This window comes from Mirounga angustirostris, unplaced genomic scaffold (assembly GCF_029215605.1).
Source record: "Mirounga angustirostris isolate CCGP_5_RB_7025 unplaced genomic scaffold, mMirAng1.0.hap1 SCAF_34, whole genome shotgun sequence".
NCBI lineage: Eukaryota > Metazoa > Chordata > Mammalia > Carnivora > Phocidae > Mirounga > Mirounga angustirostris.
This window is the reverse complement of record NW_026991742.1, coordinates 1-131,283: the sequence shown is the minus strand read 5'-3', so window position 1 is coordinate 131,283 and position 131,283 is coordinate 1. Positions and strand designations below refer to the sequence as shown.

At 40.2% G+C, this 131,283-nt stretch overlaps 1 protein-coding gene across 4 annotated transcripts; it reads right to left on the bottom strand.

Moving 5' to 3' along the window:
* Positions 1 to 24,055: 24,055 nt before the first annotated feature.
* Positions 24,056 to 124,671, bottom strand: LOC135363150 (alpha-mannosidase 2-like). 4 transcript variants are annotated; one of them, XM_064583840.1, is made up of 16 exons: positions 124,334 to 124,671; positions 112,147 to 112,324; positions 106,121 to 106,323; positions 102,892 to 103,074; positions 98,476 to 98,590; positions 97,200 to 97,267; positions 68,990 to 69,155; positions 67,445 to 67,663; positions 66,562 to 66,684; positions 62,741 to 62,855; positions 49,448 to 49,581; positions 46,492 to 46,633; positions 43,667 to 43,797; positions 36,321 to 36,515; positions 26,067 to 26,177; positions 24,056 to 24,495 (listed from the first exon to the last, which is right to left on the bottom strand). In XM_064583840.1, exons 2-16 carry the CDS (start codon positions 112,315 to 112,317, stop codon positions 24,343 to 24,345), a joined length of 2,229 nt encoding a protein of 742 aa, XP_064439910.1. In that variant the 5' UTR covers positions 112,318 to 112,324; positions 124,334 to 124,671; the 3' UTR covers positions 24,056 to 24,342. The 4 variants fall into 4 exon arrangements, with proteins under 4 accessions (XP_064439910.1, XP_064439908.1, XP_064439909.1 ...); XM_064583838.1 differs by lacking the exon at positions 124,334 to 124,671 and having other exon boundaries at positions 112,147 to 112,398; XM_064583839.1 differs by lacking the exon at positions 124,334 to 124,671 and having other exon boundaries at positions 106,121 to 106,284; positions 112,147 to 112,395.
* Positions 124,672 to 131,283: the final 6,612 nt, after the last annotated feature.

Sequence of the window (131,283 nt, the reverse complement as noted above, 5' to 3'; positions counted from 1 at the left end):
CTTAAGGACTGAGACACCCAGGTGCCCTGAGACTGGCTTTTTTACACAGGCACTAAGACTACTTCCCTGTGCCTACCCCATACCTCGCAGGTTAGTAAATCGCTCACACAGGGAAGGTGGATACTACATTTAAATATGGGACGAGCACATACACCCAGCAGACATGAGTCAGGTCACCAGGGGGCAAGTAGAGGCCCAGCCAATGGGGAACAAGCCAGACATGATGCAAGGGGAGAGAAGAGTGCTCCTGGCAGAGGGCACAGAGAATGCAAAGGATTGGAGTCAGGCCCAAGGAACATGTGGGACAACCACACAGCTTGGTGGCCCACAGAGGGGGGCTGCAGTGGGAGAGGTGAGGCTGGAGAGTACAGACAGGTGGGGAGCGGATCGCAGAGAGCCTCAAAGGTTATGTTCTGAAATGATCAATCTGGTTACAGGAGGAGAATGGTCTCTATACAGCAGAGGACAGGGAGACCCTAACCCTAACCCTAACCCTAACACTAACCCTAAACCTAACTCTAACCCCTAACCCCTAACCCTAACCCGTACACTAACCCGTACCCTAACCCTAACCCTACCCTAAACCGTAACCTAACCTGTACCCTAACCCTAACCCTAACCCTAACCACTAACCCCTAACCCTAACCCTAACCCGTACCCTAACCCTAACCCTCGCCCTACCCTAACCCGTAACCTAACCCGTACCCTAAACCGTTCCCTAACACTAACCCTAACCCGTAACCTAACCCGTACCCGTACCCTAACCCTAACCCGTACCCTAACCCGAACCCTAACCCGTACCCTAATCCTAACCCGTACCCTAACCAAGCCGTACCCTAACCCGTACCCTAACCCGTACCCATACCCGTATCCTAACCCTAACCCGTACCCTAATCCTGACCCTAACCTGTACCCTAACCCGTACCCTAACCCTAACCCGTTCCCTGACCCGTACCCTAACCCATACCCATACCCGTAACCTAACCCTAACCCGTTCCCTAACCCGTACCCGTCCCCTAACCCTAACCCTAACCCATACTCTAACCCGTACCCTAACCCTAACCCATACCCTAATCCTAACCCGTACCCTAACCAAGCCATACCCTAACCCGTACCCTAACCCGTACCCGTACCCTAACCCTAACCCATACCCTAATCCTAACCCGTACCCTAACCAAGCCATACCCTAACCCGTACCCTAACCCGTACCCGTACCCTAACCCTAACCCTAAACTGTACCCTAACCCTGACCCTAACCAGTACCCTAACCCTAACCCGTACCCTAACCCTAACCCGTACCCTAACCCTAACCCGTTCCCTGACCCGTACCCTAACCCATACCCGTACCCGTACCCTAACCCTAACCCGTTCCCTAACCCGTACCCTAACCTGTACCCGTACCCTAACCCATACCCTAACCCTGTATATCCTCCCCAGGGACAGCGAACAAAGTCAACACATATCTGCACACTTTGAAATGTGAACAGAAACCTGCAAACTCAGGTTCTCACAGGAGCTAAATGTTAATGACCAGGTGACAAAAAGGTGACACAGATAGCAAGTAACCAAAAGAAGATGTCATGTGTCTGTGAGCTGGCCACCTTCTCTACCTGTCGGAAGGAAGCCATGCCTGACAGGAGGGAGCCACACCTGGACCTGGTCTCTCTAGGCTGCTCTTGAGCAGAGCAGAGGATGTGCTGAGCTGGGTGTGGGTGCAGCAGGGAGAGATGGGCAGCTGGCCACAGATGTTACCTGCCAAGTACCTGTAGGACCAGCTCCCGGTCCTCAGCTAAGGTTAAACAATAAATATGTTTCGTTACATATTTACTGTGACAGGAAAGGTGCTCAGTGCTTTGAGTGACTATATTCTCTCCCGTTTTATTTTTTAAAAACAGTTTATGGACGTATGACTGACCTACAAAAAGCTGTACATAATTACTGTATTCAACTTGACCCTGAACCTAACCCTAATATCAAGTTAACATATGCTCTGGTTTAGAATATAGCTCATAAATTATTTCATGATTATTAGGAGCTAGGGGATCCAAGGACCAACCTTCCTCTATCTTATTCTCCCTTGAATTTGACAGGTTGGAACACATTCGGCCACATGCTATCTGGAGAGTGGCCACACGGGGGCAACAGGGAGTAAACATTAGGGCAAACCCGGCCACAAAGCCAATTCTTCCCTCATCCTGTAAAACCTTGCTCATTCAATGTTTACAGATCATTCTATAGAGTATTAAAAGTGTGACTTTCTGGAATTTTTTAAAAACCAAACTAATTCTTTGAAACTGCTAAAAATATAATGTTTTTAAAAATCTCAGCGTTGGTGAGCAGATGAAGACCCAGGGGCCTGGGGAAAAGCTGTTATTATTGAATATGTTCAGATCTAATTAGGAAACAAGTAGGATTTATACTCCACTTATTTTCACAAAGAATTTGTGTCAACTAACAGTACTGAACCGACACAAAATAGTGCACTTCAGAGGAAAATAAAAGGAGATTCAACAGCCTCAAGAGGCAGAGAAAGAGCCACACCCGGGAGCAAAGAAGACATACCACGGATGCTAGCCTCAGGCTGATTTGCAGCCTGTAGATCCTCCAGAGCTAGAATGCCCCCAATGCCCCTGGGGGTCGTGGGTCAAGCAGAGCTCAAACCCTGCTGCTGCACTGTTGTACCTGGTGACGGGTCTCCTTGGTCACTTCCTCCATGAGCCACCCCCCACCCCGTGACTACCCCAGCCTGCTTCTCGAAACTCCCATTCCTCTTTCTGACCCCGTTGTTTACTTTTCCCTTCACTTACGTAGTATATAGTATGTTTACCTACATCCTATTCTGTCATTTAAATGTTTTTGTCATGTTCTCACTGCACTGTACTTTGCATCATCCACCCTGATGTATAATCACTTGCTGCACTGCATGACTTAATTGGGGACTGGGAACACCCTCACAGTGTCATGGGGCTAGTGTCCTGGGCAAGGTCCTCACTAAGCCGGCTCATCCTGCAGCTGTTGCACTGAAGGCCTGATCCAGGCACTGGAGCCCAGTCTGAAGCCAGCTCTGTGTCCTCACAGCGGGGACACCGGCTGCACCCAGGCCTTGGGAAGGCTGTGGGGGGGCTGTGAGGGAGTCACTGTATGGATGGGGCATGGGGGGAGGGGGAGCATTGAGCAGCCGGGGGAGGGGGCCCTCGGGGCGGGGGTCTTGTGTGAGGAGGAAGTTGGGTAAGGGGACCCCAGGCAGTGGTGACCTCACTTCCCTGACAACAGAGTCCAACAGAATTTGGAACCCAGGTAACCAGGCACCCACATTCCAGAGACAGCCCCCTGCCCAGCTCATTTCGTTGGAGACCCTCCAACAAAAAGCATGTTCGGGTGCTGCTTCCCCAAATCTGGACGCTGCAGGCTGAAGAAAGAGCGCCCTGCAAACGCTGCCCCCCGCTGGGGATGTCGAATCAGGGCTCCCCACCGCCTCTGGCCGTTTGGCCGGAAGGCCCGAAAGGTGACACCAGGAGGCCCAGAGCCTGCCACCCAGCCCCACAGGGTCTAATCCGCCTGTGCAACCCCAGGTCCCCTCCCCTCCGTGTGTGTGTGTGTGTGTGTGTGTGTGTGTGTGTGTGTGTGTGTGTGAGAAGAGGGGTCATGTGGGGTGGGCCAACGCCATTCAAGAGCAGGCTGAGGAGGGGTCAGATAACCCGCGGGCAGGTCATGTTCAAGGTCCAGGCTGGCTGGGTGGGACGGGGTGTGGGGGGCTGTGAGCTTCTGCCCAGGGTTCCTCTCGATCGCCCTGCAGGGATGGGTCACTGTCCCGCGTGCAGGACTGTGCACCCACAGGTGTGTGTCTGATCTGGGAGCAGCAGGGCGACTGGGCAGGGGACAGGGAGGTTGGCCGGGCAGGACTGGGATGCCTCCGGGCCGGCTAGCCGTCCCTGTCTTTGTAGACCTCCAATGAGATCGGCACGAGGCTGGCGGACACCCACTCCATGTCCGGGATCCGGAGCGTGACCCCACAGGACTCCCCTGGAGCAGGTGCTGGGGATTGCGGGGAGAGGCCTCCGACACCACCCAGACCACTGTCCCTGGTGGTCAGTGACTGCACTGGGCTCCAGGAGCCGTAGCCCACGGAGGCCGAGCCTGAGGCTGAGAAGCCCGGGGCTGGGTGCCCGTGGGTGTGTGCGGAAGGGTGGGGGCTGGCCCCACAGGAAAGGGCCCCCAGAGCCTGGTGTGGGGCCTGGAGCAACGACTGGGCTCAGAGCGCCCAGCGGGGGGACAGCGGTCGGGGAGACGCCCCGGGGAAGGCTCCTTCCTGGCTGCGGCTTCTCTGGGAGGCCCTGGGCTGGGTTCTGTCTCCACGGAGAGCAGGCTCGGGCTGAGCTTTTCTCCTCTCACAGCTGCTCCACCACCTGAGGAGCTAGAGCCGGTACCAACTCCTTCGGCAGCTCTGGATGGAGGGGTGGTGGCTGCGACTTCAGCAGGAGACCAGGAGCCGGCAGGTGACCCAGCACCCGCCCACGGAGAGCCTGACGGGGGCCAGGAAGGGCCTGCTGGAGAACCTGCCTGCGGAGAGCCTGCCCCTGTGCCTGCCCCTGTGCCTGCCAGAGCCGCCGCCCCTGCGCCTGCCCCGAACTGTGGCCCTGCTCCTGCCCCCGACCCAGCTCCTGCCCTGGATCCTGACCCATCCCTACACCTGCCAGTGCCCCGGTTCTTGCCGCTGACCCAGATACTGCCCCGGTTCTTGTACGTGCCAATGCGGCAGACCCTGTCCCTCACCTTGCACCTGCCCCCTCCCCTTCCCCGGCTTGTGCTCCTATTCCGGCCCCTGCCCCAACTCCTGCCCCTTACCCTGCCCCTGCCCCTGCCTCTGCGCCTACCCCTGCTAGAGCCAATGTCCCTTCTCCTGACCCACCTCCTGCCCCTGCACCTGCCCCTTCCCCAGCACCTGCCTGTGCACCTGTTCTTGCCCCTGACCCAGCTCCTGACCCTGCACCAGCCCCTTCCCTTACCTGTGCACCTCTTCTTGCCCCTGATCCGGATCCTGAACCTGACTCAGCTCCTGCCTGGATCCTGCCCCTTCCCTTGCCCCTGCCTGTGCTCCTATTCTTGCCCCTGACCCGGGTTCTGCCCCTGCCCCTGCCTGTGGTCCTGTTCCTGTCCCTGACCCACCTCCTGCCCCTGCACCTGCCCCTTCCCCTACCTGTGTTCCTGTTCTTGCCCCTGACCCAGCTCCTGCCCTGGATCCTGCCCCTTCTCCTGCCCCTGCCTGTATTCCTGTTCTTGCCCTTGACTCGGCTTCTGCCCCTGCAACTGTCCCTTCCTCAGCCCCTCCCTGTGCTCCTATCTTTGCCTCTGACCCAGCTCCTTCCCCTTTCCCTACCCATTTCCCTGCCCCTGCGTGTGCGCCCATTCCTGCCCCTGACCCACACCCTGCCCCTGCACCTGTCCCTTCCTCTGCCTGTGTCCCTGTTCCGGCCCCTGCCAGAGCCGATGCCCCTTCGCCTGCCTGCGTCCCTGTTCCTGCCCCTGCCCCTGCCAGAGCTGATGCCCCTTCCCCTGCCAGTGTCCCTGTTCCTGCCCCTGCCAGAGCCGATGCCCCTTCGCCTGCCTGCGTCCCTGTTCCTGCCCCTGCCCCTGCCAGAGCCGATGCCCCTTCCCCTGCCAGTGTCCCTGTTCCTGCCCCTGCCAGATCCGATGCCCCTTCCCCTGCCTGCGTACAAGTTCCGGCCCCTGCCCCTGCCAGAGCCGATGCCCCTTCCCCTGCCTGTGTCCCTGTTCCTGCCCCTGCCAGAGCCAATGCCCCTTCCCGTGCCGGTGTCCCTGTTCCTGCCCCTGCCCCTGCCAGAGCCGATGCCCCTTCCCCTGCTTTCCAGGACCGCTGCCCCTTCCCCTGGCCCTGCCTGTGCTCCTCTACTTGTCCCTGACCCAGCTCTTACCGTGGATCCTGCCCCTGGCCCTGCTCTTGCATCTGGCCCTGCTCTTGCATCTGGCCCTGCCCCTCCTCCTGCTCCTGCAGGGCTCCCAGAACCACATCCAGAGCCCACATCCTCACGGGGAGAGCTCCTTGTACCATTCCCCTTAGCTCCATCACCCGACCCCGATGCCCCGCCAGATTGTTTCCTCCCCTCCCCCTATGTTCTTTCTCTCTGGTTCGTATTAACTGTTCTGTTCTCTTTCCATGTCCTATATGCTGTTTATTATTTATTTTAAATAAAATGAATTGTTTTCAGTTGAACAAGTCCTGAGGATCAAGTACATTCCCAAAGCTGGGCCACCACACCACAGAACATGACTGTGGAATATCTGCTTCCCCAAAGGAGTCCCCGAACCAGAAGGCCTCCCTGGAAACCCCTAAGCTGCTTCCTCTCTCTGTTCCTTTACCTGTTCTGGAGGTTTCCTGTACGTGGAATCACACAGGATGGGCCTTTGTGTCTGCCCCCCTATTTTCAAAGGGGACTCCTTCTTTTCTGGGTTGACTTGACATAGAATTTCCCTTATTGGATGTTGAAATCCCCGATGGATTACAGATGAGATGTAACCATAGAGCCCCCTTTGGTAAATATGGACACAATCTCGGGGCGGAGACCCCTGTTCCTGCTGGGACACCTCAGCCTGACCCCAGACAGGAAAGGGCTGGTTCCTCCTGTGACCCACAGAGAAACCAGGGAAATGCAGAAAGCTGGAAGACACACCCCAAAGGGCCAAAGCATTGCTCACAAGCCAAGGCCACAGAAAGGTTTCCCATGCCTCTGGTCCAAACCATGCTCCAAGTCACTGGGTTCCACAGGGACAGAGACGAAATGCATGCAAGTCCAAGGGGAGGGGGACAGGCATGGGGGGAGTCAGAGATGCAGGAGCTCCCGGGGAAGGACTCTGGCAAAGGAAACCCTATGGAGGCAGCACTGGTCACCCTCAGACTGGCAGGTGTCTGGTCTGGGGACCAGCAGCCCTGGCGAGAACGTGAGGAAACGGAGGTCCCCGGGAGAGAAGGGTGACGGGCACCCCTGTCTGGGAGAACAGTGAGCAGCACCCATCCCAGGCCACAGGTGCACCCATCACCTAGCGTGGGCAGCTCACTCCCACCGTGTCGAAGGGAACACCGTGTCCATCAACCTCTGTTTGCAACAGAATCCATAAAGTGGAGTTTCTGGGTCAACACGTATCCAGTGTTGAAGGTACAAGCCTCAACTTCCAACATCCCAGGTCTGGTTGTCCACCTTGAGCCTTGTTTGGGAAGCAGGGGTAGGGATCCCTGGGGCTGTGACCTGTGGGAGGGGTGGGGAGGGGGAGCTCTGAGTGGAGTGACCAAGGTACCCGGGGTGACCTGCCCAGCAGGGACCCTCCCGCCCCCAGCCCCTCTCCTGACCTCGTGCACGATGGCGAGCGTGTGATGGGGAAGGTGGTGGCCCTTGGCTGGCGAGTTCCCTAGCTGGTGCTGGAGCTGCTCAAGCTCCAAACCGGGCTCTGATCCCAGAGCTGGCGTGAGAGCCGAAGCTGCAGCTGCCCGTCTCGGGAGTTGCGGTACGCATCGGTGGAGGACCTGGCTCGAGCTCTGGGGCAGGTGCTGGAGCTGAATCCCCCTCCAGAGATGATCCAGACCCGGTTCCGCACTTGGATAGGGCTCTTGAACCCACGAACGGCTTTCCTCCCCTGCCCACTTCATGGATGACAAAACTCGGGACGGTGACGGGACCGGCTACAGGGGGGTAATGGCTACGGGGGGATTCAGACCAAGGATCCTGCATCCCCTTCACCACGCGCCCCACGCGGGTCGGTCCTGAGCTGCCAGACGGGGACAAGGGCCTGACCCGCTGCTCCCGGCAGTTGCCCCCAGCTGAGCAGAGACACTTGCCGGGGACCTGAAGTCCTCATTGGACCTCTGTTCCGGCCAGCCCCACGCGAGCAGGGACCGTGCTTCCTCACCGCTGGGTCGCCAACCCCCAGAACAGTGCCTGGGAGGTGGTAGCACTTCACAGTTTAGTGAGTCAGTGGGATTCCCCCAGCAGCCCCGGCATGCGGGGTATGTTGTTACACATGAGAGGTCTGGGCCACAGACTCTTGTGTTAACGCTTTCTTCCACGCGGGCATCACCCACACCTGTGTCTATTCGCTGGAATGCAGAAGGGACCCCCAGACACCCTCCCTGCCCTCGGAGCTCCCAGCCTAACCGGTGGGTCAGCATCTCACCCACGGTCAGCAAGTGGGCGATACAGAGCTAGAGCACCTCGAGCACGAGACCTTGCACGAGCCGTGGGGCAGCTAAGATCTCGAACCATCTGACGCACCAGAACGTGCCCCGGCGCTGACTCGAGGCAGCCGTGGAAGCAGCTCGAGAGCCTGAGCCAGGGCCCCGCACACTAGAGCCCCTCCAGCTCCGACCCGCGGTCCCCCTCCGGAGGCAAAAGCGGCTTCGGGGTGAATTCCAGAGCCCAGCCACCTCCACACCAGTTCTGCCACCCGATCCGGCACCACTGGCAGAGTGCGAGGCAGCCCGAGAACGAGAGCCAGGTCTCGAGGCAGCTCAGCGCTGCTGGGGGAGGCCGGTTTCCTCTGAGAAGGCACAGGGACGGGCTGTGGGGATCAGCACAGGGTGATCCCCCTGGCAGGGTGGTGATCTTCTCTCCTCCTGCTGCTTCGGCACCATCTCGAGACGGAGAACTGGCCTCTGCCCCGGGGCCGGTCACCGCTGCAGAGTCGACGCGGCTGCCGAAGCAGCTACAGACCCAAAGCCCGCTGCAGAGCTCGAGGCATTTCCATGTCCTGCTGCGGGGCCTTCGCCAGGAGCTCGGGAGCTGGAGCCACGTGCGCCCCAGTGGGAGGAAGCCCCTGGACCTACGGCTCCATCGCCGACTGCAGAGCTAGAGCCATTTCATAATTGCCTTAATGCACCAGCGCATGGCTCCAATAAAAGTATCACAAAATCAGGGCGCCTGGGTGGCTCAGTTGGTTAAGCGACTGCCTTCAACTCAGGTCATGATCCCAGGGTCCTGGGATCGAGTCCCACATCAGGCTCCCTGCTCAGCGGGAGGCCTGCTTCTCCCTCTCCCACTCCCCCTGCTTGTGTTCTCTCTCTTGCTCTGTCTCTCTCTGTCAAATAAATAAATAAAATCTTAAAAAAAAAGTATCACAAAATCAGAGATACAGGTGTCCTTTTCTTCACAATTTTGGCAACTATGTGACATTGCATTAAAGTTTCCTGAAAATGACACACGTGTTTCTTTCCTTTCACTTTCTTCAATGTGCCAACAGATCAACCTTCATGGGCACACTACCACATATCCGTCCTCTTCGGTGGGGTCCAAAGCTTAGATACACATTACAGAGGGTCTTTAAATTCAGCAAAGACACTTCCAGTCTAACTTCCAGTGATTTCCCTTCATGAAACTTCCGCCAGATTTGAGATAACTACTTTTGGTGCCGTTCGTGCCTTGCCACCTCCTCTCCCACACCTGGTAGGTGATATGCGTCCATCCTTCCGGGCTCAGCTCAGAGCCTCCCACCTCCCTGCTGTCCCTCTGCATCACTCGGGGCAGAAGCCAACTCTCCTTCCCCTGTATCCAAATATCCATCACCCGTGCAGTCAGCGCTGAGGTGACTCCCTTGCTCTCTGATCGTATGGCTTCTTGACTCCATACAGGATTTCTTCTCTCCTTTACTAGACCACAGGGTAAGATTATTAAAATCCTTTTCCCTCGGAGCCTAGCACAGGTACCCTGCCCAAATGACAACTTCAGTTAATGTTTATTGAAAGCTCAGTGCAAAATCTAAAACAGATTACTTTCAGGCTCTATTAAGGGGAGCCCCATAAATTAAATGGGATTAATTTGTAGTTTTTACCTAAGAAAATAGATTTTAACTTCAAAGTAATCTTATTAACTGCACTTAAAAAATCCATTTAGGAAGACAAATGAATGAGTCAAATTTTTTCCTTGAAAACTCACTTCCATACAGGCAGCCCAGAATGATTTCAGTCCTGTGTGTGGCAAGGAAATCTGTCTCAAGAAAAGCAAGTGCTCTGATCTTTCGCTCCAGAGGGGAGTTTTGGACCAAAACAAAGACCTTGCTGAAACTTCAGATCATGCTTTGAAAGCCAACCAACGAAGGCTACCTTTGGTTTAGTGAAGAGTTTTATACATCCAGACCCTAGAGACACATCCTGCTTGGTAGCAACGCTACTCAGATTTGGGACCAGAAAATGAGCCCCAAGGCTAAGCCTGTGAATAAAAAAATTGGGAAGCTATATGGAGCATGGGAACCAAGAACACTAGGCTCCATCCAAAGCCCTTAAAATATGCCCTTTTAAACAGCACTCTTCCAATTTCCCTCCTTTGCCTGTTCGGAGATTCAGAAATTCACTTATAATCTTTCAATGATAGGCATTTATTGGGAAAAAAATATTAAAATATTTAAAGCGTTAGCTGGCGTACTTCAAAGGAGCTAGTCCCATTGACTCGTTGTTCCCACCCCAACCCCTTGGTCCTTTTCTCCTCTGCCTTCCAGATTTTGTTTGACATTTGGAAGGTTCATCTCGGTACACAGGAGCCAGCCCCAATCCCACACTTGAAGTGAATCTGACTCTGTGCCAAAGGAACTTTGCAATCTTTGGGCAAGTTGCTAGTACACACATCCTTAACTCACTTATCATTTTTTTAAAACCTTCTTCTTCCTTACATTTGAAAAAAATTCCTTCACGATATAATTAATTAAACACAATTTTATTAAACATATTGAGCAAAATATGCAAGGTGGTGGGAGCAGCAGGGACAATGTAAGAGGATGTGTTCTGAGGAACCTACTACGACCGAGTCTTAGTTGTGCAAGTACACACGCCCCCGTCCAGGAAAGTACCTAACGGAGAAAGCACAGCACTGGGGCAGTGGTGAGAACCACCAGTTTAAGTGTTTTTAGCTCTTTCTAACAAAACACTAAGCTCAAATGGCTTAAACATTTAGCAAGGTGGCATTATTTCACATAACGAGAAGGTTGGAGTTGGTTCATTCAGCTGCTCAATATCATCAGGGACCCAGGCTCTACTCATTTTTGACTTGGTCGTCTAGTTGACTTTTGTCCTCAGGCTTGCCACCGCAAGGTTGCAAAAGTGGCTGCAGCAGCCCAAGCATCAACACTTACACCAATACTACCTTTAAACATTGCGCTCTGAGGGTAAGATGCTCCCTCCTTCTGAAGAGGAAGGAGGCCTCCCCCATGAGTCCCCAACTGACTTCCCATTGGCCAAAATTGTGTCACATGCCAATTCCTAAATTCATCATCCAGCCTGGAGAAGAAAATTCTCATGACTAATTTAGATCAAGAACAATTCACATCCTGAAGCTCCTGGGTATCTGATTATGAATAAAATCAGGGTTTATTAGCATGGAAGGCAGAGGGGCAATGACTGGTCATTAAGCAACGACAGTATCTTCCATAAGGAGGTCACATACTTCAGGGAGATTAGGAATGCAGTTTGAAACCTCTATACTTTAATTTCTGGTAATGGGAACTTCCTGAAGGCTTTTGAGCAGGAAAATAACATGAGCAGATTAAGATGTAAGGGATTTGGAAAAATTGTAATTCTGAAAATTATAATTCTTGTTTCACAACATTTACTGGTGGTACACATATTTTCATTCATTTATTGAACAAATATCTTCCGAACGCCTGCTGTTCCAAGTGTGAGGATGCAGTGCTGAATAAATGCTGGGGTTCTTGCCTTCAGGAGAGCTTATATTCTGGTGGGGAAGGCAAACTACATCATTTCAAATTTGACTCTGTTTAAGCAGAAAGGAAGCAGTGTAATAAAAATACTCAGTGAGGGAGTGGAGGTGGGACTGGTTTAAATTGGCTGGTCAAGGAAGATTCTTGAGAAGATGATGCTTGAATTAAACCAGAATAATAAGGTGCCTGCCAGGGGAGGATTTGAGAGCAAGTTTGAAGCAGAAGGAACAAGTACAAAGCCCCGAAGAGGGATAATCTTGGCATGTTAGAGACCCATAAGGATCCTAGACAACAGTCAGAAGGGGGCGTGGTGGGAGATAAAGCTGATTTGGGTCGGGAAAGGATTTCTTAAACACCCTCGCCCCCTTCTCAGAGTTGAGATGAAGGAGAAGGACACGGACCAAGCCATGCACGGCTTCTGGCCATGGTGAAAGGTTGTATGTTATTCCAGGTGTAACAGGAAACACACAGTTTTCAAGAGGGAAGATATTTTTCAAATTTTACTTTCTTTTATTTTCTGGCTTCTGTGTGAAAAAAAAGAGACATAAGGGGCAGGAGCCCTCTTACAACTCTTTTGTAAGGCAGAGTCCCAGGTGCACGAAGGTGACTTGGAATTGGGTGGCAGTGGGACAAGTAGACAGGTATTATGGGATGCTTCCTAGAGACTGTGAGGTATAGGAGTTACGGTCAAGAGCTACTTGGAAAAGTTCGGTAAGAGCAGAGAGAAATTACTCCCTGGGAATGTTCTAGGCCAGTGCTTTAGTGTGCATGTGAATCCTCTAGGGATCTTTGTAAAGTGCAGATTGTGACTCGGGAGGTCTGAGGTGGGGCCTGGGATTCTGCTTGTCTAACCAGTTTCCAGGTCATGTCACAGCTTCTGGTCTGAGAACCACACTCAGTAGCAGGATTCTAGCACAAGTGACCTTAACTTACATATTTAGTTGTATTTCCTACTACTGTCCTGTGCATACCATGTACAGACCGGTACTGAAACAGTGGCTACATGTTGCTAAATTTAATTAAGCTAAAATAAGACATTCAGTTCCTTAGTTGCACTACTACATCTCAAATGCTCAAAGCCACAGGTGGCTAGTGGCTGCTCTATGGGACAGCCCATGGATGACGAACTTGCCCTTATTAAAGAAAGTTTTACTGGGTGGCGCTGCTCCAGGCAGAGGAAACTATCTCTAGTTCTGTACGCCTCCTGTTACCATCTTTCCTTATTCTGTCTTTTCCAAGGAACGCTCGTGTTGTCTCTGTTCGAATCAAATGCATCTTTTAAGAACTGTCTCAAATCTGTGTCTTCTACGGAGCTTCCTGGAACTGAAACTGGGTGAGCTGCTTCCTTCCGATCTGCGTATTTGGTTTTTCTCCGCGATGTGTTTCTACTGTATTTTGTCCACCTCGTATTCAAGGTCCCCAGCCCTTTTCTCTGGTTGTAGAACCCCACCTTCTATGGGTGTGCACGTTGCGGGGGGGAGGACTATTTCTCGCTCACGCGATTCCGTGGGATTCATGCGAGCCGAACGCTGCCCTCACCACGGTCATTAGCACATGAGCCAGAAGAAGCGACGTCAGTGCCAGGACATTGGCTGAATAATTGAAGGCGCTCTCTCAGCGGGGCACCCAGGAGACGAAGACAGATCCTGGACGACGTCATCTCGTGCTTGGCTCTGCCTGTCTCTGGAGCTCCTTCGACCCTCAACCGTTCCTTACCGGGAACAATCGATCTCCTCGTTCCGCTTCAGCCAGGGGGCCACGGTCATTAGCACATGAGCCAGAGGAAGCCAGTGACGTCAGTGCCAGGACATTGGCTGAATAATTAAGGGCGCTCTCTCAGCGGGGCACCCAGGAGATGAAGACAGATCCTGGACGACGTCGTCTCGTGCTTGGCTCTGCCTGTCTCTGGAGCTCCTTCGACCCTGGACCGTTCCTTACCGGGAACAATCCATCTCCTCGTTCCGCTTCAGCCGGGGCCTTGCTGACGCTCGGCCACCCCCCGTCCGGCCGTCCGTTCAGCCGGCCAGTCGCGCTCGCGCTCCCTTGGTTCCCGCTCACGGGTTCGCGGGAGTCTGTGAGCAGATACCTACCGAAACTACGTGTTTCTTTACAAGTCTTGATAGCCAAATTATTTTGACGTGTTGATAATCAAATGTGATGGAGCCAAACACGATTTTCCTTATATGCTAATGAGATGCTTATGGATAGTTCTCTCCCGAGTTTTTAGCTTGGCACATGCATACTACAAATTGACTAGCCTCTGTACTACGTCACCCAAAACAAGCCCAAACTCCCCAGTTAGCACGTTCTCACTTGCCCGGCTAACCCACAGGATCCTGCGGCGTATTTGTCCTTCAGCCGCCCCACCTCCCGCCTTTGAAGGACGTCTCTGAAAGCCACCGCCCTGGGCGCTGGGTGGGGCCGGCGGGGTGCCTCCGGATCCCGCTCTCCCTCCTGATCAGCTCACGGGAAACTTCTTGGCTTCCTGTGTCGTCTTCCTCTCACTACTGTCCTGTAACATACGGAATCTGACCAGACCCTGCTCCTCCAATTGGCTCAGAAGGCCCCACAGGCACCACTGTCCGGAAGGCTCCTAGACCCGAAACTCAAAGGTGGCCACAAACCCAGACGAACTCATCACCACCGCCGCCTGCCACTTGCTCTCTCAAACTGTATTTCCCAACTAGCACTGGGCAGAAGGTGGAGTGATTCATTCTTGAAGGAACAAAGAACAGACCCTCACTCTTCCACCCTACCCCTCAAAATGTACTAATTCTTGTTGTTTACAAAATAAGACTTAAGCAGCACTCTGGAGGACTACGTACATGGTAAGATTTATCTTTTATTAGAGACCTTATATTACATATTCCCCAAAAGATATAAAACCTTCCAAGAGAAAAATATCAAAACCTATTTGATTCCAAGATAAGCAACATAATCAAAATGAAAGCAAAGATTTTCTTCCAAAGGAATGTGAAAACATTTCGACACAAGTACAACAAAGACATGGGAAGGTAATTAAAATGTTTCACAACACATTTTATAGCATTTTATTTTAATCAGTATTTGAAGAAAACAAGAATGCCGAGTTCTCAAACACTGCAGGTAAAAAGCTCAAATTACCAAAAAAAAAAAAAAAAAATCACAGGAATGACCTACTCGCTCAACCGAACATCTGCGGTAACAAATGTAATAAAACCCAAGCAAACAAATATGCCACCGAGATCACAACTGAAATGTATGGTTTTTAGGTGTGCCAGAGACACTAAATTAATCAGTTCGTGACCGCAACCCAAAGCAAAAGCATCCTCTCCTCATTTCCCTGATGATTTATTCTAAAAATAAAAAGCAGAAATTTGCTGGTTTAAAGAGAATTTCTGCTTTACCTGTGAACGGTGGCAACACACACTAAGACCCCGACTGACATGGGACAGATCCATCTCAAACAACCAGAAGTGGCAAAACCACTGTTATTGCATCAAGATTTTTTATTTCAACTGATCAGAATTTCCACAATGATTAAGCACACCCACTTAACCACAGAACACAGTGAACTCCCAAAGGAAGGTTTTACATTTAAGATGCAATGAAAATACTGATCTTATTCCTGGGATTTGCTTCTGGCAATCTTAACATCTATAGATGTCCACAAAAAGGAAGTGCTTTGTTTTTCTTTTTTCTTTTAGTTGTTTATCCCCCAAAATGAGGAAGGAAACTTACAGTACATGTTTATTGCATGACATTACTCCCTTATAATATCTTCATCAACACCAGTATTGTTTCCTTAATTATTAAAGGCGAAAAAAATTTATGAACTTAACATAACTTAGCAATAATTGTAGGAGCTGCATCTTGGTAAAAAAAAAAAAAAAAGGATGATCATCAGACTACCTGGTGAAACAGAAATTAGGTTTCAACTTCTCTATAAAGATGCTGGAATGGCAGGAGGTAAAAGGAAGTTTAAAGTCAGAGAATACTAAATTTATTAGGTAACACAAAGAGAATTTTCAAAAGTGTACATACTCAGTGAATCCTTTCTATCCTAAAACTGAATATTCTAAATGTTTCTAATGTTGCTTCAGTGTTAATGTCATGTTAATCATGATCCCAAATAAATTTCATCAAAAGTACTGTAATGGGAGAGAGGGAGCAAGATGGCGGAGGAGTAGGAGACCTGGATTTCGTCTCCTCTCAGGAATTCAGCTGGATAGGGATCAAACCATTCTGAACACCTACAAACCCAACAGGAGATCAAAGAAAAGAAGAGCAACAACTTTCTGAACAGAAAAGCGACCACTTTCTGAAAGGTAGGACGTGCGGAGAAGTGAATCCGAGGCGATATTCGGGAGGATAGACGGCGGGGGAGGGGCCTCCGTCGGCCGCTTCTGGCAAGTGATATAGCCGCGGAGCACAAAATCGGAACTTTTAAAAGTCTGCTCCGCCGAGGGACGTCACTCTGGTGGCTAAGCGGGGGGTGGAACCCTCCGGGACAGTGTGGTCTCAGGACCCTCGGGGTCACAGAAGGACCGGGGGTGCCTGAGGGCGGCAGAGCTCCCAGGTATCGGAGCAGGGAAGCCGGCTGCAGAGGCGGAGCCCAGGCGCGGGCTCTCAGCTCGGGGTTGACATAAACCGTGATCCGCGGCACAGCCGGGCCACTGCTCCTCCAGCAGGGACCCAACAAGCGGCAGATCCGGGGAGACTCACCTTCCTCCCCCGGGAGGAGCCGCGCGGGAGGGCACCGCAGGGATCTGCTGGGTTTGGAGACTCCAGACCGGGTCGGGTGCCAGAGATAGAAACGCGCGGTCACAGGCCGGTTGAGCATGGAGTGCAGCCGGAGACCGGGGAGACGGGAGTGACTGACGGCTTTTCTCTGGGGGCTCACTGAGGAGCGGGGCCCTGAGTCCTCGGCTCCTCCGGGGCAGAGATTGGGAGGCTGCCATTTTCACTCTCCGCCTCCAAAGCTTTCGGAAAGCTCGCAGGGAACAAAAGCCCCGGAGAGCAATCCCGAGCAGATGACTTAGCCGGGAGGGGGCAAGGGCGGGGCAATTCCGCCTCCGGCAGAGACATTTGGAAACCACGGCAACAGGCCCCTCCCCAGAAGATCAGCGAGAACAGCCAGCCAAGACCAAGTTTACCGATCAATGAGAACGGCAGAACTCCAGCGCTAGGGGAATACTGCACATAGAATTCACGGCTTTTTTACCATGATTCCTTAGTCTTTTAAAGTTAATTTTTTTTTTTAACTGTCTTTTTGTCTTTTTATTTCTTTTTGAATTTTTCTTTTTCCCTTTTTCAAACAACATCTTATCAATCCCTTTTTTTAAAAAAAAAACATTTTTATTTTTCATTTTTAGAGTCATATTCTATCCCTTCATAGTAGTTACCCATATTTTTGGCTTATATATATAAGTTGTTCTCTCTTTAAAATTTTGAGATAGTTTCTTCTAACAGATTAAAATATACCCTAAATCTCTAGTATATGGTGTTTTCTATTCCCCTGCCTGATCACATCCTCTCCCTTTTTTTTTCTTTTTCTTTTTCTTTTTTCTTTTTTAAATCTTCTTCTTTCTTTTTCAAACAACTTCTTATCAATTCATTTTATAAAATTTTTTATAATTTCCATTTTTACAGTCATTTTCTATCCCTTCATCATATCAACCCTTATTTTTGTACATATATCTTTTTCTTTCTTTAAAATTTTGGGAGACACTTTCTTCTAAAAGACCAAAACACACCCCAAATCTAGTGTGTGGCACTGATCTATATACCATATAGATCATATTTGATCACATTCTGGTTTTTCTTTTGTTGTTGTTGTTTTGTTTTGTTTGTTTTTGTTTTTATCTTTATCTTTTTCTTTTTTTTTCTTTTTCTTTTTTCTCTCTTTCCCCTTCTTATCCCACTGCTTCAGGTCTTTTCTGATTTGTTTAGAGTATATTTTCTGGGGACGTGGTTACTCTGCTAGCATTTTGTTCTCTCATTAATCTATTCTCCTCCACACAAAATGACGAGACGGAAAAAATCACCTCAACAAAAAGAACAAGAGGCAGTACCGACTGCCAGGGACCTACTCAATACGGACATTAGTACGATGTCAGATCTAGAGTTCAGAATCATCACTTTAAAGATACTAGCTGGGCTTGAAAAAAATATGGAAGTTATTAGAGAAACTCTTTCTGGAGAAGTAAAAGAGCTAAAATCCAACCAAGTAGAAATCAAAAAGGCTATTAATGAGGTGCAATCAAAATTGGGGGCGCTAACTGCTAGAATAAATGAGGCAGAAGAGAGAATCAGTAATATAGAAGATGAAATGCTGGAAAATAAAGAAGCTGAGAAAAAGAGAGATAAACAACTACTGGATCATGAGGGCAGAATTCGAGAGATAAGCGATACCATAAGACGAAACAACATTAGAATAATTGGGATCCCAGAAGAAGAAGAAAGAGAGAGAGGGGCAGAAGGTATAATGGAGCAAATTATAGCAGAGAACTTCCCTAATTTGGGGAAAGAAACAGGCATGAAAATCCAGGAAGCACAGAGAACCCCTCTCAAAATCAATAAAAATAGGTCAACTCCCCGACATCTAATAGTAAAACTTACGAGTCTCAGAGACAAAGAGAAAATCCTGAAAGCAGCTCGGGAGAAGAGATATGTAACCTACAATGGTAGAAACATTAGATTGGCAACAGACCTATCCACAGAGACCTGGCAGGCCAGAAAGGACTGGCAGGATATATTCAGAGCACTAAATGAGAAAAATATGCAGCCAAGAATACTCTATCCAGCTAGGCTGTCATTGAAAATTGAAGGAGAGATAAAAAGCTTCCAGGACAAACAAAAACTAAAGGAATTTGCAAACACAAAACCAGCCCTACAGGAAATCTTGAAAGGGGTCCTCTAAGCAAAGAGAGACCCTAAAAGCAACATAGACCAGAAAGGAACACAGACAATATACGGTAACAGTCACCTTACAGGCAATACAATGGCACTAAATTCCTATCTTTCAATAGTTACCTTGAATGTAAATGGGCTAAATGCCCCAATCAAAAGACACAGGCTAACAGACTGGATTAAAAAACAAGATCCATCGATATGCTGTCTGCAAGAGACTCATTTTAGACCCAAAGACACCCCCAGATTGAAAGTGAGGGGGTGGAAAACCATTTACCATGCTAATGGACACCAAAAGAAAGCTGGGGTGGCAATCCTTATATCAGACAAATTAGATTTTAAACCAAAGACTGTAATAAGAGATGAGGAAGGACACTATATCATACTTAAAGGATCAATCCAACAAGAAGATCTAACAATTGTAAATATCTATGCCCCTAACATGGGAGCAGCCAATTACATAAGGCAATTAATAACAAAAGCAAAGAAACACATCGACAACAATACAATAATACTGGGGGACTTTAACACCCCCCTCACTGAAATGGACAGATCGTGTAAGCAAAAGATCAACAAGGAAATAAAGACTTTAAATGACACACTGGACCAAGTGGACTTCACAGACATATTCAGAACTTTCCGTACCAAAGCAACGGAATACACATTCTTCTCTAGTGCCCATGGAACATTCTCCAGAATAGATCACATCCTAGGTCATAAATCAGGTCTCAACCGGTACCAAAAGATTGGGATCATTCCCTGCCTATTTTCAGACCACAATGCTTTGAAACTAGAACTCAATCCCAAGAGGAAAGTCGGAAAGAACTCAAATACATGGAGGCTAAAGAGCATCCTACTGAAGAATGAATGGGTCAACCAGGAAATTAAAGAAGAATTAAAAAAATACATGGAAACCAATGAAAATGAAAACACAACTGTTCAAAATCTTTGGGATGCAGCAAAGGCAGTCCTAAGAGGAAAGTATATAGCAATACAAGCCTTTCTCAAGAAACAAGAAAGGTCTCAAGTACACAACCTAACCCTACACCTAAAGGAGCTGGAGAAAGAACAGCAAATAAAGCCTAAACCCAGCAGGAGAAGAGAAATCATAAAGATCAGAGCAGAAATCAATGAAATAGAAACTAAAAGAACAGTAGAACAGATCAACGAAACTAGGAGCTGGTTCTTTGAAAGAATTAACAAGATTGATAAACCCCTGGCCAGACTTATCAAAAAGAGAAGAGAAATGACCCAAATCAACAAAATCATGAATGAAAGAGGAGAGATCACAACCAACACCAAAGAAATACAAACAATTATAAGAACATATTATGAGCAACTCTATGCCAGCAAATTAGATAACCTGGAAGAGATGGATGCATTCCTAGAGATGTATCAACTACCAAAACTGAACCAGGATGAAATAGAAAACCTGAACAGACCTATAACCACTAAGGAAATTGAAGCAGTCATCAAAAATCTCCCAAAAAACAAAAGCCCAGGGCCAGATGGCTTCCCAGGGGAATTCTACCAAACATTTCAAGAAGAATTAATACCTATTCTTCTGAAACTGTTCCAAAAAATCGAAACGGAAGGAAAACTTCCAAACTCATTTTATGAGGCCAGCATTACCTTGATCCCCAAACCAGACAAAGACCCCATCAAAAAGGAGAATTACAGACCAATATCCCTGATGAACATGGATGCAAAAATTCTCACCAAAATACTAGCCAATAGGATCCAACAGTACATTAAAAGGATTATTCACCATGACCAAGTGGGATTTATCCCTGGGCTGCAAGGTTGGTTCAACATCCGCAAATCAATCAATGTGATACAGTACATTAACAAAGGAAAGAACAAGAATCATATGATCCTCTCAATAGATGCAGAAAAAGCTTTTGACAAAGTACAGCATCCTTTCTTGATCAAAACTCTTCAGAGTATAGGGATAGAGGGTACATACCTCAATATCATAAAAGCCATCTATGAAAAACCTACAGCAAATATTATTCTCAATGGGGAAAAACTGAGAGCTTTCCTCCTAAGGTCAGGAACGCGGCAGGGATGTCCACTATCACCACTGCTATTCAACATAGTATTGGAAGTCCTAGCCACAGCAATCAGACAACAAAAAGAAATCAAAGGCATCCAAATTGGCAAAGAAGAAGTCAAACTCTCACTCTTTGCAGATGATATGATACTTTATGTGGAAAACCCAAAAGACTCCACCCCAAAACTGCTAGAACTCATACAGGAATTCAGTAAAGTGGCAGGATATAAAATCAATGTACAGAAGTCAGTGGCATTCCTATACACCAACAACAAGACAGAAGAAAGAGAAATTAAGGAGTCGATCCCATTTACAATTGCACCCAAAACCATAAGATACCTAGGAATAAATCTAACCAAAGAGACAAAGGATCTTTACTCAGAAAACTATAAAATACTCATGAAAGAAATTGAGGAAGACACAAAGAAATGGAAAAACGTTCCATGCTCATGGATTGGAAGAACAAATATTGTGAAGATGTCAATGCTACCTAGAGCAATCTACACATTCAATGCAATCCCCATCAAAATACCATCCACTTTTTTCAAAGAAATGGAACAAATAATCCTAAAATTTGTATGGAACCAGAAAAGACCCCGCATAGCCAGAGGAATATTGAAAAAGAAAAGCAAAGCCGGTGGCATCACAATTCCGGACTTCAAGCTCTATTACAAAGCTGTCATCATCAAGACAGCATGGTACTGGCACAAAAACAGACACATAGATCAATGGAACAGAATAGAGAGCCCAGAAATGGACCCTCAACTCTATGGTCAACTAATCTTCGACAAAGCAGGAAAGAATGTCCAATGGAACAAAGACAGTCTCTTCAACAAATGGTGTTGGGAAAATTGGATAGACACATGCAGAAGAATGAAACTGGACCACTTCCTTACACCACACACAAAAATAGACTCCAAATGGCTGAAAGACCTCAATGTGAGACAGGAGTCCATCAAAATCCTAAAGGAGAACTCAGGCAACAACCTCTTTGACCTCAGCCGAAGCAACTTCTTCCTAGAAACATCGCCAAAGTCAAGGGAAGCAAGGGCAAAAATGAACTATTGGGACTTCATCAAGATAAAAAGCTTTTGCAAAGCAAAGGAAACAGTTAAGAAAACCAAAAGACAACCGACAGAATGGGAGAAGATATTTGCAAATGACATATCAGATAAAGGGCTAGTATCCAAAATCTATAAAGAACTCATCAAACTCAACACCCAAAGAACAAAGAATCCAATTAAGAAATGGGCAGAAGACATGAACAGACATTTTTCCAAAGAAGACATCCAAATGGCCAACAGACACATGAAAAAGTGCTCAATATCGCTCGGCATCAGGGAAATCCAAATCAAAACCTCAATGAGGTATCACCTCACACCAGTCAGAATGGCTAAAATTAACAAGTCAGGAAACGACAGATGTTGGCGGGGATGCGGAGAAAGGGGAACCCTCCTACACTGTTGGTGGGAATGCAAACTGGTGCAGCCACTCTGGAAAACTGTATGGAGGTTCCTCAAAAAGTTGAAAATAGAGCTACCATATGATCCAGCAATTGCACTACTGGGTATTTACCCCAAAGATACAAAAGTAGGGATCCGAAGGGGTACGTGCACCCCGATGTTTATAGCAGCAATGTCCACAATAGCCAAACTGTGGAAAGAGCCAAGATGTCCATCGACAGATGAATGGATACAGAAGATGTGGTATATCTATACAATGGAATATTATGCAGCCATCAAAAGGAATGAGATATTGCCATTTGCAACAACGTGGATGGAACTGGAGGGTATTATGTTGAGTGAAATAAGTCAAACAGAGAAAGACATGTATCATATGATCTCACTGATATGAGGAATTCTTAATCGCAGGAAACAAACTGAGTGTTGTTGGAGTGGGGGGTGGGGTGGGAGGGATGGGGTGACTGGGTGATAGACACTGGGGAGTGTATGTGCTCTGGTAAGCGCTGTGAATTGTGCAAGACTGTTGAATCTCAGATCTGTACCTCTGAAACAAATAATGCAATATATGTTAAGAAAAAAAAAAGAAGAAGAAGGTAGCAGGAGGGGAAGAATGAAGCGGGGGAAATCGGAGGGGTAGACGAACCATGAGAGACGATGGACTCTGAAAAACAAACAGGGTTCTAGAGGGGAGGGGGGTGGGAGGATGGGTTAGCCTGGTGGTGGGTATTTAGGAGGGCACATTCTGCATGGAGCACTGGGTGTTGTGCACAAACAATGAATCATGGAATACTTCATCTAAAACTAATGTTGTAATGTAAGGGGATTAACATAAGAATAAAAAAATTAAAAAAAAAAAAGTACTGTAATGGCACATAGGCTTGGAACTTCACTTTGAGGTTAGCACGTACAAAAGTTTGGAATTCACTCAACACACATGTTCTTTAATAAAAGAAATCAGGATGAGCTACCTATAAGTGGATTTCAAAACAGGGTCCCTTTTAAAGCATTCTTTCATAGAGTTACCTCCTGTGAAATGGAAACAGTGTATGGATTTTGCATGTCACAAAATCCTTGCTTCAAGCTGCCATCTTCTTGGCAGCAGCGGATTTTAATGAACAGTAGTTTTTCTTCCTTGTTTTGTTTTCTGACATCTCAGTACATTCAAATAGTCAAAATGTTTAGAATAACATCACCACAAATTTAATGAAACAGATCAGAATGTGGCCAGCATTGTCAGGCAAAACCGATAACACTTTACGTGTCATAGAAAGTACCCACCTCCTCCCCACCCCCGCCCTCTCCCCCTTCCTCAGTCATATGGACACCAAAAGATTTAACAAGACTTATAAAAAAATAAGGCACATTTATTTTGATATGGTTATTTTTAAAATAGAAAACCCCTCTCCGAACATCTGTATTCAAATGAGCTGTGTAAAAAGACACCTTGTGGTACCTAAAAGAGGTTATGGTACCTATGGGATTGCTTTTTCTATCTTAGTGACAATGGAATAAATTGCACCTATCCCACCCACATTGTCAAGTAATGAAAATATGCCTCTTTTTCTACTATTGAATGATTCAAAATCTGCTATTTCTGGAAATACAAAGAGTGAGAAGGGAGGGGTCAAGTGGTACATTAGAAAAAGGTGTGAAGATCAATGATGTACAGATATCATAAGGGTTGATGGATTGCACTTTTCCACATATTTCAATACACAAAATTTTTCGAATGCGTATGAACGATTGCAACCATTTTGGCCATTAGCTATTACCCTTCAGCTTTTTATTCCATTTTGGTAAAAATGGGTATTTTTGTAAAACTAATGAAGGATCAGCAACATGAATACTTATAACAATCTCTTCACAACTCCCGACACAGATATAGTTAGTTAGCATTTAACCTGAGATACAATCTGTAGAGAGGTTGTTTTAGACATTTCTTCCTTCATTGTTGCATCGATTCATACTGATGGTGGTGATTCATGGATGGAACTTAAAGAAAAACTGGCTATAGCATGGCTTTTTTTTTTCTTTCTGTACTAGTAAAATAATAATAATAATAATAATAATAATAATAATAATAATAATAATAATTATAATAACAATCACAGAATTCATGTCCTCACAGTAGCCAGAAGCTAAAATAATGTGCTTCCTTATTGCACGTCAAACCAAGAAGTGTATAAAAGACAATGCTTCCCAATCAAAATTTGAAAGCCAGGTTCATCTCAACTGGATTCGGAATGTGCTGATTTCCATGGGACTCAAGTTGATCTCACTTATATTTCGGGCGTCTGGAGGTGAATGCATCAAGGATAATGATGAAGGTATGAGACTTGCGACAGTAAACATGCTAAGAAGCTTCTGTACCAAAATCTAGAAAATAAATGATAAAAAAAATTGCACAGTTAGGTCAACTTTGAAGAAAGATTAGTAGCACATCTATATATTTATTCAGTGGAAAATAGTAGGAGAGTAAAACAGTGTATTTGAAGTTTCCTTTTAATGATAAAAAGAGGAAGAGGAAGGAGATTAGATACAGCTATGCGTGCCTGGACACACAGACCACCCTGGGAGGGACACCTAGGAGAAGTGTAACGAGGAGAGGACAGCTCACTCTACATTCTTCTTCTGAATTTCTTGAGAACTTATCACGTGCAGGGGCCACTTTTTCAATAAAAGAAAACACATCTATGAGCCAGCAAGCTTTAAAAACATCCGTATCCTCTTACACCCAACATTTACACCTAACATTTGTCGTTCTTCTTGTTCCCAAAGAGCTGAGAGAAAGGACACAGGCTCCTCATGTCAGTGAGTCCCATTTTCAGGGTTGGGGGGTTGCTGAGAAAGTACTACCCTCATCCCATGTCTCTCTGGACCATATAATCCCCTTAAAACTTGACGCCTTAATGTCTATATACAAATGCTTACAACCAAGTACACTCACATCATCAGTAATAAGGTAAAGCGTAAATATCATGAAAAACAAACCCAAAACCATCAGTGCTTTCTTCGCACCAATTCCATGGAGGGCATGATATGAGAAATGAAGAAGCTTATCTGCCTAAGTGGATTTTGACCCCCTACCATATTGTCTTTTCTCTCCTTTTCAGACCCTATGCACATTCTAGTTGGTGGGGTTGGAAATGAATCTCTTAAGTCTGATCTACAGGTTATCTGTGAGGTTTTGGAGAAGAGCTGGGTCAGCTGAGCTGCCCCGTGGGGCAGACCTGCCTGTGTGCCATCCAGCTGTCTTCTCTGAGCACAACCTGCTCAGAGCCAGAGGCAGAAGGCTGGAGGTTCATTTCCTTCCAAGGAGAGCCTGAGGGAACTATCAGAAAGACCAGCTCAAAGGAGACAGAAAAACTGGGCAGCCGGCAGGTCAGCCTGAAGACCTGTTTGGCTGGCACGGTGAGGACTCCTATGCAAATCTGTCTTGATCAGGAGATCTAGACCCTCATTTCCCCTGGGACAACAACTGACTGGAGCTAAGTAAGGTTGCTTCGGGGCCGACTGGCCAGTGTCACCACTTCCCTACCCCACCCCACCCCACCTTTAGTTATTATAAAACCTGCTTTTGCCCCTCTGAGACTTCATGGACCTAGATCCTACATGAGCATGTGTGAGAGAGGAGGGAATATTGGGGGATGGGGGGCGGGGAGAGGATGTTTTGTCGGCTGGCAACGGAAGGCCTAGGAATGGAGGAGAATGTTGCCCCTACACGTGCCCATGTTCCAGACGTGCATTTTGATGCTGACAAGGAGAAGAGATCGAAGGTTGAGAAAGTGCTTTCTTAAGATGGAGAGACTTGAGCTAAATTACAGCAGCTGAGGGGAATGAGTCCACGAAGAGGCAATGAAACGTTATCTTATTGTCAGAATGATTAGCAGAAAGCAAGGATTTCAAAGCACATGAAATCAACAAGCAAAAACCACTTTTCAGCTCACCTTTCCCTGGGTTGTGGAACAAAGCAGCCCCGTGTCTCTGCTCGAGAAGCGGCAGTCAAACCCCTTCCTGTGGAGGATCAAGGCTGCCTCATCGGAATGCTTGCCATCCACCTGCAGATGAGCATAGAGTGACAAGACGCCACAGCGACATTAAGGCAAATAGCGACACCACTGTATACTCCACTGTTTTAAAGTCAGCGTCCCCAAACCAAAAATGCTCACTTTATTTAGCAGTGAAGCCAGGAAAATTCATTTCCCCTCCAGTCCCACGTTCACTGTCACACCTGCTACATCCCCTCTACCTCCCCCACAAGGAGGCAGGTGACAATATGTTTTAAGTCACCTCATGCCCTGGTTTCTGGCACAGTCCCCAAGGACCTGCGTGTCCTTTTGTTTACATGCCACATACTGTTTTATCAAAGTTTCTTCAAATAAAGCATTTACTTTTTTTAATTTAAATTCAATTACTTAACATATAATGTATTACTGGTTTCATGTCTAGGTAGAGGTCAGTGATTCATCAGTCTTATATAATACCCAGTGCTCATTACATCACGTGCCCTCCTAAATGTCTATCACCCAGTTACCCCATTCCTGTAACCCCTCCCCTCCAGCAACCCTCAGTTTGTTCCCTATGATTAAGAGTCTCTTATGGTGTCTCCCTCTCGGGTTTTGTCTTGTTTTACTTTTTCCTCCCTTCCCCTATGATCCTGTTTTGTTTCTTAAATTCCACATACGAGTGAGATTATATATGATAATTGTCTTTCTCTGACTGACTTATTTCGCTTAGCATAATACCCTCTAGTTCCACCCACGTCGTTGCAAAGGGGCAAATAAAGCATTTAATTTTTATTTATTTGGTTTTTAACATACACGCCAGCTGAATAAAGTGTACCTGAATTTAGTCCTTATCTGGTCATTGAATGATGTATCATCCATCTCAAAACTGAAACACACTTCTTTATTGAATGCTAATTTTTGCTAATTGCATTAATATTTTTAATCTTTAATGCACTGGTTCATTATTTTTATATAAAAGACATTTAAATTGAGTTAGTTATGCTTATCACTTGCTAGGCCAACCACATTTATTAGCTTGATGTATCATTTAAATTCACATTACAGAAGCTATTCTTCTTGTGCAAAGAGAAAAATACTAAACATGACAAGTCAGCTACAGGGATCAATATATACTTTCTTGCAGTAAAATTTCTTGCATCCATTTAAGTAAAGATGCCAGGAGTGCTCTGAATATTTTAAGTTACAATTCTCTTAATAAATTTTATGTTTCCTCAAGGGGGGAGACGCTTCTGATAATAAGCAAAATAAATTAAGAATCCTTGGACGAATTAAGAAAGGGACAGCTATTCAAAGGAGTTCAGTGTGCTCAGCACTGACCTGTGATGAAAATGATCCCTTTTTCTCCTCTGTGGCCACAGATACGAATATGTCCAAGTTCTTAATCATCTTCACTGGGGGATATGATTTTTAAATGTGCCACAGAGACATCTTTTCTGAGGAGGAGCTGTCAGCATTCTCACCACTGATTTGACTTTAATGTGCCTCAACAATTTAAAGCTGGCCTCACCTCGGATTCTTGGCTGGAATAACCTGCTTTGTGATATTTCACACTGGTATTCTGCAGTGGTACTGCTAAGATTTTGTTTGAAGGGAGAGGAAAAAGTCATTTAAGGAATTCTGAGTCATCACAGGACCAACATGATAAACATAGCAAGTTTAAATCATATGACAATGTTTTCTAATAAAATTTCAAGGTGGGGCGCCTGGGTGGCTCAGTTGGTTAAGCGACTGCCTTCGGCTCAGGTCATGATCCTGGAGTCCGGGATCGAGTCCCGCATCAGGCTCCCTGCTCGGCAGGGAGTCTGCTTCTCCCTCTGACCCTCCCCCCTCTCATGTGCTCTCTCTCATTCTCTCTCTCTCTCAAATAAATAAATAAAATCTTTAAAAAATAATAAAAAAATAAAAAAAATAAAATTTCAAGGTGTTTCACACAGTCCCAAAAGAGCATGAAACGAGCACAGTAAAAAAAAAAAAAAAAAAAAAATCCTTCATTTATGACATACATAAGGTCTCCAGAAGGACAAGGACAAGTCTCTCGTGTGCTAAGTGTATAGGCTTGGAATAGTTACTGATCACCTAAGCATCAGTTTCTTTGCCTATAAAATGGACCTAATGCAGGTTTCCCCTCTTCATGGAGTCATGGCGTCTAGTAAGACGTTGAAAATATGAGGTATGGTGGCTTAGCTTATAGGACAGAATGTGTTGGTGTAGAAGCTACAGAAAATGGATCAGAACCTGGGCTGGGAGTCAGGCAGCTCGACATCTAGATCCTAGCTCTGCAATTTCCTAGATGCTTTTAGCAAAACCTGGTTTCTCCTGTAGCATAAAATGGAGATGAAATTCAATTGTGTAACAGAGACTCAGCCCAGTGTCTGCAGCAGAGGAAGCCCTTGGTACATTTTAGCCATTATTCTTTCTGTCATTGTAATCTATCAGATAAGTACTGGTGATTATTTTCCCAATAGCTCACTTAATTTTTTATTCACAAATTTTCTTTAGTGACATTATAACTCTGTAGCTGAGGAATCAAGAGACCCTCCAAACTGTATGTCAACAATTATGCATCAAAATCATAACATAACAAAATCATGACTAAGTCCCAATTCAGATTCACTATTTACATGGTCTATTGATGAGGCTCTTTTAAAAGCACTTATCATTATAACCTGAAACATTTAGCCATTTTAACTCACTAAACCATCCTTACAAAACCACCAGACAGCAGGCTTTGTGAAAATTCCTGCAACACATCTGCTCTTGAAATAATGAATGTGTGAGGCCTTTACCAGACTGGAGGTGATAATAAAAAAAAAAAGCAAAAGGAAGCATCTTTGGAATTTTGCCATTAGTTTTACAAGAGATTTAAACAATGCAAAAGTAGAAATTGAAGTCATAAAGAGTAATTTTCACTGATGGAAAAATGTTACACTTTCTCTAAAAACCAAAACTGCATCACTTTCGTAAGGACCAGAACACCAACTGAAATAGCAATCATCTTGTCCAAGTTTTTAAAAATTAAATATTCATGAAAGTATCAGTTTTCAAGCAAAAATACCTGAGGCAAAGCAGCAGTTTTTCAGTTTCAAAGTCTGTCTCATCATTTTATATCCAAGAAAACTGTTTTTCAAAGTAGGGAAACTGTGAATTTAACTTGAATATGCAGCTTCTTTCAAGTGTAATTTCATGGTTACACATTAATGGTCTTTCACATTAATGAATATAAAAACAGGTCTTTCAGAGTCTGTTTACTCTCCTCCAGTGAACAGCATCTTTTTTGGGAAGGTATCTGTTTACAGCTCAGATCACATTTGAGACTGAATCCCCTCGGGAAGGCCTGGGTGTTCCGAAGTCACTTGGAGAATCCACCGCAGAACTTACTTCCAGGGGATAAAGCAACCTGTGGCTCTGAGGCTAAGCAGGGCCCGGGAGGTTTCTCTGGCAGTGGGGTGGGGGGTGGGGGGCGGAAGATGGTGCGGCTGGCAGAACGACGCCATCAAGGCTAGAAGCAGCTGGACTGGGGGCAAAACACACGAACCAGTCCTGTGTCTGCAGATACGTCATTTAACCTCTCAGAACTCAGAAAACTCGGGAGACTCATGAAGCGCCCCTCTGAGGATCAAGTCCCAACCACAATGACAGTAACAGTAATCGCAGCTAACACTTTTTGAGCACTTGCCGTGTGTGGGACCCTGTACAGAATACTTCTCATGGAAGAACTCAATTCATCTCATAACAGCCTTTGAAACAGTGGAGGTGGTATACAAGTTTGTATTATTATATTTAAGTGCACATGAACATCGCAATCATGAAGCATGCCTTCTCATAGTCAACTAGCAATGATCACTGACCGACCCTACATTAGTCCTTCATGACCTTTCCCACAGATGGTGGATCCTTCTGAGGGTGTCCCATCATAACTGAGTGGTCAAGAGAAAAACAGGCAGAGTATTCCCTAACATTTTCAGCACTCTCACTCCCCTTTGTTTCCATACAAGAGGAGTAGAAGGTTCTGGGCGGGGATCTGCAGTCAACATGCTGGGGTGCGCCTCTCAGCACACCATTTACTGGCTGCATGACCTGGGAAAGCTACCTACCATCTTTAGGTCAGCTAGTTTCCTCTTCTGTAACAGGGGGGCACAATATTGCCTACCTTCACAGTACTGCTGGGAGAGCTAAATAAGGCTCTCTTTACAAAGAAAACACTCAGCATAATGCCCAGCACACAATTTTAGGTATCTTATTAACTTTTCAAAAAATATATACGGAATACAAGTCAAGGTGACATCGAGATTTACTTTGGGAATAAAATTCAACCTCCAATTTATACAAAAAAAAAGTGCCTACATTTTATTTCATTTTTAGCAACAATCACCACTGCTCATGGCTGAACTCTCACTGTTGACAACCTTCATTCGTCACGCACTCAGTGCTTAGTATGTGCCAGATACTGTTCTAAGTGCTCTACAAACATTAACTCATTTGATCCCTAGGACACCTCTGAGGTATGTCCTGTTATCATGGCCACGTTGCGAATGAGGCAAATGGGAGAATGAGGGGCTGTGTGCTAAGCAAACTGGCCGGTAAGCACAGGTGATGTGCTCAAACAAAGGCAGCGGGACTCCAAAGTGCTCTACCAGCTTCGCCCCCCTGCCTTCGCGCTAGCTATGGACTGGCGCTCAAGGACACCCGCTAGGAGGGGAAAGAGAAAGATCACTTTTAATGTAACAGAAGAAAAGGCTATAACCCGAAGGAGCTCACTCTCTGATCTGAGCTTAGAAAAAGGGAGTATTTAATCCAAGGTTCCAGCAGCCTAAAACCACGACTTATCAGAACATACATTAGTTGAGAAAGGAAGGCATGGACACTGTCATTTCCACCCACCCGCCCCATTTTAAACGGGATTTAAAGCCATTCTGAAAATCATATATGCACACGGCAGTGTCTCATAAGCAGAGCAGCAGGCAAGTGTCCCTCCATCGACATGGGTGAGAACCCAGAAGAGAGAGCTGTGGCCGTCCCGTCTCACACCAAAAGAAATCTGACTTGCTCATTAATAAGGTGAGCTTCACAGATAAGCACACTCCTGGAAACTGTAGTCAACGTTATGTGTGCACCCTTTTTTTCTGTGGAAGAGAGAAGCCATAACTTCGACTAGATTCCCTAAGAGAAATGTGTCTCTATCCTCCTCAAAGAATGTCTAAGGTCCATACAAATTAAGGCATGGCTAAACAGCTGGTGGAGAAATTTCTCCAACCTGCCCAGATTCCTTGAAAATGCCGACTGACATCCATCTTTCCCTGTATTCTGGCAACTGGAAAGGTGGGAAAACTGCACACTGCATTTTAAGTCCTGAGACAGGAAGTAACCAGTAGGAATTCATTTTCCAGGGCATTCATTAAAATGTCCAATAACAGTTATCCTGTTTCGATCAACAAGATAAGATGACAGAAAGAACAGAGAAGGTGAAGGGCTGTACAACGAGGAAATTTTCTCCACAATTTTCACCTTTCCAGAAGCCAGGGAGATTAATAAAGCACCGATCAATTCTTCTAAGAAAGGCAAAATGAAGTAAAAACCTTAAACTGCCTCTTATAAGAAAAGGGGGTGTGTAAACAAGTGGAAAGAGAAAATCTTATTCAGTAAGTGGTGATGTTGAAATGATAATATTTAACTATTTGCAAGAAATGGTTAAGCAGAAATCAGAATAAAATGTCAGAGATAGAGCTAAATGTAATACACGGAGAGAGAAGTAGATACAGATATAAAGATACATATCTATAAATGAATTAAATAAAAATACATCTGAACATAAAAGAGGTGGAAATAATCTGGGGGAAAGAAAAAGGTTGAACAACGTATCATTGTGCAAAACATCAAGGCAGCATGGCTCCATGAAGCCTTTAATTAAATGGCTTAATCAAATTCCTTCTGGTCCCTGGAATGTCTGCATTCCAGGCTGAAGCTATCTCTCCAGCCTACAGAACCCCGACCGATGATCCATGCCCCTGTGAGATTCTCCCAGCATCCTCTCTACCAAGACTCCCTTCCCCCCTAATCAATACCCTTTCCTGAGGATGGCATGGTTTTCCTGTTCCCGACCACTTCACTGGTGCTCCTGTTCCCCAGCTTTCAAGCCTTTACAGAATCTTCTTTTTAATATCTCAAGCTTCTGACAGTACAAGAAAAGGAGATGGTAAAGAGAAGAGAGGGGGGCCGAGCCTCCAGGAGGAGAAGGCTGACAGTTCACTGCTAGACGGGACTTCACTGGCACACTCGGCGGTGCTGCGAGGCAGGGTTTAAGAGATGCCTGCTCCCATCGTCCTCTGACTGCAACTAGATGACATGCAATCAGTTTTTTTCCAAAAACATATAAAATAAGAGCAACATATGCTTATATAAAACCATAAACTCATCTACCAATACAGAATAATTCCTGAAAAACTGGACTCTGAGGAACAGATTTAGTAACTCTTAAGAAGTCAAACGCCACCCTCTGAGGCCCTGTACAGCACCCAGATTCAGAAAACCTGCATGTGGGCCCTAATTCTGCCATGTACCACTGTGTAATTTTATCTTAGTCATTTAATTTCTAACTTTTACTTTCCCAATTTAGTCAATGGAGATAACAGTAATTTCTAGAATCATGAGAGTTTTTGAAAATTACTGATTCCTAAGTTGCCCCACCCCAGACCTAGGGAATCAGAATCTCAGAGATGGGGAAATTTGTAAGTCTTCTCTATTTCAAAATCTCCCTGGTGTGATCTGGACACATAGGACTCTGAGGACTGGTAGCTCGAAATGCTGCAGCACCTTGGTGGGTTAGCAACACCTCCAACCCTACCTTGCCTCTCTCACTGTTGCTCGAGTCCATAACCCCTTTCTCCCTGAGGAGTCAGGCTGCCCATGTGACGTTTAGAACTTGAGGAACCATCAGACGGTGACCTGGGAGCTGGGCAAGCAGGGGCCTCCTCCATCCCGCTGCCGACGAGGAGGTGCGGCAGAAACAAAGACATGCCTCCATCGTGTGAAGGTGGTTCTCAGACATGTTTCTTGTGGGAGGTGGTAGTTAGGAAAATGCTTACTTACATACAGGCCAGTGGAGACCCTGGTCTGGCTTGGAAGCTAAGAGCTATGTTCACACTACTTCAGTGGGAAAAATGCTTTGCAACCTCCAGAGGAACAATTCATTATTATATGTTTGGAGCTGCCAGCACACAGAAATAGGGATACAATCCAAAATGCTGAGGTCTGGTTTCTGGATTTCTTCCAAGTGATTTTTGTCTTCTTTTAGTGTAACCATGAAATTACACTTGACGCCTTTTTAAGTACCGAGCTTTCTTTGATTCAATACCTACGTCAGCTTCTTTCAATGATTATTTTCCTATTATCAGAGGTTAAGGGACAGAATGCAATTCTTTAAAGAAGTGATTTTGAATGGACAAATCAATCCCCTTGGATTACCGGTGAGCTTTTAACCAACTGTTAGAAATATGTGCTAAGAGTCAAAGACTAACACAGGAACCGGCACTGATAGGATAAAGTAAAACAGCCCCCAATAATACCGACTTCTGATCATGTGCCAGTGTGCTAGTTATGGTTACACATAATATTTCAGCCTTTATTCTTCCTGGTCAAATTGTTAAATTGCTTTCTATTTCCTCTGCTAAAACCCTAGTTTGCACCTGAGACGACAAGTACCATAAGCACCATCAGGACAACGTATGTTTATAAAGCACTTCTGTTTCCAAAGGGCTTTCACAAGCATTAGTTTATGTGTTGCTCACAACAGACCCGCAGCAGGCAGATCTGATATCAGCCCCATTTTATAACGGGCAGCTGAGTCGGCACTCGGCCAGCCATCAGGGAGTGGAGGTGGGCCAGCTGCTGAAGGGTGTGAGGAACAAGGGGAAGCCAAGCGGACATAGTGAGTGGAGACCAGACCACACGGAGCCGAATTCTTCAGAGTGTGAACCAACTGAATAGCAACATTCATTGACTCCAGACAACTGGATCTGCTTCCAGAAAACAATCATGGGAAAGAGTCATCTAGAAACGAGGCTAAGGAACAGTGGCCGCCATGTGCCCCAGAAGCCTTCAGATCCTTAGGTTGCTAATGTCCTCTACCATCATGCCCAGAGGTGGCAACCTGAGGCTCAGAGTCTTTAGTACCACCCCCCCATCCCCTCATTCCCTTTGGCTTATGAATTAATGAGAGGAAAAGCTCAGGGAGGCTATCCATCGCTGGTGTGTTCTTTCCATGAGTCAAAAAGTTGACCCACAAAAGACTAGCAGAATCCTAGAAACAGAGCTCATGAGATTCGCTCAATCAGCAAATTGTTGCTGAGCCCCTTCTATGTGCAACCATTCTTCTAGGCAACAGGATGCAGCAAGGAATCAAAGAAAAGACCAGCTCACATGGAGCTTCTATTCTCACCACGGCACCCACGTTTAGGCCTTTCTACTTGCTTGTAACTCTTCCTGGACCACTCTACCCCCAGAAATCTGCATGAGTCACTTACTCTCTAACCTCCTTCAGATTTTTACTCCATTAACACCCTTTCTGCAAGGTCCTCTTCCAACCACACTATGCAAACTCGCATCATCTTCCAGAACCATCCTTCCCTATTTTCCCTAACACTTATCACCATCTAACACATTATATGTTTCTCTTATTTTTTCTTATTTTTCTCCTCCCACCAGAATCCATGCTTCAGAAACGCAGGGGTGATTGTCTGGTTTGCTCATGACAGTATCCCTAGTGCCTTTAGCTATAACTGGCACGTAGTAGGCATGAAATAAATCCTGGTTCGTTCGCATGATCAAACAAGGCTTTTGACACATGCAGATATATGCAGGCCTCCTGTGTTCACCTGTATTCATTATCATAAGCCTCATGGATATTCCTACATAGGCCTAAGTTCCTTCTCTTGGTCATACAGTTTTAAAAGCCCTATATGTCCAAATTTGCAGGCATTTATCCTTACTTTACTTGGTTTGCTTTAGTTCTTTGTGCTTAAACGAAACATTTTTCTCTTCTTATGTGGTCTTCAAACACGAGCATTCTCTTCTTTTCATACTCAGACCATTTATTACATTCCCTGCAGAATCCCTAAGCACTTAAGACTATTTGTAGCTACACATATGTCAATTCACAATATCACAAAACAGCTCTACAAAAGATAAAAATGATGTCAAATGTCTAATTTTTATTCTTTTCAAATGCAATCTCTGACTTTAAAAGTAGGCATACATGTAAACAAAAGCAGTCTAACTGAATTAAAATTCCAAATCTAATAAAACCTTCCCCTCTCTTCCTCTAGTATATCTTTGGATGTCTCTAAATAGTTGGGTTTCTCAATGCAAACATCTGAGTTGCAGTGATTTTCAAGAGAAAGATATGAATGTACAAGGCCTCTGATACAGAAATAATTAAATGCTATGCTTCTTAATTCTCTAACTCCTCAAGAAACACTGGCTAACAAGGAGAAATGAATGGAAAATGCCAGAAGAGCTGATCTTACGGCCTGTTCTCCCACCTACTATAATGTGACCCCAGGGCCAGTTTTTGCTTTCTTATCTGTACAATGATAATATACCCTGCCCTTCTCACCACATAGAACTTTTCCGGGAATAACATAAATTAGTAGTGGGATATGCTCTAAACTACACAGCAACAGTCAAATGAAAGGTAGAATGATTTTGCCTAAAGGCCAAGTCCTCTTAACGGCTCCTTGAGGCGCAGTAAAACCCACAGTACAGTTGACCCTTGAGCTGTGCAGGGGGTTAGGGGCGATGATCCCCCTCCCCCGAGTCAAAAATCCGCATGACTCTGACTCTCCCAAAACATAACGACTAATAGCCTACTCTTGGTTGGAAGCCTTACTGATAACATGAACAGGTGATCAGCACACATTTTGTATGTTATATGTATGTTACACTGTATTCTTATAATAAAAGAAGCTAGAGAAAAGATGATGTTAAGAAAATCATAAGGAAGAGAAAATACATTTTCAGTCCTGTAGTGTGTTTATGGGAAACAATCTGTGTAAGTGGACCAGTGCAATTCCAGCTCATGCTGTTCAAGGGTCAGCTGCAGTTCTTTCTGCTTCTCATCCCCTTATATCAAATACATCACAAAAAAGTAATTCTTTATAGATACATTTTGGGATATACCTTTGACTGTATTGTCCTCAGATTAACGAGATGAATGTCACAAGGCAAAGATGACAGTAACGGAGAGAATTCACCTAGCAGCTGAAGGGTGGGCACGGGGATCTTTTCTGTCATTGTAAAGACAGGATGATTCGGGAAAGAGGAAGTTATGTGGCTAACGAGAGAAGGATAACTGACTGACTTCTTTTCTTCTTCCTATCAAGAAAAAACAGAAATGCTTAAGTGTTATATATATATGCAGTTTTCACAATATTAATGGAATTACCTGACAGGGTTTAAATAGAAAAGAAATATAAACAAAAACAAATATTTTAATTTTATATTTTGTAAATAACAGTCTTAGCCAACACAGAGATTACCAAGTCCATTTGTAAGCAATACAAGAAAATGAACAGTGTCCACCTAACTCATGTTTAGAAAGATCTTTTTTCCATTGCTTTAGTACTAAAAATCCTGATAACATTTTCCAAAAAACATTTTAGGACAAGGCATAACATTTTACGGAAACTCTTTCTCAACCTACCACAAAATTCTTAAATAGATGGGCTGGGATATTCACACATCTTGCACATCATCAAATGTGATCTCTTCTCCCTCAGGTTTTACCCACCATATACTCATGGTTTCATTTATACACTCAACTAGACCATAACATCTTGTGATCTGAAGCTATGCTCCATACATGTTACCCAATGACAGGATTTTTTGGGGAAAAACTCTCAAAATAAATAAGGTTTTTAAAATAACACAAGGAGTATACCTATAGCATCTGTTAAATTTGGTAAATCACTACCACTGAACTGAAACTGTTAAATTATGTTATATAATAGTTAGTACATATTTACCTAGTACACAATTATTCAGTAGAATTTAAAAGTACTTTAGTCATTGCTATGGTATATACTTAAAGACAAGTGGTTCTGCATGTTCAAACATTAAACAAGTCTGCCAGGGCTGGCAATAGGCATATGGTAGATGACACACTCAATTAACTAAATCGATGACTAAGTAGAATCTTAACCAATAATGCCTAAGGTATAAGAGCACACAGAGAAAAACACTGAGAAGAGAAAATAATTTATGTAGAAAGGTTTTTTGATCAACAGTGACATGTGGAACAAATTTAATTTTGTATCTTATTTTTAAACTGTCCATTTCACTGATATCCTCTGATTTTGCATCCTTTCTGCAATACAGGGCTCAAATAAAAGGCTTGGCTACTTATCTGGCCGAAAAGATAGGATTTAGAGGAGATACGGGGCTTAAAATTCAGAATGTCAGATTAGCACTGAACAGAGGGTATTGAGCAAAGAGTGACAAGCATCTTGCCAGCAGCGAACTGTAGATGTCATTACAATTCAGACTATGGAGAAAGAAAAAAAATTAAAGGCAGTAGAGGGACAGTGCATACTGAGATACTGACACAAGGTCTAAATGACTTGTAAATAAAATATGCACCCATCCCACACTCTTTTTTTAAAAGAAAGATTAAAAAAGCATATATAATAATATTCACCAACAATACTGAAATTTAATGCATGTTGTTGAATACTGAGGGAACAGTTTCAACTGGAAACTTTAAATGTACTCCAAGATCAAAGGACTTCATAATCTAGGTCAGGATTGCTGACAAAATCACTTTTCAATAATAAAAGATAAAAGATCCCAACAGAAAAGAAGACACCTGCCGTATCAGAATCAGAAGGCATTAAGTCCATTCTAGGTCAAGTAACATTCAGAGAATGCTCTCTGGCTTTGTTCTATGCTCTTGGAGGAATCCCTGGACACTTCAGTGAATAGGTGGGATACTTCTTGATGGATTATGTATACCTTTCAAACAGTAATGTGCATATATACTCTTCCTCCCAACCACACCAGTTCCCTTGACTCTCAGTGCCCCCCTGCAACCTACCATACATAAAAATGGCTTGGGGAGCTTTAAACATAGATCCCCGAACCCTAACCCAAATCTACTTAATCAGAATTTCCAGGGGTGAGCCCTAGGAAGCCAAAGCTTAACAGCCCCCAGAGTGAATCTCAAATCTCGGTCAGTCTGACACAGCTCTGTGGACACGTGCTGGGAACCATCACCCCAGACATCCTCCCAACCTTGTAGAAGAAACCGCTGCCTTTGCAATCAAATGTCTGAGTCTCATCTTTTAACTAGTTTTGGATTAAGAAAATGATTCAGACTCAGAAACATGTTAATGCTAAGTCTCGTCAAAGGAAACAATATCATGACTGTAAGTGCTTCGAGAATTCAAGAACTGTGCCATTTACTGTCCTAAGCAGGATAAGGGAGAGAAGTTTAGGGAAGATTTGTGGTTCAGAGCTATAAAAGCACCATGAACAAATAACGCTGCTGGAAGCTGGCCAGGCAGGGTGGGACAAAATCTCACAGAAGGTTCCATGATTCATGCACTTTCTTAACATGTTTATAGCAACGAGGGGCTCGACAAGATATTTAGCTGGTGAATTATCACCTTTTGATTAATCTCCTGGAAAGGTAATCTTTTAACTGTAACCTTTATGATAAACCCAAAGCTTATAACACATGTTTGCTATAGGAAATTTTAAGCTGTAAATGAATTCTCCAGCCTTGCAGTACTAATATACTACTCTAAACATTATTTGGTTCCTTGTGGGTTGGAAGGCTTCAAGCTGTTCAGATCTAGCTTTCTCCTTGCATTCTGTATGAGATTATAAAGAGTTTATAGCACATTCTGATCCAAACCACAAGAAGTTGAGATCTTCATTGGGTTCCAGCCCTTATTTTATAAATCAGAACTTCCTGCTAGGCTCCATGGTGTCCTTCATGAAGCCCATTTAAGTTATCTGATCCCTAAACATCAAAGGTTTCCATCCATCTACAGCAAAACTTGCTAAATAAATTATCTAAGACAATAAGAGATGATATTTTGAGTCACTTTGGCTTATTCAGTATGACCTGATACATGGTGAGAACTTGATAAATGTTTTTTTTAAACTTAATCTATCAACAAGTAAATGTAATATAAATAAAGGAGAGAAAAATACAGTAGGAGAAAGGATGTGGTAAAAAGAGACAGAAGAAATAATTGATGAAAATTAATGAATCATAAGATTTAGAAATATATCTCATTTAGCGCAGAGGTGAAGCCTGGTGATCTGTGAGCTAAATCTGCCTACACATAGGTTTTGATAGGTCTGCATGGTATTAAAAAGTTGTCTGTTTTTTGGCCAACTCTCAAAAAAGAAAAAAAATCCAGGAGATCTCACAGTGAAATTGTCAACAACAACAAAAAAACTCCCTAAAACAGGTAACTTTTTTTTTTTAAACCCAAAACACTGGAAACCCAAGTCACCCTGGGCCCCCATATTCCCTCAAGCGCAGCTGAGTTGTAGCTCCTTGGTGGGATGTGTCCTCACTCATCACAGACCTGGGGTCACCTCACTTACGCGTTTGCCCTTAAACCTGACCAACCTCCCTCATGCCATCACTTTTCTGAGTCCTGTCAGCATTTGAGCTTTTCATCTGATCTCTCCTAGCTCCTTTTCCTGACATGTAAAGAACTGGTATCCACAGGTAAAATGACACAACTGTAATACCTGAACACTTCCCAGCACTTCTAATTCCTGGTTCAATGCCCTCTACCTATAGCAGTCTTCAGCAGGAAGGGATAGGGAGTAAGTGTCAAAGAAACAAAACCTAAAGGGTCAATGCCAAAGAGACAATTCCCACTTTCCGCTTCCGTTGGTCATTACACATGGATGATAGTCCACCTCACATAGCTACAGTAACCCACTGGGCATCTGCACATCTCACAGCAATTATCATTCCAGTCCTTGTTCTCACTGCCTCTCTGCAGAACACTCACGAACAGGATTCGGTTCCACTTAGTCACCCAGATAACTCCTCCCAGAGGCTCTGGCAGGCTGAAGACTTTCTACTAAAATGCCTTCCTGTACAGAGACTGTCTCCTCACCATGGTTCCTACCATCGACATCTTAAACATGAGAGTCTGAGTTGAAAATAAAAACACTTTCTGCAAAGTTTAAGTTATAGGAGATGGAACATTCCTTAATCAAATGCCTTTTTAATCAATTGCACTAGAAATTAAAATGTATTTTCTCTTCTCTAGTTCATTTTTTATTTAAAAGAAACTATTGATTTAAGTCCAAGAATCTATAGTTGAGCAAAAAGAAAAATTTAACCAACATAGGATTATACAAACACTGGATCAAATTTCAATCAATTACTATCCAAGGAGTTTTGAATGGGAATAAACAAATTATTTCACTTCTAAGTGAAAGCTTTATAGATCTGACATGAAAATGCTTATTGCCATAGTTAATAGAAGCTTTGCAAATTAGTGTCTATATAGAGAGAAAAAAAAATCATAAAAGCCAGAGACATTTTCGGGAGGAGAAAAAGACAGTAGCTGCCAGCACTCAGACAATGATTTTCCTGTGCAGTTTTAGTCCTCAAATTAAGCTATCTTGTCAGTAATTGATTTAAACCATGAGTCCCAAGAACTGGTTTAAATCTTGACATCTAAAAATGGATATTAAAATCTTTTTTCCTAAAAGATTCTAGATACTGAAAGAATTCTTGGCTTTAATGAGCTGTTGCCATTTCATTCAATCAACCAGTGTTTTATTTATAGAATAGCTACCATAGGCAAGGAGCCCTGTGGGGTACATAAAAATGAAGCAGACAAGTCCCTGGAATGGAGCAGGGGAAGAGAACATGCCGAGTATGACAAGGCAGTAAGCAGGGGCTGGGATAAATGCAGTGGCACCATGCGCTATTACAGCTCACTCATTTATGCATTTGTGCATTCATTCATGCAACACATATCGGGTGCTTCCTCTACCAGGAACAATTCTAGAAGCAGAGGAACATGGCCCCCACTCTCATGAAGTTATGGTCCAAAAGAGGAGAGAGACAATGATCAAATATAATCACATCTATGCACGGAGGACAGATGCGCAATTCTGAGGAGGCACTGAGGATGGTGATCTGGCCTGGTCAAGAAAAAGCAGTTGACCAAGGCAGCTTTGGCCTGAACTATTATGAAGAGTTCCCTGGGCACAGAATGAAACCACAAATGCAAAGGTGCTGTGGGCCCCAGGTGCGTAGGGAGCACTTGGGACTGAAAGAAAACTAGTGGGCCTAGAGCAGAAATAACACGAGTCATGCTGGATGAAGCTGGGGGACAGGCAGGGCCCAGATCATGAGGGGCTCTTCAGGCCATGGGAAGGATTTTGGCTTTTATTAGGAGAGCAATGAGAAGACACCTGAGGGTTAAGAAGGGAGCAGTGAGGTCAGATTGAATTTTGAAAAGATGAATCACTTTGCTTACTTGATTTGAGAACAAATATGGCAGGAAAAGAAGAGCAGAATGATTCAGGAAACACATGATGTTTGTTTAGATAATGGTGGTCAAAATAAGCGAGTTTATAGATTTGAAATATTTAGGCAATAAGATAGTCAACACTGGTGATCATTGTTTTAAGAAAGGGGCAGGCAAAGGAGAAGTATCAATGAGAGATGACTGCTATGTATGTGGCACTGGATGGAAGGTGGTACTAGTCCCCGAGAGAGCAAACACTAGAAAAGAGCAGGTCTGGGGGGAAGGGAAGAGAGATCATGAGAGTGATCATGGATATGTCGGGTCTGAATAGCAGGATGCAGCGAGGTAGATGGGTCTGCAGGTAAGAGGTGAAATATATGTGTGGGTTTCATCTGCGTAGAGGTGGTCACCAAAGCCACAGGAGTAGGAGAGATTGCAGAGGGAGAACATATAAGACGAGAAAAGGAGAAGGCGTGGGGCCAACCCTTGAGGACTCTGACATTTAATGGCTTAATAACCATCAGAGAGATAAAAAACCACTTGAGAGCTAGGAGGAAAACCAGATGAGCATGGCACCACGGAAGCCCTGGCTAGACTGTCTTCTAAGAAGTGACATGGTCAGTGTCGAATGCTGCTGCAAGGTGAAGTAAGATGGTGGATCTCGTGACACTGGCAAGGGTGTGTGTGTGGTGGGGGAAGCTAAAGCAAATCCAAAATGAGTTGAGTGTGACACGGAAGCAATGAAATAAACCCATCTTCCAAAGCGGCTCAACTGGGTGTGGAAGACAGGACGGGAGAGCAGGGCAAATGGACATGAGTCTGTGTGGAGGTTGTTTTTGGTATGTATGTATGTATGTATGTATGTATTTATTTATTAAAGATTTTATTTATTTTTTAGAGAGCGAGCGAGCGAGAAACAGCATGAGAGGGGAGAGGGTCAGAGGGAGAAGTAGGCTCCCCGCTGAGCCGGGAGCCTGATGTGGGACTCGATCCCAGGACCCTGGGATCATGACTCAAGCCAAAGGCAGACGCTTAACCATCTGAGCCACCCAGGCGCCCTTGGTTTTTATTTTTAATAGGAGAAAATGAAGAGTGTCTAAAAGCCTGCAGAAAGGGTTTCTTTCCTAGGGAAATGTCAGCTATGAAGGGCAGAGAGAGGGAAGGAGGATGATGATGCTGAGGAGGGCGCTGGGGTACGTTGCAAGGACAAGTGGAGGTACTGGCCTGGGAGGAAAGGAAGGTAAAAATGTCTCTATTGCAACATGAGGGAAGGAGGAAAGGGTGGGAGGAGATGGTTGATACCTAGAACAGAGAGCCCTGTCAGATGTGAAGTCGATGGTGAGGCCACCAGCTAAAAAGAGTAGAAAAGATCTGAAATGGATCAGTGAAGAAAGAAGGAGAGCAGAGTGAGAAAAAAAGGGCTGTGTACAGATCATCTGAGGTGGGAAATCAGTAAAGCACGGAGGACTGTGATGATGACTTTTGTGTAGCCTTGAAGAGGCGTATTGTCATGTTGGTTTACATCCAACTGAGCTTTAGCTAGATTTTTTTAATGGAATGCTGAGGTTTTGTCTTGAGAAATGAAAACTGAGCAAGAAGATAGACAAGTAAATCCATTTTCAATTGAGGAGTCTAAGACTAGAATAAGCACACTAAGGTTTCCCATAAATTTTACTAATCAAACTTAATCTAAGTATGTGATTAAGTTCTATTCTTAAATTCAACTCTTATTTTCTTTCAAAATAATCTCAGAAAATCTCACCCAAACTGATTCTTTAACATTTTACATCTACATAATAAGGAAAAATAAAAAATAAGATGACCTAAATGCAAATCTGACATATGTGTAACTGAAGTTCTCTTTTTTGTCAATATAGGCTACACCTATTATAAAGATATCTCTATCCTGGGAACTGAAAATCATAAAAAAAGTGGACAGTCATAATTTCAAATTTTGGGTGGCAAAGAACAAACAACATCAGAACGTATGAGTTATTATTTTTTTCCTACCGTATTCACACTTCTTTTTTCCAGTAGTAGTCGAAATAAATTAGCTGTAACCTTGTTATCATGGACACCTTGCTCAAGGCCGCGATTATCATCTTGCATGAGTCTTCCATCCATGATAACTTCAATCTGACCTAACAAACAAACAAACAAACTGGCCAGAGTTATTTAATACAAACATCCAGTGACAATCACATAAGTTTAGGCACGGTCCTGATTTAAGCCAAGGAGACAGATCCATATAGCCCAAAGTACCAAGGGCTTTCTCAAAACAGCTAGGATAAATGCAAAAAACAGGACTTTATTTCCGTTCTTCTTCATAAATGTCTGGTAAAATTTGGTAAGAAATTTAAAAATGAGACAGATCAAAACTTAAGTGAAATTTAAAAAGAATTAATCTGAAGAGTAAATTATGTCCTCTAAAATTTTTAGTGGTAGCACCTGGAATTTAAAAACATTTACGAGGTTCATTAGGAAACATACATCACACCTGGAGTAACAAGGCAACTACAGATGTGTAGAATCTAAAAAGGATTTGAAAGACTAAGCGTTTTGGTTACTTGGTATCTGGTGATTCTCTGAAGAAACCCCAGGATTTGGAGACACCAAGCACGTACCCCCTTCCCTCCCTGGTATTAAGTTAGTGGCATCAACTATCCTCTCTCCTCTAGTTCAAGAAGAGGTCATATTTGGTTCCTTCATTGGCTGTGCAGTAATTCCACACCTCCTCTAGGTTAAGTTGTAAGCTAAGAATTAGGCTATGAGACTACAAACCAAAAAACCCTATCCAAAACAAAGCAAAAAACCACCCAGAGCCACAGTCATATATTTACACTAAAAAAAACCCTAGTCATACATAAAAATATATGCATATTCATCCATCCACTCATTCACATTTGTTACAGTACTAAATGATCTTTTGGCATAAAAGAGCAATACATAAAATATTTTAATAACTATTATTTTTACACAGTCAATCCAACTCTGTTTAGTTCTTTCTTCTCAATTTAGGTACCCAGTACATAAAACTGCCAGTGATGGTCAGAATTTTCGTTGTTACTACCTCCATATTTATTTTAGAACACAACTGTCTAGAATGTGCTCCTCAGGCACTGGGACGAATTGGCCATCTAGAGCTTGATCATGTCACACCCAAATGAGTACATCAATCTCTTGGCAGTTTCTCTCTTCTCCCTGTCTCCAAATGTTAGCCCTCATAATATGTGACACTCAGTAAATCTCCTGGGCTGTACTCAAATTGTTCTTCTGTTTGTAGGCACTGAAATGCTAGGGTGCTTGGCTGTCTGAAGCAGGGGCACCTGGGCCAGGTGTGACTCTTGAGCCCCCCATTTTTAAACGTTGCCTTAAATTCTCAAAGCTGGGTCCTTAAATAGGGAACTAGACATTAGGACTGGAGCAATCATGGAGTAGACAGTTATGTCACTTCCCTTGACAAAGGCAAGCTGAGAAATAAAGCTCCTCTGTCCCTAAACCACATTTAGGAATTTTATGTGAAGTTGTCCAATCTATAAATAGTTGACTTAATTTTTTAAAAATCAAAACATATGGAGTGCCTGGGTGGCTCAGTCATTAAGCGGCTGCCTTCAGCTCAGGTCATGGTCCCGGGGTCCCGGGATCGAGCCCCATATTGTGCTCCCTGCTCCCTGGGAAGCCTGCTTCTCCCTCTCCCACTCCCCCTGCTTATGTTCCCTCTCTCGCTGTCTCTTTCTCTGTCAACTAAATGAATAAAATCTCCAAAAAAAATAAAAATAAAAACATAAAAAATTCCAGACTCCTGGGCTCTTCAGAAGCAGAAAAATTTGGCAACCCTGGGCCCCTTTCCCCATGGTGACAACAACCTGGCGCTGAGCAGCGGCTGCCCCACCGTTCACTGGGAATGGTGTGCCCCAGTTTGCCGAAGCGCCACCACTCCCCGCTGCATCCCTGATGTGAGGCCATTATTATTTTTCTAACAGCGTTAATGTCTTTATGGCATCATCTCATGAGTCTGTGTAATGAAAGCCACAAAAGAAGATGAGTAGTATGCTTTTTTGTGTGGGTGGACATATGGAATGTATGTATATGCCCAATTAAAAAAGTGGGTTTGGGGCAAAGGGTACGTCAGGTACCTGCACACCTTTATTATCTGCCTGGCTCCTTAAGACATTTGTCTTAGCAACTCTTAATATGTAAGAAAGAAGAGCACTTTGACTACATATAAATGATAATGAAAAAATATATATTATAAAGGACATACGCCTCTCCATAGAAGGTTTTATAAAAATTAATCTGTGTTTACGATTTATTTTCTCTTTCCATCTTGTTCTATCTTTTGGAATCCTTAAAGTTGTGTCTGTCACCTCTTTATCTGCCTAGCTGTATCATTGCAACTCCCTTTCTTCTTTCGGGTAGAGGTGCCCTAGAACGATACGATTCAGAGAAGGACCTAGGTTTGAACTGTTACGTCCCGCCTTTGCGAACTTAGGCAACTCTGGGAATTTCTAACTTTTACCCCAGCTCCCTCTCCTCTTTGGCTTCTGGGAGAGTTTCCACAGCCATTCCATTATGACAACGACAGAGGCTTGTGCAAACAATGAGCTATCAGGAGAGAAAAATTATCTTTAAGAAGCCATGGTTTCATGGAGCTTTAGGTCCCTCATTCTTCATCAGAAGATTGAAGAAATACATTATTTTATGTTATTCTCACAAAACCAAAATTAACTAATAGCTGGTGTCTGAAGATGATAATTAATAATATGACCAACAGAAAAATTATACATTTGGAACTGAAACTTGTAAGAGCAAAAAAGAATCCAAACAACACGCACCACTTTTCAAACTTGAAACCCCTAAAGACTGAGCTGAGAGTAATGTCAAGCGATGCTTGGTGTCCTGTATATAGGCCATTGTGGTCATCGGATAGACATTTGCTTGAAGAGGCAATTTGCTCATCGTCATTCTGGGCTGAATCTATAAGACCAAACAGTTCACTTTAAAAAAAAGAAATCAAGGGATATTTACAGATGTACTTTAAAAAATTAGTACTGACTACAGATGACGTTTCTTCCAAAAAGAAAAAGGTATAGCTTCCTTTCTTGTTCAAAGGAAGAGCTAATTTAGGAATTAAAACATTCTTTCAAACAATATGAAAAAAAAAAAATAAGGAGGATCTTAGAAAACTTTTAGGTGAGAAAGGTAGAACTTATCCAGGTTCTTAAAATAGGCATTCCTATTTAAATTCAGAATAAAAATCCTTAACAAAAGTCTTCTAGCTTTCCAATATTTGCATAAAACAAATTATAAAGGTAGCAAGTATTCATTTCTCATCTAAATCTAACATACTGCTTTTGTAATGAATGCTAAGCATAATAGCTCTCTATCCCCTTTCAAAAAATCTCTCTTATAATTCTTGAATCAGTTTTAATAAATACCACAGATCCCCTTATCAAATCCTCTAACATATTATATTAAAATAATCAAATTAATATTTATATTTAAAAACTCTTCAGTGCTTATTCTTCCTGTTTAGTGTCAATGTAGGTAGTTCCATATTTTAACTTTTCTTGGTCTGGTATGTGAATGCATGAAATACATTATTTTATTTTTTGACTGAAAATTCACTAAGCTGGTTGGGGCTGAGGAGAGTCCCTCAAACCTCAGGAGGAAACATCAAACAGAGACTTTGTTACGAGGTATCTTATTCACACCACATAAAAATGACATCTCTCCTGTTCAGCTCATGCAAGTCTGACATGACACTCAAGAAGAAAAGGAGTACAAAGTTAATGTAATAGTATTGAGTGCCCATTATAACGAGACAAAGTACGGGCATTCACAAATATGATCTTTAATCTTTACAACAACCCTGTAGTGCATCCTTTAACTTACTGGTTGTACTGAATAGTGTCCCCCAAATTCATGGTCATCCATAACCTGTGAATGTGATTTTGTTCTGAAATAGGATCTCTACAGACATAAGGTATAGTGGATTAGGGTGGGCTCTAATCCAAGGGCTGGTGTCCTTCTAAGCGGGAAACATGGACACGAAAGGACACACACGGCAACACAAGGAGAATACGACAGGGACTCTGGGACAGCAGAGGCAGACAGTGGAGTGATGGGTCTACAAGCCCATCAGAAGCCCCAACAGGCAAGGAAGAGTATTTCTCTAGAGCCTCTGGAGGGAGTGTGGCCCTGAAGACATCTTGATTTGGGACTTCTGGTGTCCAGAACTATGACAGAATAAATTCTTGTTGTTCTAAGCCACCCATTTTGTGGTAATTTGTATCACAGGCCCAGGAAATTATGAACCTGAAGAAAAAACTGCAAAATGTTAAAATAAAAAAAAAGAAAGAAAGAAAGAAAGAAAAAAGAAGAGAGAGTTTCAAAGAATTTTCCATTTCTCCTTTCCAATCTGGATCTTCCCAATCAAATTAACTTGTATACTCACTGAAAAGGACATTCACACTGTCATGACTATAGGGCTGCCACCCTCACTCCCTACCTGTTGGTCTAGATTTCTAGTTTTGCTCAAGGACTACTCTTTCCAAGGCTTAAAAAATGGCCTATTTTAGAAGCAGAAATATTTAGGTCATAAATTTAGAAATGTAGAAGTTTAGAAATAATATTTTCCCATTTATTCAAATGCTCGATCCTTGAAAAGAAAATTCACATGTTTATTCACTTTTACTAAGTTTTTTTCATTCATGTATACACCCACACATACAAATAATTGCTTTTGTAAGATTTTAAGAAAAGAGTTTCTTTTGTACACAAGGAAAATGAATCACCATAAAGTCAGGGCTTCATTTGAAAACCAAACAGCTGTGGTAGAATTAACATGTAAATTCAAAGTGTATAATGCAATTTTTATGCTTTGGAAAAGGTTTAAATTTAACCTTTGCAGGAAATTGTAGAAGAGAAAATTATCACAACCCCTTCCACTCATCCCAGTTGAAAATCAGACAAAGTAAAAGCATTTGTTGTGAAATTATTTCTATTCATAGCCAGAAATTTCTAAAATGCTAATGTCTCAAAAACATGCTAATGTTTTTAGTGGTAGTATTTCAAAGCTATGTTGTCACACACATATACTCTGAATATAGAAATTTATGTAACAATCAAAAGAGCCCTATTAAATTAGAGAGCTAACAATCTGAAAAAAATTGAGTCAATTTTCTCATTACTATTTCAAACTATTTTGTGAACATTTTGATTAAATACATACCTGCCCACATTTCTATATATGTGCTTGTATTTCTTTGTCTATGTATATGTACACAAGTGTGTGCATAAAGGTAAATACACATACATTATTGATAAAAAGAGGGAAAGAGCTTTCCTGAAATTTAAAAGAGCCCATTATTACATTATACATTTAAAAGTATATATGTAATAAATTAAATACACACATACCATTTCTTTATGAGGGGAAAAATACATACTCCACCAATCCCTAATTATGTTTCCTTTCTATTAAACAAATTCAGATATATTTTGGTGTCAAGGCATTTAACATGCAAATGGTCACCAAATCTGCCTTTGAAAAAACTACCTCCGTGAATCAGATGCTCTACAAACCAATCTCTCAAATATCTGTTCTAACTTTGGACATCTGGTTGAATATAGAACCTATAAGTACCTGTTAAAATTCAGTTTTCCTTTAGAAATAATTTGTAAACTTAAGCATATTTTTCAAAGGATCCAAAATTAACTGGCCCACTACCATATATAGAAGTTACACACTAACACAGCTATTACTTAGACATTTTAAGGGAAAATTACCTGATATCCATTCAGGTCAGTATAAAATTTGTTTTGACTGTTTATGCTAGAAGAAATTCTCATTGCAATCTCACGGTTATGTTCTTTTCGGATGTCCACGATATTGGACACTTCCACAGACTGTCCGTCTGTTCCTAAATTTAAAAGAATATATATGTTAATAGAAATTGATTGCTCCACTTTTCTTATACTGTACAGAACTTCCAGAGTGACATACATTTTCCCGTTTTCTATTCCTATCTTCACCATTTTTCATGCTAACTGTGCCACCGTTCACCTTTTTCTTTCTTTTCTTTCTTTCTTTTTTTTTTTTTACACTGTCAGACAGTAGAAAACATTTACTCCGGAGAACATGTAACTCAACAGAAGGATGAAGAGCTTGGGATGAGATAAACGCAGATGAAATATAAGATGCAAATGATTCTCCAATGAGTTCTGGAGGGAAAAGAGAACTTTAAATGAGAAAAGGTTAGCCCACTCCAGGCCAGGCCGCCTGTCACGTGTACGGCCATTCTCCAACAGAGCCATGTGAGCCTACTTCTTCACGGCTCGCCTTCCGTGCTGGAAATCTGAAGCAGTGAGATCTACACTCTCTTGGTTCGAGAGACAGTCTATTACTGTCCATGATCTATAATCTAGGAAAAGAGACACGAGATCCAATGAGATGCTTTATGGCTAAAATGGATATTATCATATTAGTATTTGTGGAGTATAATCTGGACAGCTCCCCAGAAGTTAAATCAATTTTTTTTTAAGATTTTATTTATTTATTTGACAGAGAGAGACAGCGAGAGAGGGAACACAAGCAGGGGGAGTGGGAGAGGGAGAAGCAGGCTTCCCGCCGAGCAGGGAGTCCGATGCGGGGCTCGATCCCAGGACCCTGGGATCATGACCTGAGCGGAAGGCAGCCGCTTAACCGACTGAGCCACCCAGGTGCCCCAAGTTAAATCAATTTTAATTGAGTTTGGTATCTCTTAGGACCCCTTTTTATGGAGTGATTCGTTTTGTCCTTTGCTATATAAAGCAGAGGACAGCTTGAAGAAGTCCCAGATGTATCAAACATTTATTTTTTTGGATAAGCCTAAACTTTTCACTAATTTCTATCTGTCAAGCCACCCTAACTATATCTTCTGGTCCTGAGTGAAGCCTTGGGTCTATTTCCGAGACGGAGAGGGGAGTTATGGAGAAATCCAACACTCCTAATACAGACTGAGTATGTAGAAGAGATACTGGATCTTCTACAAAAGAGCAATCAGGAAAGCAAGCAATCAAAAGAAGAAAGACTGGCCCTATCCTATTTCATACGGCAGAAGGTTTTTAAGGTTCTAAGAGCCCTGGACACGTACCTGCAGTTGTCAGTCGTTACCCACCAGGCCTCACACACACTCTGTCACAGCGTGCTGATCACCAGGACACTCTTTAGACAAAGAAGGCTATGTAAAGAGAAATGGGGAGTGGGAGAAGGGAGTAAGGAGGACTTTTTCTGGAAGCCAAGAAGAATCCCCAGGGCTTAGAGAAGATGAAAGCAAACAGTTAAAGGAAGGAAGTTTGAATTGGTGGGACTGGTGGAAAATAATGAAAATGCAGCTAGCTGAGGCACTATAGGTTTATGTGAGAAGTACACCGGAAATTGTAAGACATCAATAGTAATATGCTGACAATACTAAATGGGCAGAAGCCTCCATCAACAGATTTTTCAGAATTCTCGCAGAAGTTCTTTTCTGGGAGATGTTACTCCTCCAACTCGACAACCTCAGTCAGAGATGACTTCAGTTTCTTACTATGTTCATAAAGCTGTGATGAGCAGTATGACCTCATGTGTGGGGGAAGAAGGTCCTTTTCTTTTCCCTCCCACTTTATGGCCAATCTGAACCACTAACCAGTAAAATATACATATAACTTTCCTTCTGACAATTACCAGATAACTGACCCAAATAGCTTCACTACTACTGGGAAGTTAAAAGAAAACAAAAATCACATCCACTGATGCCAGAACAACAGTGTTTTCTTTGACTAGGAAATGTATTACTTTCGATGCAAACTTTCCTTTCAGTAGGTTTATGTCAACCCCAATATCTTTCAAGGCCAATGAAATGTATATGGAATTCTAACAGACAAGCTTCCACAAATGAACCAAAGATGCCAAAAAACACAAAATACAGCATAGGGATGAAGTCCCCCATGAAGCATTCAGGCGAACACCTCATCTACTGGAGGCATTCGTGGCTGTTTGGCACCACGTCCGTTTTCTCCTCTCTAGACTGGATATTCTCCCAGGGGGTCAATAGAGTACATGAAATGAAATAAAGTCTTTACAAAGGAGAGTGTCATTAATTTCAAGTCACGTATCTCTGGAAAACATTTACAAAAAACATGCTTCAAGAAAAAATAAATAATTTCACATTACCTCTGGCAATGATAAATTATTTCTGTTGAGAAAATGATCTTTCTTGAGCTCAGTATTATGCTCAGATCCGGTTGTGGCAACAATTGCTTAAGTCTCCTTTAAAAGGAGCCTCGATGTCCATTCACAGTTCAGCAAGACATCTGTGCCAGGACAGGCTTTTAAAGTAAGATCAAACCTAATACACTTATTATGAACAAACCAAATAAATCTTGTAATGGTAATCAAAGCAAGGAGGTATCCCTGAGTCATCAAAGGTAATTTATTACTTTTTAAAGAAGAATCTATGTGAGGGGGATAAAGGACTGCTACCTTTTCCTACTCTAGGTCAAGAATTCCCTAAAGTGTGCCATTCCCAAAGAAGCTCATGGGATTGAGGGGAGAACTCCCTGGGAAGCATGGGTATGAACCGATCGGTCTCAGTGACCTGCAGAATCTTTGCAGCAAAAGGTTCTTTTACCAAATTGGTTCCACCTGGGCATGGATGGCCAGGAATTTCTAAGCCCCTCTGGTTTTTCTTCAGTCCTGGGAAAGAAAACAGCTCCTACCTAACAAGCGTAGTCCAAAGAGTTATGTCATTGATAAAGACAGAGAATTAAGAACTCCCTTGCTGCTCACCCTCTGTCCCCAGAAAGAGAGAATGGAGATTATTTATCTTTATTAACAGAGGCAATGCAAGGTAAAAACAGAGCAAGTCCACAGGTGGAAAGCCATCATAGAGAAGTGGAAAGAGTCTTGCAGAACTCTGAAGTTTTGTTTTTTTTTTTCTCCTCCCTGGAGCCTGTTAGCTCCTTACAGATTGTCTTACACACCATCTCTGCATTCCAGTTTTTAACAATAATTTGGGGATGTAGTAGGTGCTGAATCACCATTAAAGAGAATGAGTTAAGATGTGAGAGGCTGTCCTTCATGATGCAGAAGTCAGCTGACATGGGAGGAAAGCAAACTAGGCCATGGACAGAGTTTAAATAGAAAGAAGGGAATAAGTACTTAGATTTTGAGCAAACACATGCATGTTAGAATGTAAGCTCCTCAAGCACTGGGACCATGTCTTATTTATCTTTATGCTCCCAGCACATAATAGGCAGATAGTGTTTGCTGAGTAACGGGCAGCAGCTACATGGAAGAATCAGCCAACAATTACTGAGTCCTCGCTATGTACCATATGCCCCGCCATATGCTTTACATACAGTAACTCATTCAATCCTGACCCTAAGCCTAGGAGAACATACCTTGCCCCAGATCACAAGGCTGACAGAACCAGCACTAAGCCTCTCGGCCATCACGTCTCCCTGGCAAATTGACCACTAGAGAATGTTAAAGTTACTTTGGGACCATGGATTGGAGAAGCTTTGCAGTGACTCTAAGTAGAAAGGAGACCTCCAGGTTATTTTTTAAGAAAGGGAGAGGGTACTGATCTGGGATGATATGCTGCAAGTGCTACCTAAAGGAGACAAATACATTATCAGTAAAATAAAATAAAAATAATAAAAAATAATTATGGGACAGGCTTGCCAGAATACAAAACTTCTTCAAAACAATCCGAAATCTTTTCTTTAAAAATGTCACGGTCACTTTAGAAGCCAATAAAGTAATATATACTAATTAAAGACACTGTGATCTCACGTATTTACCTAAGATGAACACTAATCACAAGCACAAGCATGTTCACTGTGCACTGGTGCCAAGGGTAGAAACATGGGGAAACAGGCTAGATGCCCACCAACAGACAAATGAATAATAAAACCAGTACATCCACGTTTTGGACTGCTCTGTAGCAAATGAATGAGGTAGCTCTCTGCCCCGGCAAAGAAAGATATCTGATGCAAGAGGTGAATGGAGCATTTGTACAGTGTGATGAACTTTTTGCTAAAACCAAACACAATACTATACCTTTCTGCAGATATGCATGCAAGAGAGGTGTGTGTGAGAGAGAGAGAGGAGATAGAGAGAGAGAATGCAAGTGATCCGAGGGTGCACACAGGTATCTGATTACCTCTCTTGAGTAGTGGATAGGGACCACGCACAGATTCTAGAGGGATTTTACATTATATACATATACTATAATGTGTGACACTTTTGTCAAAAGAGTATACATATATATTATTTGTATACATAAAAATTATTATCTTTTTTATTCTATTTTTTTTTAGATTTTATTTATTTGACAGAGAAAGACACAGCAAGAGAAGGAACACAAGCAGGCAGAGTGGGAGAGGGAGAAGCAGGCTTCCCGCTGAGCAGGGAGCACGATACGGGGCTCGATCCCAGGACCCCGGGACCATGACCTGAGCCGAAGGCAGACGCTTAACAACTGAGCCACCCAGGTGCCCCCGAACTTACCCAACTTAATCAGGAGTTGACGCTTAGGGTTATTAACTAATACACACTGCTTCACTCAACACATAAACGACAATTCTCGCAACAATGATAAATTTAGTAGGACAATATGGAGATGATGTTTCTAAAAAAGCAAATATTATCATTTTTAAAAACTGTACTCATATCTGAAAGTACCAAGAATAAAAATGGTAATAACTCCCATAACTAGATGACCTTTTTGTCCATGTTGACTTATTCAACTTGCCTATCCATTGTAAGATCTAATTTATCCTCTGAGGTACTTGCTGATTTCCAGGTCTGTAAATGTTCATATTGACTATTTCTCCACAAGTGAAAATTTTAACATCTGCTTTCATGAATATAAATTTGAGTAAATTTCATTCCAAGTCTTGAATTTAAGAAAATGATGATGCACCACTTCGTTTCATTTCTAAAGCACTTGATAAATAACTACTATGACTTATTGATCAACTTATCATGAGCAAGGCACTAGTCTACATATTTTAGGCTTTTCATTTCAGTAATTCTTAAAATGACGCAAAAGTAAATGCATGATAGGAAAAGTAGAGCATTTTGATTCCATGGATTGCAATTTTTGGTTAAAGATGACACCAATTAACTACAATATACTTGAAGACCTAGTAATAGAAAAAAACACACAATAACACTGAAAGCTGTCTTTTTTTTTTTTTGTCCTATTAAGCATTGATTTTAAGAAACAATAGGTTTGGGACGCCTGGGTGGCTCAGTCGTTAAGCGTCTGCCTTCGGCTCAGGTCATGATCCCAGGGTCCTGGGATCGAGTCCCGCATCAGGCTCCCTGCTCCTTGGGAGCCTGCTTCTCCCTCTGCCTCTGCCTCTCTCTCTCTATCTCTCATGAATAAATGAATAGAATCTTAAAAAAAAAAAAAAAAAAGAAACAATAGGTTTTTTGGAAGCTCTCTCTTGGAGGGAATACAACATCTACATCAGTAACATTTTTTTTAAATCCAAAACAGACAAGATCTAACGAAAGCACTTCCATGGGGAGTGAATAAAATAGCTCACAACACTGTAGAGCTTTCCTGTTCCCTTCCCAACGATCCAAGCTGGGGCTGGTCCAGGACAAGCGAGGGAAGAATGCTAGAATACTCATAATGGTCTGTTCGCATACTCTCCACACTGACAGTCACTCTGAACTTGCCTACTTCCTGCTCTCCCAAACATGCTCCTTTCCAAGGTAGCTTAATGCAGGAAGCCTGGATTCTGTGTACTCTTACTTCTCAAGTTGATCTTGCTATGGAGGCAAGCAGTTCTTCCTTGTTTTTTTCTTTTTTTTTTTAAATCACACTTTTACCGTTCCTTCTCTTGAATTAACAAAAAAGAATCAGTAGCATACCACTCATTCATCCTAACTCCAGTGGACGCTGAACAGAGACAATTTGCAATACTGGTGTTTGGTTGAACTTTAAAGGCTGGGTAACAAATATTTTCCAAAACGTGTGATTTTCTATTGTTTGCCTTCAACAAAACTGAAGGTGTATCTAATCAATTTGTCAGGCAGTAGATCATTAAAAATAATTGATTGAAACTCAAGTTTGACAATAGACAATTCTGTGATTTATGGACCATAACTCATAAGGAGTTCAAGGGACTGAATGACATTCTTATAATAGAACTCCTTCCATTCCCACCTATTTATGGTAACATCATTTTTTGGCCTTACCTTTATAAAAACAAAAATTAAGAAGAAAATTGATGCTGAAACCTATCTCATTCTAGCAATAAGTAACATTCACCAATGGATAAATGAACATATGGGGATACAAAGGGTAGAAACGATTCATCCACTGAGCAAAAAGTTTCCTATAAGTTCATGAAATAAATGACCAAAATGGCAATATACAGGAGGCAGACGCTTAACGACTGAGCCACCCAGGTGCCCCTATACAGGGACTGTTTTGATCAACTGTATACTACTAATAATCTTTATAACTCAATCCAGAAAAAATTTAATACTTACTTTTAGGATGATAGAATTTTTAAACTTAATATACACATACATATGTATTTCATAAGAGTAATGAAAGGTTGATGAATAACAAGACTCTCAAGCATAAAAATATTACATTAAGATAAAATTCTGTGGAAGTAGAATGGAAATACGAGTTCAAGGAGAAAATAAGGATGTGAAATTTGACTGTTAAAGATCTTATTCAGGCCTTTTTAAAAATGCATGATTTGGAAATCAAATTGCTACTCACTGGATATGCTTATTTTAAAATGTCAGTATTTATTATATTCCAGAAAAAAACATCTGCAATTCTCTAAATGTATAAAAACTAGATGCCAACTTAAATATATGTAATAGTTTTCCAAATTCTAATAGGAACAAAGGAGTCTGATTAAAAAAAAAACCCACTTCACGCTTTGTAATGTTCTTTCCCTCCTTTCTGCCTATATAAATGATATTTCTCTAAGACATAGCATCTCAACAGCTCACTTCCTTTATCAAATCTTCCCCAACACCCCCAACCCTCAATGGCTACTGTCTTTTGTAACACTTATGTCTAATTCATCTGGCCCACATCCTCTTTTTTTTTTTTTTTTTAAATAGACTCCACACACAGCACGGAGCCCAATGTGGGGCTTGAACTCACAACCCCTAAGATCAAGACCTGAGCTGAGATCAAGAGTCAGACGCCTAACCGACGGAGCCACCCAGGTGCCCAAAGCCTACACAACCTCTTAAGGAGACACAACACTTAATATGTGCCAGGCTTTATGTATATTAACTCAGTTAATCTTCCAACACTTCTGTGAGGTGGATTCTATTATTGTCACCTTTTTCAGTATGACAAACCAAGGACAGAGAGGTAATAACTTGCGCAAGGTCAAGCAGCTAGCTAGTAAGTGGCAGAGCTGGGATAGGAGCTGGAGATGACATGCAGGTACGTGGACTCTGGAGTCTGAGCTCTTAACCACCATACTCCCCCTATATTTCCCATCCCCCTGCCCTTCATCTGAGTTTAGTACAACACTTATTTGTGGGGGAGGATGCTTCCCTGCTAAGAAGCTATGCTTTCAACACAGCAGCTGCTGTCAACGAGCCCCCAAGATAACCTCTGAGTTCTCAATTTGTGTAGCCAGAATGTGCTTATAGTCCCTTAAAATAACCTCCTCTTTCATGCCTGTAGGGAATAATCAGATTCAACACATAGCTACTTATTTCAATTTTTAAAAGTTCCAATTAACAGGAAAGAAAAATCCTTAGCAGTCAATTGCATATTATGGTATTCCAAAAATGTCTGAATTACCTAAGTCTGCCTAGCCATAACTTACTTAATGCTTTTTACTCTTAAACTAAATATGGAACGCAGTCCTGGGAAAAAAATGAGAGATTGATTGCAAATCATTTTAATATCCTCATGAATCTTTTCATGGAAATAAAAACAACTTCAGTGAAGCTCTGAGACCTTGTTTACAAGGAGGAGGACTCCAGGGATGGAAGGCCCAGATTCAACCATCCTTAGAAGATGAATTTAGGAGCAAGGAGTTAAGCACAACAGAGACTTTATGTAATACTAAGTTTTGTGAAGACTCTTTAATGGTTATACCTAATTGGCCATCTATCTAGTCTTTCTACAGTTTAAGAAACTGAGTCCGTAAGAAATCTAAGGACAAACTCAAGGTCACTGGTTGGCTTCAAGGCACAACTGAGGATTCAGACCTCTAATTCCCAGTGTGATTCTCTTATGTGTTTAACTAGATGGAGTTCATTTTGACTTTCTAAAAGTCAAGGGTCATGTTATGAATCCAATCACATTACATATTCAAAACAGAGAAAAACTAAGCCACCTCTTTTTGAATGCTAAATGTGCCCATGCAAGGAAATTACTCAGTCATTGCAGCCAAAGGAAAGTCTTTTCTTCCATACTTTTTGATGGCAGTTCATTACATTTTACCTCCAGGCTACTTGCTTTCTTTTAGCAAGATCCATTACATATAGTACTTTCATAGTATGTTGGTGGAAAATAGGCAAAAGTATTGCATTTAGATATTTCTCTTAAGGGTTGAAACATGGTTTACACACATACTCATTCATTCACAAACACCCGCCTAGGAGAATGTAGTCCTGGGGCGGAGAGGCGGGGGGAAGCTTGAAGGTATATATTTTAACCGATCTGGAACCTGAACCTTGTGCTAGTGAAAATGTACAGGACACACTGGTAACCCATAGCAACCTCATTCTTCAAAGTAGCTGTTGATGTCAAAAAACTAGGGCACCAAAGTCTAATAATTACAACTCCAAAGACAAATGAAGCCACAGCTAGCAAATGTCACTTACTGATCATGATGTCACTGCAAGGTATGCATTTGTTGTGATGAAACAAATATAACGTAAGGGGATACAGGGGTTTCTGCCTGTATCACATTCTATCTTCCAAATCAAGATTAACAAAAAAAAGCTAAAGTAGCCTTAATGACACGAAAAGCTTCAATTTAATGAAAGATGATTATAGTGCAAGAAAAATTAATCCTCATTTCTCCCATCTTTTCCTCCAGAAAAATGTTATTTTCTACAAACTAAATATAATCCTCGAAAAATTAAAAAAAAATAGTTCCAAAAGGGCATTTCATTAAATTATGGGTGCTACAAAATGGATTTCTTATTTAACCTGATAGAAGGCGATACATTGTGTTGCATTAGAACTCTTTCAAATCCCTCTGATCTTGTAGAGCTTTTAAAGCTAGTGAGCACAAGATTTCCTCTAATTTAATATTTCTAGAAACGTTTTGAATGTAATGTTTGAACAATAATGAAAAGAAACACAAGAGTGTTTTTTAATAGCTTAAATGATGTTAAGAGAGGACTCTAAACTGCACCTCTGACCATTTTCAGAATCTGGAGAGAACACAAATAGACACTAAAACTTAAATATAAAACACCAAGAAAAAAACAAAAAACAAAAAAACAAAGTTGGTTGAACCTACGCCTCCCAACTCAGTTTGTTGCAAAATCAATGATGACCACACAGTTTTTATAATCTGGGAAGTGCTGTTTGATTTCTGTTCTTGCTTTTGTTTTCTCTCCCAAAGCTTAATTGGAGCCAAAGGTTACTTTGGGGGAGAAAACGGTCAAAGAGTAACTAAAATAGAGACTGAGGAATTTAAGGATACTTTATCAGGTTTGTATTACTTTAGTTTTTTTAAAAGAATATTTCAAGTAAACTGAATTTGAAACATTTAATATAGACTCTCAATAAAGACAGATATTCCATAATATCAACTCTTTCTGTTTCTTTATCCTTGTTGCTGAGAGGTAATAAAATCTTTTGTATAATTAATGGTTTAGTAACCTAATACCATTATAGTACCTAATCATAAAATATTAATAGTTTCTCTCCCCCAAGCCCCATTTTTTTCTGGCTCATAAATTTGGTACTAACAACAAACAGGCTCTATTCATTAATACTCATCCGAATAACTGCATCTGGTCAGTTTATTTAAAGGGGGTACAATTAGCATACATCCAAAGACAATTTAGAAAGTTAAATTTGAAAGTAGGTATTTACGTTCTTTCAAGAAATATTAAACACAAGCCACTCGACAAAAGCATGGAAGTTGGCTGATGTTTTCTCTACACCTAAGACGAAAAGCTACATCCTGTCCATGGATTTTGATCAATCGCCCAGATACCTGGTTTACATGAGGCCGAAGTTTAAAACACCGAAGAGCTTTCAAGTATTTCACAGTATGGCTGCTTTGGTGCAGCATAACCAGACCCCATTCAGGCACTTTGAACTCGTCGACATCCAAACACCCTGAAGACCTCACATCTCTTCCTTAGGTTTCGACCAGTGATTTAATTAAAACCCCAATGAGCCAGGATCCAGACAACCTGAGCCTTCATGCACCGGTATGTGAAAGAAAACGACAGATGGAGGGAGGTCAGGAAGGCGACTGAGAAGAGGCTCTCTCTCCACAACGGGGCTTATTTTTTCCAAGAGGGAGATTTGTTGAGAGGGGCTCAGATACAAACATAGAAGGATGTATAGTTTGAATGAAAGCCTTTCAGGTGAACTGGTATCTCCATCTCCCACCGATTGCTTTCATGTTGGAAAAAAACAAAAAATATAAACACTCTGGGCTTGAGAGAGCAAAAATAAAGATTGCTATGTCACTTCGAATGGTTACACACGCTGGTTTCAGGTTCAATCCAAGCCAAGAACAGTAAAACCCATCTGGAGAAGCACTCTAAGTTAACTTCATGTTATACCTAACTTATTTATCTGTCGTTTCCCACCAACTTCTGAAGCTTTCTGCTTTCAAGCTACAGAAATCTCATCCAAATGCTTCACCCTGTTTATTCCACCCATGTGACATCCAGAGGCAATTCGAGGTCTGTATTCTTATTTTATTATTATTATTTTTGTTATGCTAATACTCTAAGCGTCCAGTTGAGAACAACTTCTCTTTCTTAACTGACCAATCCACTGGCATTGTCACCTTGGAGGGCTGGGAGGCAGTTAAATCTTGGTGGTTCCTGGTTCTGCAAAGGGGCTACTAGTCAGCCATTGGGCATTTTGGACTGCTTAGCTGGGGAGAAGGAAAGAGGAGAAAAGAAAAGCTTTTAGGGCCTGGTAAATGCATGTTTGTTGGGTAGAGTACACAGGCAAGTCAGAGCCTATTAATTTCCAAATCAACCACTGGGATATGACGGCAAACTAAGCTTATAGTCACAGCAGCAGAAGAGGGCCCTCTAATTTACGGAAACCATCCTCTGTGATGAGCTCCAGATCCCCTGGACAACCTGCGAAAATTCTGAGGCTGCAATGATGGTGACAGACTCATTTAAACAAAAAGAAAAGCAATTAAGCAAACGGACTTGACTGAGAAGTAGGAATTCTCTGGCGAGCTGCTTCAGCATGAACTCTGTCACACAGCCTACCTCCTAAGTAGACCTAAGGAAAAACAACAGTAAACCATGCTTGATGACACAGGCCTGGGCCAAAGTGGGGGCCATGCTGTACTCAAGGAAGAAACATTCCATTACAAGCAACAGTTTTTTAAGCAAATCTAAAAGCAGATAAGCACATCTCCTGTGTGATGGGGATGCTACTTTCTACCCATAAAATGAAACCTCTGGCCGTAGCTGAAGGTATAAGTTTAGAGCTCTCAGAGATGTTGAACAATGGCTTATGCAAGAGTAGAAAAGGATGGTCAAAAATATTGTTTCTGGCTTACCAGAGATTTTAGAAAACTCAAGAAAACTCAATAAAAGATTATTTCAGACTTTCTTGTAGGTAGCAAAGTGAACATTCCCTGAACACAGTACCCTTTGCTTCCCCACAAAACCCAAAAAGCAAACAGCGCCTGCCCATATATTTTATCATTAGTTTTCAAACGCTTCATTATCTACTGGTATAAAGATTCAAGGAAACAATATTTCCTTTTCTAACTTTTTCAGCCTAGCTAACAGCAAAGAAGAATCTAAAGTGGCATTTTTATGAGGTCCTTTTCTAAGAGAGTTGATACCATGGTTAAGTGGTCTGGTTACTAGGATTAAATTTGTGGTTGGAAAAGTACTCCATTCTAAAAAAAGTGAATTCAACATGAACCAACATAAATGTGCAACTCTGAGGGTGTCTGGGAGCCACGGCTCCATCCAAATCCTAAGGAAGGACAAGAACCACTGCCCATGGTTAAGTCCCTAAGAGGATTAAAAGCCTATTTACTGTCACTTGGTTGATAAAGATGCTGCTCATCAGTCCCATCCTAAAAGCAATAAACAATCGCCCGATTTTATACTCTCCCAGGTAAAGACTTGTAAACAGAAAGAACTAGTAACGAACGTTTTTCTTAAAAGAAAGTTAAATTCCAGTAACACCTGCTATTGTAATACATTCCATATTTAAGGCAGGCCATACGTGGGGGGTGTGTGTGCATGTCAGAGACGGTCAATGATCTACTAACTGAAAGCCGTAATTGACAGAATTCCCATTTTGTAAAATTAAAACAACAACAAAAAACCCCACTGTTTTTAGATCTTAGAAATAAAGATTCCAATTAATGAACTCATGACCAAGACAAATATTATGAGACGTAAGAGGAGATATATATAGGGAAAGAACATACATATGTAGAGTTAAATGTTTTACCATTTCTGATTATCAAAAGGCTAAGTATATTTTTAAACCACACAGTGAGTGTAATGACAAGTTTAGGAAAGACCACCATAAATACCATGTTCAAAAACCAATTGCTCCATGAGAGGCGATGGACTCTGAGAAACAAACTGAGGGTTCTAGAGGGGAGGGGGTGGGGGGATGAGTGAGCCCAGTGATGGGTATTAAATAGGGCACATTCTGCATGGAGCACTGGGTGTTATGCACAAACAACGAATCATGGAACACTTCATCTAAAACTAGTGATGTAATGTATGGTGATTAACATAACATAACAAAAAAAAAACACAAAAAACCAATTGCTAGTTTATTAAAAATGACACACAAAGAATTCCAGAACCAGAGTACATGTTTCACAGCTATTGCTTTGTTTTCTTACCTTGGATGTTGTACAGTCGGACCCTATGGGTAACATGTTCCAAAAAGCAAGTCACGTCTGAGTAAAACCTTCCACGTTGCACTCTGACAAAGGGCAGTGTTGTGTAAACATAAGGCTGAGGAGGAAATGACATTTTTAAGAAAAAAATTCAGCTTTTAACTTTTCCAAGGGATGTTTATTATCATTTCCCAAATGGCAAATACATACCACCTGATATTTGCAATCTCAAGTGAAAACAAAACCTTACAAGGTATCAGAACAGGCGCATGCTATAAAAATGGAGTGTAAGGTTTTTCATTAGACAAAAAGTGCTGAAAATAGAAAATAAAAATGTTTACAACTTGACTGGCCTAGGTGATCTACAAACATTCCCTCCCAGCTATAAAAATTTCTAATTAAAACCCTTCTATATTGTCCATGTGCTATTTATTAGAAATACCATTCATTCTACAGCAGTGACATTTTCCCAGGCAAACGTTTATTATAACCGTGGCCCCCTAATGTTCAGGGGTCGGGCAGGTGGCAAGGATGACCACAGGGAGTCATCTAAGCAAACAGAAAGCAGGATTCAGAGAATTGCTTAATCACAGTTAGGTTTACTAGTCTATAAAACACACTGCCCTTTTACTAGAAAGAACTAGCTGAATATAAAGCAAATTTACAAACTTGAAAAAACTCTGGCAACCACTGGTTTAAGGTTTCATCATTTCGAATCTAGTTGTCAAGAAAAATCAGGAACAGAACATACTTCTGTGACATAGGAACACATTGAAAGCATTTATGAAGAATTATATTTTCTTAAGAATTACAGGCTGCAGAAGCTCAACAATGGCATGACGAGCTAGGCTTGCATTGCGGACTACTTAAGTAGCATCAGATTTTCAGAACTGTGAAATTTTCTTCCAAATGTACCTCTCTGGTTCTAGAAAAAATATTCTGAAATTAATATAATGCATTAAGAGTTTACAAAGTTCTTGGACCTAATTTTACCATATAGCTAAAAAGTAAGGGAAGAAGATGAAAGCTGGCATGGGGATTTCTGGGCTCCTACCTGTTTCTGATGCACCCACCTGCCTCCCTGATAGTCTTTTATTTTCTCTTTGTAAATATATGATAATTCTCTTGGTTTTTTAATTTAATATTAGAGCTATTTAAAGATAGAATAATTTTAAATAAATTAGTCACAATTGCCCATGCATAATATTCCAGAAGTATTGTTATTTTTCATTTTTTCTTTGGTATAAGAACAGTCAATCAAAACCAAATTCCTGGGGTGCCTGGGTGACTCAGTCGGTTAAGCGTCTGCCTTTGGCTGGGGTTATGATCCCAGGTTCCTGGAATCAAGCCCCACGTCGGTCTCCCTGCTGAGCAGGGAGCCTGCTTCTCCGTCTCCCTCTGCTGCTCCCCTTGCTTGTGCCCTCTCTCTGACTCTCTCTCTCAAATAAATAAATAAAAATCTTAAAAAAAAAAAAAAAAAACAAATTCTTGTCCAAGTGAGAACAAACTGATACAGCTTATACTTAGGATCCACTACCCTTCCTAGAACGGCTACTATGAGCTGTAGTTTACCTTTAATTCCTCACTGATTTAAAAAAAAATCGAAACAACAAAAAACTAGACTCCTTAGAACGGTCAATGCTATTCTTTAAAATCTATTATTTGGGGCGCCTGGGTGGCTCAGTAGTTAAGCGTCTGCCTTCAGCTCAGGTCATGGTCCCGGGGTGCTGGGATCGAGCCCCGCATCAGGCTCCCTGCTCAGCGAGAAGCCTGCTTCTCCCTCTCCCACCCCTGCTGCTTGTGTTCCTTCTCTCTCTGTGTCTCTCTCTGTCAAATAAATAAATAAAATCTTTAAAAAAATAAAATAAAATAAAATCTATTATTTGATTTCGGTTAACAGGTTTTTCGAAATTGAAGAACAACAGTAACTTCTGCAGGAGACAGGTTTCTAGGCAACAAAATATGGAGAATATTTAACTTATCTTGAAGTAGAGAAAACCTATATAAGTAGAAAAGCAAAGGAAGATGTTCTAAAGAAAAAAATACAGAACTGACTACACAAAAATTTAAAAAAAATACTATAACAGCATAACATAATTAAATTAAATGACACACTGATGGAACATTTTGCAGTATATAGGAAAAAGGATTAATTTTTACCATATATAAAGAATGCTTATAGATCCGTAAGTCATACCAGTAGAAAAATGGTCAAAGAACTTTTATATGAAACTCACAAAAGATATAGGAGAGAGAAATAAATGTATGAAGTTTAGCTTCCCTAATAATCACAAAAACTTAACAGTAAAATATTTTTCACCCATTATTATAGGTAAAGCTTTTGATATGACTGATTCTCAGTGCTTGGAGTGGTATATCAGAGAGCTACTCTCAAAAATGCTGGTGGGAGCGAATATTTATGCAGTCACTTTAGAGGACAGAGAAATAGTATGTATCAAGTCTTTTTTTTTTTTTTTAAAGGTTTTATTTATTTGACAGAGAGAAACACAGCTAGAGAGGGAACACAAGCAGGGGGAGTGGGAGAGGGAGAAGCAGGCTCCCCGCAGAGCAGGGAGCCTGATGCGGGGCTCCATCCCAGGACCCTGGGACCAGGACCTGAGCCGAAGGCAGATGCTTAACAACTGAGCCACCCAGGCGCCCCAGTATGTCTCAAGTCTTTTTTTTTTAAAAGATTTTATTTATTTATTTGAGAGAGAGAGAATGAGAGACAGAGAGCAGGAGAGGGAGGAGGGTCAGAGGGAGAAGCAGACTCCCCGCCGAGCAGGGAGCCTGATGCGGGACTCGATCCCGGGACTCCAGGATCATGACCTGAGTCGAAGGCAGACGCTTAACCATCTGAGCCACCCAGGCGCCCCTGTACCAAGTCTTAAAGGCCTCATCCACTGACACAAAATAACTCTTCTAGAAAGTTATTCTCAGGAAATAATCATCACTGCATAAAAAGAATGCTACAAAGAAAGCTGATCACAATGTTACAGTAGTGGAGTATTGGGAGAAAATCTACATATGCAACAATAGGAAATTCTTTTTTTTTTTTTTTACATATATATACATTTTTGTGTGTGTGAAAACATTTAAGTTCTACTCTCTCAGCATATCATATAATACGGTGTTATCAACTACAGTCACCATGTTAGACATTGGACCCTCAGACCTTTAATCACAACAGTATATATTAAAAATGTGTTTTCGAAGAATATACCATTTGATTGTGAGCACTGTCACAACAGTGAAAATAGGGGAGAAAGGGATATGCATAGTAAGACAATAAAAAATACATCAAAATGTTGGCAGTGGTTTGCATGGCCTTTGGAATAGTTGGTAAATTTTATTGTTTTCTTCAGTTTTCTGCATTTTCAAAAATGTGCCAAAATTTGTATATATTATTACACCTTTACAGTCAAGGGGAGGGAATTTTTTTTTTGTTTTTTAAAGTGCTGAAAGTTAAGGAGAAAAATGGCCCACTGGACAATTTATTTTTCTCCTATGGCTAGATAATTTGTCTCTGTATATGTGCTGTGCCACACAGAACACCACAACAGCACCTGAACCCTCCAACAAATCTGGCTTCTTTCCATGGAGAGCAACTGTTCATTGTAGCACCTTAATGAATTCCAACCCTGAAAAATTATTTGTTTACCTAACACTCACGACTACCGATTGCCAAGTGTCAATAAGGAAATATAATAGTGGAACCAACTCATCTATACCTAACAGATGACAAAATAATGAGATGAACTTATTTTTTTCTTCATTACTCTTTCAATAAATGCTTATTCACAGCTCAGTTCATTGGCACTTACCTTGGCTTCCCCATCAGGTAAGAAGAGGTAGGCACCACTTTTGTCCTTTTTACTGGTGGTTCCATACCATGAAAATTGCACTTTTACTTCATGATGTTTACTGTCTTCTTTATTTATCATTTCCTAAGGATAAAAACAATGTTTAAAAGCAACTTACTATATTAAGATTTTAATGATGTTGCATCTGGTTCCATGTATATGTTGATTAAAAAAAAAAACACCAAAAAACCTCAAGACAGACAGAAAAATGCTAACATTCAGCCTCTAATGTTCACGATTCTTGGATGAACACCCAAAATCTTATATTTAAAAGTATACTTTTATAGCTAATACTTAGAATTTAAAACTTTCACAATAGAAACAAAAAGAACACACTTCATTAAGGAAGAAAGAGATATACAAATTAAGAGATGTGGACCAGTGCTTCTCAAACTTTCTGTACTGAAGAAGCAGGTTTATTTTTTTATTTCCAGTATGCATGGACCAATATTTTTGTGAAGTACAATAAGAGTGAATGACTAAAAAAATTAAATTTAAAGTGATATACCAAATATACTCTCAATTTTTTTATTATTAGATTCAGTAGGCATAAATTTATTGTGTCATTGTGCTTTCAGAGTTTCCACAAACATTTTTCTCAACCATTACAGCTTCTATACTTATCTTGTGGACCAGTAACAGTTCACGGAGCAGCACCACCCACAGACCACCCTTGTTAGGAGCAAGTGGTCACAGTGGACCACATATATCAGATACATATAGCTCATCCATCCTTTCTCCCAGAGTATTTGCATCGACTTTCCCCCCTCTGCATACATAATCTGCACATATTATAATAAAAGTGATAAGCCTTCCATGAATTTGGAAACTATTCAGAACATACCTCCAAAAGCCCAGACTGATCAAACCGAAGTTTAACAAAGGAGTTCTCTAGAGTTATATCTTCTTCAGTACTTTTTACATTCTTCATGTTGAAAATTCCTTTATCTTTTACGTTACCATTATGCAGCACATACTCAGCTAAATGTGGGTCTGAACTTGCTGATTCCAAAATTCTATACACTTTCAGTCCGAGTGGTGGCATCTGCACTAGGAAGGAGATCTTTAAAAGACAGAGGAGAGAATTTTTTTAAAGAGAAATGCAATCTACTGAAAGAAAAGGATTTATACATCTAGTAAGAACAACAACAAAAAAACTACCGTATTTTAAAAAGAATTTAATACTCTACTTTAAAGATGTTTTGAGAATTTATGGGTAGAGTATCCACATTTCCGTTTATCCAGGGAATCTAATAACTTCAGGTTGGTAGGACTATCAAAGGCATGAATGCTTTCATTCAATATATGAAATTATACGAGCAACCTCAATTGTCCTATGGTGCTCTTAATGGATGCTCAGAGGAGAAAATGCTTCATGAAGGTAGGAGCTTTAGGTGAACAACGATTTTTCCTAATTATCAGGACCCTTTTTATACTATGGTTTCAAGTACATTAAAAATAAAAGTGGTAAATGTAATACTATAAATATTAGGCAGGCTAACAGTGGCCATCGAATGCCTGGGGTCCAGCAGACAATGCACAAAGCACAGAGGATGCACACACACTGTAAGTCGTGACCTCTGCCTTCTAGGAGCTATTCCTCCCTTTTCTAGATAGGCTGTTTCCTGTAACATCTGACCAAAACTTCTATTATCTTCTCCTTTCTAACTAAAGGATTATGAATTTATGAAAGCAGCCAGCAATGGCTTTTAACAAGCAAAGTAATTCTCATTTAGAGTTCCTAGCTTTTGGCTGCGTCTTCAGAAGTACAGTTTAATTTGCACTCGAGACTCCAAGAATTCAACTTTTCTAGTGATGCGGGGGTCCAGTTTAATATTACTTTAAGAAATTTTCTCCAAAAATGTCTATTACTTCAGGCCAGGCTTTCCACAGTTGTATCTCAGGTAAAAAGCACCTTCCTCTATTTTAGGAAGTCCTTCTTTTATGGTGTGTCACGTCACCTTTGCAATGAAACGCTGAAAGGACCTAAGTTATTTAGAAAAGGTGTTATTTATCTCAACTTCAGTGTGCATAATTGTTACTGAATTGAGTTAAACAAAGAATTTCAAAATTTTTTAGGTAATGATGACTTCATTACTTCAGGAAAAAGTTCCAATACTTACAAAGATATACAATATACATGCTAATAACATACTAATAATAACATGTGATATACACACTAAAGAAGATATTAGTATTCTAGGAAACACAGGATCTCTTTTCCTTTAGTGTCATTTAACTGGTCAGTTAAATCCCCTGGTATCCACAACTTTAACCACTTCACATAGACCAATGTGATGACTCAAAGGGAGCATGGATACATATATAAACTACATACTGGCTATGCTTTTTTAATGGTGCCTCTTTAAGTTCTATGGCGAAAACGTACCTCATAGGCTGTCTGTGAAATAGTAGTTGCTGTATTCCAAACTGCACTCATCTGAATTTCCACAGGCTTTCTGGAAGAAGAAGATACTTGTGCTGTGGGGGAACTCACATAGACTGAGACCACTGAGATTCGGTCTTGTTCTGAAGGATTACAGACCACAAGATACCTGCAAAAACAGCTGCTTCACTACTCGGGTCTTAAAACAGTATTTCTACTTCTTTTACACTATGTGTAAAGACTCAGCTTGTAGACATAGAGTCAACACACGGAGAGGACTTATAAGGAACACATTCTGGTAAAATTTTTGGAGAACACGCAATTTCATCACAAATAACACACACTACAAAGGGTAATGAAATAATGATTCACTTTCTAAGAATAAAATGTTATACAAATGGAATACATTAATAGAACTATAATAAAGTTATTTCCATGGCCCAGAAAATGACCTATATAACACATGGTTTTATTAGCCTTTCTAAAATAATCAGCTTGATCCAACTAATCTCCTGATCCCTGCCTAAGCTCGCTGAGTAAGAAAACACATACATTGCCTATTTGTACTTTAGCCACAATTAATTTCAATTAAAATCCTGACATTCATTTTAGACCACTAAAAGACAACAAAAATGTATGGCTATCCATGCAGAATCACATATTTATTTTATATACATGGGGTCCTTATTCCCCAAGAGAGTTGGTTCTGGAAAAAAGATCATTTCAAGTAGCTCCACTTAAAAAGGGTGTTAAAATTTTATACAAATAGTGCTAAAAAAGATTTGACTGGGCCTAGCTAGAAAAAGGACAACACACACTATTAAAATAAGTTTAGACAATTATTTAAAACTACATGCAATTCTTAGAATGAGCAAAAAAATGAATGAACTGGAGTTTCTGGCAGACTTTTTCCAACAATATTTTATATTAGCACATTATGACACCTTCACACATTTAATTTTTATAGGATGGTTTTAAACATAACTACATTTGTAAAAAATATTCAAGGACTTCATCATTTTACCTAAAGTCCTCTTCTTAATTTCTTTGATATTCAAAGAATTCTTAGTTGGAGATCCTCACTGTTTCACGGCTTTGCCTGTGAGCAGAAATGTTCTAGACCATCATATCACAGACTTCATGAAACAGAGTCTTTGAAAGATTTATGATTTTACTTTATGATCAATTTGAATCAGATTATCTTCAAATAAATCAAAAGATATTTCAAAGAGGATGTTTGAATAATATAACTCACTGATTCATTAGTGAATATTTTCTTGATTGAAATATTTTGGTTTCCTATACAATTTTGTAACTGCAGGACCACAGAACTGAATAGTCAAATAGCAACCCCATCTCCCCCTGACCCATAGCAGCTACATCAAAGATGGCAGACACCAGCTAGTATTGTGTATTTAGTGCATTAGAAAGCGTAGTCGTGCTCTTTTATTCTACGTGTGTTCTGTGTATTTCAATTGCATTGCAAATCGCATAAGAAGTAAAACTAATACTTGCAGTGGTCAAAACTAAAGTGAAGGACAACAGGAAAACACAAAAGAAAAGAGCGAGCATGTAGCATAAAATCTGTAAAATGTTTGACTTATAAAGGGTTTATCGGGAGAAGCTCTTATGATAGAAATAGTATTCTGAGATACCAAAAGCGACAACACAGCAATAAAAATGTCTCTAATTCCTAATGGCTTATAGTATGCATCAGGATCACACAACCTAGCTTACACCACTTATGTTCACCGAGATTCCATAGATGTGCGAGAGAAGAGTGTCTGAAGCTGTGTAGTCAAAAACGTATTTACAAAGGACACTGAAGTCTTGACATACTGGGTAAAACCCTATTTTATCCACAGAAGCAATTCTAAAGAATAGTGAGGGCAATGCTAACAGACTTACCCGAAGGATCTGCCAACCTATTGGTGCCCTCCTACTGCCCTCTACCAGAGCTTACGTGTCACCTGATTTGTCCCATCACAAACACACCTGGAGAATCACAACTGCCAGGATTCATTGTTACCAGCAAGACAATACTATATTCCTAATGTGCAACGTGGAGAAGAAAAACAGTTGAGGATCACCTATCCTCAGCACCAAAGATGTTTAAGCCAGCATCCCAGAAATGAGTGATTTACTGCTTAACCCCATGTTCCCAGAGGCTTAGAGATAATATGGTCTGAAGACTCAGGCCAGTATCCTGATTCTGCAGAAGCCCTGAGGCACATCCAGGTACTGAGCCTAGAATTCCTACTGGCAGGTTTGTTGGATGCTCTACTACACAGGTCTAGTCATAAGGGCTCTGATAATAAAATGTAACATGTGCCCAACCAATAAATTAGGTAATAAGCATCCAGAACACAGATTCCTTCCCGTGTCCCATAGGGGAAAAAGATTCACATTTAAAGGAAATAATAATTTTAACCATACATTTAGTTTTATATAATATTAAATCACTTTTTATAATAAGCTGTGAACTAGGTTCTGTTTTGTTTCATTTTAGTAGCTAATTAGTATGCGACCATAATGATGTTTCTACTGTACTGAATGATTATATAATTATCATGCCAGGAATCTGTTCAAAAATGGAATGTGTAGAGTATATAATGAGTATAATGCTGCACTAAGAAAATCATTTTTTTAACATAGAGATTCACACCATGTTCTTCAAGCGCACCACAGCATAAATTTACCTGACATACACACAACTCTCATCTACATACATTTTAAGTAGAGTACAGAGAAAGGAGAATCACATATGAAATATTTTCCTTTGGAAATAAGTACACAATCAAAAATTAACTAAATGTTCATTTTTATTATGTTTGGTAGTCAAATATTTGTTATACTGCCAACATCCCTAAATAGGAGTCCATTTAAACCCATCAGCTGTGAATGAAACCAACAGGTTTCAATATCCTAAATATCAAACTCAGTTACTGAAAATTAATAATATCTGATTCACACTAAAGAAGAGGAGAGTAATACTTATATCCTAAAAATGGGGACAGTTAATTTCTATTTTACCTTGTAAGTAACTGTAAAGGAAACTGTGAACTTTTTCCCCCTTGATTTTCCCCACATTTACATTAGCTTCCTCCTGTCATCTATCACCAGGTGACATCCAGCCTTCTCGTTCTCATTACGACACTAGCCCCCTTAACCTGGGGTTAGAGCAATGATCTCAATTCTCTGTGTACAAGGAACAACCCTCACCTCACAGAGGCAAAGCATTCATATGCTACCTGCCCATCAAATTAGGTGACAGACTATGATCTACTTTGAGAGAAAAATGAAAGGACATCTACATGCTTTATGTCAAATTGGGAATCATTTTATGGAAGAACTAGAATTCCATCGTAAATGTGGTTCTGTCCTTGAAGACTCTATCGAGGATGAGTATATTTAGAATTCCTTCATCCCTTTTGTAGAAATGATTCATGCCATGTTAAAAAAGATGACTGTGGCACTCTCTCTTTAAGGCAAATCTAATTTGTGCCAACTCTGAACAAGAGTCTAGGAGCACATGGACCTCCTTCTAGGACTGGATGAAGGGCAGAGTGGAAGGAGTATGCCTCATGGTCAGAGTGACGTTGGAGTTATCACTTAGCATGCTTCCTGTCTGTGCGGCCCAGCCCTTGGGCCTGTACAGGCAACTTATAAGGTACAGCCTTTCATCTTTCCCACTGAACAGGTAGGAAACTGAGGTTAGGTATGCAGGTAAGACTCACCCAGCAAAAAAGTGCGATAATAAGGCTTTGAACTTGACCTTACCCCCTTGGCCATCTTCTTAATCATTTTATTCACAGGTCAAGCTCATTAAGTACTTTTTTGACAACTGGGCTTTCCTGTAGAAATTTCCTTAGTTCCAAATTCATATGTGGAGAATTTTCTTTCCTCACTGATGCCAAAGATCCTCATGGAGCCTCTTTCTTTGGGATTCACAGAAAGCCATTTGCATTTCAATATATTATATTTGTAAAAGAAAATTTATAAACTGGAACATTGGAACAGAAAAAATCTTGCAATATATACTAAGGAGCTCATCTTATGACCTCACGACATGAGGTAAGCAAAACACTATTCAAGGAAAACATTTAAAAAGCATTACATATATTTAAGACTGTGTAAGGGAGATAAAAATGAGAAGTATCTGCAAGTCCCCTTTAAGTGCAGTTTAAAATCAAGTAAGCAAACACCAGGTCATATGAAAAATCATTGTAACTTCATGTGCCTAGTGTAGTACCTGACACGGAATAACGTTCAACAAATAGTTGATAAATGAGTAATGCACAAAAATCCCACTAGGGGAATGTATCATTTATAAATATGCCTACTGGTATGGGGTTTTATAATTTTATCAGATCATTTTCATTTTGATAATTTTAATTCCACAAAAAAATGCTTTTAAGGTCGACAAGCTATATAATTAACCCCTTTTCAAAGACAGGAGAAATGACAGATCCGAGATCACAGAGAAAGTTAAGAATAAAGCAGACTAGAGCTCAGTGTGTCTGATTCTTAATCAATGACAGCATAGTAAAAAAATTCATTTCAAATAAGAATATATTCATCTTCCCTAAGTAGCCTCATCAGTGGAGCCTAATCTAAAGAAAAGTAGTAAACTTAGAGAATTTTCTGAATGTGGAAATATACAGATTTATATGTTTATAAAAATTTCAATTTCTAGACTTGAAGTCTTTCTGATATAGTCCACCTAGTTTTCTCTATTTAAAACATAATGCTTACAATGTTAGTCACTAAGGGGAAAAGAATCAAGATATTAAAAACAAAAAGCCATTTTGACATATGACAGGTCTCAAAAATCACAGAGTTCTGTGATTCCTGGGTTCTGGAATCGAACGAATTCAAGCTGAAAACCCCACAACGGGCCTTAGAATTTGAGAGGCTTTGGGCAAGGTATTTCATTTCTCCAAGCCTTAATATCCTCATCTATAAAATCAGGATATAAGACTCTTATTGGAGTTAAATGATAAAATGTTTGGAAAATCACATAGCTCAGGCCTGACACAAAGTAGAATCCCAAGAGCAATTAAATCTCTCCTTTTCCTCACAAAATCCTCCTGGCGTCCTGACCAGGGACTCTGGTACATGAATCACACTGGATGGTGGAGTGAATGTTTTAATTCACCCAGGTCACTGAGCTGCCTTAAATGCTTTTCTGTGTAAGGCATATAAAAATCTAAATGACAGAAATTAACTAAACTACATATGTGATAACAAAGATTCCTTGAAACAAGAGTTCGGATAACATGGGAGGGGGGAAATAAACACACAGGTGCATATAATACACACATGTATAAAGTAACCACGTGGTGTATGAATAATTTAAAAAGAATAAAAGGACAGAGAGAAGGATACCTCCTGTTTTGTATAGTTACAAACTTATGAATGTGATTACATAGTCCCTGTCGTGGAAGCACCTATAATCTAGAAGAGAGAGACGGAAATTGTTAAGTTCAATACAATAGGGTAGGTAATAAGACAAAGGTACGCACAGAGCATCTTGTGATGCACACAAAAAGGTGGCAGGATGATTAAGAATCAGGAGAGTATTCAAAATAGGAAATTAATTTTACACAAAATGACTGCATAAATGACAAAACTTTATTGGGAGACATAAAAATGAATAAACGGAGAGACATACTTGCCTAGGAGAGAAAAATAAAAGACTGCCGAAAAACCCCAACTATCCCAAAATTAATTCATGAATCTTACGCAATGCTAATCAAAATCTCACTGAAATCCTTTTGTTGGGAGAAAGAGCAAAAAACAATTCTATACCTATAATAATAGGCAAGACAAATGGTTAAACAGACACATTAAAACAATATGCCAACATTGATTCTAGATTAAAAAAATGTAGAAACATTAAAAATGATACAAGATTAGTAGAAAAAGATAAATATGTCCTCTGTGGCACAAAGGGTCTCTCTAACCGTAACGGTACAAAAATAGCGAAGTGAAAGGCTAGCAGAATTGATAACAAAAGCTTAAGCATTTCCTACCTTAAAAATAAGGTTAAAGAATCCAAAAAGAAAAGAAAATCAAATTTGGGAAATTTGTAAAGTGCTCTTAGAAATCAATAGAAATATGCTCTAGGTAGTTTGACTATCAGAATAAAAGCACAGATACAAGTAGAGAAAGTGAACCTTTTTCAACTGTCAGACTGAAGTTGAAAAATCAGGGCTGATTCAGCTTCTAGGAGACACGGCTCTCGGAGAGACGGAGGAGCTGACAGGCAAGAGCTCCACTTCTACCGGCCAACTAGAAAACCCAGAGAGATGCGGTAATCATCTGCAGGCAACAGAGAACACTGCCAAGGGGTGCAAAGAACTTCAGAGACGTGAGCTTTCTTCTCTAGCCATTTTACCCTGAGGCATGCCAATTCTCAGCCTGAGAATGGCTGAGTTCCATGCAAAGCCTAGAGGAAGGTCACTGTGGGAGCAGAGTGGCTGAAAAGCATTTGGTGAGGACTCAGGACGCTTCAAGTATACATGTAGCTTTCTCATCAGTACACATGGCAAATACTGGACTGCTCTACAGAAAGGGAAGCTTAAACCCTCAACAGAAAGCTGATGAAAGGTAGAGCAGAGACATCTCATGATATTTTATGTAAAGATTGATTTACTTATTTGAAAGAGAGAGAGAGAGAGTGGGGGGGGAGGGGCAGGAGAGGGAGAGAGAATCTCAAGCAGACTCCCCTCTGAGGGCAGAGGCCAACGTGGCACTCCATCCCTGAGATCATGACCTGAGCCGAAACCAAGAGTCAGACACTCAACCAACTGAGCCACACACATGCCCCCTCACGACATTTCAGAACCTACCAGGGAGTAGGGCCCACAGAATATACAAGACTATTAGCTGAAAACTTGGAGAGCTAGATGAACAAGACATGAATTAGCCTCAGTTTAGCACAGCGCTTGATTAGAGGAAGACTGAACGCTTTCCAGAAGAAAATATTTTCTGGAGACTACATAAATTTCATACACAATGTCTACCACTTAATACAAAATTTCGAGACATCCCAGAAGACAGAGCCTCATGATTAAACACCAAGGAGAAAAAGACAAAAGAATGAGAACTACACATGCTCCAGATACTGGAGTTTAACTGATAAGACTTTCCGTAAGTAGGTGAAAGGATGAAGAGTTTCACCACAGAAACTTAATACATTAAAATTAAACAGAATGAAATTCTCTAAGGAGAAATATTTGAAACTAAGAATTCTGCAGATATATTTAACAACAGAGTACATTCAGCAGAAGAGAAGTTAAACTATTAACAGGGTACTTCCTCTAGATTCTGGTATTATGAGTGAATATTCTGCAACTACTTTTTAATACTTCTGGATGTAAAACCCTCTTCTACAAAAAGTACATATTTTTAAAGTAATCAGAAAATATGATGACAACAACAAAAACAAGCAACTTTTTAAAAAGTAGGGCAGGGAGGGATAGCCAGGTAAAGGAAAATAGGGAAATATGCTCTAGGTAGTTTGACTATCAGAATAAAAGCACAGATACAAGAAAAAGGATGTTATTTTCAGGACATACAAGCCATCCAATACCACTAAAATCTACATAGTAAAGTGAACCTCTAAAGCGCCAATATATGAGCTAGAAAGGGAGCTAAATCTCAAGTCATAGTGAGGAATGGGTGTCTTGAAATCATTATAAGGACACAGACCCTATTATATAAGTTACAGGGAGTGACTGGAAGGTTTAACATGGTCAGATTCATTTTGAATAGATATTTCCTGTTGCTAGGTAGAGGAAGAATTTAAGGAGTCAGGATTAAAAGCAGAAGACCAACCAAGTAGCTATAATAACCCAGGCAGGAAAGGTGAAGACCGAAGTTACAGGAGTGATAGAAATACAAGAAGAGGGACAAATCTGAGAAACAGGCAGGATATCTTATCAGTAGGATTTTTTGGATTCCTTGGAGAAGGCCGAGTAAAACGAGAAGAAAAAAAAAATCTACACCTCCTGGTTTCCAGTTAGGGGGGGGGTAGACATGATAGGAGTGCCAATAACCAGGATCGAACACCTAAGGATGGGTAGTGGGAGGAAGTTTTAAGATGAAGGTGATAAATTCAGGTTTAGACTTCTTGAATTTGAGGTGCCTGAGGAACATCACACAGATTTATCCTGATGCTTTTTAATTAATTATCCCAAATTCAGGAGCTACTTATCCATTGGAAATACAAAAATCAGGTTTCAAGGTATGGCAGACAGAATACTTTACCATTCCCCCCTCCCCCAAGATGTCCACATCCTAATCCCCAGAGCCTATGAGTAACTTATATGGCAAAAGACTTTGCAGATGCAATTAAATTAAAGATCTTGGGATGGTGAGATTTCCTAGATTATCCAGTTGAGTCCAATATAATCACAGGGATCCTTATAAGAGAGATATAGGAAGGTCCAACTGAGAAGAAGGCCACATGACAACAGAAGCAAGAGGTTGGAATATGTGGGAAGGGGCCCCAGGCCAGGGAATGCAGGTGGCCTCTAGAAGATGAAGAAGGCAAAGAAACAGACTCTCCCTTCAGAGCCTCCAGAAGGAACCAGCCCTGCCAACCTGTTAGGCCTGTGAAGCTGACTTAGGACTTCTGATCGCCAACATTGTAAAACAATAAATGTGTGCTTTTTTTAAGAGACTAACTTTGTGCTAATTTGTTACAGCAGCAGGAGGAGACTAACACATCAGGTTATACTATTCCTCTTGAAAATGAGGGCTAAGCTGTGGTTTTGTAGCACAAAGACTTTTTACCACCAAATGCATACAAGAAAATCTTGAGGGCTGGGTGGAGAGGGGCAAAGATCAATGAGGAAAACTTGGGGTCCTTGGACCTGGGCCCAGGCAAAGACTGAAATAAAGTGTATCCAGCTGTCTGACCATCCCTGCCAGGGAGGATGCCTTCCCACTTCCTCATCCACAGACCACCAGGCCTGATGTGCCCAACCCCACGGTCTCAGCGCAGGTGCTCACAGCAAACACTACGAAGAAAACAACAAAAACCCTGAACCTGTACTTTGTGAAAAGCAAATGATTGACAGTCCCTTACAGTGACTAAGGTGGTTATTCCTAGCCTTTTAAAATTCTGTTTATTTTCTAATCTTTGACTACCTCACACAGACTGCATTCCCTGGAGACATGCACACATGCACAAGATTTTTCATATACTTTCCAAGGCCTCCCAGTTTAAAAACCTTTCTATTTTTATAAAAGAGGCCTTCTTAAGTAGGCAAATATTTAACTGTTTCCCCATTAAAGTTTCTCCAGAAACTGTATAATAACAGTCTTGCTTCTCTTTAATTACCAGACAATGGAATTTATATTTGTAAGGGGAAAAATAAAAAATGATGTTTTCTGAAAGCTTCCAGTTGATTAAGTAGCAAATACGGTCTCATCTAAGAGGCAAAAAAATTGAACAGTAAGGAACAGAACACTCTTTTTCTCTACAATGAAAATTAGGATTATATTTGAATACAAGTAGGGGATAAATGTTACCTGATCTTCCTAACACATTATTTCAGCATTTTTTTCCTATAGTTAATTTCTTAAATTAACTATAGGAAATATATTTCTTAAAATTTATGGGACAAAAATATTACGAATCTATCATCCTATGAACAGCCATTTCTGCAAGGACAAGATTCAAAAGCAAATGTGAAGCTGCCCTTCATGAAACAGTACGGTAGCGGGACCTAAAATTGCTATTGTCAACTAAGTATTTAATTTCTGAGAATACCTTCTATCTCAAATCCAAGGATTCCACAAAATATTTCTAATCCAAGTTCTTGGTTTAGATGAAAAGTATGTGATTGTTAAGTAAGTATTCTAGAAAGCTGTCTGTTAGAAAATATTACTTTGAGTAGAGAATTATGCTTGTTTATAATATTAATAGACAACACAGTAATTCATAAATAGCACTTTACCATAAAGAAATAATTTTGCTATTTTTAACTCAGAGTAAATTTGACTCAGCAGGTGGTATAGAGTTTTTCAGCCAAAATGGTAATAACAACAATACCGACTACACCAGCAGCTGCACTTAAATTGCCTTTGGAACACTGCCTAGCATTCAGGAGGTACTTCACTTGAATTAACTCCGCTCAGTTTCACAACTAACTTGTGACATCCTGAATCATACCTATCTACAGATGTGTAGAGTGGTTCAGTATCCTGCTCACGGACACAGAGCCACTTAAGTGAGAGAGCCAGGATTTAAATTCAAGCAGTCAGGCTCCAAGGAACCGAACCTTGCAGGTAAGGAGGGTGGTCCTATTTCCCTCCAGTGTGTGCGCTAGAAGTAGATGGGCCGTCCGCAGCACTCAGAGTCCCATCAGAGTCCCCATGTCCCCAAGGCTCTCGGTCTGCTGCTTCATCAGAGTGCTCTGTATTCACCCCATAAAGAGCCTTCACTCGGAAACCTTCTAATCACCTCCAATGGCAGGACTGCGGTTTAAGGGAGTTTCTCTGAGATGAAATCGAGGCTACCTTCCTGAGCTGCTGTAATGACAACACAAGCTGTTCTTTCAGTAAGTTCTAACTCTTTATAAGAGGTGGTAGGAAAGGAATTGCTATAGTAAGTCTCCATTTTGCAATTGTGGTGTTATTCTGGAAAATAGTTTCCTATGTCCCAGTTATTGGACAAGCTGGCTTAATTTCCACAGCTGAGTTTTCTACGTAAAAACTTCCTTTCGTAGTGTTTATCCAAATGAATGCTTTATATACGATTTAGGTGTTAACAGACAAGAAAACCACTGTTAGCTAGATGCAACTCTAGTTATCACCTACTTCGGATCCCTCTCTCCCAGCACGTGTAGCAAATGGAATTAGGTTTCAAAAAAATGACGCTAGTTAGTGCCAGAGGTGGGACTAGAATGAGCCCCTGACTCTCAGTCCAGAGCTCCTTTCACAATACGGTGCTCTTTTTAGGCACCTGACCATGAAAGCTGCCCAAAGCTCAATAGTATGGAAACGAAATAGTATATAAATGTTATCAGAATTTATTGCTGCAAATACTCGTTATAGCTACAACTCAATATTATAAGGCGTTAACTGTCAAAAGTACAACTACATATTTCAGCAATGGGGAAAGCACTTCTAAAAGCCAAAATATAACCAAAGTAGAATCAACATGCAATTTTACAACTTTTATAAATAAAACAGGCCTGAAAAACCTTACATCTATTTTAAGGGCATAAGAGAAAACAGCAATAAGAAGGATAAATATCCAACTATTCTAAGACCTTTGGTACTAAAGCAATAATAAGAAACAGATACAAAAGCTGTACATAATTTGGCTGACCCTAAGAGTCTTGTCACCAATTAAGTTGCTTTCACTATGAGAGAGTTTTGCCTTAAACAAAAATACCATCTGCTTTACCTAAAACATTAAGATGTTCTATTTTCTTGTCAATTCAGAAATCACATCTGTAGCCATTTTCTGAAAAGACAGCAGAAGGCATTATATTTATGGGTGACTGCATAAGGAATGATGTTCAATCAAAATGTAATTTTCATCTACTGGGAGAAAATTTCATTTCTCCAATAACTATAATGCTGTAACTTTGGAGGAACACGTTGTACATAAACAGGCTGATTTTCATGAATAAAAAGACCTTAAAAGTTAATGCAGTAAAATAAAGTTGTTTTGTTACTAAAGACAGACACGGCAAATATGTTTGTATTCCCTTTGTAGATCTTTGTCAACAACAGAAATCTATCCTGTGTAAGGTTTTTCAGGTGAAAAGAAAAAAAGAAAAAAAAAAACTTTATATTGGTGCTATGTCTCTCCATGCAAGTGAGCCATCATATAAGAGGTAAAATGATGAAAACAACAAAACACAAACCACTTTCTGTTTTCAAAACACTTTTAGACACAGTATTGGTCCTGGGAAAGGCATTCTACTCTACAATCCAATGAACCAACTGAAGAAGATACAAAACACTAGAGAAAACATCACTTACAGTGAAGGCAAACACAATGTCACAAGGGATAAAGAACACGATTTGAAGAAAAACACACAAGCCATCCAACTACCTATAATACTTTGAGTATATTTTAAGCACCTACAAAAAACCCCTAAAACCCAGGTATGTTTTACTTTGAAAAGTAGCCTAATTTCACATACAATATTCTTGCCTAAAATAAAATAAAATAATAAAATAATGCTGCTCTCCAAATAAGGATGAAATAAATAAGTCCAAAGGCTCTATTTAAAATTTTTATTTTACCACAAAGTTGTGAAGTGTTCTGAAGTCCAAGATGGGCTTGAAGCCCTTCCTGACTTTTTCAGGATCGGGATACCTTCACTAAAATCCTTTTCCTTGTTCCTCTTGTAGTGCACGCTTTATTAATCTGCATTTAGAAGGAAAAAAAAATCTGGTTCAGAAGAACAGAAGACTTTGAAATATGCCATATCACTTCAGTCTATGCTGTGAACTGCTTTGAGTTAATTAGCTCTGTCTCAGCAATTTCAGAAGACATGATGGACACGGGGAGGAAAGAAGAGAGAGAACAGAGGACTGAGTGTGCAAGAAACCAGAAAACAAAACAAAACAGAACAACTAAGGACTCTCATTTAATCATCACTTCCCCCCTGCCCAACCCTAATACAAATCACTTTTAAAAATGACTCGTAGTCCAGATATTTACTTTCTCTCTTTCATGGTGCATTACACAGTTCCAACTAACGGGGGGAAAACCTCTGGCACTACAGCAATAACAGAAGAGGATCATTCAAGATTTGCATTACCTGGCAGATACAGCAAAACTAACGTCAGCTTTTCTTTGCCACTATCTCATCTCCTTTCCCAAGTTTTTCTTAAGTTCTACCAAGTTATGCATTTCCAAATATCATAACTGGAAATGATTATAATCCTTCCCAAATTACAGTTGGTAGTCCCCATGCTAACTCTGCCTTCACAGTGTAACAAAATATCTCATCATAATCCAACACACAGAGGGCACACATTTTTCCTCTCCATCTTCTGCACTCTCCCAATTATGATCCTTGATGAGGTAATTGCAAGATGTTGGAAGCAACAAACAAAATCGCTTTGATTTCATTAGACAAACCACACAACTACAACACCTTGTATAAACTTAATTCACTGTATAACAATCTGACAACAAACTAGAACCACACAGCTAGTTAAGAAAGTTTGATTTAAAGTATAAACAATAAAAAGGCAATTAAAACACAGACTAACCAGGCAATTTAGCAGGTATTCACTGAACACATAACTACTTTGCCATTGCTTTTCAAGAAATAAAACTTAAAACTATCATTTTAAATGCAGTCTGTTCAGCCACTTCCACAGATAAAATCTAAAACTAATAAAATCTAAAATAATTTTGTACCTAGGAACAAAATCACAGTAGACTAATTATAAGGGCCTGGGAAGGAAGATTCTTTTCAAGTTCACATAAAATTGATGAAAAGAATGATTTAAGATATCATGCCCTGAAAGCACTAAGGAGACAAACTCTGACCACGTTGTAAATCTTTCAGAAATCAGTATGTGAGAATGATGGTAGCCTACTGATAAATATTTTCTTCAAACTTCTAAGTGACAGTAAAAATGTATATATAATAAATATAGTTATATTATTTAAAGCTGCCTATCATAAACTTTAAACTGCCTAACACAAAACCATAAAAAGTATTTTTTCAGGAGGTGCAAGAAAGGAATAAGAATTTCTTTTTTAATTCTGATAACGAGGAAGCCTAATGAATATTCAAGAAGCTAGAACACTAGTCGACAAGCAGAATCAAGGAAAGGACTCTTATAAAGAAGAAAAGTTAGCACTTAAATACCTCTGTGCTTCGGGAATGTGGTACAGAGGGTGAAAAGTCAGCACCACTTGACTTGCAAAAATTTCTTGAAAGACAGACATTTTTCAATTTTTGGAAGGGATGGGAAGCTGGACAAAGAGGAAAAGTTGAGGCACTTAAGCATGATGCTAGTAACAATCCAATGCAAGTCAGAAGAGTGATGGTGCTTTCTCCTGTACTGTGCCTTTATTAGGGAATTTGCTAATTACTTTAAACTAATTATTTCATAATTCTTCCAAACCTTTATTATATAGCTCTACAGTCTCTATCTGCAAAATCTGAAAAATTCTGAAAATCAGGTTTTTTCAAAACTCATTTGGTGGCAAAACCTAAACTGAACTGACATGAAGCCACATAAAATTATTTATTCCACTTGATCTTAATATTCAGAAATTTTAAATTATTTAATGAGCCCTGTCCCAGACTGAAATATTTATGTAGTAATATGCCATATATGCATATTATGTTCCTAGAAAATAAAAATTCTGAATTCACAAAAGATTTCAGGTAAAGGATTGAGGATTTTATTTAAAGGTAGGCTATACAAGCAGTCCAAGGCATAGACTTCTTATAGAAGACACCCTATCTGTGGTTCTGAACAAGAAAGAAAAAGAAAAAAAACAAAAAACAAAAAAACAAAAAAACACAAGAAATGAAAGGGGAAGGAGAACATGAACATATCCCAGCACAGTGCGACAAAGGCAGGAACACAAAATAAATCTGTCACTGAATGGCTGACTATCTGAACCAAGGAATAAGTATCTTTTAACATGACCCTAAATAGGTCACTAAGAAACAGTACACATTTAAGAATATTTTCTTTATATATGAATACCCCAAATCCCAACAGGACATATATGCTTTTACTTTATCTCTATCCCAATTCTTAATTTTACAATATCTAATTATGTTTTGGTTTTAGAATAAATGGAAAATCTGTTTCTTTAATAATTGTGTTAGATATGATTTTACTACCTAACTGGTAGGAGAGTCTTGAGAACAGGATTTTAAGAAGCTTCTAGCATCCAGGACTGATTTATTCAGCACAGACCTGTTTCCACAGTGTGCAGAATACAACTCCAGTCTGAGAGGAAGAGGGCAGGGAAGAGTAGTCCATGATCAGAAAATATGGTAGCTGGCCTGAGTCGTCTAGTTAATGAACCTAATGAGTAGATAATGCTAGTTGCCTACCCAATAGCCATTCCCATATTCTCCTTTCCTGACAGAAACTCAATTTTACTCAGGAAGACAGTAATTGTAGCTTTAAAAAAAAAAAAAAAAAAGCCCTTGATTCTCCATGCTTGTGGCTACGTGACACAGTTCTGGCCAATGAAATATAATTAGAATTCAGCAAGTGGAGCTTCCCAGAAAATTATTGTATCCTCAATTTAATAAAAGTCAGCAGACTCAAGTGGCACAACTTTCATCCTTTGCTCCTCTTACCCCTTCCTGGCTGGAACACAATGCAATGTCTGGAGAACCAGGCACAATCTTGAAACCATGAGAACCACCACAGGCTAATGCAGAGCTGAGAGGTAAAAGGGGCCTGGTCCTTTCATGACCTCATGGAACACATCACAAGGCCTGGACTACCTACTACTTTGAAACTTGGTTTCTTGGGAAGCCAATGTAGCACGCTTTTTGTTACATGCAGTTGAATGCAATCTGAAGCGAAACACTATACCCACAACAAATTATACTGAAGTACCCAAAACTCCTATTGATCTTAAAAGAAGGTAATACTGAATGCAAGATGATTCTCCTAAAGCAAAAATTTTCCCATAAAGATTGATCACTACAAACATACTTTTCCTCAGAGGGATGCTTAGTTTTAAATCTGTCCTTAACTGCCTATCAATTACTACACGTAACTTCTCATAATCGTCACCTTCTCTACCACAATTTTTAATGATCAGTCAGCAAACATCTCTTGTATACCAAGTACTTCTTATTTCATTCAACCATTCATAACTTCTTTAATTCAGGCGAGTCTTCTTTATTTTCTCCATGGAATGTGAAAGGCAGATTTCATAAAAACTTAAGCTAAGCCTCAGAATTTACCAATCCTATGCTCTTTATTACAAAATACATGCTAGCACAGGCATCTTCTTTAACTTTATATAGAATTTTATGAACATAGTTTATTTGACCAATTCCTCGATGGTTATTATTGAACATTTAAGTCTTTTAAAGTATTTTTTCAGATGATAAAGCTGAGAGAAAGGTTTTGCCCACAGTTCTCTTCATCTCTACACAGGATCGATTTTTTCCAGTGCAATGCCTAGTTTGAACGCTCCTGGCACGTATTACTGGGTTACTTTCTAGACAGACTGCTAGGTGTCATGTAAGAATGATGAATAAGACCCAACCTATGCCTTCACGGGGTTTATAGCAAGCATCTTCATAGGAATATTATACATGTGCTATGTGGGACAACAGTGGTTAGACACACAGTCCCATGGGAGCATACAAGAACGACACCTAATATGACTCAAGTATACTGGAAAAAGTTTCCAGAGAATGTAACACTTAAGCTGAGTCCTAAACAATAACCAGGGGTCAATCAGGCAAAGAGAGTGTGTGTGTGTGTGTGTGCGTGCGCGCCTGGGGATGTGCTGGTAGGGGGTTTTTGTTTTGTTTCCAGGCAGCAAAGGTCTAGAAGTAAGAGAACATGGTATGTTAAGAGAATTGATAGTTGAAGGGCTGAAACACAGAGTGCAGGCTGGGGTAATGTGAAAGATGATGCTAGAGAAACCAAAATGTAGACACATAATTCAAGTTAAAGAGTCTGTAAGTTTAGCCTTAGGGCAGTGGACAAAAGAAGAGTTTTGAGCAGCTGAAACATCATGGCTAGTATCCGTTAAATGCCTACTAAGTACCAGATTCTACACTATAAAATTCATATACGTAACCTTATTTAGTTCCTCCAACAAATGTATGAGGGAGGGACGGACACCTGTTACAGGAGTGTCGCCATCACTCAGGGGAGAGACAGTAGCAACCTAAAGGAGGGCACTGGTACTGAAGTTAAGGAGAAGCGGACAAAACTGTGATACGTTTAGGAAGTAGAATGAAAAGACCTGGTATTTGTTTGGGTACAAGGAGAAAGTGAAAGAGACAGAGATGAGCAGGGACTGAAGGGGACACTAATGAAAAACTGGAATACATGATCACTCAAAAATTGAGGCCCAGGTAACTGGATGATGATGCTGAAATTTTATTAAGGAGCTCAGGACCACAGAATATTTGAGTAGAGAGTAGGAATCCGGTTTTATTTTTAATTTAAAATTTTTTTTTAAAAAAAGATTTTATTTATTTGACAGAGAGAGCACACACACACACACACACACAAGCAGAGGGAGAGGGAGAAGCAGGCTTCCGGCTGAGCAGGGAGCCGGATGTGGGGCTTGATCCCAGGACCTTGGGATCATGACCTGAGCCCAAGGCAGACGCTTAATGACTGAGGCACCCAGGCACCCCAGGAGTTCAGTTTTATACGCACTGAAATGGAGGTACAGGTGGACCATCCCGATGGAGCTACCTATCTGGCCTGTGGGCAGAACTTGGCAAGCTTTTCTCAGAAGAGATATGGATGTGGTGAGTCACCAGTACATGGACAATAAATGAAGGCAACTGAGTAGGAAATATCACTCTCACCAGGAGCTTTTATCTTTTAAATCTTCCTGAGGCAAAACAGTTACTTATTTAAGATCTCTTATATGCTCTTGACTCTCCACCTCTTTTAGATGTTAACATAATCTGAAGTCACAGATCTATATTCCTGTAGCTTTTTCTACAGTACACACCTAGCTTCAGTTCCGGTAACCAAATTTCCAGTCATGATCTGCATTTCACGATGTCTCATTATTTTCAAGGCCTTCTTACTTTTGATTCAAATATTAGTCAGCTGAGTTGACTTTATCAAGAAAATATTCAAAAAGAAGAGTACCCATGGTTCATTTTGTGTTTTCACATTTGAAAATGTCTTTTTTTGTTGCTTTCACATATAAAAGATAACTGTGAGTATAAAATGATTTAAAAACTCTATAGTCTTCTCATTACAGAGAAGAAACCTAAGTCTGTTTAGCTTTTGTTCCATATTACACAGTATATATCTTTCTGCTTGGGTACTTCTACAATATGTCCCTTTCCTTTTAATTGGACTAAGTTACCAAGACATAACAGGAGTGACCCTCTTTTCATTTGTATTACCCAGAGCTTAACCCTTTTATCTATAAAGTCAGACCTTCTCAGCTCAGAAAACTTTTCATCAGTTCTATCTTTGATCATTGTCTCTGCTCCATTTTTTTCTCCTGAAGAAAATCACTGTCTTTTGTTTAAATCTTATCCTGCATACCAATCATCTTCTCTCCTGTTGTTTCCACTCCTCTTCCTTTTCTCTGCATTCTTGCAAAGCATCTCATGGGTTTTTTTCTTTCGTGTCACTGGACACTCTTTCACAATGTCGGCCTCACTCTTCAGTATCACTTGTAAAGATGCTCACTCATCGCGCCCCCACCAATAACCTTCCCTTTTGTCCCTTCCCCGTATCATCTCACCAGTTTTTCATCTCGGCTCTTTGTTTCCCGTTTCAGATTTCTTAGAGATCATGACTCAAATTTTTTGAGAACTCCAAAGAGGTTTTTTTGTAATGTTTTCCTGGTCTCTGTAATAAATCATTTTAAAAGGTAAATTGTTCTTCTGAGTCTTCATGTAGCGCTACTTTCTGTCGTTCTGTAGAGCCTTTGCAAAGGTTTGCTAGGATAACTTTCCCTTTACTTACCCTCACAGAAGCAGATATCCAGACCCTGTGTATGCTAAAGGTACTCTTGGTCTTTATTTTGGCATTAAAGCCCCTCTCTTACCTAGAGTTAGTTTATTTGACGAGTATTTGGCAAGGGATTCAAAAGCAAGGGATTTGCCAGGGGATTCAAAAGCAAGGTAGTTCCCTGCCATCATGGAGCTAATATTTTAGCAAGGGAGACAGACAGCAAGAAATAAATAAATTAAATAACCAGTTTGTTAATAATGCCTAAAGGAGGGGAAGAAAAATGCAGTGATGGAGAAGAGTAAGTTATATAATATATAAAATATATAATAAGGAATGTAAGTCCACATGCATAGAGCCAGCCTGATTGCAAAGGTCCAAAGGGCTACCATCCAAGGTGGCTATGCCTGTATATTCATTGTTTTATGCCAACTCTGGTGAACAAATGGAGGGATTCTTTCTTCAGCAAAGACTATCATGGGTATCCTTCTGGCCCATGCCACTGTCAATAGTAATTTCCTTGAACGGATACTTCCCTAGGTCAGTGCTCTACCATCAGTTCCCCACTTGTTTCTGCCTATTTTATTTCTTTTTTTTTTTTATTTCATTATGTAATGTTAATCACCATACATTACATCATTAGTTTTTGATGTAGCATTCCACGATTCATTATTTGCGTATTAACACCCAGTGCTCCATTCAGTACGTGCCCTCTTTAATACCCATCACCAGGCTAACCCATTCTCCCACCCCCCTCCCCTCTAGAACCCTCAGTTTGTTTCTTAGAGTCCATAGTCTCTCATGGTTCATCTCCCCCTCCGGTTCCCCCCTCCCCCTTCATTTTTCCCTTCCTTCTATCTTTTCTCTCTCTCTCTTTTTTTAACATATAATGTATTATTTGTTCCAGAGGTACAGGTCTGTGATTCAACAGCCTTACACAATTCACAGCGCTCACCATAGCACATACCCTCCACAATGTCTATCACCCAGCCCCCCATCCCTCCCACCCCTCACCACTCCAGCAAACCTCAGTTTGTTTCCTGAGATTAAGAATTCCTCATATCAGTGAGATCATATGATACATGTCTTTCTCTGATTGACTTATTTCGCTTAGCATAATACCCTCTGGTTCCATCCACGTCGTTGCAAATGGCAAGATATTCTTTTTGATGGCTGCATAATATTCCATTGTGTGTGTATGTGTGTATGTGTGTGTGTATATACACACACACACACACACATATATACCATTTCTTCTTTAACCATTCATCTATTGATGGACATCTTGGCTCCTTCCATAGTTTGGTTATTGTGGACACTGCTGCTATAAACATCCGGGTGCACGTACCCCTTCGGATCACCTCATTTGTATCTTTGGGGTAAATACCCAGTAGTGCAATTGCTGGGTCGTACGGCAGCTCTATTTTCAACTTTTTGAAGAACCTCCATACTGTTTTCCAGAGTGGCTGCACCTGCCTATTTTATTTCTGTCAGATTCAGTCTCCAAATTGGTTGTGAAATACAGACACAATGGAAGCCCTCTTTTAAGTGTGATTAAGGCTGGCAATAGACCTATTAACTGAAAGAGATAAAGTTGACTTGAAAGTTAAAGTTTAAGTAGTACAATTTTAAGTTACACACATATGACTTAATAATTCATGTTTTCATATATGTTTTATATATACTTATATATATATAACATTTCCTAATCTATTGATATTAAGAGCAAAGCTTCTGGTTTAACTATGGGACCACTAACTGGAGTCCTGTGTCATATTTTCTGCATAACCATGCATGTGATTAATCATGTATGGTTTCCAGATTAGGTTTTTCTAAAGCAGACCAAGAATTTCACCACTTGAAAAAATATTAAGCCACATGAGTACAGACTGCTTCTACATCTTTATGACTTCTTCCCAATTTTTTTTAGGCATCTCACCAGTGACTCACATTTGTTGAAAATTTCTAAAGAACCCAACTTCATTTAAAAAAAAAAAACAATCTTTTGTATAATTCATCAGTTCAATAAAAATTAATCAAATTGTGTAAGAAAAATAACAAGAACAACTGATCTGGGAATAAATAATTGTTTCATGATAATCATACAATTCAACGGAAAGACCAGAGGGAGAGAATTGTACCAGTTTCCCTAGCTAGTGGCCTGTTAGGGACAAGGTCAGGCTATCATGGGCACAGAAAAGGAATGGAGTGAATCAGTTGATCTAGTTGGCCAATTAAATGGAGATTGGTTAACAGAAATCTTAGGAAGAGAGAATGAAAAGAATAGTTACTTTATCTCCTTAACAGCCTCAAAAAGTAGCCCTGTCCCTGTATTAAAATATTAGTTCTCTGTTCTAGGTGGTAGGTACACAAATTTCAAAGCTTTGGGGGTAGACATTATAAAAAGGAAAAGGAATCAATCTCCACACCTGCTTCTAGAGACCTGCAATGTAGCTATTATTTCTAACAGTTTACCACTGGTCAGTGAGTAATTGTATTTTCCAGTCCAGTTGATCAACTTTATAGTTTGTGGATATCTTAAATTGTGGCAATAGGCTGACTGTCAAACCAAGATTTGGTGTTCCTCTGATTGTTGATCATCATCTTTGTTTTCATGAGTTTTAATAGGAAATTGAGAGAGTCAGTCTCAGAGTCCCTAGTCTGCCATCACATAAAACAAAGTGTCAACTTTTTTGTTTTTTCATAGAATAGGTGTTATTCATCTAAGTCAATGTAAGGCTGAAACAGTATTTCTGGAATTAATACTCATCATTTCTGATATCATAAAATAAATAGAAATGTTAAGGGTAGGGAGACTGTTGTGGGAAAGGTAGGGCCTTTTCTATTCTCTCCCCCAGAGACCTTTATATCTCCTTGAAAAAAGTCAGGCAAAAGACAAGCCTGCGAATGACTGATTTAGAATGGCAAACACCAGATAAGATTATTTGATGTTGTGATCCAGACATGATTGCTCTAAAACTAGTTATAACATAAAATTAACTAATATATCATGTTGAAAGTATCTCCAACTCACTAGGAAGTTTTTGGTTACTTAAAGTACTGTACTATATTCTACTCAAGTCTTTTGGGTGAGACATCCTTTCTAAAAATATCCCACATTACACACAGGCTGAAACGTGTTTCTGGATAATTGGAGAACCGGTCAATCTATATCTTGAAACAAGTCAAAATGAATAAAATGTAACTCAGATGCAACATAGATGAAAACACACAAACACCTTTCACAAGCAAGAAATACTTAAAAAAGCATCTCAGAGGAGAGTTTAGGAATGCCTTCAAAACCAGTAATGAGCATTAACTCTTAAATAGACTATGCTATTAATACCCAGACAGACCTCTACTAGACTAGAACTCAGTTTTTTATTTTTAAGAGTCTCCAGTACTCTCAGTTAACAATTGCCCCATTAAAAGAAAAGTTCTAAAGTCTCTCATAATAACAGAACCTGCAGAGGATCCAGAGTGTCAAATCCTAGTCAAATCATGTATTCTATTATTACTTTAAATTCCCTTGGGATAATGTTAAAAGGCAGCCCTTCATTATCAAGGACAGAAACCCTCAATCTCTGTGACTTTGTACATTTGTTTTTCTGCTAACTAATGTGAAGACATTTCTGTACTAGTTTTCTAGTGCATGACAAGATTTGAGCTCACACTGTTACGATCCATGAGCAATAAAGCACAGTTCTTACACTACTCATCACAGTTATCACTGCTAACACTGTTCCAGCTCCCCCAAGAAAAACCACCAGGTACAAAGTAAGGTGCATCGTGACGTTCACAGCTCTCTCAGGAGACGCCACGTGCTCAGATTAGAACCACTTTCGTTCAAGTAGCGGAATCTCAGCTCAGTTCTTGAGCTATAAATGACTCTACCAGGTCTATATTATAATAAATAACACTGCCAGAATCTGAATGGTGAGAATTCTATTTCCCTAGAAATTCCACTCCAAACAATAACTGTACGGCTGTGAATTTGGTTACTTCATTTAAAACTTACGTTTAAACAACTGGTAGGAAGATTAGATACAGTGTGATTTGGTCTAAAAATACACTGATGATATGGTAACAGATGAAAAAATGATTTAAAGTCTTGAATTCCATTACACTAATAGATAATTACTGTGAGAAGAATGGTTTGTGATAACAACATTAAAAACACAAAATGCAGAATCAGGCAAATACTCTAAGTCAGCAACAACAGAAAGTCTTGTGTGTAAAAACTGATCTGATCAGCAATGTCCACAGTACCCAAAACACGGAAAGAGCCCCAATGTCCACTCACTGATGAATGAATAAAGAAGATGTGTATGTATATATACATACATACACACAGTGGAATATTACTCAGCCATCAAAAAGAATGAAATCTTGCCATTTGCAACAATGTGGATGGAACTAGAGTGTATTACGCTAAGTGAAATAAGTTAGTCAGAGAAAGACAAATGCCATGATTTTACTAATATCTAGAATTTAAGAAACAAAACTGATGAACATAGGGGAAGGGAAGGAAAAATAAAATAAGATAAAAACAGAGAAGGAGGCAAGTCACAAGAGATGCTTAACTACCGGGAAAAAACTGAGGGTTGCTGGAGGGGACGTGGGGGGGATGGGGTAACTGTGTGATGGGCATTAAAGAGGGCACTTGATGTAATGAGCATTGGGTGTTATAGGCAACTGATCAATCACTAAATACTACCTCTGAAACTAATAATAAACTGTATGTTAACTAACTTCAATTTAAATAAAATCTAAAAAAGAAAAAAAGTCATCTGATCAAGTCAACTCATTTAGATATTTGGGAGTATCTTTTGAACCCACCCATTCTAAAGAGCCTTCAAGAAAGCAATCTCAACAAAGGTAATTCTGTAAGAATGCAATGATGCTGAGAAGCAACCTAAAATTTTTCAGGTCCCATGGTATGAAACTCTATAATCTCCAATGAACAGTTGTCCAAATGTTGAGCAAATTCAAAGCTTTGAGTTGTTATTTATTTTTGTTTGTAGTATTATTTAGTGTATTCAGAAGCCCTCTGGCATCCAAACTCCAAATACTAGATGAAAGAACTATTTGGAGAGAAGATATACCAGGATACCACATCTTCACATAGAATGTCTACGCATATCTGGTGTCTGAAGTTTAATAGTCTCTTCAATCAGTAATTAATTGTATTTCAACAAGTCTTTATTCAATTCTTACTATGTTGACTGCAATTCCACAGGCATGGTGGGAGAAATAAATAAAAGAAATAGTTCCTACTCTCAAGGAGTTTACAGTCTAGCAGAATTAACTTCAAATAATTATTATACTGAGAGAAATAAGAAAACATCAATTCCCAGTTACATGATTGAGTCATTTTGGATCTGATTTAGATGAAAATTTGAGGCCAGTACCATAATGGGATGGCACTTTGGCATCATGGGAGGAGGTGGAATATTGTGCACATGGTGAATTGTATGTGAATTGTAGTGGCCAGTGGATAAACTGTGGTAGACCGTCTCCAAAGATGACTGCCATCATTCCCTTCAAGTAATGGAGAATAATTCCCTCCCCCTGAATCTTGGCTGACACTAGTGACTTGCTTCACTAAGAATGTAGTGGAAAGGACCTTCTAGGAGTTCTGAGGCTAGGTCCTAGAAGCCTTGCTGCTTCCACCCAGGTGTCTTTCTTGCGTTCCGCTATGGGTAGATTCCTGTGACAAATACATGCAATAAATCAGGGGCAGAGAGAAACTGAAGACAGAAGAGCAGGAAGTCATTGCAGTAGTTCAAGTAAAACATTTAAAAAAAAAAAATCATAATAGAGGCCTTAAAACCAGAAAGTAATAGGAAGACAGGAGACGAAGAATGTCAGAGGTGAGCAGAGGGGAAAATCCAAAACACTTTCCAGCTGATGAAACTTAAAAGAACAAGAAAAGGTAGAAGTCAAAGTGGGTTCTAGAGGCTAGAAAATTTATGACTTGTTCAGGGTGTCCTAACTCTTAACTCTTAATTGTACCTGCTTTCCATATAAAGACTATTTTTCAGCACCTAGACAACCAAAAAGAGAATGATGCTATTAATAAAGATTAGGATCCAAAAAGAAAGCACACATGGAGAAAACAAGAGGAAATTAAATTAGAGGTGCTGGGCAGCCATCCAGGAAGAACCATTACAACAAGCACATGACAATGGAGGTACTGAGTGCCTTTTCTGGAACTGAGTACTTTTAATATCTGTTTGATACTCTAAAGTCACCCAAGCCCCAAAAACAAGGACTTCTTTTGTGTCTCCACATGGTTGGTGGTTTCATTTGAAGTTAATCCCTTCTTTTTTCTGGCCCAAAATCCCTTACCAATAAACGCCTTGTTAAACATTAAAAGCACTTAATGGTAAATTTGTAATGGGTTTGAATAAATTGCTCTCAAACTAAAAGTTTTCTACTTGAAAAATTAAATTTTCAGATTTACAGAAGTTTCAGATTTTAGTTGTATACTCCGTGGCATTTCAAATTATCCACATTTAAAAAAAAAAGTTCCTTCACACGTTGTCAAAACACATGATTTGGCGTCCTGGGCTGCGGTGATATTTGCTTCCATCCTGCCTCAAGTACTAAACACTGAAAGAAGACTGAAATCCCTGCCTGTCCTAGGAGTTTACCTTCCATCCTCTATGTCCTCCACGTCCCTAATCCTGTAAATCTTTGTACTACAGTTTTTTTTTTTTTTTTTACAATTGGGCCTTGGAGGAAAAGAAACACCTCGGTACATTAAAGGATTATTTAAGGCTAGAAAATTTATGACTTGTTCAGGGTGCCCTAACTTTTAACTCTCAATTATACCTTCTTTCCACATAAAGACTATGAATGCATATACTATAGAGCTTACCCAACCTTGTGAACTCAATCAGGCTCACAGATATGTACCACATCCCCATGAGCAGATTAGCCACTCCTTTTTAAAGACTCCCAAACTAACTTATGTTAGGTTATAGCTATAACTAATGTTGCCAAACAGCATGATCAAAGTCATTTACATGTATTATTGAAATTGTGTGAGTTAGGGGCGCCTGGCTGGCTCAGTCATTAAGTGTCCGCCTTTGGCTTGGGTCGTGATCCCAGGGTCCTGGGATCGAGCCCCACATCGGGCTCCCTGCTCAGCGGGAGGCCTGCTTCTCCCTCTCCCACTCTCTCTGCTTGTGTTCCCTGTCTTGCTGTGTCTCTCTCTGTCAAATAAATAAAAACTTAAAAAAAAAATAGCTATGAAATTGTGTGAGTTAGATCAGTATTTCTCAGACTTTTCACATAACTCCTTAAAGACTCTTTAGACATTTTTTGTTAATCATCCCCCCATACAATTTTAATACACTTAAAAGTATATCTGTTATTGTACTATTGAGTACTATTTTTATGCTTTATATATTTAAAAAAATACTTTTTTTCAAACTCCCCAAGAACCAATTTTTACCCTCCTAAGGAGGATGTCTCTCTCACTGAGAATGCATGTTTTATTTAGATTAATAAATTGTTGCTCAAACAAGAATTATTCTTATCGCCAAAATAATGCTAAGCCTTAGATCATTATATAGGGACTCATGAAGAACATGAGAAAGACTCATGACCATACTCCTGAAACTTTCAACTTCAAGACTGAGAAGTGCAATGATATCACTTTCAGTATCTGCTAAATAAAACTATGAAATTCTTCCATTTTAAAGGCCACTGTCATTCCTCCATTCTTCTCTGATTTTGTTGAGAGATCAGCTCAGATTATTTGTGGCTAACAAGTAAAATATAGATTTTAAAACCAGAAGTATAAGTAGTTCTATTCATGAGGTCCTCAAGTACAAAACAGATAATAAAGATACAAATAAGAACTTGACAATCCTAAGTACTCCCAATTCACCTAACTACAGAAACAGTAGTAGCACTGACATTTGGTAGAAAAGAACTGTGAAGGAGTAATATTAAGATGAAGAACACTATTTAAATACAAACTGTTTAAAAGGAAATATCAGAAAGCAATCATTTTACTAATAGTCCCCAAAATGCTATTTACGTTGATGTATAATTAAAACTCCTCAATATTAAAGCTCAAAATATATTTCTTCTTAGTTAATACACCTGGATCTCCTTTCTTCCTCCAGCATAAGTAGAGCTAAAATACCACTTACTCCTGGCTAAAGCAAGGACAATAGAGGAAGAAGAAAAGCCATAGGGTTTGTAACCCATTAGGGCTCCATCCCACCCACCCTACCATTCACCCAGAGGAAGACTAATGGGGTGGGGAAGGGGCATAAATTATTTATAGCAAGCATAAGGCATTCTTACAGTCAGCAGAAACAAAGATCCTCCCCTACCAAAATAGAAAAAGGGGGATTATGCCTAATACCAGAGTTTATTAGGGGCAAAATAGTTAAGGAACAGCCACACAACCTCAACTACATCAAAATATTACATATTTTAAGACAAAGAAAACATTTTGTAATGGGAGTATCATTACTCTCTTATGACTTGGCAACCTGAAAGCTGTTAAGCCTGCAACAGGACTTCAAAGTTGAGACTTAAACTGTCTTTTCCAGTTAATCCCTTCTTTTTCTGGCCAAAAGAAAGAAATGTAGGATTTCTTTACCATTACTTTAGTGATACTTTAGTGTTACTAAAAAATACCTGTCTTCTTGTTCTAAGGTATGAGCTGTATACATTTTTAAGTCTCTACTTCCTGAAGAGATTTAGCAAACTAAGGCTTTATTTTCTGAGTAACCAAAATGTCAATTTTATTAGCAATTGTAAATTTTCTGTAATACTTTGATTCCATTTATTTTAAAATAATTCTAATAAAGAATACCTAAAATCATGAATTATCCTTTACAATTATTTTTTTATCCTACAATTTGTACATACTAAATTTCTCAATTTAGATAGCAAAAAGTTATATTATATAAGAATATAGTGTGTATCTGGGGATAGTGGGTACTGACCTAGTGATATTTGGTCATTTAAAACAGAAGACTTGGTTAAATGATTACCAATAAAAACACAAAACATTTCTTTATAAATCAGAGGCAGCCACCAATTAATCGCCCCATTTTCAGGTCAACTGAACACCCTTCCCATTTGCCTTAACATAAATCCACAATGCCAAAATGAGACAGTCTGGCCAGCACAATGACAGTTATCTAGTAAGCAATTTATAGTAGGAACTTTTCATAATTAAGTTTCTTCCTTCATTTTAAAAATGGGATCAGGGATCAATGAAAAGATAAGTTAACAAAGGGTTAAGAAAAAACATAATCATAAATCATATTTATGATCCCATACCAAATATCTGTAAAAAAATAGTTGTAATTGTTCATTCAGCAATTAATGTATCAAACACTGTGTTAACTATTAACATTGAACATGACAGTCATGGGAGAAAAATCCATTTCTTCAAAAAATTTTTTTAAATTAATAAATTTATTAAACAAAATACTGCCTCAAAGTATATCCTGGCTTGGGAAAAGAAACATGAAAAGCAAAAAAGTCAAGTCAGAACAGTAGCAAAGTGTATGAGAAATTATGTATTTACCTTGGCTCTGCACTCAGTGTTATTACAGTTTTTTGTGGTAGAGAACCTTGTGAGTTTTGTTTCAAATCCTGTAAAAATAAACAAAATTTTTTTATTTTACTTTTAAAACTTAAGTTTCAAAACTAGCTATGTAATAGTACTTACAAAAATCCTAAAAAGGACACAATGGTGTCCTCCTTCTAGCTACATAAAGGTCCATCAAAGTTCAAAATAAGTAATTCTTGTGTGTGTGCATTTTTATGGGTGTGTCTTTAGACTTCAGTACGGCATGTGTTACACGGACTACTAGAGTCCAATTAGGAACCAAGTAAATCAAAGTTCTAAAGATCATTTTGCAAAAAGTTTCACTATTTTACCTTTGTATCACAGGTTTCATATCCTTAAGCAATGTATGTCCATTTATTGGATTTTTTACTTCAACATGAAAATATGTAACCATAATTTGATTGCAAACATCAGTATATGAAAATACTGAACTTACTATCTCTGATTCCAGATGTGTAAGTTCCAATTACATGTAAAATTTCAAAGCCTATGGCTCACAATAGACTCTAATGATAAAATATTACAGTTTTAAAACATCTGAGTTGCCAAATCGAAGTCTAAAGAGGTTTGCAATCCCCCATTTTTTCCCACTGTTCTTCCTTGCTGCTGAAGAGTATATTCTTCCTCTCAGAGTATGTTCTGTTTTATTGGCTCCCCTGATCCTAACCACGATACAAGCCAAGGCAGGAATCATCCCATCTAACAGAAAAATGAATGAGGGCTCACAGATGTTAAGCAACTTTTTCAGGCCCATGCAATCAGGTACAGAGGTGGGGCTAATAGCTAGTCTTTAATTCCTCAACTGCTCCTCTGCTGTTACACACATCTGAGCACTGCTCACAGCGCTCCATGGGCTCATCCTGAAACCAGAAGACAATTCAGGGGCTTCTAATCAAAGCCAAGCAAAATAACTAATTACAGCGTCTAGTTACCTTACAGTATCATATTAATAGTGTTCTCAAAGCTGTATGTTCCACATAATGAAGTTCATTAGTTTTCATGCTTAGATTTAGTCAGAACAAAATATACACCATAAATCAAATACAGACACACTTACAGGAAAGAAGGACACATAGGTATTTCATATAAAATGATACAAATTCTTTCAAATCATGTATAAGGAAATCACTATTTTTCAAGGTTTCTTTTCACTCAGCTTCTCACCCCCTTTTCTGAACCAAGAACAAAAGAATCACACATTTTTATGATAATATAAAAGGTAGCAACTAACCATGTCTAGGAGGTTATCAAAAGAGTAAGAGTTGTACGAGTTTTTGTCCTTCAAAATAAGAAGTAGTGCAGAATATCCAATTATCTTCTTCAAATTCGTTAATGAATGAAAGAGTCTGTGAACCAAAAATTTTTACTGGTCTGAGAAGCAATTCAAACATCAGTATACAATATTTTCAGTTTCTTTAATAATGGCCAAACCACCATCATCCTGTATTCACAAAGTGAAACCTATAATGAAGCTGTAATGAACGGACTCTTCTTTGCCCAGAACTAAGTACTTAGGAAAAAAAAAGTTAGTCAAAAGATTTCACTAATAAGGATTCATTTAAAATAGAAAACTTTCTGTATACACCTGAAACGTGTAAGCTTAATCAAACTACCGATACTTTCTACAAGTATCATGCCAAATACTAAGAATATTCAACATGATCACTCCAATAGCTTTAAGGCTTTGTTACCAAAAAAGTGATTTGGTCCTTTACTTTAGAAAATTCTTTAACAAATGTTGAAACAGCAAAAGAAAGCATGAGATTAACTGTCACTCACAAGAATATTCGTTCAGTATACATACTTCAAAAAACTCAAATTCCTGAAAACTTCAAATAAATATTTTGCTGATTTTAGTTTCATGTTCTTGTTCAAAAAAAGAGAAAGTTTTCACAGGTCTGGATAATGAAATTGTCTTTCTCCTTGTTACTTTTCTTGGTCATTAAAATTGTTAATTGTATTCCAATTGTACTTTTATGTCTGAGGAACCAAAGAGATGCGTATGAATCAACCTACTCAAGATCAATTCTGGAATATAATCTTGGTACAGTATCAACTATTGCTGAAGCACTACACGTGGGAAAAGAATTTGAAGGTTTTTTTTTTTCAAGTTCCATCTTGTTTCTTTAAAGCTTTATAGAACAGGTAACCCTAAGTAAAGCCACTGAAGAAATCTGTCGAAAAACTTGGCTAAACATGCTTTCAATCAGCCATTGAATCTATTATGTTTATAGAGTGATTATATTATTTTCCCCAATACAGGACGCAATTTTGGACCTACATGTTAAGAACATTTTTGTTGGCATGCAACGACAAAAAAATGTTTAAGAGAATTAAAAATAACTTCTTTTTGCAGAGCACTGAGATTACTTTCAAAGATGTAAGTGATCACAATCAGTAAGTTAATTAACTATGCAAATGTGTTATACATACATAGTGTTAAAGTCTTCTGCATGTGAGTTCAGGCCATCATCCAGCTAAGTTTCTTAGTCTATTCAAATGTTTTCCTAGGTGATAACAAGTGTTTTCACCAGACTAAAAGACAATATGAGTGACTACAATTCAGTTATAGGAACAAGCCCCTCGATTTAAGTTTATTTTTATCTATATGGCAATCTTTATTAGGCTGTCAGAACCTGAAGAATAAAAGTCATGTTCTACTCCCCCTGCTTGTGTTCTCTCTCTCACTGTCTCTCTCTCTGTGAAATAAATCTTTAAAAAAAAAAAAAAAAGAAGGGGCGCCTGGGTGGCTCAGTCGTTAAGCGTCTGCCTTCGGCTCAGGTCATGATCCCAGGGTCCTGGGATCGAGCCCCGCATCAGGCTCCCTGCTCAGCGGGAAGCCTGCTTCTCCCTCTCCCACTCCCCCTGCTTGTGTTCCCTCTCTGTCTCTTTCTCTGTGAAATAAATAAATAAAATCTTTAAAAAAAAAAAAGTCATGTTCTCCATCAGCTAAAACCTTATATGTATTACAGTGCACTGGAGCTTAAACTGAGGGAATGCCACACATCAATATTTGTATCCTAAAGGCACATGCACAGTCTTCTAACGAGGTAAGCACTAAGAACTGGTAGTGTATTCCCCAAATGCTTTCTCAGGATGCATAAAGCCATTCTGTTTAAAGCAAAACAAGACTAAACACAGTAAATAAGTTTGGGAAACATTGGGTAAAGCAAAATTTTAATGTTTCAACAATTCATCATTGTGGGATTTCCCAGAGCCTCTAATTTTCTAACATGCCCGTATTTTATTATCACTGAACCGGACCATCACTTAGAAATCACAGTTTTCTACTCTGGTATCATTACTACTGTTTCAGGCAGATACTATCATGTTTGTCAGTGAAGTTTGATCTATACATATGGGCCCTCATACTTACCCTTTGTTCATTTTTTTCTCCTACCTACCTTAACTACAACATAGAAATAGGCAGAATTCTAAATATTTCTGTAACTGATCTCATTACCATTTCTTCTCTTGCACATAGCCCCATTATCCACTTTTAGGCTGAACATCCATCACAAACACTGTCCCCCTCTAATTCATTTTTTCATGCCATGATTAGAATTAACCTTCAAATAGCCATGATGTATTCTTGCTCTCCAGGTGATAATTATATAAACATTCAATCTACTGTTGAGAGCAGTACTCTAAGTAAGAATCACCTTTAGATGGCAGAAGAGAAAGCTAGAAGGGTCTGGACCCCTGTCGGCACTGTAGAGCTGCTATACCTGAACTGGGGACCTGCAGACTTCTTCCACGTGGCATAAAAATAAGTAGGATAGGATTTATTCAGTTTTAAGTTGTTATTACTAGCAGCCAAATGCAATCCTTAACTCATACACTTGTTCACAGGGACACTTCTGCCAACATTTGAATAAACAGTCAACAGTCTAAGAACAAGAGAGCACCCAATGCTAGCTGCCTCTTTGTTTATAACTCTCTAACTTGTGTTTTGAAATTTCCTACTTAAAATGTCTATGCTAATGACTTGATAATTGTGTATGACTTCTCAATGAAGTGTGAAGTGCTCGCAAAGCAAATTTACAAATGTCAAGTATAATTTGAGAATTATTGTCTTTTTTCTCTAAGATGCAATTTTGTATGGTGATGTTTTTATAAGCTAAAAGCATAACCAAACATATGGAGGAACTAATGACAGCCCTTCTGGAAAGGTTATGAGATAGAAAATGTTCAGTTGCAAAAACTCAATGACCTGTACCCAAGTCTCTTTCAATATGGCAGCCAGAGAGAGAGCAGGTAGACAGTATAGGAGAATGACTTCTTCATTTCCTCTTAGGAACTCTTTTCTGAATATAAGCCTCACTTTTAAATTCAATAAACCAAGAAGACAGGAGCAGGTGAAAAGGAAAAAAATGGAGGATCTGACCTTATTTTAAAAAATGCCTTCTGTGGGAGAAAAACCAATTATCATTATCAGCCAATGAATGTTTTCCATTTTAAGCCCAGCTCAACCTCAACAGATGCCAAATACATTTGCCACAAGAAAACTGAGAAGATATTCAAGATGCTACCATGAATATATTTTCAAGGATTCAAGTCAACTAATGAAACCTCAAGAATTTGTTTTTCAAATATCTAGAAAGGCAGTCAAAATACTATAACTAAAATTTTAATTAACACTTATAATGATTAGTGATATCAGTTGTGGATCAATCTGTAATGATGACTTTATATGTTGTATACACTTTTAACATACGGGACAGAACATTTATTAAAAAAAGAGGTTCACTTCTTAAATCTGTATTATAAGAAAATCAGAGCACACTTTAACAATTTTAAAATATTATTGAAGTACACCATTTTTGATAGGAAAAAAATCTGGAAGAAATAATAACTAAGCCATAATGAAATAATAGTCAAAACTCCTTCCCCAACATAGGAATCTCCTCTACAATGATCCTAATGAATGGTTACCCAAACTAGGGCATGATGATGGAAATCTCACTATCACAAAAGGTAAGCCTTTTGATTATTGGGAAGCACTATTTACAAAGTCTCCTGCTGTTCTGAGCTAAAGCCTGTACTCACTGTTTCCAATCCTGCAATGTGAAAATAACTGAGCTTCCCCTCCCTCACTCATCTCACAGACCTTCTAAGAGTTGAAGATGGTTTTGATATCAATACCCAAGCCAACCCTTCTCATCCCAATTCCTTATATCATCTATATATGTCAAAGTTTCTAGGTTCTTCTACTTCCTGGCTAAACTCTAGGCTGAGAACAACTGGATATGAAATAGGATGAAATTAAACTGCTATACAATCAAGTATGGCTCTTTATCTCCTTGGATTATAGCTATGATTTATTTGATACCAAATCCCTGGTCAACAAGGTAACCCCAATTACCACATTATACTTGGGAGAAAACAGAATCAGCTTTATAATAATGTTTTACTACTCCATTTGCAGAAATGCACTGCAATAAAAAGTTAGGACAGCTAGTACATTCTCAATACAATTCTTGAAAAATGCTTTGAATATTGATGTTGTTTTTCTATAGCAATACTTATAAGGGATGTCATTATTGATATGGTCTGATGTACATTAACAATTTCATCAAAGATATAAGCCTGTGACCCAAAATTAAAAAAAAATTGTTTTATAATCACTTTTTAATAATTATATTACCTGGTACCATAATCCACAACCACCCAATCTTTTGCAGTTCCTGTGATAGCATCATGATGTTGAAACAGTCCCAAATTTCTTCTGGCTTCTGTCAGTGCCATGTAATGGGATGATGAAAGAAATTTACTTATCTTGTATTTCTGAGCTTGTTTCAGGGCGAAATAGTAAAGAATTTCAGCAGCCCTAATTGTATAAAACAGTCATTAATTCTTATTTCAAAACAAACATTTACTATTTAAAATATGTGGTACTGATACAATTTTTACATGCATTTTTTAAAAAATCCACATTTCAGCACAATTGATAAAAAAGATATTGATAATAAACATTCCTATAAAACCATCTAGGTATCCATCTAATATATCTAGATTATCAATCATCAGAGAACATCATGTCTAAATTGATATAAAGGACGCTTGTTCTAGATGGTCCTGGAAAGAAGCCAGTACCCACTGGCAGCGAGATAGGTGTACTTATGTATAACATAGTGGAAAAAAAAAAAAAAAGCTCGAAACAGCAGTAAAAAGTGGATAATGGTTGCTGCCCTTTCTTCTCTCCAAGATCAGCCCAGACACATACCAGGAACTTCATCACCAGAAAGCCATTCACTCTCACATACATACATTAAAGGAGAGATGGTGCAGAAATGGTCACATGAGTGGGAGACTAACAGTGAAGGAGAGGCAGAAAGCGATGGCCTGACAGCTCAGTGACAACAGCTAGTCTCTGTGCTGAATGAGAACATTCAACAACTAGAGGGAAAGTAACAATATAAACTGAAAGGTGATAAAACATATGCTGTCGCTTCTCGTTTATTTTAAAGAAAAAACACTTGGGCTTACGAGTAGTTTTTGAGCAAGAATATGGGGACTTATCATTTTCATGCTTTATTTTTTTCATCAGAGGATATGGTTCAAGACAGGTTTCGAAAAAGTTCTTTAAAAAAGAGATATGGCTTGGGGTGCCTGGGTGGCTCAGTCGTTAAGCGTCTGCCCTCAGCTGAGGTCATGGTCCCAGGATCCTGGGATCGAGCCCCACATGGGGCTCCCTGCTCCGCGGGGAGTCTGCTTCTCCCTCTCCCACTCCCCCTGCTGCGTTCCCTCTCTCTCTGTGTCTCTCTCTGTCAAATAAATAAATAAAATCTTTAAAAATAAATAAATAAAATCTTAAAAAAAAAAAAGAGAGATGGCTTGATGAAGTAAAAAGTTTAAGAAGGTTCTTTATGCCAAACATATTAAGAAGGATGGAGAGAAAACCAAGGCAGCTTGAAAATGTATCACAATATAAGGAAAAGGACAAATTTAAAGTACTCAAAAAAAAAAAAAAAGAATTGTTTTAAATTTTGAAATAATTAGAAGATACTAAATAATCTCTGCCTTTAAATTCTAATCTTTCTAAAATTCATGGCAGGAGAAACACTAAGTTTGAATTAAAGAAATTGTGTATATATGTTCATCTATACCCATAGCACATATTCCTGGCTTTGCAAAGAATACCTATACATATAGATATCCCAAAATGTAAAAAGGGGGTTTAAAAAATATTTTCTTCTTTATACTCTTCTATCCTATCCAAATGTTTTACAAATGAGCATCAAGATGAAATATCTATAATCAGACAATAAACTTATTTTCAAGTAAGTTGATTACATTTTGAAATTTGTCATTATTATATGGTTTTTTGTCATTTTATTTTAAAGCAGAATTTTCAAAATATATTATTACTCACACTAAGTACTTCACCTTAAATATGTTCAATAAATTAAAATTGAATCAATATTTGTAACTCTTTGTCACTAAAAAATAGTTGACACTTTTAAAAAAGTGCAGTAGTCCAAAAGAATCTCTACATTACTTAGTACTTTCTCTGTTTTTATCATAGGTAGTTTAGAGTAACATAATAGAGAATTAATATTCTATTGGGCAAGAATGCATCAATCTCTCTAATATAGAAATACTATTTTATTACAAATACAGGAATATGTATCCATCTGGCACATTTGTGAATATCCCAAAAAAAGGCAAAGGTCAGGCTTTTGAAATAATGCTGACAGCATGAAACAGTAAAAATAAAAAAAAACACACTACTATACCAAAGTACAACTCTGGGAGAAATTCATGATCTTTATAAAAGGGCTTTCCAAAATGTACTATTTCTACCAGTACGGAGAAGAAGGTAGATATAACATGACTTTTTATTTTTAATACTGAGATTCATCATGAAAATTAATCATCATGAATTCATGATCTGAACTAAGCTGAAAGTGAACTCATCCTGAAAATGAATTAAGCTCCCACGCTACACACACATAGAGAGAGCCCCAGGAGCCCCCAGGGTGGTTCATCCTTACCAAAAAGCAACAGGACCCACAAAGATAGCTACTAGCCACGTGTGATTATTTATTTACATTTAAATCAACTCAAATTAAAGGAAATTAAGAGTTCACTTCCTCAGCCACACTGGTCACATTTCAAGTGCTCAACAGTTACATGTGGCAAGTGGCCATATTAAACAGTGCAGAAAACAGAAACAGAAGATTTCTACCACTGCAGAAAGTTCTGTTGGACAGTGACTGAAAGTTCTACTGGACAACGCTGGTTAGAGCGTTTTTGTTTTCTCCTGACTTTTCTGCTTTCTCCCTGTCACTATGCTTTTTCAGCCAATCACTCTGCCGCCATCAGTTCTCATCTCTTTCAAGTTTTGCTCTTCTAAGCAGAGAATCACACCTACAGAAATATGTTTCAATAAATAAGAACTGAGGTGGAGCCTCTGAAGTTCTCCCACATATAAAATACATTAGTTTTAGATTGTGTACTTTGAGGCCCACATTTTAGCCACAGAGAGGCCCTGTTTGTTCCTTGTGACCCTTGCTTGTTTCCAGCAATTTAGTCTGTCTGGCTACTGACCTGCAGACACACATAACAATGCCACTGGATATTATCACGGTGTGCAAACAATACCAGTAATTAATTAGAAACATATAAAACATAAGATACAGGAGAAAGTCTAATCAGATAAACTGCTTTTTTCAGAACAAAAGCCCATATAATAATCTGATTATGCACTGGAGACATAGCTCTGATTGCATTAAAATTTCACAATTACATTAAACACATCCCAATACTGCATACATGTTGTATATTATGCAAAACTCTATGCTATGCTATGTGCTATGATCACATAAAAAAGGTGAATAATTAATGTAGCTTTCTAAACGTAAATTTTGTACCTTAGATGGGATTCCAATATCCTATCCATTCGTTTGTAGAAGGGTCTGGATGTAAAGTAGCCGCTCCAGTAATGATCGTCTCGGTCAGCATAAGTGAAAAAATCTCCACTTAGAACAGGGAACATGGATTGGCTATTCTTTCTAATGGTTACATCTTCTTTATCCTGTGCATCAAAATAATCTGATAAAGTCCCAAACTGTATCTAATAAAAAAAAAAGTGACACTTATTCATCTCTACCTTAAAATTACTTCTAGCACTAAAAGGAAAAGTTAACAGTAAATATTTAAGATGCGCTTTCCAGTTAAGATGAAATTCTAGCTCAGATTTTACAAAACTCAAAAGCAGGGGGAAAAATATACAGTAGCTCTTTCACTTGCATCAGGTCCCAAATTAAACTAAAATAAAACTTACACCCCTAAGGGGTTAGAAGAACTACTGAGATATACAAATCTGTGGATCTGAAAACACCTTACCAATCTCCAGAATTTCAAAGTGTGCAAGGGTCAGGGAATAGAATAATTCAGAGATGAATAAAAGATGGGAGGAAGCAGCAAAAATAAAACATTTACATACAGTTTGGTTAACCATTAAGTATTTTCATATGTCATATGCACATACACTCCCCTGGCCTCCCCATCCCCCTTGCTTGAGCTCTCATAAGGGAGACTTTAAGAACAGCAGGTCATTAAAAAAATGGAATTTCTCTACCAGCAGGTAACATTGAATAGAAGTAAAACACAAAGAGTGACAAGAACTGCAAGGTTGACTGCTCAAATGAAAAGGTATTTTGACTAATGATTTAAATTACCAGAACATAAATCCATTTTTATGAGCCCAAGCTATTCCATAAATCAAAGGAAAAAAGAAGTATTATACCACACCATGTAAACAGATATTAAAAGGCAGTGTTTTTAGAGATAAACAGAGAATTTAACAGGGAATGTATTTCTTTGAATATTAAGATGCTATTTTTGTTGTTTCCTACCACACACAGATACACACACACACACACACACACAGATACTAAAAGCTACTTTGATTCAATGTGGCAGAAAAATAATTAAGAGCAGTTAAAAACAGGGGTGCCTGGGTGGCTCAGTCATTAAGCATCTGCCTTTGGCTCAGGTCATGGTCCCAGGGTCCTGGGATCAAGCCCCACATCGGGCTCCCTGCTCTGCAGGAAGCCTGCTTCTCCCTCTCCCACTCCCCCTTCTTGTGTTCTCTCTCTAGCTGTGTCTCTGTCAAATAAATAAAATCTTAAGAAAAAAAAAAAGAGTAGTTAAAAACAGTGAGTAGCACTCTAGAAGAGTGGTTAAGAACAGCACAGAACCTGGATCCAGATAGCATTGGTTTGAATTCCATCTCTACCATTTACCTAACAATGTGGTTTTGAGCATATTTATATATTGTCTCTGTGTCTGTGTTACAGCTAAGAGGGATCTAAGTAAAATGCTTAGAAACACAACTGGGAAATAATGGTCTAAGTTTTAGCTATCATTTTTCTATTGCAAAGGCAAAATTTCAGCTGGAAACATGATGATATTAGTAAGACAAATAGAAGTTATCATGTACCTGTGACACAATAAATTTTATAACAGCAAAATAGATAATTATTTCTAAATCCTTATGTTTACATCACAGAAAAGCAATTTTCAATAATATTACCTAGTCTTATCTTGGCTTCACCAAATACAATGTATCTTGGGCAAGTTAATATATTTGTGCCTCAGTTTCCTCATCTCTAATGGGGATAATTATAGTACCTACCAGAAAATGTTCAGAGAATTAAATAAGTTAACTAAAGTGAAGCACTTTAAAAAGTTAATAGGAGGGGTGCCTGGATGGCCCAGTTGGTTAAGCACCTGACTCTTGGTTCCAGCTCAGGTCATGATCTCGGGGTCATAAGATCGAGCCCCACATTGGGCTCTGTGCTGGGCATGGAGCCTGCTTAAGATTCTCTCTCTCCCTTTCCCCATCCCCACGCCCCCGCACCCCCAAAGTGCATGCTCTCTCTCTCAAAGAAAACGTTAATAGCAAATAGTAAGTACTCAAAAATTAAGTGTTATTTATTACTCACTTAACACATTCTAAGAAGCAGAATATAAGTGTGTGTGTGTATAACCATGAGGGTCACAAATGCAAAGAAATACAGCATTAACTTCAGGCCCAATAGTACAGACAAGCTCAGGGAAGTATACTGATAAAAGTAAAAAATATTCAACAATCTAAATTTCTGACTCACTTTCTCATCTATATAAAAAGGGATTTCTATGAGATAACAAAAATTCCCTTCAGTTTCAGATTTTAGGGAACTGTGGCATGCTACAGAGTTAATATTCACAACAAAGTATACCCTTTTAGAATATTGTAACTAATTTTTGGTATTAGCCAAGATGAAAGTATTTCCTTCTTGGCAATTGCCCCAGGCAAAATTCATTTAAGTAGCCTGGTGAGCATTCTCACAAATTTAATTCAATCTCAAAGGACTGATATATAATCCTGTATCTATCCTAGAGTAGTTTCAAAAGAAATTATTTAAGAGTGAATTTTTCTATAGTCTCTTGGTAGCTCAAAGTACGTATTCCAAATAACCAAAAAAAAAAGTAGATGTTTTTTACTTCAAAAGGCAACAAATTATATCTTTAACATAACCTTAATCTTAAACATAATCAAACTCCTCTATCAGAGCAACATATGAGAAAAATACATAAATTGTTAAATAAGTGATGACCAATGGGAAACTGACTGGCTTGGTTGGTACAATGTCAATTTTTTAGCCATCTAAATTCAATTGCTTACTTGGGTTTTTCCTTTCATTAAAAGAAAATAATAAACTGAAGCTTCTGGCTTGGACAAAATAACTTCAAACATCCTACAGAGAACAGATACTAGATAAACCACAGAGAGAAAAAAAGCTTTTGTTTGAAGGTATCTAAGGACAATCAAAGCAGCCAACACTTGAGTGACAAAAATTCCAGAAAGAAAGGAAATGCATGAAGGTTACTGGGTACAAGGTTAGAATGCAAAAGTCAACTGTATTTTTATACATGGAATATACCACATTCATGGATGGCCTAATATTTGTAAAGAAGTTAACGGTACTCAAATTGATCTATAGGTTCAATGCAATGCCAATCAAAATTCCAACTTTTTTTGGTAGAAATTTAAAAATTGATCTTAAACCTATACAGAACTATAAAGAAAACCAATGCAATCTTGAGAAAGAAAACAAAATTAGAAGACTTATGCTATCAGAAATTAAGATCCATTCTAAAACTATAGTAATTAAGACAGTCCGAGACTAAATAGACAAAATTGAATAGAGTCTATACAAGAGCCACACAAATAGTTTCACTCAACATTAATGAAAAAGATGATGCTGCAGTAAAGTGGGCACACTGGTCTTTTCAATAAATGGTGGTAGATACCCATATGGGCAAAAATGCACCTTGATCCCTGTCTTCATACAATTCACAAAAAAATCAATTCCAAACAGATTACAGACCTAAATATTGAAGGTAAAACAATAAAGCTTCTGGAGGACAGCTTCATAGGAAGCGTATTTTCATAATTATGGGGTATAAACAAAAATTTCTTAAGCAGAACATGACATGGAAAGGAAAATACTGTTATATTAGATTTAATTAAAACAAAGAATTTCTGTTTATCAAAAGACAGCATTAAGAAAGAAATTAAAAAACAGGCTCACATAGTGGGAGACAATATTTGCATAACTTTTATCTGAAGGAAGACTCAAACCAAAATATATAAAAGAGTTATAAATGGTACAAAATAAACAGACAACCCAATTTAAGGAAAAGTCATCAAAAGATTTAAATAGTCACTTCACAAAAGAGGATACCTAAATGGCAATAAACTTATGAAAAGAGGTTCTATTCATTAACTACCAGGGAAATATAAAATAAAACCATCATATCGATCATAAAAAAATAAAAATGAAAAAAAAATCCTAACAAAAAATCTGAGTAAGGAAGTACAGCAACTGAAATTGTCATACAATGCAACGACTAGTGCATCTATTTTGGGATACCATTTGGCAATATCTACTGAAGTTGAACATGTGCATACCCAGTGACCAAAAATTTCTATCCCATTTTATACCCACATAAATTCACATACATGTATATAAAAACATGCACAAAATATTCAAAATGGCTTTATTTGTAATACACAAAAACTGGAAACAACCCAAATGTCCATCAATAATACAATGGACAAATCGTGATGTATTTATCAAATGGATATTAAAGATAATATACAGTATTAAAATTGAATATACTGTGGGGCGCCTGGATGGCTCAGTTGGTTAAGAAATCCAACTCTTGATTTTGGTTCAGGTCATGATCTCAGGGTCATGAGAATGAGCTTCACATTGGGCTCCGCACTCAGTACAGAGTCTGCTTGAGAGTCTCTCTCTCCCCTCCCCCTGCCCCCCCCCCCCCCCCCGCTCATTCAAATCATTGCCAAATCTTACAAAAGTAACCTTATTTTCCCTTCTATCATCATGGTTAGTGTTTTTTCTTTTGAAATGATACAAGAAGGAAATCTTAAGTATGTGACCCTGAGACCATGACCTGAACCAAAATCAAGAGTTGGATGCTTTTTAAAGTGACTTTACAAATTGCCCTACTGGGCAAAGAAGGAAATAGGTAAAATACAAAAATCAGTACTTTAATTCTTTAGAATGAGTGGTAGATCCTTTTATGGATCTCAAAACCATTCACTAGGAAGATGTACTTAGGGATAAAATACCCGTCTGCATATGCCATCCCCTAAGTAAATGTTTGTGTATCAGCTTCATCTTTGAGGAGATTATAGAGATGATTTAAACATAGACCTAAAGTTCATAATTTGGTAGAAATTCAGTTGTAAGTATCTTGAATACACCTGGCATTTTATTTAAGTTTATTTAACTATTTAATATTATTTACATTTACTTAATAAACTTGAATTCTCCCTACATAAAATGTGACCTATCATCAGCTTTCTAATTTCCTAAACAGTAACATCTCTTCCTTTCTGTAGTATTTCCACAAATATTCTACTGTCTCATAGGTTAGTATGTGAATATAATAAACACATTGGGTAATTTTCTCATATAGGGTCTAATATAGGACTCTTGTTTGAATCCTGACTCATGAAACATATGCTTAAAAAAAAATGCCTGTATGTGATCAGGAAAATCTGAATCTATCTGGATATATGATAATATTGAATTATTGTTAATTTTTTAGATATAATAGTGGCATTATGATTGTATTTTTAAACAGAGTCCTTATCATTTAGATACATAATGAAATGGTTACAGATGAAACTACATGACTACTATTTCCTCCAAAATAATCCCTGGGAGAGGGTGAGAGAGGACAGTGAGGCACAGCTGAAGTGAGAGTGACCTCGGGTTGATCAATGTGGTAGCTGAGCTATGGATATGGGGAGGCAGGGGTCAGGGGAAGGGTACTTAAGTTGTTCTCAAAACTTTAGGGTACATTCAAAATTTTCCAAAAGGGGGAAAAAAAAAGAGAAAGAACTACAGGTAAATGATTAATTTTGGAAGTCTTCTCAACTAAGAAAGATGCTAGTGTATTCTCTGGACACAAGACATTAATTTGCAAAATTCATGACACGTTCATCTGCATTGCCCGTCACATTACTAAAATCACAAGGATGCAGCCGTCAGAGAAACAAACTTTTGATGCTGGTAGAAAAACAGGACATCACTGAAAACTGAAGATCACAACTTAGTAGGTGCATATTTACAACTACATAAAAGTAAAGTCTCTTTAATGCTGTAGGAATGGGGGGAAAGGGACAACTTCAGAAATGCAACTATAGTACTAGATAATTTTCCTCTTTAAGAACTACACTCTTACATACAAACTACATATTCTAGGAAATATTGGGATGTGGGACAAAGAAACTAAGGCTGTTGTGTTTTAGCCTCATTTAATAATGAAGGCTCAACTTCAAATACAGTATCATAATTAAATATTTTCAAATTACCTTAACATTATACTCAGGATGAGAATTCATATAATCAAAAAGCAGCTGATAATTCTTATACTGATGATCCCATTCTATGCGTTCACAGTAGCGAAAATCATCTCCTAGTGGGGCCAGGACAACTGTAGTACGGAAGAGCTTTGACTTCTTTCGGTACTGATCTAGAAGCATCTCAGCCCTACAAAAGAAAAAGGAAAATAAGAACAGTACTAAGAAAAGGACAATGGGGCAACTCATTAAAAAGTGTATTATGTTAAAAGAAATTGTTGTATACTTTACCTGTATTCTAGGTTAGTATGATTTATAAGGCAGATTTTTTAAAACTACTATACTAATTTTCATTATCCACTTAAAATATTCATACATTTTGGGGTGCCTGGGTGGCGCAGTTGGTTGAGCATCCAGACTTTTGGTTTTGGCTCAGTCATGGTCTCTAAGTCATGAAATCAAGCCCCGCATTAGGTCCTGTGCTCAGCGCAGAGTCTGCTTGGGATTCTTTCTCGCTCTCCTTCTGCCCCTCCCCTCTGCTCTTTCTCTCTAAAATGGATAAATAAATCTTCTAAAAAATATATTCATAAATTCTTACCAGAGAGAAAAACCCACAGGTTTCCAATGGATTATCCTTAGAGAAATAAAGTCACATACCAACTTTGACATAAAATTACTGGGAACATCAATGGCCTCCTGAAGCCCGGCCATAGACACTGGATCCCAGATTGCCTGTATTTTAAAATAATTTAGTCCAAGAAGACAATAAGGATTTCTTATCTATATAAACTTTGAAGTTGGCTTTGACTCAAGATGCCTTTCTCTAATTTGATCTAAACTTGCCTGATTACACATAAAAAAAATTAATAGTTTGAATGAAACCAATTATAGAACCTGAGTTCCTCTTCAAACGGAAGAAAAACAACTCACTTAACACCTGCCATCAATAAACTGGATATCTATCTGTCAGTGTCCTTCTCAGGGCTGATCAACAGATAAAGTTTTGGAGATCAAATAGCTTTTTTTGATTTCTACCTTCCTCAGATCTAACCCATGAGTCCAAAGGTCAGCTAAATACTAAATGTGCTGATGTGTTTTTATATTTCATATTATTCTAGTATTCTGCAGAAAACCTTTGGGGTTGAACTGCTGAATGCTGAACCGGGGTACCATTTGAGGAAGTCTAGGAATACAAAGTATTTAAGAGGAATGGCTTATAAAAATGAAATTAAATAAGCGGATGAAGAACTCAGAGTAGTTCTCTATGTTTGTAATGCCAAGCTTAAGAAATCAGTGATAAATGACTAATGTGCTTTTTACCCAGTATTCCAATTTTCATTTCTAGGGTTATCGAGAAGTTCCAATTCACAATATAAAAACTTACGAAAGAAACTCAAAGACCATCAATAATGGAACGAAGTATTTTATAGAATTAAAAACATTTAACTAAATTTAGAAATTCACATGATCTTTTTATACTGATAGTCTCTGAAACTGCTTTGCAAATATTAAATTATTAGCAAAATTCAGTAACTTGGTGAGTAAAATATAACCATAATGTTCTTACATAACATAGTTTTCTGAGATTAGCGTTCAGTAGAGTACTTAATTTTTACTAATAATTTACTAATATTCCACACTTAACCAAAAATAACCTTGGATTATTAGTTATAATTAAAAAAATACATGTCTAATGAGACTAATCAAATAGAAAGAAAAATAAGAGAAAAAAACCAAACATATAAATCAGATATGAGAAAGATACACTATGACTGAGCATCCAATCAGATTCCCCTAGGCAACCAGCATAGAAAAGGATAAGTGATCATTTAAATGAATGCCAAGGTTTACTACTAGATATACCATATCTTGTGTGTATATGCATATGACACATAAGAGGAAAGAATCACAAACATTAAGTGTGAGTCTTCCATTCAGCATCTGTCCTAACTCCCAAGCCCCTGCTCAGAAGGTGTCAACACGGAATTCAAGAGACCAATCTATACTACCTGGTAGAGAGTGGATATTCACTAAATACATTGTACACTAATGCCAAATGAAATGACCGATATCACACTTGAAGATGTGCAGCAGCAATCTGCTCTTCACTCCTACCAGGTTAGAAATGTCAACTTAACTAGAACCATTTGAGGGAGTCACTGTATGGATGGGGCATGGGGGGAGGGGGAGCATTGAGCAGCCGGGGGAGGGGGCCCTCGGGCGGGGGTCTTGTGTGAGGAGGAAGTTGGGTAAGGGGACCCCAGGCAGTGGTGACCTCACTTCCCTGACAACAGAGCCCAACAGAATTTGGAACCCCGGTAACCAGGCACCCACATTCCAGAGACAGCCCCCTGCCCAGCTCATTTCTTTGGAGACCCTCCAACAAAAAGCATGTTCGGGTGCTGCTTCCCCAAATCTGGACGCTGCAGGCTGAAGAAAGAGCGCCCTGCAAACACTGTCCCCCGCTGGGGATGTCGAATCAGGGCACCCCACAGCCTCTGGCCATTTGGCCGGAAGGACAGAAAGGTGACACCAGGAGGCCCAGAGCCTGCCACCCAGCCCCACAGGCTCTGATCTGCCTGTGCAGCCCCAGGCCCCCCTCCGTGTGTGTGTGTCTGTGTGTGTCTGTGTGTGAGTGTGCGTGAGTGTGCATGTGCGTGCGTGTGTGTCTGTGTGTCTGTGTGTGTGTGTGTGTAAAAGGGGTCATGCGGGGTGGGGCCACCTTGAGCAGGAGCAGACTGATGAGGGGTCAGATTCCCAGTGGGCAGGTCATGTTCAAGGGCAAGGCTGGCTGTGTGGGATGGGGTGTGCAGGCGCTGCCCCTTCTACCCAGGGTTTATCCCGATAGCCCTGCAGGGATGGGTCACTGCATCCCGGGTGCAGGGCTGTGCACTCACAGGTCTGTGTCTGATCTGGGAGCAGCAGGGGGACTGGGCAGGAGGACAGTGAGGATGGCCGGGCAGGGCTGTGATGCCTCCAGCCGGCTACCGGTCCCTGTCTTTGCAGAAGGCCACGGATGACCTCCCGAGGCAGCTGGCGGACATGCCCTCCTCCCTGACGGAGGGGTTGACCCCAAAGGCATCCCCCAAAACAAGTGCTGGGGATTGCCGGGCAAGACCTCCAACACCACCCAGACCACTGTCCCAGGTGGTTGGTCACCGGACAGTGGTCCAGGAGCCGGAGCCCACGGAGACCGAGCCCGAGGGTGAGAAGGCTGGGGCTGGGTGTTTGTGGTGTGTGGGGATGGGTCGGTGCTGGCCCCACAGGGACGAGCCGCCAGAGGCTGGTGTGGGGCCAGGAGCAAAGACTGGGCGCAGAGCATCCAGCGGGTGGACTGCAGTCGGGGAGACACCCCAGGGAGGGCTCCTTCCTGGCTGTGGCTTCTCTGGGAGGCCCTGGGCTGGGTTCTGTCTCCGCAAAGGCCCACGGAGAGCAGGCTCGGGGTGAGCTTTTCTCCTCTCACAGCTGCTCCACCACCTGAGGAGCTAGAGCCGGTTCCAACTCCATCGGCAACTCTGGACGGAGGGGTGGTGGCTGCGACTTCAGCAGGAGACCAGGAGCCGGCAGGTGACCCGGCACCCACCCACGGACAGCCTGACGTGGACCAGGAAGAACTTGCACCTGCCCCAGACCCAGCTCCTGCTACTGTTCCTGCCCCTGACCCAGCTCCTGCCCTGGATCCTGCCCCTGCCCTGGATCCTGCACCTGCCACTGCTCCAACCCAGCTCCTGATCCTCCTACTACCCCTTCCCCTGCCCCTGCCAGAGCCACTGCCCCTTCCCCTGCCTGAGCTCCGGTTCCTGCTCCTTCTCCTGCTCCTCTCCCTGCCCCTGCCAGACTCCGCTGCCCCTTCCCCTGACCCTTCCTGAGCTCCTGTTCTTGTCCCTGACCCTGCTCCTGCTCATAACCCTACCCCTGCCAGACCTGCTGCCCCTTCCCCTGCCCCTGCCTGAGCTCCTGTTCCTGCTCCTTTTCCTGCTCCTGCTTCTGCCCCTTCCCCTGCCAGACCTGCTGCCCCTGCCCCTGCCCCTGCCCCTGCCTGAGCTCCTGTTCCTGCTCCTTTTCCTGCTCCTGCTCCTGCCCCTTCCCCTGCCAGACCTGCTGCCCCTGCCCCTGCCTGAACTCCTGTTCCTGCTCCTTCTGCCGCTGCCCCTGCCCCTGCGCCTGCCGGAGCTCCTGTTCCTGCTCCTTACCCAGGTCCTGCCCTAGATCCTGCACCTGCCACGACTGCTGATCCTATCCCTCCCCTTGCCCCTGCCCCTGGCCCTGCTCTTACACCTGGCCCTGCCCCTGGCCCTGCCCCTATCCCAACCCCTGCCCCTACTCCTGCTCCCGCAGGGCTCCCAGAGCCACATCCAGAGCCCACAGCCCTGCGGGGAGAGCTCCTTGTACAATTACCCTTAGGTCCATCGCCGGACCCCGACGCCCCGCCAGATTGTTTCATCCCCTCCCCCTATGTTCTTTCTCTCTGGTTCATATTGTTCTGGTTCATATTGCTCATTTTCATGTTCTGTATACTGTTTATTATTTGTTTTAAATAAAATTACTTGTTTTCAACTGAACATGTGATGAGCATAAGTACATTCCCAACGCTGGGCCACCACACCCCAGAAGATTGCTGCGGAATATCTCATGTCTCAAAGGAGTCCCCGAACCAGAAGCCCCCCTGCCCATTTCGCCCCCAGCCCAGACCCTGGAAACCCCTAAGCTGCTTTCTCTCCCTATTCTTTTACTTGTTCTGGATGTTTCTGTACGTGGAATCATGCAATAGGAGCCTTTGTGTCTGCCCACCTATTTTCAAAGGGGACTCGTTTTCTTCTGTTTGTCATAAAATTTCCCTTATTCGATATTGAAATCCCCGATTGATTACAGAGCAGATGTAATCAGAGAGGCCGCTTTAGGAATTATGGGCACAATCTTGGGGCCGAGACCCCCGTTCCTGCTGGGACACCACAGCCTGACCCCTGACAGGAAACGGCTGGTTACTCCTGTGGCCCACACAGAAACCAGGAAATGCAGAAGCTGGAAGACACACCACAAAGGGCAAAAGCATTGCTCACAACCCAAGGCCAGAGAAAGGTTTCCGATGCCTCTTGTCCAAACAACACACCAAGTCACTGGGTTCCACAAGGACAGACACCAAACGCACGCAAGTCCAAGGGGGGAGGACAGGCACGTGCAGAGTCAGAGATGAGGGAGCTCCCGGGGAAGGACTCTGGCAAAGGAAACCCTATGGAGGCAGCACTGGTCACCCTCAGACTGCAAGGTGTCTGGTCTGGGGAGAACGTGAGGAAGCGGAGATCCCCTGCAGGTACCCTGGAGAGAAGGGTGACAGGCACCCCTGTCTGGGAGAACAGTGAGCAGCACCCATCCCAGGCCACAGGAGCACCTGGCATGCTTGGCCTCTGACCAACCCCTGGAAACTCTGGCTCGGTTTTTCACAGATGTGTTTTCAGGAGTGTTTATCACAGCAGTGGTGGAGAGAGCAGGGAATGGAACAACGCTAATGCCCAAGGAGATGGATGGGATCCACAGTCCCAGTCCTCATGATAGAATGTCCTGTAGCCACTGTCACATTGTTATTCAGGGCACAGGATCCGGGAAGCCCCTCCTGAGACCCCTCCTGCTACCCTGTTCCTGGGAACATTCAGAATTGGAGGAGGAGGAGGTGGAGAGGATCCAGGATGACAGAGGGCCAAGGAGAAGGAAGGTCAGCACTGGGAGGACCTGAGCCACCATCCAGGGCCCAGGCTGTGATGCCCTCGGACCTCACCCCAAATAAGGGCTCCTGATGGATGGACCCAACTTCTGTGGTTTCCCTCCCTCCCTCCCTCTCTCTCCCTCCCTTTCTCCCATCCTCCCTCCCTCCTTCCCCCCTTCCTCCCTCATTCAGCAGAGGACCGGGGGTCCCTGCTGTGTACTGAGCACTGGGGCTTCATCAGTGAGCACCCCCCAACCCACATGGTCACGTCCACTGTGGGAGGTGATGGGGGGCAGTCCTCACGGCTAGCTCTGGCGATGAGCACTAGGAAGTAAAAGTAAAAGTGACTTCCTTCGAGGAGTTACTCTTAGGATATGAGGCTATTTAGCCTTACGGTCAGGGCAAATGTGGGGCAAATTATATTTATGCAACTTAGCTTATGTGCTCTCTATCTCTCTGACAAATAAATAAAATCTTTAAAAAGAAAAAAAAGTAGATTGGTTTAGGTTAGGAAGGAGGGAAGAAGGGAGGGAAAGAAGGAAAGCGGGAAGGAGGGAAAGAAGGAGGGAGGAGAGGAAGGAAAAACAACCTGAAGCTAATCGTGAGGAAATGGACATACTCAAATAAAAGGACTTCCTACAACAAAGTCCTTCACTCCTCAAAAATATCAAGGTCAAGAAATTTTTTAAAAAGGCTGAGGAGCTAGCTGTTCCAGATTAAAGGAGACTGAAGAGATGTGATAACTAAATGCAACACATGAGCATGGTTGGATCCTGGACTTAAAGGGAAAAAAAAAAAAGCACCTTTTATTAAAAAAAAAAAATGCTATTGAGAATTTGAATATAGCCTATGAATTTGATTACAGTATTATATCACTGCTAACATTCTGGATTTGATAACTTTCTTCTGGTTATATAAGAAAATGTCCTTTTTTTTAATTTAACTTTTTTAAATTTTGTTATGTTAATCACCATACATTATATCATCAGTTTTTGATGTAGTGTTCCATCATTCATTGTTTGCATATAACACCCAGTGCTCCATTCAATACGTGCCCTCTTTAATACCCATCACCAGGCTAACCCATCCCCCCGCCCCCTCCCCTCTAGAACCCTCAGTTTGTTTCTCAGAGTCCATAGTCTCTCCTGGTTCTCTCCCCCTCCATTCCCCCCCCTTCATTTTTCCCTTCCTGCTATCTTCTTTTATTTTGACATATAATGTATTATTTGTTTCAGAGGTACAGGTCTGTGATTCAACAGTCTTACACAATTCACAGCACTCACCATAGCACATACCCTCCCCAAAGTCTATCACCCAGCCACCCCATCCCTCCCACCCCCTACCACTCCAGCAACCCTCAGTTTGTTTCCTGAGATTAAGAAGAAAATGTCCTTATTTTCTTAGAAAACACACAATGAAGTATTGGAAGATAAAGAAAGAAGATGCCTCCAACTTACTGTCAAATAGTTCAGAAAAACATGCATTATGAATCTAAGTACGGGACATATGAAAGAGCCCTTCCCAGCTGTCATGCAGCTTTTTATAAGTTTGAAATTATATCAAAATTAAGTTATAAAATAATAAAGGATTGCAATGTCCCAAATAACAAGGGCGGAATTAGCTTACAAGTGAGAGTAAAAATCACCATCAAATTCTACAGTGATGTCAGATTTTAGCAACGTTAGGGATGTTTTCCCTATCAAACTCACATGATCCACAGGAGCAGCAACCTAGCTGCAGTGGACTTAAGAGTCCCTGGGAGGTGATGATACAGAAAAGGAAGAATGTAAACCATATTTTTTAAAACTCTGACATGAAAGGAGGTGAGAGCTAGGCAGAGACCTAGAAAGGACCCCAGTATCCCACTAGGGTTTTCCTTGGTATGGTAAGTACTGTTTTAAAAGGGGTAAGGGGCAAATTTAGGTAAAAGCGCAGCATAAAAAAGCGCCAAAGTTTTATAAAGGGTATGTTTGCCAATAATACCAGGAAAGATCATGAAAAAGATTTTGTGCCATCAAGCAAGATTATCAAAATACATAATAAAGTAAAAATTGTTAGGAAAAATGACAAGAAATGGTCATTAAAAAGAATAAAATACACCCCTCAATTTTTGACAAACCTAACAGACTTAAAAATTAGAACAGAAGTAATATGAATAATATAATTAGTCACTGGATTATTCCAAGTACATTTAATATTAAAGCTTAAGAAAAGTCAGGGAACAGTTAGAAAAACAGGTATTTTGGGCAAAAGACAATGTTGGTAACTCAAACTTCAAAAAGTTTATGATATTTTGGGCAAAAGATAATCTTAATAACTCAAACTTCAAAAGGTTTATAATGATCATATTTGCATAACAGAGGTCACAAAAGCAGAAATTAACAAAAAACAGAACAATTTAAAAAGCATTCCATGACCAAATATAAAGTATCCAAAACAACATGCTGTTGTTCTAAATTGCTTAAAAAACAAAACAGAACACGAATTTACAAAATGCAGCCAAAGCTACAAAAAGATATTCCATTTCTCAAATGTGTCCATTATCTAAATGTAAGAGCTAAAAACCATAAAGTTCCTAGGTAAAAACCACAAAGTAAATCCTATGACCTTAGGTGAGACAATGGTTTCTTAGCTGTGACATCAAAACACAAGTGACAAAAGAAAAACTAAAATGGACTTCATCAAAATCAAAGCTTTTGTGCATCAGAGGACACCTTCATGAAACTGAAAAACAACCCACAGAATGGAAAAAAGTATTGGCAAATCATTGTCTGACAAGAAACTAGCGTCAAGAATATACAAAGAACTCTTACAAGTCAACAATAAAAAGACAAAGAACCCAAATGTAAAAATAGCCAAATAATTTGAACAGACATTTCTCCAAAGAAGATATATAAATAGCCAATACACACATGAAAAAACGTTTAACATCATTAGTCTTTAGGGAAATGCAAGTCAAAGCCACAATGAGGGACCATTTCATACACACTAGCATGGCTAAAATAAAAAAGACAATAACAAATGTTGCACATGTAGAGGAAATAGAAATCTCATACATTGCTGGGGGGGAATGTAAAATGGTGCAGCCATTATGGAAAACAATTTGGCAGCTCCTCAAAATGCTAAACACAGAGCTACCATATGACCCAGCAATTCCATTCCTAGGTATAAACTCAGAAGAAATGAAAACATATGTCCTCACGAAAACTTACGCTAGTGTGGGGTAGGGGGATGGGGTAATTGGACAGTGGTCATTAAGGAGGGCACTTGATGTGATGAGCACTGGGTGTTATATGCAAGTGATGAATCACTAAATTCTACCCCTGAAACTAATAATACACTATATGTTAACTAACTGAATTTAAATTAAAAAAATATATTTGCTGGGGAAAAAAAAAACAAAAAAACAAACAAACAAACAAAACCTTACACAAGTGTGTATAGCAGCATTATTCACAGTAGCCAAAAAGGGGAACACTCTAAATGTCTAGCAACTGAAAAAAGGAGAAACAACTGTGGTCTTTCCAAACAAAATAGTATTATTCAGCTATAAAAAGGAATGAAGCACTGATACATGCTACAACATGAATGAACTTGAAAACATCGTGCCAAGTAAAAGAAGCCAGTTACAAAGGCCATATTGTATGATTCGGTGTATGTAAAATGTCCAGAAGAGTCAAATCCATCCACACAAAAAGCAGGTGAGAGGGCTCCTGTGTGATTAGTCGGTTAAGCGTCCAACTCTTATTTAGGCTCAGGTCATGATCTTAGGGTCCTGAGATTGAGCCCCATGTCAGGCTCTGTACTCAGAGGGGAGTCTTACTTGGATTCTCTCTCTCCCTTCGCCCTTCCTCTGCCCCCCCCCCACACTCTCTCCTGTCTCTAAAATACATGAATACATCTTAAAAAAAAAAAAAAAGTAGATTTGTGGTGGCATGGGCCTGGGGCAGGGAAGGGTGGAGTCAAGAAAGGAGTGTGACTATTAATGGGTAAGAGATTTCTTTTGGGGATGTTGAAAATGTTCTAATAGAGGGTGGCAACGGTTGCACAACTCTGTGAACAGACTAAAAACTACTGAGTTGTATACTTTAGGTGGATAAATTTTATGATATTGGAGACAACACAATTTTAAGAAGAAAATTTATGCTGAGCAAAAACTGATGGATCCAAAGGAGTCAGTCCATATATATGAAGTTCTGAAACAGGCAAAAATAATCTACAGTGATAGAAATCAGAGAGCAGTTGGCTGCAGGAGAGTTGAGGAGGATGAGGGAACTTTCGGGGGTGATGAAAAAGTGGCTTAACTGGGTATATATATTTGCCAAAACTTGAACTCTATAGTTAAGATTTGCATGTTGCACTGCATAGAACTTATATGTCAATAAAAGCTAAACATAAAGAAAAAAATCCCCAAACTGAAGTTTATAAAAGAAATATTCCTGGTTTAGAACATAATTATTTAAGAAAAGTGGCACTGTGTAGGGGGTCCCTAAGTCTGCCACCCCCATTTAGTGAGCTGTTAAGAAAATGTACAGGACTCGGCATATGGTCATACTCACAGCTATGACTTATTACAGTGAAAGGACACAATGCAAAATCCACAAAGGGAAAAGGCACAGGGGGCACAGTGTCCACGGGAAACCAAGCACAAGCTTCTAACAGTCCTTTCCCTATGGAGTCACAAAGGATGGGTTCAATCCCTCCATGTTGTGATAACTGAAACAACTGTGACAAAAGTGAAATGCTATCAAACAAGAAAGCTCCTGAAGAGACTCAGCGTTCAGGGTATTTGTTGGGGGCTGGTCATGGAGGCATCCTCAGCCTAGCAGTACATATTAAGATTCTGGACTTCCAGAAGGAAAAGAACTCAATACATGATCACAGTAGCATCTGTGATTAGCATAAACTACATTGTTTTTACACAGTTTAAACACAGTGAAACAATTCCACAGTATCTGTGTGGTAAGGATAGATGTTTTTTATTGGACTTACTTCTTGGCATTTCTATTTTTTTCCTATTTAAAATTTTTTTCTGTGTTAGAGATAAAATCCCTGCCATCCCCATTCATTCTTTCTTTATATTTTGGAATAATTCAAACTTAAAAGAAAAGGTTTAAGAAAAATATGAAGAACTCCCATAAACTCCTCCACCAGATTTACCAATTATTAACATATTTGCTTTACTTTTTCTTTTGCCATATCATTGGTGTGATTGTTGTTGTTACTAGAATAAGCTGCAGATATCACGCCTGTACACAAAAAAGAGATAACACAGGAGGTCTGAAAGTGCTATCTTTAGAAAGGTCTTGCTTGGAAGGTTTGCCCTTGGCTGGTGTCTGGGGACCTGGATTTCCTAAATGCTACAAAATTGTACTCAGATATGAAATATTTGAAAAGAATTACATACCACATTGCAGGATGCAAATACTAGGTACTGCAAAGATTTAAATGAGTCCCATGTTCTTACCAGTTGTAGTGAACACCTGGTTTTATCAGGGCAGTGTCCTCTTCCCCATGTCTTGTGGTAACAAGATCCCTCTTTCCCATGGAGGACCTATTCACATGGTTCCAGTAGAGCGGACCATGCCTTCCACAAACCCCTCTCCCGCATGACCATTTCCAATAAACTGACTAGGGCTTGATGATTTCAGCCCCTACACCTCTGGCCACAGAAACTGGCTCAGAGTTATGCACTTAATCCAAAGTGAGACAATTAGGTAAGACATTAAGAAAAACTTCTACTGATTAGACTGGGAAGATGAGAATCCTAGTTGCCTATGGCCCTCTTACTCACCATGTGAAGAGAACCAGGAGAAGACTAAGGCCATGCAAAAATAAGCAGAGCCAAGTGGAGCCTGGGTGGCTCAGTCGACTGAACATCCGATTCTTGATTTCAGCTGAGGTTATGATCTCAGGGTTGTGAGATCAAGCCCCGAGTAGGGCTCCATGCTGGGCATGGGGACTGCTTCAGATTCTCTCTTTCCCTTTCCCTCTGCCCCTCCCCCACCCTCTATCTCTCTCATAAATAAATAAATAAGCAAGCAAGCAAGCAGAGCCAAAAGAGATAGTGTCCAAACAATATAATCCAACTTTACCTGAACCTACCGTACCTCTTGAATTCTCAATGACAAAACTAATACCTTCCTTTTGTTCTTCTTTTTCTTTGGCAAGTAAATTAGGTTTTTGCCTCTTCTAACCAACAGTCTTAACTAATATAAAATTAAAATCCCAATGGGATACTGTTAGAAGAAAATTATTCTAAAAATTAATAAAACAGTACACAAAATAATAGATTACAAAGTAGATGACACTAAAAGTGACCACATTATATTTATGCAACTTAGCTTATGATGGAGGAAACATCATAAATTAATGAAGGATAAAAAAAATACTGGGAAAATCAGTTATTTAAAAAAATAAAATAGAGCCTCATCTCATGTTCCCCAAAATTAATTGCCCAAAGTAGTCCAAATGAAGGAAAAAGACGTCAATACATACCTAGATTTTTTTCCAGCCACTGATGTCCTTCAATTAGTTGGTCAATTAAGGCAAAATAATGTGGAGCAGCTTCATCAGGCATAACCCAGCCACCTGTCACAATTTCAAACTGACCATTCTGTAGCAAACTAGAGAGAAAATAAATATAGGAGTTTACAATAACATATACAAGAAAAGTTCAAATAAAAGATTTAAAATAGCGTAAACATCAGGGACAGCCCTTAAGCAAGTATAACCATTACTTACATGAGTTACTAAAAAAGTTTTTTAAACCAGGGAATAAATTTCAACTTTGGGGCCCTGGTGATAAAACATCCTTAGTGAAGCGTGTGTATGTGACCCTTCCTTCCTAGGCAAAGCCTCTGCAGGTCACTTTGGAAGTTCCTTTTCATAAGGTTATAATCTCCCAGACAACTTCAAAGATCCTGATGTCAGGAGACACATCTGATTTATTTCTGAATCTTACAAAGCACCTAGCAAGGTGCTTTACTTGCAGTATGTCCTGAATGTTTACTGGAGGGCTGTCATTTTAAGCATGATATTTGTTTCAATATACCTATATTGAATATCAATATTCATTTTAGTCCTTCTGACAATGGTAAGTTAATCATGCAAACTACACAAAAGTAATAATAATAAAGGTAAAGCCAGTAAATAACATATGCCTCTGGGAATACAGAAAACATCATAAAGCACTTTGCTCCAGATTCAGTTAAAATGTGTCTATATAGTTTATTTTACATTACTGAGTGAAAAGCTCTAACATTATCATTATCTGTCCATTGGGTACTCCTTTGCCATAATGCCATACAAGGTAACTAGATTCCCCACCCCTGGAACAACTGAATTGTTACAAGAAGATCCCTTCCTCCAAAAAAAAAACAAAATCGCAGACTATTAAAAATTTGAAGAAGTACCTGAGGAAGTATAGAGGTCAAGAATTTAAGCAAACACCTTAAATGCCATAGACTTGTCAGTCTGCAGTAAGATGGCTTGAGAAATTGTGTAGAATTCCAGAAAGAAAAGCAGCTTTAATAAGGATACACATCACCGGATACCTACCCTGAACAGCCGAGTACCAAGCCAAATTTTGTTAAAGCAGCCCAGAGGCATAGAAGATAAACGTTTTCCTACAAAGCCTATAACAGAATCCACTACATTAACACAACATCTGATTTATTCAAACATGTGCATAACCATACAACCAGTGAGAGAGTGGATAATGGACACAAATTTTAAAAATGAATGAATAATTCCTTGTATAAAATTTTTAAATGTTAATTTAATCCTGTATTGCCATGGGAATCACCAACTAACATAATTTCACATGGACACTATGATGGCTCATTATAGTGCCTAAAAAAACCCAAATGTCCAGTCAAACCTTAGATTCTCAGAGGCCCAAATCAAGAACTTAACAATATACAAACTGGGAATCTCCAAAAACAAAACAAAACAAAACAAAACAAAACCTACATTTCTTTAAGAACACAACTAAATCCAAAGCTATTTTATCCTATTCTTACTGTCAAACTGCTTCCAGTCAGTTCTCTTTCTTATCTTTCTGGTGATTGCCAGATTTAGCCACACTCTGGAGGCCTTGGCCCAGACCCAGCTCTTAAGTCTTATGACCAGTACGTGGAAGCCTGAGACGTCAGGACAGATCTGGGATTTAAACTCTGGCCATCAATATAGAAACGTGGCTCCTTATCTCAGCACTCCAGTAAAGAGATCTTTTGGAAAATTTCAGAAATAAATTGGTCAAAACAAAGTCTTTGCTGCTTCTGAACAGTTAATAGAAATTACAGATTAAGAAGTCTAAAAATTAAAATTAAAAAAAAAAAAAACACTCCAATGATGGAATTTCTCATCTCAGTTTTATTTTGCTACATGATCCCTATCCCCAGGCATGAATGGACTCCAAGAAACAGCTAAGTGAGCAAAGAATCATACCTACTATATACATTAACTAATTTCCCCAGGTCCATTTGTAAACAATCTATCCCTTCCTCCTCCCCATGATGCCCCAGATGTCTGTGATCAGTATTGAGTTCTTATTCGAATGCAATGGTTATCTTAAAGACTGACTTGTCAATTTTGGGAAGGCATGAAAAGCCTCCCATGCATTAAAATGTTTTCCACGATCTTTTTTACCTACTTATTTTCTTCTCTCCTATTTTTCCCAAACTGATTGGTCCCAGGTGTCCTCATGTCTCAGCCCAAATAAAACCTGCCCAGAGAAATCTCCCTGAGCACCCAACCTAAATCAGTTCTCCCACCATACTACCACACTCTCACACGATAGCATTTATCACCAACCAGAATTACCTTGTTCCGTTTCCATGTATGTCTCCTCCCTCTCCCTCCTCAACCCCACCCACCATGAGAGCAGAATGTAAGCTCCCAGAGAGCAGGGACTAGCACCTGCTGGGTTTTTTTTGTTTTTTTTGTTTTTAATTTTTTATTTATTTATTTGAGAGAGAGAATGAGATAGAGAGAGCATGAGAGGGGGGAGGGTCAGAGGGAGAAGCAGACTCCCTGCCGAGCAGGGAGCCTGATGCAGGACTCGATCCCAGGACTCCAGGATCATGACCGGAGCCGAAGGCAGTCGCTTAACCGACTGAGCCACCCAGGCGCCCTAGCACCTGCTGTTTTGCTCACTTATCCACACCCAGCACTGAGAAGTGTGTGTGGCATGTAAGGGGCACTCTGACAGTTGTGAGATAAATGATGAATGACTGAACGAGACTCTCGGCTCAAAGTCAGTATTGACAGAAAGTTTTAGATTAGATGAAGCTCACAGACATATGCAAAATAAACTGGACAGAAAGGGGCCAGGTGGAAAGGGGTCTGAACAATCTGGGTGTGAGGTGGTACGACCCAGAATATGAAAGTGGTGGGGCCCCCGGGTGGCTCAGTCAGATGAGTGTCCGTCTTCGGCTCAGGTCATGACCTCAGGGTCCTGGGATCAAGCACCGTGTCGGGCTCCCTGCTCATAGGGGAGTCTGCTTCTCCCTCTGCCCCTCTCCCATTACTCCTGCTTGCTTGCTTGCTCTCTCTCTCTCAGAGAAATAAATAAAATCTTTTTTAAAAATATGAAAGTGGTAGGAAATATGGAAGAGGAAGGAGAGAAAGGAGGTGTCTCATGAAAACTCATCCATGGGAATTGGGCAATGACTGGCAATAGAACAAAGGACGAAAGCACGTATGTCTTGGGTGTTAATTCCTGGTGTCTAACGGCACCGTAGTGTGACACACACAGTGGAGGTGAGAAGGGAGGTCACTTTGGGATCATAAATATAAATTTGGATAAGGCTGTCCGATAGGATGGTGAGACACCCCAAAGGAGCTAACCGAAGATGAACAGTTCAAGAAAAAAGGCTGATAGAAAAATTAAGCTTGGAGGGACTAAAACAAAGAGGAAACAGAGAAGCTAGGAGGTGAGGAGAAAACAATCAAAAGGAGAGTCAAGGACCAAGCAGAAGGAAAATATAAAAGGAAATAGAGGCAATAAGAAATGTGAAAGATAAAAAGAATAAATCTGTGCAAACAGCCTGAAACATTCTGGAAAGCAGTAATGAGGTGCAACCTACGCTCCCACTTGGTAAAAGGCATTTTTACAGTTAAAAAGTTACCATGTAATTGCGACTTACTCAGAAAAGGACACATTGGTGGGCCAGAATATAAAGCTGAGAAATAAATTTTTTAAATATTTATATGATTAAAATAGCAAATTACATTACTGGAAAAAAATGGGATATAGTTTTATTTATAAAAGCTTCACTCAGAGGGATTTAAAACAAACTTGTAAGAAAGCCAAGTTATTATGTCATATAAGCCAAAAGACTGATACTTTGAAAGAGCATGCTCATATAGGTTTTTAAGAAAAACTATATGAATAGGTCACAACAGGCATGAATGTCACAGTCGCAGGCCAGAAAGGACACAGGTTTTAGCTTTTCGTAGGATAGTGTCTCTAACCAAGCAGAAGAAAAACCAAACGGAAAAAAAAAAAAACAACAAAAAAACATGATATGAAGTACGAAGCAATATAACAATGACTAGACACCTGGCCAAACAATCAGGTTGGTGAGTACTCCTATTCCACTGAACTGCCTGGTTTTCCTAGTCTATACATAAGAATGGTGAAAACCAGATGATAAACTGGAAGACTCCTAGAGGCAGGAAGGTGTGGTCTTATATTAAATATTCACTGTGTTAGGCAAAAACACTCCCCAAAACCAAAACCAAACCAAACCAGAAACCCACACACAGCAGTTGCAGAAGAGAGAAGGGCACAAAATTCCCATGTATATGCCTGTATTCTAGAATATATGCAGTTAAGTATCTCATGAATGACAGAAAAACAAAAAAGGTCCAAAGAAACACGAGGAAAACATTAACCTGATGATTGAGAAACACAGCAATGATCTTCATCATTTAGTAACAAGTACAAAAAGTAGAACTGCCAGTCTACAGAAACACCACCTCAGGAAAGACTTAGAAAAATATTTATAAGCAATAATAGAAAGGCTATGGTAGCCTACAAAAAGGTGGCTTTTTTATTTGTATATATATTATTTATATATAATATATAAAATAAATATATATTAAATATATATTATATATTAAGTATATATTATTTATATATTTATAAATTGCCACTGTTAGCAACATGATGAAAATAAAATTAAGACAGACCGCAACTGTATATTTGAGACTTTGATTTTTTTTTATTTTTAAATCAAGCAATGGGAAGTACCTACAGCTACAGAAAAAGTCACTTAGAATACAGGTGCTTCCAATGTCCATGCACTTAGTGCTCAACAAGCAAAACTGAGCTATTTCTCTGGCCCAGAGGAATACAAAATCGAAAAAGACATGCCCACTCCATTGGATCTATTCATCGTTTCTGCCAAGAGACTGGCTTCTGGCAAAATTTTTGCATGTACACTTTTCCTCGTATTTCCTAATAAACATGAGATCTAGAAACAAAAGTGAAAAGACAGGGAAAGGGAGGGAAAGAGAAGAATATAGACATACAGAAAATAGGAAACCAGGCATTAACTTCAACATTAACAACACTCCTGTTTCACTTTTTCAAATGGCTGACTTGTAACCACTGGTAACAGCATTACACATTTCTGTTTCTACTATTTCATTGCCTAGGAATTTGGTATAATAAGCTTAACAAAATAACCGATCAAAATTAGGCTTAGCATATCTGTCACAGCTCAATTTGCCTAAGATGCAGAATTTACACTTAAGAATGTCCTTGCTGACCACACGAAGCTGCAAATCATTTTCTCTGAGTGTCACTTTTTCCCCTCTGTAGACTCATCACACATTTGGAACTTGGCCACACATAGAAAGATAGACTCAAAGAGCTTTTTTCCCTAATGCGGAAATGGTTACAGATAACTTAGTAGTAAAAAATGCATCATTTAGCCAGCTTCAAAGAACCACAAATTAATTTCACATGAGAAAACGAATTGAATTTGTAATCACACATCTGGGGAAATATGAAATAATATAAGATGATGTACAGGGATTCATTCTTAAATAAAAATTTAGTTACGTGGAAAATTCAAAAGATGGAGGCTCCCAACAAATCAATTAATAGCCTAAAAACATTTGCTTATCATGTGCCTGATTCATACGCCTTTCATGGGAAGTACCTAATATATGAGAACAAAAATAAAACCTGTTTTAAGACCCCTCACAGAATACTAATTGGGGATATTCATCGTATACTTCTGAATATTGTTGACGCCTGTCTTTAAAACTATAGTACACGAGGGGGCGCCTGGGTGGCACAGCTGGCTGAGCATCTGACTTGGGTTTCAGCTCAGGTCATGATCTCAGGATGGCGAGATCGAGACCCAGGTCAGGCTCTGATCTCAGTGCAGAGTCTACTACAGATTCTCTCTCTCTCCCCCTTCTTCTGCCCCTCCCCCTGCTCACACATTCTCTCTTTCTAAAATAAATTATATAAAGATTTAGAACGTGAGGGACAGATGGCAAATGTGTTCTCTCATCATTCCTTCCTCACTTCATTCCAGCCACACTCCTTTCATTTCACTGTCCACGCGCTCTCTGCCTGGCATCTTTTCCCTCCCAACACCTGCCTCACCGGCTCTTGTGGATCCACCTGGAGCCTTTCCTAGCCACCACATCTCGTCTAAAGCTCAGCCACCTATACAGTTATCTGTCATAAAGCCCAAAACTTTCCTTTTATAACATTTATCACAAAACTTAATTACACACTATATGTTTACTGTCTTTCTCCCTCCATAGACTGTAAGCTCCGTGAGGGCAGGAGTCACACCTAGTTTCCTCACCATTTAACACTCAGGGTTCCTATTAAAAAGGATACCAATAACTCAAAAGACAAGTGAACAAAGAATATGCAGCATATATTTCAGAAATGATGGCCTCCCCAAAATGAAAAGAAATTTAGCCTCACTCATAAGGAAATGCAAATTAAAACTTCAAGATGTCACTTTTATTTATCATATTGGAAAGATCAAAAAGTTGTGTAACATACTATGAGGTCAAAGATGTATGGAAATCGGTATTGTTACACATTTCTGGCAGTAACTATCAAATTGTAAAATGCATATACACTTTTATACATGTTCATTCAAATTAAGTCAAAAAATAAAGTATAAAAATAAACAGAAGCATTATACACACTAAATATAAAGATACATTCCATGCATTCACAAAAGACCAGAAATAAAACTACATGGTCACCCACTGGGAAGAGTCAAAAAAATAGATTTTTATACTGTCTTTAAAAAGAAGGGCTCTTCTTTCCTGAAAGGTTCTCCAAGATATATTAAGATTGAAAAGCATGGTACAATATCCATTAGGATGGAAATTAGATTTAAAAAAAACAGCAAATAGGTGTCAAGGATGCAGAGCTATTGAACATTGTGGGTGGCAAT

What these genes read in the sequence shown, in the direction of transcription:
- LOC135363150 (XM_064583838.1), bottom strand. Translation starts at nt 112,383, where the DNA reads ATGAGTTGCCCCATTGTCCTTTTCTTAGTACTGTTCTTATTTTCCTTT. An exon ending in TTGATAACCTCCTAGACATG is followed by an intron (nt 97,268 to 98,475) that starts GTTAGTTGCTAC and finishes TTATTTTTACAG; the next exon opens with GATTTGAAACAAAACTCACA. An exon ending in ACACTGAGTGCAGAGCCAAG is followed by an intron (nt 69,156 to 97,199) that starts GTAAATACATAA and finishes CTGTTTTTGCAG; the next exon opens with GTATCTTGTGGTCTGTAATC.